General features: G+C 38.1%; 3 protein-coding genes across 3 annotated transcripts; 1 reads left to right on the forward strand and 2 right to left on the reverse strand.

Annotated features, from left to right (window-relative positions):
* Positions 1–14607: 14607 nt before the first annotated feature.
* On the reverse strand, positions 14608–31883 carry LOC121388061 (aspartate aminotransferase, mitochondrial-like). The gene is made up of 11 exons (XM_041519265.1): positions 31728–31883; positions 30476–30632; positions 28933–29061; positions 26537–26596; positions 24217–24290; positions 22086–22173; positions 20673–20741; positions 19563–19749; positions 18755–18920; positions 16799–16949; positions 14608–15235 (listed from the first exon to the last, which is right to left on the reverse strand). The coding sequence occupies exons 1-11, from the start codon at positions 31793–31795 to the stop codon at positions 15113–15115; spliced, it is 1272 nt and encodes a 423-aa protein (XP_041375199.1). The 5' UTR covers positions 31796–31883; the 3' UTR covers positions 14608–15112.
* Positions 31884–32056: 173 nt separating this feature from the next.
* On the forward strand, positions 32057–59601 carry LOC121388661 (probable arginine--tRNA ligase, mitochondrial). Its single transcript, XM_041520100.1, has 18 exons — positions 32057–32168; positions 35511–35620; positions 36581–36668; positions 39155–39235; positions 40015–40103; positions 41439–41578; positions 42058–42137; positions 44279–44384; positions 46150–46223; positions 47929–48035; positions 48896–48988; positions 50499–50559; positions 52037–52116; positions 54537–54670; positions 55514–55691; positions 56786–56881; positions 58957–59031; positions 59495–59601. Exons 1-18 carry the CDS (start codon positions 32133–32135, stop codon positions 59577–59579), a joined length of 1713 nt encoding a protein of 570 aa, XP_041376034.1. The 5' UTR covers positions 32057–32132; the 3' UTR covers positions 59580–59601.
* Positions 59602–62820: 3219 nt separating this feature from the next.
* On the reverse strand, positions 62821–65369 carry LOC121389133 (endothelial zinc finger protein induced by tumor necrosis factor alpha-like). The gene is made up of 2 exons (XM_041520745.1): positions 65298–65369; positions 62821–63138 (listed from the first exon to the last, which is right to left on the reverse strand). Exons 1-2 carry the CDS (start codon positions 65367–65369, stop codon positions 62821–62823), a joined length of 390 nt encoding a protein of 129 aa, XP_041376679.1.
* Positions 65370–144179: the final 78810 nt, after the last annotated feature.

The raw sequence follows: 144179 nt of genomic DNA on the forward strand, positions 1-144179 counted from the left end.
TGTCGGTTTGTTTAAAGTTCGGAAAAACTGCTGCTTTGATACATACAAACACTAAACAATGGTTCACCATATTTTACATTTGAAAACTATCTCCAAAAAGAATATTCCATCCATACAATTCAATTCAATATAATAAAATTTTCGCGTTTTAAAAATACACGTGTTCCACCTTCCCAGTAAAATGTTTGAAAGGCTGCGAATCACGCTTTCATGTTATGCCGGTTAGCGCGTCACGGGGTCACGTGACTTGGCTCTTCGAGTCGGCAGGCGTTTTGGCAAGCGATTGGAAAAACGCGACTTTTTATTGCGAATATATTAAAAACGGGTACATTTAAAAAAAATTATTTTATTGATACTTCATATATATTGTAAAAGGTATACGTAGATACCAAACAATAGTGAATTACGTTTTTTATAAATGTTGACCTTTAACAAAATTTCACCTCCGGTGTAACGGGAATTTGTTCCCTGCATATTTGGGTGACTACAGTTTATGAAAAAACTTACGTCACTACAAATATACTGAACAAAATATTTATTGCCTACCTAGAGATAATAAAACTTGTAAAATATGAACCATAGATGACATATGTACAGGTATAGACTGGAATTAAAAAAAGAAGAAAAAAAAAAGTTTGTACAGACTGGCCAATATTGGACAAAGAACCAAATTCAAGATCCATGGAATGACTAATGATAAAGCCCCTCAAACCTAAGCACATCTTCTGTATAGGATTCCTGCACCATGTGATACACATACCGTTCCCTAAAAACTTTATTTGTTTTTCAACGACCAACGATCATAGCAGTTTCGGATTAGAGTTACATTTTATTGCGGCTGTGGCGCCAGTAGGGCGGGAATATCTAGGTGTGAATCCTTGACCATAGCATCCTTCAGAATACTTGCTACACATGCACTCTGAATAGCACGTTGTGGTTTACGTAAGGTCACACTCCAAACGACGAGCTGAAGTGGCATGCATATAGGCCTTTAAAGCTCCTACACGATCTGAGCCAGGATCATCTGTACCCGGAAAAGTAACTTGGAATCCAGATCCGTCTGAATCATTCTTAATGCCAAAAAATCTAATTGTTACATTATTATTGTCACCAAACACAATCTGATACATTGAGAAAACAAAGAGTTCCATTTCCTGTGAAATTGGGTCGAAACAAAAACCTTTTGGTGCCAAATCGGATGAACGAGCCATAAAACATAACGCTAACAGTGTCACTACACGTAAACGCAGCTGCTGAACCAATGAAGTCTGTAACGCCCATTTACGAAACAAAGTTGTACAATTGTAAACACGGCATTATAGGAATTCTCAGCGATGGACTCGCAATTCCGGATTTTACCAAACCCGGTTTCAGTAACACAATAGCATGATCCATTGGAGTTTGCAGTCCTAAACCCGCATATAAACATGAAATTGCATCAGGCATGTTCCGAAGTATAGAAGCTGGTCTATTTGAAGCATCTCCATCTGCTACCTCAAAGAAAAACTGCTACATGACTTGGTGAAACTAACTCCATCGAAATCTGCTATGCATCACAAAACAATTTAAAACGAGCAATTAGACGGTTATATAAATATAATGTAGATTTTGCCCAGTGAAAATGCATCTGTGTAGCAGCACGATTAGTTAACTGTTGTTCAGTCAAATGATTTTCCACAAATTCTCCAAGCATAAATTGTTCGCCTTGGGTTTTTGGTCGGTTCGGGAACAGTAAGTACTGGAGTGCGCCATAAACTGTTTCGTGGTAGTCGAATTGGAGGAAGAATACACAACTTGCGAAGTTTTTGAGCCCATGTCTGACCTGGCCTCCATGGGGCAATTACTGTTGCTGTAGTTTTCCGAGACACAATTGTGTTCAGTACTTGAGGAAGGAGACTGAAAGGAGGATTCACATAATTGTTGTGAGCATTTCAATTGTTTTGTGCCAATGCATCGATCCCTGAAGAAAATGGGTCCATGAACCGGTTGTTGTATATTGATGTCTGAGTGTTCAACATTGTTTCAAATCTGTCTATTGTGTGAGGTCCCCATAAACTGGCTAAATAACACCACATACTTGGGTGTAGTTTCCATTCGTGTTGAGGATTTAAGCGGCTCAACTTGTCCGCTTGAATATTTTCTTTTCCAGCCAGACATCTTGCTTGAATTGAAATCCTGTTGTCCAGAGCTAAACTCCAAATTGCTTTGGTCACCTTGGAAATTTATATAAGCAACTGTGGTTATGTTGTCCGATAGGAACTGAACACATTTGTTTGTTAGAAATGCATGGTCAAAAGAACAGCCATAATTTCTATCGCACATTTGATGGTTGGTGAGCCATCCTGGTGTTCCAGAATTCTTGAGCAATTAACTGATTTGAAGCTATATGACCGGTTATTATCTGAATACCCACAGTTTTGTATCGAACAGTCAAACCATTCCATGAATTCAGTGCTTCAAGCCACCATTTGAGATCTAAAACAGTGCCACTGTCTAAGAGAAGTTTGTCGGTTCATCCTAACATAAGCTTTGCTGGCAAAATCGCATTAGCAAATGCACTTACCTGTAATACGAGTAAGACCACGAGCACAAATGAATTTCTTAGATCGAGCCCTAGTAATACCATGTTTAAGTTTTCGGATACGAGGTTTAGGTATACATATCCACATATTACAAGTTTTTTTTTGTTTTTTTGGTTTTTTGTAGTGCTGCAACGATAAACCGGTATACCACGATAATTGATCAGCTCGATACGAACCACGGTACAGTTTTGCGTATCGCGATTTTTACACGCTATTTTTTCCTTGTATCTTATTTGACTTGAAATTGGGAAACAAACAAACAAACAAAACCCCCATCATTTTATTAATTGGTGATGACAGGAAGTGTAACAATCACGTCAAGCGTAGTCGGCTTACTTGTTGTCATACGAAGTGATAGGTCGGTTATACTTGGTTCTAACTTCGAAACAAAACGTGTTAAAAGTCCAAAAAAATAACCAGTTGACGATAATTACAAATAAATGTTTTGTTACTTACACATTATCTGGGCCGTACCTTGATCAAAATCCTAGGGGTGGGTGGGGGGTGGGGTGGGTGGGAGGCACTACTTTTTATAAACAAATGTAACACTATACAAATTAAACCCTGAGATGTGTATGCTATTTTCGGGAGTAAAAAAACAAAACAAAAAGTTAGATTTTCGGGGGGGGGGGGGGGGGGGGGGGTCAACTGCCCACCCACCACCACCCCGAGGGTACGGCTGTGATTATTATTCATTGTTCATTTACGTTGGAATACGGCTACAGCTATTATGTTCAAAGAAATAAACCAATAAGTGAGCATCGCACTTCGCTGTTTTTTGCTTGAGAATACTTCGGCCGATCGTTCAAAACACCTTGGCCAATAACCTCTGGTTCGGTCGATCTGCCGAAACATTGCGACGCAATACGTACATTTCTGTGTCAAGCGAGCACATTTTCCCAGTCTGGAGCTCCACGCGGTAAGACGTGTTTGTTTCGCTTGTGCACACTGCACGTGCTTTCGTGTGCTCGACTTGGGGGTCCTTCATTTCGTTGTTTTTGTCAGCGAAATGAAGTTTTCTACTGGGATGTATGCAGCCATTGGAACTGATTGAACGCTTGAACGCTTCTCGTTTCGACAGCCTGCACCACCAGGTTGGATTCTTTTTTAGCGAGATTCCTTGCCTCCACGTCATTTCTCCGTCTGACTGTCGACTTGTTTTTTTCGTGACTCGTACGACGGCCATTCTGCAGAACGCCACGGTTGTTCACGTTTAGTCTCTACATGTCCGAGCCTGTCCTAGCAGCACTGGAAGATTGACCGCCCCACTCTAAGAAGAAATAGGAAGCGGGGTCGGCCCCTACTACTCTTTTTCTAGACTTTACCTTGCTTTATAGTGATACCATTTCGTATCCTCCGGAGTCGGGCCCGTCCGCACCACTATACCAACCCATGACGACTGGACTATACCCTAGTCTGATACTCTCGTTCAGACGGATCCGGCTTCTCAAGATCTGTATTTCAGCACAGCACTACACCTTCAACGTCTATCGACTGTCAATCTAGGGGTTTTCTTGACGGGATGCAACCCATCTCGTCCCTTTAAGCTGTGCACCCAAACGGCCTTAACGAGGCCACTCGCGTGGACATATCGATCGGACTTTAAACTTTTAGATCTGCGTTCAAAATTTTATGTCGAAATTACTACTTTTTAAAAAATATTATTAAATAGTCCGATCCTCTCTTCTTTCTCTTATTTAATTTTGGACTGTCCTTCTAAAATGCTCCAAATTATATAAATATTCGGCCGAGCAGTCAATTCTTTTTCACTTTTGGCTTGTAACCTTTTTCTTTTTTTTAATTAATCTATTAACTTTTTTACTAATTGCTATTTTCAAAATTCTGCCCATTTTCACCCCCCCCCCCCCCCCCCCCATCCCGAGTCAGGCCACCGATCTTATCGGAGGTCGGACTCGGGATGGGCGTGTTCGAAACCCTAGTGGTATATGGGCACGTTAAACTAGTTATCATCATCATCATCAAGCGAGCAGCAACGGAAAAGCCCGATAGTAAGGATTTCCGAATGTGACAATTTACAAATAGTTTGACACCGTCTACTATTGCGTTAAAAAATAAAAATGACCAAGAAGAACATTAATTTATGCTAATAAATGTCGTGATTTATATAATCATTTAGGTCTATAATGGAATCAATATTACAGATATTTCGATTTATATACTTAGTATTACTTATTTAACTCAAAAAAGTTATGTTAAGTTTTATTTAAATAATATCAACTATATTGCAATACATTACGATTTCTTATATCGCAATATATCGCAATGAGGTTTTGATCGTATCGTTGCACCCCTAGTTGTTTTTATGGAGATTATATAACCTATAGACGGGTTTTTCCGATTGTCGCCCAGCAGTTTATGACGTTGTCAATAGATGGCGTAACCGTACGGCCGCCATTAAGGGAGTGAAATTCACGCAACAATAACATGTGATGGCATTGCATCTTGGTGCAATTTCAGTATTTATGACTTTCTTGGAACGTTTTGTAAAAGCAAAACCAGTCTCTCGGATAATTCAACCTCATTTAAAGATTGTATATTCATATCAATGTCGGTGGAAATCTGTTAATGATTAAAAACATAAATAATAAAGCACCTATATACGCCAATACAAAAGCATAGTGAATAAATTAAACGCGCAAGTAAATGAGTTTGATTGTTATTAAGTGAAACCTTAATGAATATATCCTAAAATATAGAAAAAATATTTCAATTATGTATACGTTTGTAGAAAACGTGGTTTAGCATTTTAAAAAAGAAAGACTGACCTTAGATCTAGATGTCAACGTTTAGCTGTTACTATTATTAGCTCTGGGATATTCCAGATGTGATCACATGTGGTTGAAGTGGAACGCAGTTCACACTTCCAAATATTGCTCTCTTGTTTTTAATTTATAATTTTTTATATATAAATATGAGTTATTATAGTGTTAAATGTGTGTAAATAAATGATAAATAAATAATTTACTGACGTAATACGCATGCAGGCCACACCAAAAATCGCACCCCCACCCACTTTGTCAATTTTTTTTTTATTTTATTATTATTATTATTTATTTATTTATTTGTTATTTTATTATTATAAATATTTTAAAAAATTAGTATTTTTTTGTTTCTAGAAAAACAAATTAAATTAAATTAATCATCTACAATATTCAACACTAAATTACCCTGAAAACTCGCTTCTGGTTAGCCATTAGGCCTAAATGTTCGATATACTAGTTAATTACAAAACGAACCCCTTTGACACTTACTGGCAATGCCCAAGAAAAGTACAAACAAAACAGGAGCATAGGCTGGGGGAGGGGGATCATCTGATACCCCTGTCAGCAGAGGCTAAAATACTGTTTTAAAGTTCAATATATTAGGCTATACAGGTGTCCAGGGAAATTATATTTGCTTGCATAAGTTTAAATTATTCGTTATGCTTTTGTATTCACGTGTATAAACTTTATTATTTACGTTTTTAATTATTAACACACTTCCACCAACTTTGATATGAATCTACATTCTTTAAATGAGGTTGAATTATCCGACATACTGGTTTTGCTTTCAGAAAATTTACTAAAAAGGTCATAAATACTGAAAATGCAACCAGATGCCTTCTAATGTTATTATTGTGCAAGTTTCACTCCCTTAATGGCGGACCAATCACGTGATTCTAAACATGGCCGCGCACAGTACTTTGACATCACTGGCCAATAAACCCGTCTATATATTCCTTGGAGTACTAGGTCCTAGTACGTCCAAGGAATATATAGGTTATATAATCTCCATAAAAACAAAACAACCTAACCATTAACAAAAATTCTTTGTCAAGCTCTCCCCTGCGTGTGCTGTAACCTCACCGTGGTGCAGGGGTGTAACATTCTCTTTGAGAATGGCCAATACAGCACAAAATTAAGTTTTGAGTAAAATTCAGTATCCGTAAAATTCTGTGATATTTGTGTTTTTGTGTTGTCAAGCTCGATGGATTTGCTACTGAGAATAAAATCGTCAACATATGCAGAAACCCGTAATAACAACACATCTAATAAGTTTACAAAAATAATACGGGCTTATTGATAAACCAAACGGTAACGCAGTAAAATGGTAAGTGACATTATTCCAAGCTACAAAAACGACATGTCTATATATGGTAGACCAACGTTTGTATTGCAGAGACTTTTTCCAAGTTGTTGCACTGCTGTAAATTTCAGCGGACCGTTTTTCTCGGCCATTATAGCATCTTATTCGAAATATGTACATTAGTTAGTTGCCACAGTTTAACATCTCCTGCGAAGCTACTCAAGTCGGCCATAACAACCTGTCTGTCACGCCCCCCAATTTGTTATTAGCCGTAATAAAGACTATTTCGTCAAGGAACGTTACTCTTCGCACGCATGCGCAATAGGAATGAGAAAGTAGTCTATTGAAATATATTTAGTTAAATAGTTTATTATATTATCACGTCATTTATGCTTTAAAAGTCAGGTTGATAAAAGCGAAGCGCCTTGTCGTAAATTACTGCCTTTGTTTCCACTGTGCATACAGGAGTTGGTCGAAGCTGACGTCACTTTGCCCCAAGCTAGAATTCTGGGCCCATATTTTCGAAGCTATCTTAGCCTACGAAATCGTGAAATCATCGTAAGCTATGACGTCACTATGGCATGTACTGTAGTGACGTCACAACCTACGATGGTTTTACGATTTCGTAGCGCTAAGATGGCTTCGAAAATAGGGCCCCTGGCAGGACGCACCAAAAACAAAAGAAAATGGCTGCCCACAGTTATCAGGAATAATCAGTTTTTATTCAATCTAAAATTACGCGTTTTTCATTTCTTAAAGTGTCAGTATGTGTTGGTGGTCCGGGTAAGCATCTTTCCAACACATAAGGCCCATGTTTGAGTTTATTATCCCTTTAAGTTGGGCAGCACTGGTTGAGGTGAAGCTCTTCCTAAGAGGACCACCACGGTTGGGTACACAGTACTGAAGTTTTTCTTGAGCAGACGGATAATGTTGTTGTTGTCCATCGAGTGATAAGATGAGCGCCTGCATGGTTGTGTATTCCATTGATCCGATAGGAAGGAAATGTTTTATTTAAAGACGCACTCAACACATTTTATTTACGATTATATGGCATCGTTGATCCGATCGTAGTTAACACATGCTGCCTGGGACTTGTCGTCGAAATATACACCATAAATGGCGAACTCTCCTTCCCCGTCGACCAGTGGCTCGAACTTGAGTTTGGGCTTGTTGCCAGCGTGAGGTGTCCAGAGGTCCCCCCCCCCCCCCCCCCCCCCCCCCCCCCGTTCAGTGTCGGACAGCGGCAGCTCAGGTTTTCCCCTCTTGCCAACAGCTCCTTGGCGGGGTGATAGCCTTCCTCTTGTCAACAGCTCCTTGGCGGGCCGGCGACTCAACAGGGGCCACCTGTAAAATCGGTGGCCGCACCGGAGTCGCCGAAGCAGGAGTCCGCGGCGGCTCTTCACACATCACTGTGTCAGGAACCACCACTGGCGCAGTAGACAGGTCCGATGAAGTCGGGGCTGGAGCCTCTTCCTTCTTCTTCCTGGTCCCAGGATCGGCGTTGGGGCGGCGAAGCAGAAGGAGCCGCTGCCGGCGGTTTAACCACCGGTTTTGCCACATACCATTGCCTTTGTGGTGCACCGGTTGAAACGAAAAATAGCCCAATGGGCCCACTGATGGGGATCGATCCCAGACACTGTATCAAGCGAGCACTTTATCACTGGGCTACGTCCTGTTCCTAACAACACTGCAGGCATGGTAATTACCTTGCCTTCATTTGGGGAGATACTTGGCCCAGTGATAAAACGCTCACTTGATGCGCAGTCGGATTGGGATCGATCACCGTCAGTGGGCCCATTGGGCTATTCCTCGCTCCAGCCAGTGCACGATGACTGGTACATCAAAGGCTGTTGTATATGCTATCCTGTCTATGGGATGGTGTATATAAAAGTTCCCTTGCTGCTAATAATAACATATATAAAAAAAGAAGAGTAGTCCATGAAGTGGTGACAGTGCGTTTCCTATCTCAATATCTGTGTGGTCTCCTTAACCATATGTTTGATGCCGTATAACAGTAAATAAAATGTGTCGAGTTCATCGTTAAATAAAACCCTTCCTTCCTTCCTTGCCTTCATTTAACTTTACTATTCACTTGTCACTCTGCTTTACCCGTTTGGTCATGGCTGGAGCTGGGTTTGTGCAAAACGAGCCTCAAAGTAAGTAAATATGTCTGCTAACCCATGTACAGATTACCACAAAATAGTCTAGTACACATTATATATTATATATTTCCATTATCATAACAAAATCCTGTCAAACGTAACACTAGTACTTTGTCATATGCCGACGTTCGAAATTCATATTGTGGACTGGGAAGCAATAGTTGCTTATCAAATTTTAAACTGGAAGCAAATGTTAGAAACTGAGAATGGAATGGAATGTTTTATTTAACGACACACTCAACACATTTTATTTACGGTTATATGGCGTCAGACATATGGTTAAGGACCACACAGATATGAGAGGAAACTCGCTGTCGCCACTTCATGGGCAACTCTTTTCGATTAGCAGCAAGAGATCTTTTATATGTACCATCCCACATACAGGATAGTACATACCTAGGCCTTAGATATACCAGTCGTGGTGCACTGGCTGGAACGAGACATAGACCAATGGGCCCACTGACGGGGATCAATCCCTGACCGCCCATGCATCGAGCGAGCGCTTTACCACTGGACTACGTCCCGCCCCGTAGAAATTGACAAGCAAGGAAGACGGAAATGTTTTATTTAACTACGCACTCAACACTTTTTATTTACGGTTATATGGTGTCAGACATATCATGGTTAAGGACCACACAGATATAGAGAGAGGAAACCCGCTGTTGCCACTTCATGTGTTTAACTACGGAAGGCATGAGATAAACGCCTTATGCGGATAAAAGCTTACGACTCATTATCACTTTCGAAAATTAGGAATTCTGAATGTATCTGGTCAAAAATGAGATAGAAAGCAAATCCTGCTTGATAAACTGATTATCTGGAAGCATATTGTGCAGTTTGAGCGGCGTTTACTGCCTACTTTGTGGTAAGTCCGATCCTTGTATGCATTCTAATTCATATCGCTGTTCTCACTGTACTGATGCTGCGTGTGTATCTAAATAACACTCAAATGATCAAAATATAGGTAGTTTAGTTTTAATTTAATAAAAAATTTGGAAGAATGAAGTACCGTTCTCGACTTTCTTGATATGTTAATGTTAGGTTTGAAGGTTCCATATATACATATAGCTAAGTTAAAATAAAGTTTGTTTTGTTTAACGACACCATTAAAGCACATTGATTTATTAATCATCGGCTATTGGATGTTAAACATTTGGTAATTTTGACTTAGTCTTAAAGAGGAAACCAGCTACATTTTTCCATTAGTAGAAAGGGATATTTTATATGCACCATCCCACAGGCAGGACAGCACATACCACAGCCTTTGATACACCAGTCGTGGTGCACTGGCTGGAATGAGAAATAGCCCAATGGGCCCACTGACGGGGATCGATCCCAAACTGCCGTGCATTAAGCGAGCACTTTACCACTGGGCTAGGTCTCGCACCTCGTGGAAATAGATACCTCATTTATAATTATAGGCCAAATATTTCAAGAGTTCTGTCATTTTTAAATTTACATTATGGTGAACAACAACCATCTGGGATTGAAGGTCAAGATGTCCTCCAATTGCGAAAAACAGCCAATTCATGACTATCTTGCAATTTAGGTGAAATATAATTTTTTTTTTTTTTTTTAATTTTGGCTGTCAATCTTCAGAGTGAAGTTAGCTGGAACATATGTGAAGTACCCTGGAACATTTTTGAAGTACACTGGAACATTTGTGAAGTACATGGGGGCTAAATGTTTTCAAAAGGCCCCAAGCACATGAAATTCACTCTCAAACGTTCATCCTCGCAAAGTGGTCATGCTGAAGTTAAATAAGATCCCACTACAATGAAATTCAAATGAACAATCATTGCTCCATGTTGTCCTAAGTCTTAATTAGCAAAGCCAATTTAATTTCACAAGTAGAGAGTCACGAAATCAAACCTTAAATATCAGATTAAGCCAATTTATTTAAATTATGTAAGTACATACTGCACCAAAGAGACCACATTACAAAATAATTTACATGTATTAATCATTCAGCTGGATACAAAAGTATTACCAGAACAGAAAACAAGTGCAAAAACAAATATTTCATCCGACGTCTCTAACATAGACAACAGAACACACAGAGTTAAGAAAATGTAATCAAAGCAAAGTATCTATAAATGTAATTAAAGCAAAGTATCTATAAATGTAATTAAAGCAAAGTATCTATAAATGTAATTAAAGCAACGTATCTATAAATGTAATCAAAGCAAAGTATCTATAAATGTAATTAAAGCAAAGTATCTATAAATGTAATCAAAGCAAAGTATCTATAAATGTAATTAAAGCAAAGTATCTATAAATGTAATCAAAGCAAAGTATCTATAAATGTAATCAAAGCAAAGTATCTATAAATGTAATCAAAGCAAAGTATCTATAAATGTAATTAAAGCAGCAAACATATACATCATCTACTTCACTTTTCTTCCCATGAGGAACCATTGTTTAATATCCTAAATGGTTGCTATAAACCAAACTATTACAATACAGCACAATTACAGATAGCCAAAACAATAACCCAGTTGGGTAATATTAATTGTTGTATATAATAAAGATTTTATTACACACCCATTGGTGAGAACATCATGTGTTATTTAAGATTACACATACTTGTTTAGTTGTTGTTAACACATGTATGTTGTGTCAACAATTTCAAAACACACCTGTATGACTGGCTGCTCCTAGGTGATGACCAGGTCACCAATGCCATACGTCCAATAAAAAAAACAGCGCAATGGAAATCGATTACACTGTGATGTATAGTTAACCTGACAATCATGTGTCTGTGACGTATAAGTCAGCTACAAGTGCAATGGCTGTAAATAACTTTTAGTTGAAAAAGATGTCAAAATTTGCTTAAAACCTGGTTTTTGAGGATATGTAAGAAATAGAATAATACATTCATGTCCATTAAGATACCATTCATCTCACAACTCATTCTTTAAAAACATATCAAACTTGCTTTTGCTCATTGGATACATTTTAAAACAACTCGTTGTGAGATAAATGGTATCTAACGACCACTCTTGTATTATTCTCTATATACGACCTCAGCAGGACATAATATTTCATGGGAACCATAGTTTTGTTTGCAGGTGATTTACACAACCTTAAATTCATACAAACTACCAGTTGGTTAGTGGCAAATCAAAACATATTTTAAAAATTAAAAAGTTGCAAACTTCATATGGTAACTACATGTAGCAACACTGCATTGAAAGTTTGAGTTAATTGATTAGGTTACACAAATATAATTCATGTAACTTGGGTATCATAAAAAAATACTTATAGTCCGTCCCATTCTCCTACAAAAATGTTTGGTTTTTTTGTAAATAATTTCAGTTTGGTTTGACATAAGACATAAAATAAAAGTGTTTTGGAAATAACAAAAAACCAACCCTATTTGTTACGTGCAATTTATAAAACAATCTGCTCAGAATTAAATAGCTTGTAGTAAATTCCATAGTATGAAAAAAGGCGTTCCCTGTGGGACAGACTACAGGTAAAAATCATATGAACAGACTTCTCGTTGAACACAATTTAGAAATATTGTCCTCTGCCTCAGCATCACCCCTACATCCAGGCTTATTGTTTTGGACATTCTCATGTACACTGTTGGTTAATTTGAAGCACGGGACTTGGGACACTTTCTGACCTGCTCTCTTGTACAACAAGATGGCAATATTATCTGTATATAGTGACATTCTCAAGTTTGTTCAAACAATTACTGCAGATGGGATTGTGTATTACATTGGTAAACAATTTTATGGGATGGTGAAGATGAGGCTGCAGCTTCAAATAGACTAGAACATAAACAACTGACAGTATGATATGTTTCGCAAACAAACATGCAGTAAGCAGGGATTGAAATAATCTGTTGCCTGGTCTCCATTAGTTGCCATGCACTGGCGTAGGAAGCTGGGGGGGGGGGGGGGGGGGGAGAGAGGGCAAGGGGCATGTGCCTCCCCACTTTTCTTGATCCAGCAGAGATGGTTTATATATATTTATACTTAAATATATACATGTGTGTTCCCCCCACCTTTTGGCACCTCCCTAAGCCACTGCCATGTTTTTTTAGTAGGCTCCTAACTTGACACATTCTGAGGCCAACTGGCTTGTAAACCTCCACATACTACATGTATTTCAACCCCTGAGTAAGATACAGGTAGCACTAATAACAAAGATACATTATTTTTCAAAATAACAGTCATGTCTTGTAAATGTAAATGCACATGACTGACTAATCAACAACAATGAGTCTTAGTTCCATATGTACTACATACTCAGAAAATGTGGAATTAAAAAAATATATACCCTTTTGCATTGTACAGAATTTATCGACCTTGAAAGCCGTCGTACTGAACTTGTATTATGACACCATTTACAAGACAGATGGAAGGACATGGCAATATGCTTATCTCCCTTTGAAAGATATACTTTCACATCATCTTGGATTTCAATTATATTTGAAAGAAGTTTGTTTTGTTTAACAACATCACTAGAGCACATTGATTTATTAATCATCGGCTATTGGATGTCAAACATTTGGTAATTTTAACATATAGTCTTAAGAAACAAAACCCACAACATTTTTCCATTAGTAGCAAGGAATCTTTTATATGCGTTATCCCTTAGACAGGATAGCACATACATGTACCAGTTGTGGTACACTGGATGGAACGAGAAATAGCCCAATGGGTCCACCGACAGAGATCGATCCTAGACTGACCGTGCATCAAGTGTATGCTTTATCACTGACCTACGTCCCACCCACCATCAACAAGAAAGGTTTGAAGGACATGGCAGTATGCTTATCTCCCCTTGACAGATATACTTTCACATCATCTTGGATTTCAATCATATTTGTAAGAACACATTGTATTTGAACTGTATAGTAATATCAAACATGCCTTAGAGATTCAACAATCAGGCTTTCTGCCAGAAAATAACTTGAAGGTACAAAAGAAAACTAAACAGATCATAAGTGCCTAAAGTGGTTATGGGTTTGAAATGCTTTCAAACTGGACACTGTATCTCATGTGCTTTGATGAATTTTCAACAGCAGTTCTCTCAATAGCATCCATCTCAAAATTATAAAAATATATCCATGAATTTCCATCACTTTAGGGTACATAATTTTACCCTCCGCACACCCTAGGTCAGAAACCATGACAATAGTAAGTAGGCAAAGACTATCAATACCGTCTGTGGTTTATCTTTTTAAAAAAAATAACTGGACATCTCTAATTGCAAAATTCAGCATCATTTGAATAACTGAGCTACCAGGTGGATTGAGCAGTGGTTCTAAATATCAGAATCTAGGAAGCTGAGGATTAACAACAGGAATGTGGTAAAAGCTGTTTCCCGTATGTCACCAATATGTCAAGTTTGTGACTGATTTTTCTGGTGAATTTGTCAAGTTTGTGGCTGATTTTTCAGGTGAATTTGTCAAATTTGTGGCGGACTTTTCAGGTCAATTTATCAAGTTTGTGACCAAATTTCCAGGTCAACTTGGAAATTTTATGACCAACTTTTCAGGTCTCTAAAAGCCATGTCTGTGTCCGTGTATGCGAATTTGTTTCGTAACAACATTAAACATTTAGTGGTAATCTTTATATACCTACATGTGTGTATGTACCATGGCTACGATACTGATTGCTGTAATACTGATTTCTGCGACAGAAATGGTTGGGAGTAAGATACTATCAAAGTCCTCCATCATACACAATTCATAGGAAATAGATACACATATGACTGGATAAATATGATGAGAAAAATACAGCCAGCTCTATAACATTTCAATTCATAAGACAATTTTAATCACCTTTTAAATACATTTTATACTCCGCAAATATTAAAAAAGCTACTATACAAAAATTCATACGGCAATTTAATCACCTTTTATACCTAGGAAGACATTCAGAAATCTACCTGAATGACATTACTAGAAGCAAAACTCATACAAAGTTCTTCAACAACAAAAACCCCAAACTAACTACATGTATACAGCGGTTCTAAATGTATATTGTTACGTATAACTACTAGATAAGTTGTGGAGAAAAAAGTCCAGTTCTATATATATTTTATAAATCGTACTTTATACAGGCAAGTTACTAGCGCTATGCACTTGAGTGATTGAGACCGAGACTCATTGAAAAAAGGGGAGACGTTGCAGTGATACCAACAATAAACTTAACATCACGCCACTGAGTATGACGACGAGATAACCATGTAACCATGGTGATGACAAACACACACTAACATCACAGACCAGTTTCCTCCTGTTGTTGAATGTAAAACTGTTGTTTATTTGGTGACCTGGTGAATGGCATTGGCCAGGTATTTGACGTTTCCCGATGTCACCCCAGCAACTGATATTCTACCATCCTTAGTCAGGTAGATCGAGAATTCCTTTATCAATCGTTCAACCTGTAATGAAGCAAAGAAGACATAGCAAGGTGCTTTGTTGTTTCTTTTAAAATAAAGTTTGTTAATTTATGCCTGATACAATTTGGATGCATTTCTACCATTTCTAGATATTCTACCATCTTTAGTTAACAGGGGTGCAGAAATAAAAATATTTCACTAGCCAGTTGGACTAGTACCAACTAAAATTTACTAGCCCGTAGGAATTTGTACTAGTCCGCCAGAACTTGATTGACAAATCATTTCTTTCATATACACATGTAGATCAAAAAAATTCAAGTGACATTCCACAAGTATTTAACAGAACAATATATTCAAAACCAGCAACATAATTTGAATGTATACAAGCCAATAATAATAATAATAATAATAATAATAATAATAATAGCCAATAATAATAATAATAATAATAAATAATAATATACTTCTGAAAATAATCCACGACATGGTAAAATAGTTATGTCTGTATAACACTGTATTACATACTGTCTGTAATGTGGGACTCCATGTTAGTAAAGTGAGATCGAATGTCAGTAACAGTCAACTTCCTGATACTATGGGTTGGGAGGCAATGTTTTTTGTACACCCAACAAACCCAAAATAAAAGTATATTTAAACCATGTATGGATAGAAGGAAGGGAATGTTTTATTTAACGACGCACTCAACACATTTTATTTACGGTTATATGGCGTCAGACATATGGTTAAGGACCATACAGATATAGAGAGATGAAACCCACTGTCGCCACTTCATGTGCTACTCTTTTCGAACAGCAGCAAGGGATCTTTTGTATGCACCATCCCAGACAGGAGAGTACATACCACAGCCTTTGTTACACCAGTTGTGAAGCACTGGATGGAACGAGAAATAGCCCAATGGACCGTGAGTCAAGCGAGTGCTCTACCACTGGGCTACATCCCGCCCCTATGTATGGATAGAGAACAAATTCCTGTATGAATGAATGAATGTTTAATGACACCCCAGCACAAAATACAGATTGGCTATTGGGTGTCAAACAAAGGTAAGTATATCAATATGATTATTTACATTAAAAATACAAAATATATATAACTGTGTCAAACACAGTGTAAAGAACTGTGGGAACATTTGGACGAGAACTCTGGCAGCAGTCAATATTTACTGTTTACCAATACTTTTTATGTGTTCCCCTATTTCTTTCCATCAGCAGGCCCGTAGGAATGATATATGGAGTCTGTGGAGTGTGTGTGTCTGTGCGTTTATATTGGGGGGTGGCAAATCTCTAGTGAATGTGATAGAGCCCCTAGCGGGAGGGAGAGGGGACCACAAGCCATATTTTTAGGTATAGAGTTATGGAAAAAATTGACATTTTCATCCTTAATTGAGGGGTGTGTGGGGTGGGGGGACCTGTGCCCCTCACCTCCAGCTTCCTAAGGTCCTGGGCCCTGTTTTACAAAGTGATCTTAGTGCTAAGATCATCTTAAGGGCATAAGGTAGTTATGCACATATGATGACCTTAGGGCTACGATCGTTTCGTGGAAAGGGCCTCTGATGAGCATAAATTAATGTGGGTGACACGCACTAACCTGGTTTTGCTTCAGTCCGGTGAAGCAGAACATTCCGATCTGGTCGGTGATGTGTTGCCAGTTGTGAGACGAGCCCTCCTGCTTGAGGCCGTCAACGAGCTGGGTTCGCATGCCGATTATACGATCCGCCATCCCCTTAACGTCCTTCAGCCTGCAAACACACCAGGGAAACAATGGAATGTCTGTTTTATTGACACTCCGGTATATTTTATAGTACTGCTATTTGGCGACTATCATACAGTTATTGTAACAGTTGGTGTTAATGGTGAGAGCGGGGTGCTGCAAACACACACCAGGGAAAGAAAGGAATGTCTGTTTTAATTAATTCATTTCATTTCAACTTATTTTCATACTTATATCCAGTTAATATTCAAGCAGAGAAGAGGGTGTAGTGGCCTTACATCTGTCCACAAAGTCATTAAACTTGCTCTGGCTTGGAGCCACTTCAGGAATGTGAACCCTGTACCTACCAGCCTTTTGTCCAATGGCTTAACCACAACACCACCGAGGCCGGTTTTGTTTTAATGACACTACAGTATATTTTATAGTACTGCTATTTGGTGTCTATCATACAGTTATTGTAACAGTTGGTGTTAATGGTGAGAGTGGGGTGCAGCAAACACACACCAGTAAAAGAAAGGAATGTCTGTTTTAATGACACTGTGGTATATTTTATAGTACTGCTATTTGGTGTCTATCATACAGTTGACTTTGCAAAAAAAGTTTTTGTCCGATTTTAACTTTATTTTATCATAAAGTTAACCTTTAAAGTTTGTTCTGTTTAATGACACCACTACAGCACACTGTTTTAAATGATTAATCATCAATTACTGGGCCCACAGTTTTTGAACTATCTTAGTGCTACAAAACTGAAAAACCATCATAAGCTATGAAGTCACTATGGCGATGCTGTAGGAAGTGACCTAACAGCCTATGAAAGGGCGGGATGTAGCTCAGTCGGTTGAGTGCTCGCTTGAGGTGCTTGTGTCGGAGGATCGAACCACTTCGGTGGATCCATTCAGCTGATTGGTTTTTTTCTCGTTCCAACCAGTGCATCACAACTGGACAAAGGCCGTGGTATGTGTTTTCCTGTTTGTGGAAAAGTGCATATAAAAGATCAATTGCATTAGGAAAAATGTTGCAGGTTTTCTCTGATGACTACAAGTCAGAATTACCAAAATGTTTGACATCCAATAGCCGATGATTAATTAATCAATGTGCTCCAGTGGTGTCGTTAAACAAAACAAACTTTATTTTAATAGCATATGATGGTTTTATGATTTTGTAGTGCTACGGTAGCTTCGAAAATACCTAGCCTGGATGTCAAACATTAGATAATCTTAGTCGTAATCTTAGTGGAAACCTGCTACATTTGTTTTGTTAGCAGCAAGGGATCTTTTATATGCACTTTCACACAGCATATACCACAGTCTTTGATACAACAGTCATAGGGCACTGGTTGGGGCTGGAAAATACTATGCACCATCCCACAGCAGGATACATGTAGTATATACCACAGCCTTTGTTTCATCAGTTGTGGAGCACTGGCTGGAACGAGAAATAGCCCAATGGGGCCACCAACAGGGATCGACCTTAAGCTGACCACGCCATCAAGTGGAGCACTTTACCACGGGGCTATGTCCCGCCTCGTTATTACTGATAAATGCAAAGCAAAAGTTAATGTTTGTTTTGTTTAATGACACTGCCAGATCATATTGATACAGAGTAAGATTTATTAATCATCGACTGCCTTATAAGTTATAGTTTTACAGGAAACCTGCTACTAGGGTGTTTGATATACCAGTAGAGGAACACTGGTTGGAATGGCAAAAAAAAATTAATCATAGAATAGTTCCACACAGACGATTTGATCCAATGACCCAAGCACCTCAGGCATGCATTCTACTGACTGAGCTTTATGTACACCCCTCCACGTGTAAAGTGAGGTGGCCTCACCATTCTTGTTTCAACCCTGGAGTGTTGAGTATCTTGGAGACAATTCTCGCACCGTGGATGGGTGGGTTGGAGTACATCGGTCGGACGATGATCTTTATCTGTGACATCACACGCTCCGCCTCCTCGGCTGACGAACACACCAGAGTGAACGCACCCGCTCGTTCACCTAACAAAACACAAAATATAAACGATTTAACAAGACATGATAAACATACGCTGTGAACAAATCATAATAAACATAGCCTGAACAAAACACAACAATCACATACTGTGAACCAACCATATTAAACACATTTCCCTATAGAAAATCCCCATCGACTCTTACGGCTGAATTTACAAATAGTATTTACTTCTTACTGGTGAGTACCTTCCGTAAAAGCCACGTCTATTTAACAATTTATGATAAATGCCATATTTAGTCATGTGCTGATTAGTCATATTTAATTGAGATTTAAATGACTGCAATGTTTGGAGACAGAGAGAGACAGAGACAGAGACAGAGAGAGAGAGAGAGAGAGAGACAGAGACAGAGAGATAAAGAGAGGAAACCTAACACAACCACATATCTTACTCCTACTAAGAAAGCAGCCAGGAATGTGCATTTTTAACACAACATTAAATAATACACACTATCTTCCTGAGACACTGTTTGGGATGGAAAAACAACACGAGTCCAATAAATGCAACTTACTGATCCTCAGGCATGCGCTCTACATCCCACCCCTTGCCCACCTTTAAGACATACATCTAAAATAAACATGAGATGAACACCTTTTGAAAATCCATCTCTTGATGTGTATAAGCTTACCATACAGTCCCATGTTCTTGGCAAATGACTGACACAGAGCCAGCGGGTGGCCAGCCTCGTGGAAGTGTCGTATAGCGTACGCGTCTTTCGTACAGTCTCCGCTGGCGAAGCCCTGGTACGCCATGTCAAAGAATGGGAAGTGTTTCTTCGCCTTCATTATGCTGCTAATTTCCTTCCACTGTTCGGGCTGCAAACGTATACATAGAGAATAACTAGTCAATGGTGTCAGATATCTGCTTTATCCTGTGATGGTAAGAATGGGAATTTCTCATTCGGCCTGAACAGGATAAAGCCGATTATCCTACGTCATTAGCTAGTTATTATCTTTATCCTGCAGACCGTAAAAATTAAGGGGGAAAGCTATTATTTCTGTTATTTCAGCCACATTGTACGATGACCTAGAGGTCAAATGAGCGATTTTGTAATGTAGTTATGCGTGTGACATCACACGAGTGACGTCAAAAGTCAAAAGGTCAAAAAACCTAATTTAATCAGTTGTCCAAGGCAGTATCAAAATATAGCTGTTTAATCATATGACAAAATAGAATATTATTTAAAGTGGCTTCTTAATTTGAACTATATTTAATGACATGAGAGAATATTAAAATGCCTTCTTAATATATTTTATGATATTAGATGATGCGAGAGAATACAACAATATACCACACACTTTGATATATCAGCTGTGCAGTACTTAGAGCTGGGCGGTATATCGCATATATGGTTTAGTATCGGTATCATGTCAATACCGATTTACTGTACTGCAATTTTGCTATTGACAAATGTTTTACGACATTTAGTAAAGCACTAACAATATATCTGACGAACGCAAAATGGGTTGGGTATAAATCAGACGAGAGCCTTGTGTATGGAATTTCATTTTATTTAGATGAAATTAGCGTGTGAGACTTAACTCGGGCATGCATTTAAAGCAGAGTATACTGAAAATACCATTCAATATCTGTATCTGTATCAGTATTATTAATACCGAATACTGTACCGATACCGAGATAAATCACCCCAAAAATACCAATACCGATACAGAACCTGAAATTTCAATACCGCCCAGCTCTAGCAGTACTCGATAAAACCTAATCAAAATCAACATACCTGCGGATCCACTCCTGTTGGATTGTGTGCACAAGCATGAAGAACTACAACTGACTGATCTGGCATGTTCTGAAACGAAAATAAAAACAAGTTAGTTAAAATATGCAATTACATGTATAGTATTTAGATATAAAAAAATTTATAACTAAAACAAATTCTGCAGTCACAACAATCATTGTCAGTATAACAATCATTCACAATGTTGAAATAAATACTACCATCATAATATTACATGAACATATAATATTTACCCCAAAGAATCAATCCAACTGAGTTACTGTTTTCATAAATTATCTTTCCAACCGTATGTGGACTTATTTCGATAATATCAATAACATATCAAACACACAAGCTTCTGCCAAAACTAGAGATGCACAATATAACTGGTATACCTCAATATTATTAAATCTTCAAACTGTGCCAAATATCGGAATTGCACATCCATTTTTTACTACTTCATAATGTTCCGTCATTTTGTTAGCCAAATAAGTGAAACTATTGTTTCTTTTCTTAAACTGGTAGTTTTTGTTTGAAACTATAATATGTGTGACTAACACACATACAAAATATATACCGATAGCCTAAAAAATATTGTGATATACGTATTAAAAATTAATACATGTGCTTACCAACGACAATACCCTACTTTACTTTAAGTTAATACAATAATCAGGTATGTCACCTAAACAGGGCGATAGAGCTTAAAAACACTAACATCTGGGTGGAAGTGGAGGGCAGGATATTCATAATCACAAAACAGAATTAACTGCAATATTTGACAAACACATTTTACTAGCTATTGGGCATGGCAATAGTAGTTATTTACTAGCCCAACATTGAATATCACTAGCCATGGGAGTTGTGCCTTGATACAACAGGAATTAATGTACCTATGTCCAATGTATTTATCAGTAGCAATTTTCAGTGTCTACTGATGACACCACATCCTTGTACTTCCCATGCTTATGGGTGGGATGTAGCCCAGTAGTAAAGCACTTGCCAGACGCAAGGTCGGTCTACTGGGCTATTTTTCATTCCAGCCAGTGCACCACGACTGGTATATCAAAGGCCATGCATGGCATCTGTTATCTTGTCTTTGAGAAGTGAAATATGAAAGATCCCTTGCTACTAATGGAAAAGTATAGCGGGTTTCCTCTCTAAGACTACATGTCAAAATTACCAAATGTTTGACATACCCAAATTTCAATAGCCGATGATTAATAAATCAATGTGCTCTAGTGGTGTCATTTCACAAAACAAACTTTTAAACTTTTTTCCCCATGCTTATACATGTAGTTACACCTCACTGCCTACTTTTTGTAAAAAGCCTCCTACTTTTAAATAACAAAACAAAAGAAGGTAGCTCATGAGTAAGGCAAAAAGTTGAAATAATCACAGAAAGGCTGTACAAACCTTCAAATCCTCGCAAGCTCCATTGAAATCAAAACCATTGGTCTTAGGGTCGAAGTATCTGTATGTTTTGACATCAAGACCAGAATGCCTGAAATAGAAAAACAAAAAGCACAAGATTTTATTAGTATCATCTTTTGTGGTTAGGTGTGGCATAACCCAGTGGTAAAGCATTTGCATGATGTGTCACTGCATGATGTGTCACTGCATGATGTGTCACTGCATGATGTGAGATCAATCCCCAACAGTGGGCCCATTGAGTTACTTCTCATTCCATTAAAGGGACATTCCTGAGTTTGCTGCAATTTTTAAGATGTTATTGACTAACAGAGACTTTTTAACGACTGTAATTACACATATCAAATATATTTTTCTGCATACAATATTAGAGGCTGTATATTAAACATGTTTCTCATTGTTCTAATATTTGTACTAGGTTAAATTTCATTTTATTTTCTAAAATATTTTATTTCGTATGTACAAATTTATTTGAAGACCAAATCCAGTGTGGGCTTCTTACAAATATTAAGACAACCAGAAACACATTGAATATATACAGATACTGATATTCTAAACAAGAAAATATATTTAATATGTAAGTTTAATCGTAGAAATATTTTATTAGTCTGAAACATCTTACAATGCAGCACACTCAGGAATGTCCCTTTAATGCTCCACTAATGGTATTATAAATTATAAAGGTTATCCTTTCTGTAGCAGGCGATTAGAATTAAAAAAATAAAAGTTTATTTTGTTTAATATAATGACATCACTAGAGCACATTGAATTATTAATCATCAGCTATTGGATGTCAAATATTTGATCATTCTAACATATAATATTAGAGGAAACCTGCTACATTCTTTTATCAGCAGCAAGGGATCTTTTATAGGTAGGTAGGTAACTAGTTTAATGCACTCATATACCACTAGTTTCAAACTTTTATATGAACTTTTGCCACAGACAGGAAGGAACGAAGGAAATGTTTTATTTAACGACGCACTCAACACATTTTATTTACAGTTATATGGCGTCAGACATATGGTTAAGGACCACATAGATATTGAGAGAGGAAACCCGCTTTCACCACTTCATGACTACTCTTTTCGATTAGCAGCAAGGGATCTTTTATATGCACCATCCCACAGACAGGATAGCACATACCACCGCCTTTGATATACCAGTTGTGGTGCACTGGCTGGAGCGAGAAATGGCCCAATGTGCCCACCGACAGGGATCGATCCCAGACCGATCGCGCATCAAGCGACAGCTTTACCACTGGGCTACGTCCCGTCCCGCCCCGCCACAGACGGGAGAGCACATACCATGGCCATTGATATACTCAGTACCCTCTCCATAACATTTTGAAGAAAAGTACTCCTTTTTAGGCAATTTAACATACATGTATCTCCCAGTTTATCACAGGCCTGTATAAACTGAGTGTGTGTAACCAACAGGTAAGTCAATGGTAGTGTGCAACACACCCTACTGACCATCAAGAACCAACAAAACAAAAAAGGAAGAAGGAAGGCAGTGTTTTATTTAACGATGCACTCAACACATTTTATTTATGGTTATGAAGGAAATGTTTTATTTAGCAATGCACTCAACACATTTTATTTACAGTTATGAAGGAAATGTTTTATTTACCGACGCACTCAACACATTTTATTTACGGTTATGAAGGAAATGTTTTATTTAACGACGCACTCAACACATTTTATTTACAGTTATATGGCATCAGACATATGGTTAACGACCACACAGATATTGAGAGGAAACTAACTGTCCCCACTTCATGGGCCACTCTTTTCGATTAGCAGAAAGGGATCTTTTATATGCACCATCCCACAGACAGGATAGTACATACCACAGCCTTTGTTACACCAGTTGTGGAGAACTGACTAGAACAAGAAATAGCTAAATGGGTCCACCGATGGGGATCGATCCTAGACTGACCGTGCATCAAACGAACGCTTTACCACGGCTATGTCTCACCCCAAAAACCAAAAAGAAAGGAAGGAAGGAAGGGGTTTATTTAACAATGCCCTCAACACATTTAATTTACGGTTATATGGCGTTGGAGAAAAAACAAAGAAGAAAAAAAAAAATGGTATACTGTGAGGAGACTTACTTGAAAATGGGTGTATGATTTCCCCAGGTTGGTGTTGGGATGTAGAAAACTTTGTTTGGTCCGTAGAACTTGGCCTGAAATAGAAACAGTAAGCAGAGTGTTATCAAAAAGTGTTAACAACCATCAGGCCTTTGGATTTCACGGTAACGATCATTTCCGGTACCGTGTCGATAAAATCACAGAACCAAAATTTTGTTTCAAATGATTATTATATCGAGTACAACTATTCTACAAAAATAATATAAACAGTTCCTGATGGGTTCACATGATCACAAGACACGGAACTGCAAAAAAGTGTTTCCCATGAAGTTTGAAATCTTATGGCCTGAACTATGGAATACTGTAGGGTGCCTTTATTCAAAGCTATACCTCGCCCATCAAAAGTTGTACTTGCATGCAAGGTTTGAAGATTTATATGAAATAATGAATTGATAAAGAAGATAGGGTCCAAACAAGGATTTCCTTTGATGTGTAGTAAAGCATGAAAAGTAGGTCATGGTAACCTAGTTATGATATGTGACACACTGCCAACACAAGTTGTACTTGCATGCAAGGTTTGATGATCATATAATAATTGATATAAAAAAGATATGCCTCTGGCACTGAAGCACACACAAAGGTAACAGCAGTATCATACTCTCCTCCTGAGCTTTTTCTCAAATGAGGAAAATAACATTAATCTTGATCATACTTATGTACTATAGAATCAGATATCTCTGCACGGTGTGTATTTTCAAATATACTACTCAAAAGAATTTAAGGGTCAAAAATGTATAACCAAATAAGTTTCAGAGTGTATTAGATTGATGATGTAAACTACACCAAAAATTTAATTTATTGTTCCATATTTACAAAAAACCACAAATAAACGTCACTGTATACAAGAAAGTCACATGACATGCTGTCAAAGTTGAAGGTTGTCAAACATGGATTTTACACATTAGAACATTCGTTTAATAGTGTGTGAATCCACCCCTGGCGCGAATACACTCGACACATTGTTGCCTCATGCTGTTGATCAGATGTCTGAAGAACTCTTGGGGAATGGCCTGCCACTCTGCCATAAGAAGTTGACCCAGATCATGAAGGTTGGCCGGAGGGCATGGTTATCCCGAACTCTCCTGCCTAATTCGTCCCAGGCATTCTCTATTGGGGCCAAGTCAGGCGAATATGCTGGCCAATCCATCCTGGCGATACCTTGTTGTCTGAGAAAGTCCGTTACCACCCTGGCGCGGTGGGGTCTGGCATTGTCATCCTGCAGAACTGCCCCGCCGCCAATCTGCTGAAGGCCTGGGAGAACCAACGGCCGGATAATCTCATTCAGATAGCGGATTCCATTCAGATTGCCATCCACCACATAGAGGGGGGTCCTGTGGTGGATAGAGATGCCGCCCCACACCATGACGCTGCCACCACCGAACCGGTGACATTGTCTAACGTTAACGTCAGCGAAGCGCTCCCCAGGACGTCTGTAGACACGAACCCGACCGTCGTTGAACTGGAGACTAAACCTGGACTCATCAGTGAACATCACTCGACCCCACTGAACACGTTGCCACCGCAGATGAAGCGTGCACCAGTGACGTCTGGCCGTTCTGTAACGTGGTAGGAGTGGTGGTCGAACAGCCTGGCGACGGCAGCGTAGATTATTGGCTCTCAGACGATTGCGTATGGTTTGATCAGACACTCGAGTTCCAGTCGCAGTCCGCAGATTGTCACGTAATCGGCGTGCAGTGTTTGTGCGTTGACGTAGAGCCATATTGGTGATGCAGCGGTCCTCTCTATTTGTAGTGCTTCGGGGTCTTCCCGAACGTGGACGATTTCGAACAGAATTCGTTGCTTGGTACCGTTGCCACAGTCGGCCAACGCAACATTTCTTTACGTATTGCCATCCTGAAGCCAAGCAATAGCCCTTCCTCGATCTTCGATAGTCAGTTGAAGTCGTACCATTGTCGAATTTGGAGTGTGCACCGTACACGAAAGCAAGCTCCAATTATACGGAAATTCAGCATTGGGAACATGGAATACACGTGCAAGCGTGCAAATGAAGCGCTTTGTGAAAAAGCAAGTTATGGGCACTTGCCTAATTGCCTAATGGGCCTAATTTACGTGCAAATGTAAGCATGTTTTCGCCATTAGAACTAGTCGACAGTGTCAATGACAGTGGATTTTAATTCATTTATGGGTTGCTTAGACCCACTTTCGTCAAAATGGAACAATACCATGCGTGACATTATGGTCTAGCTAATATAATTGACATTCAGAAAATAATGTCTAAAATATCGTCTGACCCTTAAATTCTTTTGAGTAGTATACTTACAAAAAAAGCTGCTCCAATTCTCAGAGACCCAGTTCCTGAAATGCCTTGAACAGTTGCATTCTGAAACAAAAATATATGAACATTTTCAACTGAAATACATTTGAATGATTCTCAATATTTTAAATAGAAGAACAACAAAATGGACTATTCTCATTTCATCCTGATACCCCGTCCACCCCATCTCCCCTCTCCACTTTACCAGCTAAATTCTATAATAGTATAAATTAATCATTAAGAATGATTTCTGCTAAATTCTCAGATATTTCATCATTTGCATGACACATTTTAGTGAAATATGATTATTAATAATATTATTATTATATGAGGATATCGATAAAGTTGCACCAATGTTTAATAAATGTTTAGTACATAATGATTAAAAACACTGAATTAACAGCAAACACATTATTTACAATTCAGTTTTAAAAACAATCAGCACACATTTAAAAAAAATTATATGCATCTATTAGAGCTGGGTGGTATATGAAATTTAAGGTTCGGTATCGATATAGGTATTTTGGGGGTGATTTTACCTTGGTATTGGTACAGCAGTGTTCGAGATTAACAGTATCCCGATATCCCAGAATTTAATTTTGGATACCAGACTTCAAAAACCCAACATCCCACCGGGATGCCATATAATACTAAATTCTCAGGTGGGATACTAGATTTTGAAATATTAGTATCCAACTGGGATACTGGCCAAAAAATTTAATCTTGAACACTGTACAGTATTCGGTATTGACACAATAACAATACCTATATCAAGCTATATTTTCGGTATGCTCGGCTTTAAATACATGCCTGAGTTAAGGCTCACCCGCTAATTTCATCTGAATAAAATTAAATTCCATACACAAGGCTATCGTCTGATTTATACTCAACCCATTTTGTGTTTGTCAGATATATTGTTAATGCTTTACTAAATGGTGGGAAACATTTTTCAATACCAAAATTTCAGTATTTTGAAATTTGCTCGGTATGGTAAACAAGTATTGACATGATACTGATACTGATACCCAGTGGTATATACGGTACAACCAGGGGTGGGGAAAAGCCCTTTTCTCCCGGTCTGGGACCGATTCTCGATCTCTGAGACCGAAATTATTTTTTTTAAACGTGTTTGCCGGTCCCACTTTTGTCATTCTTGTCGGTCCGAAGCACCTGTCCATTTCTATTATTGGAACAAATTCTTATCCGTCAAGTGGACCGGCCTGCCCAGAAATCGGTATCTCATGCATGATTTAAAATAATAAATAAATAGTAGTCAATATGGCTAGTGGCAAGACGTCTGTGATTTTGAAGTCTGCCTAAGTATATATCGTCAGTCACTGAGTCGGACCTACAGTAGTGTCTCCACAGCCACTAGGCTAGACATTAATTTTGTCAAAGTTGCTGAGCCGGTCAAATCAAAAAACGTTAACAATAACACCATTCTTGGTGAGAGAGCCATCAGGTATTACACTCCAATTAAAACAAAGGACCCAGAGTTTGCAACTGGTTACAATCAACACCCTGTACGGAGCTTTTCGAGTCGAGTGTCCCCAGTCCGAAGCCTTGTGTGCAATACAAACTTGAAATGCATAAAATTGAAATAATCTATAAATGTATTTATTGTTGACTGTTCAATGTGTCTATCCAATAATTTAAGGGATTTTAAAATTAACAAAAGGTTTCCACTTTTTGTTTAACAAGTGGGAGTAAGCAGAACAGCTACATGTACTTTATCTCAAGAGCCAGTAGAGGTCACATTTCGTCCAATCAGTGATGACGTTATTAATCTCTTTGAACATGTGCTAGCTCAGGCTGTCAAACGCTTATGGTGCGATCTTTTATAATTTTACAGTACTGAATTCGTACTTTTTTTTATACATATATGGGATTTAATTCATAACTTTTATTCCTTTTTTAATATTATTTACCCAATTTGTGGTTTTTTTTTTTTTTCATTGAAGTGATAAGTTGTTTTTTTATTCCTGTCTTTTTTTCCCCCTCTCCCCCCCCCCATTAATTAATGATGACATCAAGCGGGACCGATTGACAATTTTATTTTCCCCCACCCCTGGGTACAACACCCAGCTTTAGCACTGATCTATAATTATAAATATATAATGAAAATAATGCAGGGATGTAAATCTTATTTTAAATTAAAAGCTGAACTGATCTCCGAAAAGCTAAAAACTTTATAACTGACTACATATTTTTCAGTACTGCAGATGAAATCAGGTCCAATTTGTAAAAAAATGTCTTATAAAAAAAAAACAAAGCTGAAAGCAGAAAGAAAGAAAAAATCCCCAAAATCACATCCCTACATTTACAGTCAAAAACAACCATTAAATACAATACATGTAAACTGTCATTCTAACATTTTAAATTTTCAATAAACATCAACCAACCAATTTGTTTTTTAGGACACTGCTATCATCTCCAAAGGCCAGTGCAGCTGATGCTTTGCAGAAATCGGCTATACCACTGATAGACGCATACTCCTTGTCGAGATTTTCCTCAACAAGCATTCGATCAGCCTGAAATAAACATTGTAATTAAAGTTACTTAGCACTTAGTAAATTTTAAAAAAAGATAAAAAAGATAAGATATTATGACATAATATGATATTTCACTACCCCATCAAGAATTTTTTAAGAGGGTAAAAATGAGTGCCAAAAGTAGGCTAAAAGTGCCTGACAGCTTTGCAAAGAGTCAATGACTGCATACTACAGGTATAGAGGTAGTATAATTTAATAATTATGAATAAATGGATAGATGGATCTAGATGCACAGACAAATAGACTGACTGGACAGACAAATATATGTAGATGAGTTATGAAGATAATAAAACATTTATGAGAATTCTAGATTGTACAGACCAGGGTTTCATTTATAAAATTTGACTTGACACCCATGATTTAACTTTGGGAATATTTGTGTCATTTTACAAAACAAAAGAGGGAATTTTCATCTTATTAAACCGAGTTAGATTTTAAAAGAGTAATACCATACAATGTCATTTATTTGTATTTATTCAAATTAATAATATATCTATTTCGCTTTATGAAATGTTATGGGTGAGGGAAGGGGTGTTTGTCAAGTGTTACGTATCGATATCAAAATATATCTCTATATAATAATAAACAAACGGAATATCTACATTCAGATTGGGAATGTTTTAGTCCAAAATTAGGAATAAAAAACGACATGACCTTTTGTGAATTGTGGGGAATGATGACGATTATCGGAGTCTAGAAACGTAGCTGATAAAACCCTGCAGACATCAAGTTATTCAACATACTTTTAAAACTGCGAGAACGATTGTTTCATTCGTGCATCATTCACGCAAATCAAATTTAGCGTAACCTATTTTCCGTTCGCGAATTTAATTTAGGACATTATTTACATGGAAATAACGGGTTACACAAAACAAAAATGGGTTACCTGAATTTATTTTTGCCTAACCCATAAACGGTTTATGCAATTCTCAGAGGTCTGTTTTTTATCTCAATAAGTTGTCTCAAAAGCCATGAACTAAAGGAAACTTTCCACCTACATCTGTGTCAAACTAAAATACAACCGTACCTTCCACATATGTGTACCCGCACTTACTACCCGTGTTTCAACACGTACCTTCCTTACATCTGTGTCAAACATACCCGCACTTACGTGTACCTGTGTTTCAACACGTACCTTCCTTACAACTGTGTCAAACACTTACGTGTACCGCAACCTTCCTTACATCTGTGTACTTACTGTGTTTCAACACGTACCTTCCTTACATCTGTGTCAAACATACCCGCACTTACGTGTACCTGTGTTTCAACATGTACCTTCCTTACATCTGTCAAACATACCCGCACTTACATGTACCTGTGTTTCAACACGTACCTTCCTTACATCTGTGTCAAACATACCTGCACTTACGTGTACCTGTGTTTCAACACGTACCTTCCTTACAGTTGGCAACACAAACGGTTTTCCATTGTCATCTCTGTAGGCACCCACACCCAGGTTAATCTTTTTCGGATTGGTGTCACGCTTGAATGCTTCTGTGATACCAAGGATGGCATCTGGTGGACCAAGTTCCACATTTGCCCAGCATGAACTGAAAAATAAATATATTCCAATATGTACATAATGTATAACAACCACCGATGTTCAAAAACATAAACAAGTTGTAAGCAATACAGACATATAGGCAAGAGGTAACATACTCTTGATTCTGTGAATTTGACGAGATGCTACTAGAAAAATAATTGCCTTGATAAACTTGAATATCAAAAGGAATGTGCAGATAACAGATCCATTAATACTTTTCTGGAGTACATGTAGCGTGAGAACAGCAGACTTGCTCTTAGTCTCCCTACACCCCACCCCCTCCAAAAAAAAAAAAAAAACGCTCGGTGTAGGATCGATCCCCATCGGTGGGCCCTTTGGGTTATTTCTCATTCCAGCCAATTTAAACAAATTCAGGTTTAACCCACATCTTTTTTTTGTTTGCATAACCCATCATGACCAAGTAATGGGTACTTGGCCTGGGTATAATGTATGACCAAAAAAGATGGGTTATGCCAAATTTTACATACATGTGCATGCACCGACTTGCGGCAACACTGTGTCTTATTGCTTGTCGCCACCGCTTACGCAGCCCAAAAGCTAAAATTTGAAATTATTTTAACTTTCAGCATTACCGCTCTGGGTTCATGGAGTGTGCTAGTGTTAACAGCCAATCAAATTTCATAACGTCTGATAGTATGTTGCAACTTGCATGTTGCGTTGGCGTTAACGTTGCTCACCAACGCTGATGGTTACGCTTTTAATCGCAAAGCTGCTGACGCTAATGTTACTCAGCTTAAATCAGGTACAATTAAAACTGAATATACCTAATTAAAGAAATGGTAAAATATCCGACCATTACACCCCTTCCCCCATTGTTAGGGTTAGTGTTCGGGCAGTTTATTTTTGGGTTTAGGTGGGGGTCACTCTTTATAGTATAATAAATTATACATGTATAAATATAATTGGGGGTAACAATACTAATATGCACACATCTTTTCTGTACCTTTAAATGTTTGGCCTTTTAAAATTTGTAAAATTAAAATGCCCTTCTCCCCCCCCCCCCCCCCCATCAACAGCCCATTTTGTAAAACACTTAAAGAAAGTTACAACAAAATCTAGACTAATGATATACATTATGTACCTTGATCTTATTACAGTATTGGACACAACTTTAAATAGTGACTTGTAAACATAATTTTGCATTGCCATAATTATTACTAAGTGTAGTACTCCGTCTTTTTCTGTTGCTGACTTGATATTTTCAACTGCACCGGTCTGGTAAAATACAAGTTCAAGGTTTCCGACAAGGATACTCTTCAAGGTCGCATGTCTATCAAAACAAAGTTGACTGTTCCTAAAGAATAAAATTTTAGACATGAAACGCCGTTAGGCGTATTACAAACCACAAAAACCAATCGTCAATATACTGGTGCCGTTGTTAAGATTACGCAATATTTTTAACACATTCAAAGATGGCGGCCTCCAGAGAGAAAACGTGAAAAAACATTTGTCTGCAAGAATTTTCATATATATTCCGTATATTAAAATGGCAACTTATTTTAAAAGAACATCTGTTCACAAGGTGCACTTGAAATGATTTTAAGTTAGGTTTTACTGTTGGATATTTAACAATTCTTATTTTAAATAAACCGTGTTTTGCCTTTTCAGGGATGCAGGCGATTCGTCCACTGGACAATTCGTCCACGGATGATTCGTCCACTGAAAATTCGTCCACTCAGGAACTCGAGACGATTCGTCCACTACACAAAATCAGTTCCGGACGATTATCCACTGGGTTTTTATTTCCCCAGTACATTTCGTCCACGGCCTAAATAATGTATACTACATGTACGAGGGGGCTAAATAAATTATTAGATATATTTTACCCCGTATTTTTTTTTGCTGTGTCATAAATTTACAAAGGTGAAAATAAATGATATTGCATTAGATTACGCTTGGTAGATGTTTTTGTAACAATGCTCTGCAGACATAATTATTTGGTGTTTCTATTTATTCGGTTATTATTTGTTTCTATAATGTACGCCTTTCACGCTACATGTCGTAGGATGTTTTTAGTACAATATGCCCAGTAAAGATAATCTTTAGCCCTTCCCTTTCAACTTGTTTGGTTTCTGTTTGCTTTACCAATTAAGTGTACAGGTGTACTCTATTGTGATATCGTGAAGTAATTAGCAATGCAGGCTCATTACTGCTTAAGCTTGTTTCACCAAGTTGGATCCAGTAGCGTCTAAAACAACACACCTTATTTCAAAGCGGCACCACTAACTACCTGTATGGACGGAATGAATGAATGAATGAATGAATGAATGAATGAATGTTTAACGACACCCCAGCACGAAAAATACATTGGCTATTGGGTGTCAAACTATGGCAATGCAAACAAATAAGGTGATGATCAACATCAATATAAAAATTCAACATTTAAATAAAAACACTGTAAAGAATTGTGCAAAAATACAAATATCACAGATAGATAATGACTTTTACTAAAAATTTCAATGTGTGCTGTATTGGCCATTCTCAAAGAGAATGTTACACCCCTGCACCACGGTGAGGTTACAGCACGCTCAGGGGTGTATGGACGGAGGGGTAATAAATTCTTCCGACGCGGAGGCTTGCATTACCTATTTACCACATCGTGTACGAGCGAGTGGACGAATCTCCGTATGATAATGAATACAAACAGTTAATAAAACTGGATAGTAATGTTGAATTCTAACTCTATTTTACTTTTTCTGGTTATAGTATACCACACAATAATGTTAAGAAACGATTACAATGTCAAAGAAATAACTATTAATATGTTTGAAAAAAATGCAGTCGAGTGGACGAATTGTCCGAGGTGAGTGGACGAATCATCCGTGGACGAATCGTCTGTGGACAAATTGTCCAGTGGACGAACCGTCTGGAAAGCCCTTTTCAGGCTTTTGTGTTTTCAATGGTCTCTTATTTTCGCCGATATGCATGGCCTACCTTCAGGACAGTGTTTCTGCAACAAAGAAATTTTTGGGTATGGTGCTATGGAATTGAATACAACCACAGTCAACAGAGGGTATAGGGAGCCTCTCCCCAAAAGAAAATGGGTTATGTTTAGGTTCAGGGTTAAGAAAATCAGGGTCAAACTGGGGCGAACTGCCTTGGGGGAAAAACGTCATGGATTCAAAAAATCATACAGTAATGATAAGAGTAATTCATTTTGTCAAAAGGTTAAAATAAAAAATAAAATCTGCAAAAATATTTGGGTATCATACCGGGTATTGCGCCATACTTGTTTTACCCTCTGGCAGAAACCATACCTGAAAACATTCTGAATGCCAATAATATATATTTTTTTATATTATATAACATTATGGTATGCAGTTTAAACCAATTTGTGGTCATTACTTCAAATTTAAATAATCTAACAAAAATAAATAAATTGATATGTTATAAAGTGATTATAACATTATAATTACCATACAAACTTTCCGCTTTCATATGATTTCCTCAATTCTGATTAGATGACGTCAAAGAAAAACTAAATGTTATCCTTCAATAAACCTCAGAAAATATCGCCACCTGGGATGTCATTATGTAAAACAGGTCATGGAAAGGATGCTACAAGCTGATTTATGTGTATTTTAACTAAATATGGTGTGTCCGGGTGCTTGTGCCTACATCAGGGCTTCTAGATTATGGTAGATCCACTCCCATGGCTAGTGATATTCAATGTTGGGCTAGTAAATAACTACTATTCCAATGCCCAATGGCAAGTGAAAAACAAGTTGTCAAATGCTGAATTTAAGTTTATTTTGTAAATATGAATAACATGCCTCCACCCCCAGATCTTAGTGTTTTTAATCTATCTCCCTCTTTGGGTAACATACAATGTATCCATTACTACTATTAGTGAAATCGTATCAAGTAAAGTAGGGCTAGTAAATTTTTAATCGTGCCTAGTAAATTTTTTAAATCACTGATCCCATGGCTAGTGGATTTTGTAAAAATTCTAGAAGCCCTGCATACATTTTAGAAGAGGGTGGGGGGCTAAACTCTGGCTAGCGAAATTTGTGAGGGGTTAAGATATGCTTCCCTGTAAAAGTATTGGAAAAAAAAAGAAAACATTTATTTGATCAAGGGAAGGGTTCAACTGCCGTAACGCACCCTTTGCACAAGCTCCTGTCTTTGTAATTATATAAAATCTGTTTGTCATTTTTAAAATGAATTTGCCGATGTACAACTGTCACAAACTGCATAAAATTGCATAACAGTGATCGAAGGATTTTAAACTAAATACCTCAGAAAATGACGTTATATGGGATGTCATTACGTAAAGCAGATCATGGGAAGAACGTTAGAAACTGATTTATGAATTATGTGTAGTTTTAACTAAATAAGTTGTGCTGTTTGTAATTATAAGAATTGTTTGTCATTTTTAGTGAATTTATCGATATATAACAGTCACAAATTTAGTATAAAATTGCTTCACTATGCTATGCGATTTTATACTTCCATAAATTCGAAACAAATTACGAACAATTCTTATATAACTTTTAGTGTTTTCCTTAGAAATGTGGCAAGGCATGGTTTACTTTTTTTCATTAAAGAAAAATTAACAATAAAAATAAATTGTAATTACTTATTTTAATAAGTGAATGTCAAACTATATAAAATGTATTTCATTAATTAATAATAAATTCTTTGAGTGTTTTATAACTTAAGCAATTTTATAATTATTTATTGAAAACAGACTGTTTAATCTCAGGGCAGCATGGCACTGATTAAGGCAAGATGCACCAGACTACTGAGGCATGGTGCCAAATCATGCTAAAAAAAGCTGGGGAAAACACCTACATGTAACTTTATTCAGTTTTGTTCACCAGTATCAAGAAACATAATTCATTACAGCGTTGTTTGTTTTCAGATCATACAATCATTAATTCGCCTTGGTCAGCTTGGATTTAAGGATGGAAGAAAACTTGAAGACAGTTTAGTCAGTCTTATCAGAGTCAGAGAAGCCTCCAAAATGTTCAAGTAATTATCTAGCCATTTATACTGACCACTATTTTAAGTGGCAGATCTAAAGGGGGCCTGGGGGGGGGGGGGGGGGGCCTGAGCCCCCCCCCCCCCCCCCCCCCTACATTTTGTGACAGTTGTATTTTTATTGTGGTTTGTTTTTTGGGTTTTTTTTTAACATTGGAGAATCTGAGGAATCCCTTCAGGAGCATTTGTAACCTTAAGCCACATGTCATTGGCCCCCTCCCAAATGGATTTTCTGGATCTACCCCTGATTTGTGTTCCAGTGAGGACAAATGAATGAATGAATGTTTAACGACACCCCAGCACGAAAAACACATCGGCTATTGGGTGTCAAACCATGGTAAATGTAAACACAATATGATGATCAACATCAATATAAAAATGCAACAGTTAAATTAAAACACAGGGTAAAGAACTGTGCAACAAATACAAATACCACAGATAGATACAGACTTTTACTCAATTTGTGCTGTATTGGCCATTCTCAAAGAGAATGTTACACCCCTGGGCCTGCACCACGGTGAGGTTACAGCACGTGCAAGGGCAGTGAGGACAAGGATATTTGAGGTTTAAAAGTAAATCTTACATGTATGTTCACTTGATAATTAAGGCTTGAGGTTATCAGGAATGTGATACATATTTACAAATAAAAGCTGAAATAATCTTTAAAAAGCTGAAAACTGACCTTGGTGGTGCCGTGGTTAAGCCATTGGAGATGTATACAGCTGGTAGGTACTGGGTTCACAGCCCAGAACTGGCTCCCACCCAGAGCAAGTTTTCATGACTCAATAATAATAATAATAATAATAATAAATTCTTTATTTAGTGAGGGTAACACATTTAGCGAGTTATATGTTAATTCATCGGTTCCCTTTTCATGCAAGTGGACTGTAGGCTGGTAAATATGACTTTTGAAGTGAGTGGATGATTTATTTCAATATAAATATATTACAGAGCGTCAGAGCGGCAGTTGGAGTTGCGAGCAGACAGCCTGTCAACCCTTGTGGGTGAAGGCTGGAAAGAGTCTGTTGTAAATGATAAGGTTAGTCATGAAGGGAAACGTTTGTCAACACATGGGGAAAATTCCATTTGTTTTTAAGTGTTCATCAATTTTAAAACTTACCTTGCCTTTGAATTGGATGTCAAGACACAATGTATTTCATTTGCATTAAAAAGACAAAAATATTGGAATATTATAAATATTAATTAAAAAAATTAAATCTATAGGGAACGCCTTTTTTCATACCATGGAATTTACTACAAGTTATTTATTTCTGAACCGATTGTTTCTAAATTGCACACAAAAAAATAGTTTTTTTTTATTTTTTATTTGCAAACACTTTTACATTTCTTCTTACATAAAATCAAGCTGAAATTATTTACTAAAATTGTTTTTTTAGGAGAATGGGACAGACTATAGATAATCTTTATAATAAAAGATAATTAAATTTTCATTATATTCATTACAATATAATGTAATACCATTGGTCCAGCCGTAGCAATGGGAGTTTGTTTATTTCTCAATGAATGTCAAAATTACGTCATCATGGAACGTCATACCTGATATTGGTAATTTGTCTTACTGAGTGCTATTGTCTTAACCAAAAATATAATTCAAAATAAAATATGAACTTTTAATGTTATAATTAATAAGTATGTTTCAAATTTAATTATTAGTATTGTCTGTTATTTCTTTTACGTTCATCTGGGTATGAACAAACAAATCATTCACAAACTTATTTGAGAACAGCTTCCCCGATTCACACAGTTTGTGGATAAAATTTTTTGTTCATATCCCGATGAATGTAATAGATATAACAAACAATCCTTAAATACATTTGTATACTAATCTGGTAGTGTGATAAACAGTAAAAATGTTGTTTTTTGTTTTTTAACACCACCAAGTGGTACATTTAAAAAAAAAAAAATTAATCATCGGCTGTTGGATGTGAAACAATCAGTAATTTTGTGATAAACAGTATGTCATTTCCCTTTATAAAAAACGTTTGCTTTGTTTCACGACACCACTAGAGCACATTGATTTATTAATAATCGTCTGTTGGATGTCAAACATTTGGTAATTTTGACATATAGTTTTAGAAATCTAGCTGCTACATTTTTTCATTATTAGCAAGGGATCTTTTACATGCACATCCGACAGACAGGATAGCACATACCACCATAGTCCTTGATATACTAGTCATGGTGCACTGGCTAGAACGAGAAATAGTCTGATTGGCCCACTGATGGGGATTGATCCTAGCCCGACCACATATCAAATGAGCACTCTACCACTGGGCTACACCCTACCCCCTATCCTTTTATATGGCCTACCAGTCTCAATTTTTATTCATAGCTGAAACAGTGCAGCATATATACAGATATCCAAGAACTGTGTCAGTTTGATATGAAAATAAAGTGGATGAGCTGGAAACAGAGTAATAATAAAATAAATTAATAATCATAAAATTGAACAAATATTTCCATAATTTTTGTTAGTATTACAGGCATTGAAATAAGTCGAGAACGCTCATTCAAGTTACCACACATCAAGAAAGTTGAAAACTGTACTTCGTTCACCACACAGCCAGTGCACCTTGACTGGCATATCTAAGGCAGTGGTTTGTGCTATCCTGTCTGTGGTATGGTGCATATAAAAGATCCCTTGCTACATGTACTAATGGGAAAATATAGTGGGTTTCATCCTTAAGACTATGTGAAATTACCAAATGTTTGATATTCAATAGGCGATGATTAATAAATCAATGTGCTCTAGTGGTGTCGTTGAACAAAACAAACTTTGTTCACCACAAAATCTTGTTAAACTAAAACTACATGTACACGACTTGAGTTTTGATCTGTTGATTATTATTTAGATACGCATACGGTACCAGTGCAGTGGGAACAGTCACATGAATAAATAGTAAAGTACAATGTATCTGTGTGTCTTAAGAAGTAATTATTATATAGTATTAATAATGGAAATATAAATGTATCGTAACCTATGAGTTACCAGGTCTGTATTTTGTGATAACCTGTACATGGGTTTCCAGACACATTGACCGGCCTCGGTGGCGTCGTGGTAGGCCATCGGTCTACAGGCTGGTAGGTACTGGGTTCGGATCCCAGTCGAGGCATGGGATTTTTAATCCAGATAAAGACTCCAAACCCTGAGTGAGTGCTCCGCAAGGCTCAATGGGTAGGTATAAACCACTTGTACTGACCAGTGATCCATAACTGGTTCAACAAAGGCCATGGTTTGTGCTATCCTGCCTGTGGGAAGCGCAAATAAAAGATCCCTTGCTGCTAATCGGAAGAGTAGCACATGTAGTGGCGACAGCGGGTTTCCTCTCAAAATCTGTGTGGTCCTTAACCATATGTCTGACACCATATAACCGTAAATAAAATGTTTTGAGTGCGTCGTTAAATAAAACATTTCTTTCTTTCTTTCCAGACATATTGCATGATTTGATGCCTGTTTTACTATGTTCCAACCTCATCTTGCATTAAATGGTGTTTTTTTTTTAGGTTAACCTCAGTGATACAGAAAATGTCTATCTTGATAAAGACTTTATTCGTGTCCAGTTGGATAATCGTGAATTTAGCCAGGTATATTTTTCAGTAATATTTAGTATATAATACATATAAAACAATATTAAGGGTCATGTAAAGAACATAAACATCTACCATCAAAATTTAACTTTGAATTGTTATATTCATTAGATTTATTTTTTGGCTTCGTGACTATTAATTTACTAGTGATATTCCGAACATTTTAGAGTTCTAGCTATAGATAAATATATAAAAATTATTATAATATTTTACTTCTTTCTGAATTAGAAGAGGGAAGTAAGATAATAAATTTAAAATTTGGTCTGTTTGTCATTTCCAAAAACCTTTAGCATGGATAATGTACACAAGAATTATATCCTCATAGATATAAGTGTACAATGTCATGTATTAGCATTTATGAAACAAGATAAGTTTAAAAAATTAAACTGAATGTTTAATTAAAGGCATATTGTCACAGACCACTGACCTATTTAATGGTCTAACAAAGTATTACCTGAACAAAATAATTTGATTTGTCCCTAAATGAACTTTATTCAACCACCTTCATAACCACCATACTCCATTTATTAATGATATTTTGTAAAAATAATTGAATTATGGCAATGGTCCATAGTTCAAAAACTAAAATTGCCGAGAGGGTTGACATGGATTTTACTCCATCATGGTTCAGTTAAGTTGATGTGATAGCTAGATTTGGTTTCCAACAATTAATGTAATTTTTATTTATTATCCAATTTTAAAGAAATAAGGTCCTTAAATCCGTGACAGTACCGGTATGCCTTTAATTGTTTTGCTCAATTATTACATTTTTGTAGCACATTTTGAAAAATATCCAGCAGGCAGGACCAAGTTATGGATATGAGAGACTTGAATCATCACCAGAAACGGTGCTCGTTGAATACAGGTATATAATATATGACCTCACCTTAATCATTGATTGACTGATCACCAGCCGGCCTTGGTGGCCCAGTGGTTACCATATTTCCCATGTATTATGCACACTTTTTTTTCAGAAAATACAGGTTAAAAATAGGAGTGCACACTATACATAACAATAGAAAAAACCTATCTTTTGAAAATGTCCAGCGATCACCCATAAAAAAATTGCCGATCGGTAGTTTATAGTAATTTACACGTTATTAACAGTGTTTATTACAGCGAAACGCCAAAACCCTCTTAAAAATCGCTTTTCACTTGTGTTGGTTGTAATAAATGCAAAATAAATCTACAAAAGTATCCATACCTCGCCAAAGAGTGCCATTTCCACCAAACCGGAAATATGCCACACTACTATAAATTTAGAAACCTCACGCATTCACGTTAGCTACAAGAACCCGTTTGTTTTCATTTATGCATGTGTGAGTCTGTGACATGTAAGTACGCAAGTACTAGCCTAAGTTTAATGTGACATGTAGGTCTATGTACTCAAGTACCTAACTTAAGTTTTGTTTCTTGAATATACCGCTGCTTTCACTTTTCATTAATTTTGGTGACGGGGAAATCTTGCAATCACCGTCGATTTTGTGGTTTAAAAAAAACGGTGTGCATTATATTGTGGTTCATATGTTTTTTTCTTGGAATAAACGTTCAAAGTGGGGGGTGCGCATTATACACCGGTGCGCATAATACATGGAAAAAAATGGTAAGCCATTGGACTACAGGCTGGTAGGTACAGGGTTCGCAGTCTGGTACCAGCTCCCACCAGACTGAGTTTTAATGACTCAGTGGGTAGGTGTAAGGCCACTACACCCTCTTCTCTCTCACTAACCACTAACAACTAACCTACATTGTACTGTCCTGAGCAGATAGCTGATCCAAACAAAAATTGCAAGCTTATTAAATAGCTGGTAACTACATGTACCTTGCAACACGGTTGTACAAGCATACAGTAATACAACTAACATACTGTCCTAGACAGACAGCCCAGATAGCTGAGGTGTGTGTACAGGACAGCGTACTTGAACCTTAATTGGATGTAAGCACGTAAATAAGTTGAAATGAAAATGAAATGAATGACTGATCACTTCACAAAACCAGTGTACACAATCATCTTGTACCATACCCAAAACCTTCAAATGCTTTCATCATGATGCTGTTCTACCTATTTTTTCTTTTAAAAAAACCCCCAAACCCCCCCCCCCCCCAAAAAAAACCCTCCAACAACAACAAATTCACGATAACAGATTAACACAATGATGATGCGTTTCACATTAAACCGACACGATTGTTATTTTTACAGTTCTCCAAACATTGCCAAACCCTTTCATGCAGGCCATCTACGGTCGACCATCATTGGTAATGTTATTGCCAATCTGTACGAAGCTCTGGGACATAACGTGATCCGCTTGAATTTTCTTGGTGATTGGGGAACACAGTTTGGTAAGTACTCACAGATGGAAAGACAGGTTTATTTGGCCTCTTGTAGGTGCAGGATCTAGCTCAGTTGGTAGAGCGCTCGCGTTAGGTGCTTGTATCATAGGATTGAGCCGCCTCGGGGGGACCCATTTTCTGATTGTTTTTTGTTTTCCTGTCCCAAGCAGTGTCCAATAACAGGTATGTCAAACACCATGGTATGTGCTGTTCTGTCTGTCAGAAAATGTATATAAAATGCTATTCATGGAAAACATTTACTGGGTTTCCTCTAAAATTATTTGTCAGAATTATTAAATGTTTGCTATCCAATAACTGATGATTAATAAATCAGCGTGTGCTAGTGGTGTAGTTAAACAAAAAAAAAAAACCTTTTGGTCACTTATTTTTGAAACTAGTATACATGTAGCTGTAAACTCTTTATTATTTCAGTTTGAAGTTTTATATTGCACATCTTCATGTTTTATTGCCGTCATTGTTTTCCCCAGGGCTTTTGGCAGCTGGATTTAAGAAGTACGGTCAGTTTAAAAAGCTGGAAGAAAGGGATCCAATGTTACACTTGTTTGAGGTGATTTTTTGGTCACAACTATATGAAAAAGTTAAAAGTGTGTTTTGTTTAATGATCAGTGATTTATTAATCATCAGCTGTATGGATGTCAAACATTTGGTAATTTTGACAGATAGTCTTAAGAGTGGAAACCCACTAGATTTTTTCACTAGTTGCAAGGGATCTTTTATAATGCACTATCCCATAAACAGGATATCACATACCACGGCCTATGATATACCAGTTGTGGTGCTCTAGTTGAAATAATAAATAGCCCAAAGGACCCCACTGATGGGGATCTATCCTAGAATGAACCGTGCATCAAGTGAGCACTTTATCACTGGGCTGCGTCCTGTCCCCACCTTTGTCCCACGACTAACATATCAAAGGCTATGGTATGTGCTGTCCTGTCTGTGGGAAAGTGCAAATAAATATCCCTTGCTACTCGTGATTTCCTCTGAAGAGGGGCGGGGCGTAGCCCAGTGGTATTTCTCGCTATTTCTCGCTCCAGCCAGTGCACCACGACTGGTATATCAAAGGCCATGGTATGTGTTATTCTGTCTGTGGATGGTGCATATAAAAGATCCCTTGCTGCTAATCGAAAAAGAGTAGCCCGTGAAGTGGTGGCAGCGGGTTTCCTCTCAATATCTGTGTAGTCCTTAACCATATACTGGCCTCGGTGGCGTCATGGCAGGCCATCGGTCTACAGGCTGGTAAGTACTGGGTTCGGATCCCAGTCGAGGCATGGGATTTTTAATCCAGATACCGACTCCAAACCCTGAGTGAGTGCTCCGCAAGGCTCAGTGGGTAGGTGTAAACCACTTGCACCGACCAGTGGTCCATAACTGGTTCAACAAAGGCCATGGTTTGTGCTATTCTGCCTGTGGGAAGCGCAAATAAAAGATCCCTTGCTGCTAATCGGAAGAGTAGCCCATGTAGTGGCAACAGCGGGTTTCCTCTCAAAATCTGTGTGGTCCTTAACCATATGTCTGACGCCATATAACCGTAAATAAAATGTGTTGAGTGCATCGTTAAATAAAACATTTCTTTCTTTTCCTTAACCATACGTCTGACGCCATATTACCGTAAATAAAATGTGTTGAGTGCATCGTTAAATAAAACATTTCCTTCCTTCCTTCCTCTGAAGACTATGAGTGACGATTACCAAATGTTTATATCCAATTTGGTGATTAATAAATCGGTGTACTCTAGTGGTTTCATTAAACAAAGCAAACGTTAACTTTTCTTCTATTAACATGCCACATATTCTCCTGACTTGTTTGCATTGATGTAGCTTATTGGTAAAGTGCTGACCATTGATGGACTCAGGGTTTTTTTCCTGTTCAATCAGTTCCCCATGACTGGTACATCAAAAGCTTTGGTATGTACTGTCCTGTGGAAAAAATATACAAAAGATCCCTTGCTGCTTTTTGGTAGGAATATGTTGTAGCTGGAACTTTCGTTCTCTCAACCTAACATAGAAGTAACCATATTGGTTCACATATAAAAGGCACCTTTTTGATGTTTATTATGCCTGTTGTTTGTATACAATGCAGGATATCACATACCACGGCCCTGTGGTAAAGTGCTTGCTTGGTGGCGTGGTCGGTCTGGGATCAGTCACCATTGGTGGGTCCATTGGGATATTTCTCATTCCAGCCAGTGCAACACGACTGGTATATCAAAGTCCATGGCCTGTCTGTGTGATGGTGTATATAAAAGATCCCTTGCTACTAATTGAAAAATGTAGCAGGTTTCCTTTGTAAAATGTGTTGAATGCGTCGTTAAATAAAAACATTTCCTTTGTAAAACTGTATTCCAGAATGACCAAATGTTTGACATCCAATAGCCGATGATTAATAAATCATTGTGCTCTAGTGGTGTCGTTAAACAAAACAGACTTTAACTTTTCATAATGCTAATTCAGTTTTTAGGTTTTCATTCCAGGAATTTTCATGAATTGTGTGTAATAATATTTAAAAAACAAAAAACAAGGTGAGAATAATTTTAATTAAGACTTCGGTAAAAGTATTATAGAATAGAGAGTTATAATTGCAGCAGCTGCTATAATGGTGTTAATTAACTTTTAATTAGTACTTAAGCAAAAGTATTATATAATAGATAGGTGAGATTGCAGCTTTAATGATGTTAATTAACTGCAGGTGTATGTGCGAATCAACCAGGATGTGTCTGCAGAGGATGAATCAGATATGAGAAAAAAAGCAACGTATGCCGAGGGTCTTGAGTTATTCAGGAAGCTTGAACAAGGTAAATTGAAACTATAGCAAAAATTGTGGTGGGACGTAGTCCAGTGGTAAAGCGTTCAATTGATATGCGGTCACTTTGGGATCTATCCCAGTTGGTGGGGCCCATTGGGATATTTCTCATTCCAGCCACCATGACTGGTTTATTAAAGGCCATAGTATATGCTATCCTGTCTGTGGGATGGTGCATACATGTATAAATGATGATAAATAATCATGTGCTCTTGTGGTGTTGTTAAACAAAACAAAACTATAGTAGAAATTCAAGATGATCCACAAAAAATGACAGCAACATATTAGTTAAAAAACATTTGTCCATTGGATTTAAATGTTGGCATAGTGATTTAAATGTTGCCCTCAGTTGATGATTTAAATGTTGCCTTGGTGATTTAAATGTTGCCCTCAGTTAATGATTTAAATATTGCCTTGGTGATAAGTGACTATCAAAACCACCTGAAACTACCAATAAAGTTGAAGTTATAAACTAAATTTATTATCTAACTCGACAAACAGTAGATATAATTTCATAAACTGCTCCCCCCCCCCCCCCCCAAATTCTTTTTTTAAATTATTATTTTGTTTAATTAAAAGAAACATTCACCTTTTGAACTACTAGGGGTGACTATTGCAGTTTACTGGCCTCGGTGGCATCGTGGTTAGGCCATCGGTCAACAGGCTGGTAGGTACTGGGTTTGGATCCCAGTCGAGGCATGGGATTTTTAATCCAGATACCGACTCCAAACCCTGAGTGAGTGCTCCGCAAGGCTCAATGGGTAGGTGTAAACCACTTGCACCAACCAGTGATCCATAACTGGTTCAACAAAGGCCATGGTTTGTGCTATCCTGCCTGTGGGAAGTGCAAATAAAATACCCTTGCTGCTAATTGGAAAGAATAGCCCATAAAGTGGTGACAGTGGGTTTCCTCTCAAAATCTGTGTGGTCCTTAAACCATATGTCTGACGCCATATAAACGTAAAATAAAATGTGTTGAGTGCGTTGTTAAATAAAACATTTCTTTCTTTCTTTCTATTGCAGTTAGTTTTACTATTGCAATAGTATTGCGATAGTTAAAATACTATTGTGATAGTATCGTAATAGTGATAGTACTGTTGCAATAGTATTGCTATAGTATTGTGAATACTTAAATCGCTTGATAACAGGAATATGAATAGGTATTTTGCAAAACTATTTACCTCAGTTTTCCAATATGTATTTATGTGTGTGTGTGTGTGTTTGTCTGTGTGAGTGTGCATGCATGCATACATGTGTATGTATGTTTGTGTTGGTATGTATGTCTGTGTTTGTACTTAGTTATTTGCAATAATGTCACTAGGTAGTGAAATCAAGTGTTGGTCGCACACTGTCGAAACTATCGATAGCTGAGCAAACAATTGCGATAGTTATCAATAGTTGAATTAACTATCAATGCATTGCTATCGAGTCACTGCCTATTGCAACATATCAATAGTTTGATGTATTGTTACACTACTAAGTTTGACAATCATTACACCAATTCCCCAGGTATTCTAACCAGTGCACCACAACTGGTATATCAAAGACCGTGGTATGTACTACCCTGTATGAGGGATGGTGCATATAAATGATCCCATGCTGCTAATTGGAAAGAGTAGCTCATGAAGTGGTGACAATGGGTATCCTCTCAATATCTGTGTGGTCCATAACCATATGTCTGATGCCATATAACCATAAATAAAATGTGTTGAGTGCGTCGTTAAATAAAACACTTCCTTCCTTTCTTTTTTCCCCAGGTGATCCTGAGATAGTGTCTTTGTGGAAAACATTCCGGAAAATCACCATGGAAGAAAACAACAAAATGTATGAGGTGGGTACAAGTACTTTAAGGCAGGGATGGTACACGAACTTGGAAAGATGATTGCTACATCATGATTTTATAATTTTCATCTTGTCTCCCCCACCGACAAGGGGTGGGATGTAGCCCAGTGGTAAAGCGCTTGCTTGATGTGCGGTCGGTTTTGGATCGATCCCGGATCGATCCCTGTCGGTGGGCCCATTTGGCTATTTTTCGTTCCAGCCAGTGCTCCACAACTGGTGTAACAAAGGCCGTGGTATGTTCTATCCTGTCTGTGGGATGGTGCATATAAAAGATCCCTTGCTGCTAATCGAAAAGAGTAGCTCACAAAGTGGCAATAGAGGGTTTCCTCTCTCAATATCTGTGTGGTCCTTAACCATATGTCTGACGCCATATAACAGTAAATAAAATGTGTTGAGTGCGTTGTTAAATAGAACATTTCCTTCCTTCCCCCACCAACAATAAACTGCCCCTTACATACTAGAAAAATGGAATTAATTTTCTGACAGTATTATAGTGTCTACCATTTAGAATTACGTCATGTGTGTTTTTCCTTAGGTCTGCTTCTCAGAAACTATGAGTGTTGCTTGGCCTAACATACAGTATGAAAAGAGGACCATCACTGGACATACATCTACCAAAGATTTATGTTTTATTTTGCATCATTGTAACAAAAAGATTCTTTGTTGTGGTGAGAGATTAGAAATTAACTAGTCTAGCAATTAATTTGACTCTAGTGGTTAGCACTTTACTGTGAATACACATTTAAAATTTCGAAAACAGTCCAGGGCCCATATTTTCAAAGCAATCTTAGAAATCGTAAAACCATCGTAAGCTATGATGTCACTATGGTGTGTGCTGTAGGTAAGACTATACCAAATAAAATCCCATAGGCGACCATGTTAATGTTTGTGTTTAAAAACACTATATACAATATATCAACCAATCTATGACCCATAAATATCAGTACTACAACCCCTACTTCAAAGTATTAACTGAAGAAAATGGTACCTTTCATGGCTTATTTTTGGTATAATCAGATGTTTTTATAGCACCCCTAGTTTCGCACAAAATGTGAGTACTTTTATTTTTACAAGTACCCCATACATGTTCCAAGCACAAGGCTACTTAACACAGTGGTACTAGATGAAATAAAATTGCATACATTTTTAGCCCAGATGAAACTAATTTTTGGTACAACCAACATACTCACATTTATAACCAATCAAAGGACTTGTGGTGTTAAATTCTCTATCAAAAGTTCGGTGCACCTCAAACTTTGACCCAGCTGGAAGTTATTTGGTTTAGTGCTACCTGTAGTGACATGATGGCCTTCAATGGTTTTATGATTTCATAGCACTAAGGTAGCTTCAAAAATCCCTAGCCAGCAATTTAATTGACTTTAGTGGTTAGCACTTTGCTGTGAATACAGATTTAAAATTAACAGTCCAGCAGTTAATTTAAATTTAGTAATTAGCACTTTGCAGTGAATACAGATTTAAAATTAACAGTCCAGCAATTAATTTGAATTTAGTAATTAGCACTTTGCTGTGAATACAGATTTAAAATTAACAGTCCAGCAATTAATTTGACTTTAGTAATTAGCACTTTGCTGTAAATACAGTTCTAAAATTGACAGTCCAGCAATTAATTTGATGTTGGTTATTAGCACTTTACATAGGTTTTGTTTTACAATATCAAATGTTTTTTTCTCCAGAGATTAGGAATCAAGTTTACAGAGACCCACACAGAGTCCATGTACAATGACAAGGTCAAGGACATAGTAAAACGACTGGAGAAGGAAGGACTTCTGAAATATAATGAGTGAGATTATTACAACTTCCACTTGCAGCAATCGTGCATGTTAAAGTCAGATCAAATTTGAAATTGTTCAAGTAAGAATAAGTAACTTGCAGATGATTATTTCATTCATTTCATTTCAACTTATTTTATATCCAATTAAGGTTCAAGCATGCTGTCCTGGGCACCCACCTCAGTATCTGGGCTGTCTGTCCAGGTCAGTGGGTTAGTTGTTAGTTGGTTAGTGATTAGTGACCCACTGAGCCCTTAAGAACTCGCTCTGGGTTGGAGCCGCTACCGGGCTGCGAATCCTGTACCTACCAGCCTGTAGTCCGATGGCTTAACCACTGCGCCACCGAGGCCAGTTGCAGATGATTAGTTTATTAGTAGAAACTTAAAGGGACGTAATTATGTGGTTGTCTAACCAGGGCCTAATTCACAAAGCTCTTTAAAGCGTGCGCTACATACAGCTTGCTCTGAATATGCATGTAAAACCTGACATTGTATAGCCCTTGCAAGTCTTTTTGCATTGCATTGCAAGATTACGAAGATGCAAAAATTGAGTGAATTAGACCCCTAGATATAACATTTGAAATGACATCAAATAAAGCTGCTATACATTTATTACATACTTTCAATGGTCTTTATACATTAATTTTTGTTGTATATACTTTTTTTCCTAGAAATATAATCCATATGCTATGTTATGCAAGTATTTAAAAAAAAATTATTTATCAAAGATTTATTTTATTTTTTAAAAAAGAAAAAAAAAATGTAATCAGTAGATAAACATAATAATTATATATGTTATGTTATCAATGTTCAGTGAATATCGACAAAGTGTAAATGTCTTACACTTTTTCTTGTCTCAATTCCATATTCAGATCTGGTGTAGGGTACATGGATGTTATGTTTGCTGGAAGACTAGGACCTGCCAAACTCGTCAAGAGTGATGGAACGTCGTTGTATCTATCCAGGTACAGTTTTAAGTTAAACTTCATTCGACCTCTATAAAGTTTTACGGAATGACTTGTGATAGTGAATGCTAACTGAAGACTCATTTGGTCCATAAACATGCAATGGTATCTTTTCACAAGCAACAGCACTAGCAATATAGGGTGTATACTACCAAATCAAATCCCATAGACGACAATAGTAACATATGTGGCTAAAACTCCTACCTGCAACGTATCAACCGACATAAACGCCACGGATATAAATACTACCACCCCTTACACTTAAAGTGAATCAGAAAAAAATGGGGGTCAAGCTGCTCGTTTCTGAGATAACGGGTAGCGTCTATGACTACCCTAGTTTCGCACAAAATTCGAATACTTTTTTTTACAGGTACCCCATACATGTTTCAAGCACAAGGCTACTTGACACATTGGTACTAGATGAAATAAAATTGCACATTTTTTTTACCCAGATGAAACTATTATTTTTTACAACCAACACACTCACATTTATAACCAATCACAGGACTTTTGGTGTTCACTTCTCTATCAAAAGTTGGGTGCACCTCGAACTTTGACCCAGCCGGAAGTTATTTGGTTTAGTACTACCTATCGACAATTAATTGTTTTCTAATCTGAGTCATATTGTTTTGTTTTATAAACATTTATGTGGCTGTAAAAAGATTGTCATTATGCAGTGGTGTCACTTGCAAATGTGTTTATGGTTAAATTATGTAATAGATGATGGAATTGCTTTAGAAAACACAGGAATGACAATGGGTAATAAAGAGATTAACCCACTGACTATGAGGAGTTCAAATTATCTGTCCCTTGTACATTACGGGCCATTCAAATATTACGTAATGCTCGAGGGGACGGGTGGGTGTAGGTCCGAACATTATGTAGTGTTACAGGGGTTGGGTGGGTGTACTGAATGACGTTATGTAATTCTTTTTTTTAATTACTTTTTTTTTTCTTCCATAAATACTCTGTCACGGCAACACTGTTTAACGTAGGTAGTTATTGTTATATGTATACACACAATAAGGATTATAAATCAAAATGAAATGCATATCTGCACTTTTTCAAATAATAACACAGTACGTTACCATTATATTGCATGATTTCTTTATGAATGGCGGGGGATGGAAGGGCTGTCTCCAAGCATTACATAATATTTTAGGGGGTGTATGGTCTAGCATTACAGAGTGTTACTGGGGTGGGGGGAGGGGTAGGGTGTGTAACTTTAACCAAAATAACTTAATATTTGAACAGCCCCTAAATGTTGTAAACTCTTACTGAAGGCTTATGCTTATAACATTAATTCACTTGGGATAGATAAATCATAATACCTTGTAGTTCATTAGCTTTTCTCTAAATAATCATTCAAATTAAAATACATAACATGCTTATAACATTAATTTGCTTGGGACAGATACGTCATAATTCGTTGTAGTTCATTAGTTTTCTCGGAATAATCTTTCATATTAAAGTGTATAAAATATCAATCTCTTTATATTTAATTTTCTAGAGATGTATCGGCAGCTGTTGATCGTTATGAAAGGTTCAAGTTTGATAGGATGCATTATGTGGTAGGTATATGTAAATATATATTTTAATTATGCCTGTTAATCCTTATATAGTTGCAGAACTATAAACATAATTTCTTCTTGGGGAAGGGGAGAATCAGTAAGATATTAATAGTGCCTCACCATTCTAGGGTGTGATCCACTTTCAGAGGAAACCCACTACATTGTTCCATTATTAGCAAAAGATATTTTATATGCACTTTTCCACACATACATGTAGGTCAGTGTTTGGTCTAGATGCATTTTCTGTATGCAACTTCTGAACTGTCAGTCAGGTAAAACTAAGTGTCACAATTACAATATGTTAGACACTTAATAACCACAACATGTTGTAAATACAGGCTCAGGATCTGGCTTGGTTGGTACAGCATTCATCTGAGGTGCTTCGGTTGAAGGATCAAATACCCTCTGTGGACCCATTTTGTGATTGGGTATTATACCATTCAGACCGGTGCCCCAAAACTGATATATCAAAAGCTATAGTATGTGCTGTCCTGTCTTTGGGAAAGTGCATATAAAATGTCCATTGCTGCTAATGGAAACATGTACATGTAGGTGCTTTTCTCTGAAGACTACATGTCGGAATTACCGGGGCCCCATTCCAGAATTGTAGCTAAGGTTAATTGCAGTGACTTAAGATGAGTTTTACAACTGGCACCGTAAACTTTACAGTCATTCCAGAAAACAACCTTACGGTAGTAGTAAGTGCTCATTTAATGATTAATATATTCTTTGCAAAGAAGTGCGAATTAGTTAAATAATAAATTGATTCCCGATTTTTTGGAACATCTTGATGTATTCATTTGTATCGGACATCCATGAAGTAACTTTGTCAGTTTGTGAATTAAGCGAAAATTGCCGAATGCATAAGACATGAGAGTTATCTCCCGTATTTTCGTGTGACGGTCGTATGTCCTAGAATGTTTTTCATGGAACGCCGAGTTTCATAAAAGGTATCTGGTATATATTAGATCTATTTTTACACAACAAGTTAGTATATTTCTTAGAAAATTATCAAATCATCATCTAACTGCCATTTGACATCTATGTCAGTGGCTTACAACTGCCTCGTACCTATTGTAAATTTTCACAGTAATATATGACGATAGTAAGCTATGCGGCGTCGTGGAATGGGCTGGCGATCGTAGACAAAAATTAAGGTCGCGATGGAAGGTATTTATGGCAATAGTAATGCTAAGAGAACTTCGTGGAACAGGGCCCAGATGTTTAACATCCGATTGATATTAATCAATGTGTTCTAGTTGCTGTTGTTAAACAAAACAAACTTTAACTTTTGGTGTGGACATTCCCTTTCCTTTGAACCTCGTTTTAGTTTTCAAGTTAAACAATGGCTGTCTGACATGGATGTTTTTCTGTACTTTACAGTGTTTAATCTGTTATCAGTATTGATGTATGCATAACATGTACATGTAATTTTAAGTCCTTTATCAGTCTTCATTTCACGTGTTTAAACTTCCAGGTCGAAATGGGTCAACGGTCACATTTTGAGCAGCTCATTGGAGTACTCAGACTAATGAAAGAACCGTGGATACTAGAAAGGTATGGAAATTATTTCTTTCAGGAAAATAAGCCAATCCCTTTGTTTAATCAGTGGCTATTGTGACGCTTGATTTAAAAAAAGAGAAGAAACCTGCTGGTGCCTCATAGCAACTCCTTTTGCACTTTTCCAGACAGGATAGCACATACCCTGACTGTTAATATTCCAGTTGTTAGCATTGGTTGGATTGGTAAAACCCAGTGGGTCTGTCAGCTGAGATGTTTTGCACTTGGATTGATCAACTTCTTTATGATTGACTAAATTCCACTCCCTACCTACCTCTTTGGAGGCTTTTGTCTGTTGCTTCCATATGACCAACTATGATACATTCCGTCTCCAGAATATTGGAAAATTCACCATGCTATCCTTACCAGATTTCTTTCAATAGCTCATCAAAAATGGTCATGGTTTTGTTAATTTGAGTTCATAATGTTTGTTTTTTTATTATAAAATTGAAATAGAAATGTTGATAAGATAATAATTATCTCATGTTATAGAAATAGAAGGTGCCGATTCAGCGTAATAGAAGATAATAGAACTGTTGGAACAGGTAAAAACTATGGGTCCCCTAAAAGTGATTTATTCTATAACCTGTTACACCTCAGAAAAGGTCTCTACCACTGGGCTACATTCCAACTCGACCAATATTCAAACATCAAATACTATGTTCTAAAATCTTATATTTCTTAGGAATCAATAAATTGTTTACACTTCTGCTTTTTAAGGAACTTGGTGATGTGCACATTCAGTGTAGTCGTATTGAAGGAATATCCAATATTAGGTCAGGTCAGGTCATAGGGTTTTACGTACACATTCAGAACAAGCTGTTGTAGCGCACGCCTGTCGTGGGCACATGTGCCGGCCTTGGCCGGCTCCTCCGTCCATAACAGGAAAGGTGTGGGGAGGGGAGAGGAGGGACCGCCTGCACTGGCAGGTGCAAGGGAGCACCAGCAGCCGGTAGCAGGCGGGTGGGGGTGGTGGTGGTACTATGGAATTTGAATGGAGCAGTTAAATGCCAAAGAGAAAAGGTGCGCAATTTTGATTGAGGGAATTTGGTGCAATTTTGAACGGTCGGTCGAAAGGTAAATGGCCGAGCTAATATAGGTTTTGATATTAGTGAATCGAGAGTAGCTCGTTAATTTTAGACCTCAACAATGCTGTGGTGTCTCCCTAGGTTGCCCACAGGGCTCTTATAAAGGGCCTGACTGCTTTTGGTCGTGGCATCACCAAGTACCAAGTTATTACCAGCAGCAAGTATTGGGGGTTTGGATGGGGGGAGGCCGATATTCTTTTGTTCAGCTTCCCCCGGGTGCATTGCAATTGTGTACTCTGAACCGGTATTCTTTTGTCCTGTTCCTTATTAGAGTATGTACTGGGCCATTAAATGGGGGCGGACGTATTGTTATCATTAGTCAATGCACCCTGTGTATTGATGCAGTGAGCGTGTAGTCTGTGTGTGAATCCTAGTTTTGTGTTAAGCTTGTACCTATTGTCTTAAGTCAACGGTCATTCATGACTACCCATCCCCCTCCGCCCTTGTATAGCATTGAATATAATGACGGAGGGGGAGTTAAACTAGCCTAGCTATCTAATTTGAAGGGTTAAACCCTTATAGTGTAGGTATTGGTTTAAAAAGCCTAGTGCTTGGCATACTTAACTTTATTACCAATGCAATGAAACGAAACTAACGGTGGCAAGTAGCAATTGTATACATATATGCACCAATCTAGGTACTTAGTTTGAAGAATTTTGATTCCCGCCCCCTAAATATAGGATTTTAGTAGGCTTACTTGGTTTGTCTTCAGGCTGTCTGGATAGTTGGGTATCGGTTTTCCTGCATGTCTTTTCTTCTGGAACCCTAGTTGACTTACCTTAGTTAGCTAGGATGGAATGCATCAGTAATAAAAAAACATGGTGTGGGTGCAAAGACAAATTCGTGCAGTTTATTTACAGTTAGGTGTAGTGGGGTTCTTGATCCGTGATTGGCTGGATTGGACCAATGAGAGTGCTGCAAAAAATAGGCGATAATTAGTGGTGTCTTATCTTGGTTGATTATCTAACGATGTTGATTGGCTGGTTAATTAGCCAATTGGGTTACTGCGACTTCAATCCTGTCTTAGTGAAAAAGATAGAAAAAAAAAAAAAAAAAAAGCCACTCTTTCGCTAATGGAAGTGATATATACCAATTGTCAATATTGAAACATCAAATACTATGTTCTAAAACCTAACATCTATTATGAATCAATAATATGTTTTCAAATTGTGTGCACTTGTGTTTTCAGGGAAGTCAGTGACTTGTGCACATACAGTTTGGTCGTATTGAAGAAATATTCAATATTTAAACATCAAATACTACATGACCTTGTATGTTCTGAAACTTGATATTTGTTATGAATCAAATTGTGTGCACTTGTGTTTTCAGGGAACTCGGCGACGTTCACATACAGTTTGGTCGCATTGAAGGGATGAGCACACGGAAGGGGGAGGTAATCTTCCTGCGAGATATTGTCGATGAAGCCAAATCCAGGATGATCAAAACTCTGAAAGAAAAACAAAGTGTGTGGGATCTTGTCATTTGGATAGCGTTACTAACATTTTCTTTTGAGCTTTTAACACTGTGTATCCATTTCTGACCAGACCCCTCATATTATAATCACAGGCAGATCAAGGTGGGGGGGAGGGGGGGGGGGGGGTAGGACCATGAAGTGGCGACAGAGGGTTTCCTCTCAAAATCTGTGTGGTCCTTAACCATATGTCTGACGCCATATAACCGTAAATAAAGTATGTTGAGTGCGTCGTTAAATAAAACATTTCTTTCTTTCTTTGTGTCCTTTTTATATGTTGCATTCCTGCCTTGAAGGGCGGGATTTAGCTCGGTTGGTTGAGTGCTCGCTTGAGATGCTTGCATCGCAGGATCAAACAGCCTCGGTGGATCTATTCAGCTGATTGGGTTTTTTCTTGTTTCAATCAGTGCACCACAACTGGTCAAAGGCTGTGGTATGTGCTTGCGATATGTGTCTGTAGGAAAGTTCATATAATGAATCCCTTGCTGAATTAGGAAAAATGTAGCAGGTTTCCTCTGATGACAAGTCAGAGTTACCAAATGTTTGACATCCAATAGCCGATGATTAATACATCAATGTGCTCTAGTAGTGTCTTTAAACAAAACAACCTTTAGCATCCCCTCCTTGAATGCTGTAGATTCCCCCTTTAAGTATAGCACACTCTCCCTAGAAAAATCCTGCATCCCCTCTTCTTAGTCACTTTTATTTTAGTAGTCACCTGCTTCAGTCACCTGGCATCTTATGCATGAACCAAGACTGCCAGAAGTCTCGAACAACACAGTGTCATTTAAATTATGCATTACTAAAAATGAAAGCTAACTCTTGTTTTGTTTAGCAACACGAGACGGCATTGAAGTGGAAGAAGTCAGTGACAGGCTAGGAATCAGCTCCATAATCGTACAGGACTTGAAAGATCGACGGATTCGCAACTACAAATTCAGCTGGGACCGAATGCTCAACTTCAAATCAGATTCTGGAGTCTTCCTACAGTATTGCCATGCGAGACTGTGCAGGTATTTACGTTATACAGAATAGAATTTAGTTTTTTTGTAAGAATACCACCCCATGTGATTATTATTATTAGACCCATAAGATTTTTTTCTCATCGCGACTAGTGCGTCATAACTGATTTAGCTCAGATCTGTGAACAGATAGGGCTGACGGGGACAGATAGGGCTGACGGGGACAGATAGGGCTGATGGGGACAGATAAGGCGGACTGGGACAGATATGGCGGACTGGGACAGATAGGGCTGAATGGGACAGATAGGGCTGACTGGGACAGATAGGGCTGACGGGGACAGATAGGCCTGACGGGGACAGATAGGGCTGACGGGGACAGATACGGCGACTGGGACAGATAGGCCTGATGGGGACAGATAGGCCTGATGGGGACAGATAGGGCTGACTGGGACAGACAGGCCTGACGGGGACAGACAGGCCTGACGGGGACAGACAGGCCTGACGGGGACAGACAGGGCTGACTGGGACAGATAGGCCTGACTGGGACAGATAGGCCTGACTGGGACAGATAGGGCTGACTGGGACAGATAGGCCTGACGGGGACAGATAGGGCTGACGGGGGCTGACTGGGACAGACAGGCCTGATGGGGACAGATAGGGCTGACTGGGACAGATAGGCCTGACTGGGACAGATAGGGCTGACGGGGACAGATAGGGCTGACGGGGACAGATAGGGCTGATGGGGACAGATAAGGCGGACTGGGACAGATAGGCCTGACAGGGACAGACAGGGCTGACTGGGACAGACAGGCCTGACTGGGACAGACAGGCCTGACGGGGACAGACAGGCCTGACGGGGACAGACAGGCCTGACTGGGACAGACAGGGCTGACGGGGACAGACAGGGCTGACGGGGACAGACAGGCCTGACGGGGACAAATAAGGCTGACTGGGGCAGACAGGGCTGACTGGGGCAGACAGGGCTGACGGGGACAGACAGGGCTGACGGGGACAGACAGGGCTGACTGGGACAGACAGGGCTGACTGGGACAGACAGGGCTGATGGGACAGACAGGGCTGATGGGACAGATAGAGCTGACTGGGGCAGACAGATCTCATACTTCAGTTTACTATTTCTGTTGTAGCATGCAGAGAACTTGTGGAGTGGATCTTCAGGACGGTGCAGCTGTTGATAGTCTGGTTGAAGAAGAGGCACAGCAGTTAGTTCTACACATGGCCAGGTAACATATTTCAATAAACCGAGTTGTTTTGCCGCTTAATGTTTTACATGTTTTAAATACCGGGCACATACCAGTGGTGTGCAAAGTAGTAAAGATTAATCCTTTAATAAAAAAAGGGGACATTATACATTGTTGTTTTAAAAAGTATTTTTCCAATGGGGATTGCATATGCATCCATTGTACACACACACACATGCACAACACACACACACACACACACATGCACAACACACACACACACATGCACAACACACACAACACATGCACACAACACGCACACACAAAACAAAACAAAATAAGAAAATATGACAAAACTATATATTTTCAATAGGCCATCCTTGCATATTGTTGGCTTTGTTGTCACTTGATGCCTACTATTTTTGTAATGGGCTGGTAGGTCAGTTGGTATTTTATTTTTCAAATATTGTGTTGAGAAGATTTTTTTACAAAGGTGGATAGATTAAATTAAAAATAAAGGGTGTGTGAAAGAAAGTGCTTGAGGACAATTACAGCAATATGTAGCGATATGTTTTTAAGTTGAGGACATATACAGCAATATGTAGTGATATGTTTTTAAGTTGAGGACAATTACAGCAATATGTAGTGATATGTTTTTAAGTTGAGGACATATACAGCAATATGTAGTGATATGTTTTTAAGTTGAGGACATTACAGCAATATGTAGCGATATGTTTTTAAGTTGGGGACAGTTACAGCAATATTTGGCGATATGTTTTTAAGTTGAGGACATATACAGCAATATGTAGCGATATGTTTTTAAGTTGAGGACAGTTACAGCAATATGTAGCGATATGTTTTTAAGTTGAGGACATATACAGCAATATGTAGCGATATGTTTTTAAGTTGAGGACAATTACAGCAATATGTAGCGATATGTTTTTAAGTTGAGGACAGTTACAGCAATATGTAGCGATATGTTTTTAAGTTGAGGACAATTACAGCAATATGTAGCGATAGTTTTTTAATTTGAGGACATATACAGCAATATATAGCGATAGTTTTTAATTTGAGGACAGTTACAGCAATATATAGCGATATGTTTTTAATTTGAGGACATATACAGCAATATATAGCGATAGTTTTTTAATTTGAGGACAGTTACAGCAATATATAGCGATAGTTTTTTAATTTGAGGACATATACAGCAATATATAGTGATATATTTTTAATTTGAGGACAGTTACAGCAATATATAGCAATATGTTTTTAATTTGAGGACATATACAGCAATATATAGTGATATGTTTTTAATTTGAGAACAGTTACAGCAATATGTAGCGATATGTTTTTAATTTGAGGACAGTTACAGCAATATATAGCGATATGTTTTTAATTTGAGGACAGTTACAGCAATATATAGCGATATGTTTTTAATTTGAGAACAGTTACAGCAATATGTAGCGATATGTTTTCAAGTTGAGGACAGTTACAGCAATATGTAGCGATATGTTTTTAATTTGAGGACAGTTACAGCAATATATAGCGATATGTTTTTAATTTGAGGACAGTTACAGCAATATATAGCGATATGTTTTTAATTTGAGAACAGTTACAGCAATATGTAGCGATATGTTTTCAAGTTGAGGACAGTTACAGCAATATATAGCGATATGTTTTTAATTTGAGAACAGTTACAGCAATATGTAGCGATATGTTTTCAAGTTGAGGACAGTTACAGCAATATGTAGCGATATATTTTCAAGTTGAGGACAGTTACAGCAATATGTAGCGATATGTTTTTAAGTTGAGGACATATACAGCAATATGTAGCGATATGTTTTCAAGTTGAGGACAGTTACAGCAATATGTAGCGATATGTTTTCAAGTTGAGGACAGTTACAGCAATATGTAGTGATATATTTTCAAGTTGAGGACAGTTACAGCAATATGTAGCGATATGTTTTCAAGTTGAGGACAGTTACAGCAATATGTAGCGATATATTTTCAAGTTGAGGACAATTACAGCAATATGTAGTGATGTATTTTTAAGTTGAGGACAATTACAACAATAAAAAGTGATATATTTTCAAAGTGGTTTAATAAATATTTTTTAGATATCCAGACGTGGTCCAGAAAGCCTGGGTAAACTTGGAGCCATGTTATATTGTTCAGTACTTGTTCCGATTAGCGTGAGTAAATGACAAAGAACATTTTCTTTAGATTATGTTTATATACATGTACATCTGCATTGTGATAATAAATGGAGTATAATATAAGTCTTCACTTTAGCCCAGTTCATGAATTATGTTGTGTTAACAGTTTCTAACGGTCATTCAGGTACTATTTTTTTAAAAATAAAAAATTAAACAATATTTATTGATGTTGGGATTGTCCAAAAGACGATGTTTATATTAAGGTCTCTCCCTACATTTGACAATTACAAATTTTACATGGCAGACAACAAGTAGGGCCTACATGTAGACAGATAAACAAGAAGTGAAGATTAAATTGAGGGGAGATGGAAGACAAATTAAATCAAATGATGCAATATCTCTTCTAAATGCTTTAAATAAATTAAGTGTTTAAAAAAAATAAAAGTTCTTTTAAGACTTAAAAAACACCAAAATTTGTCAGTGTTTCATTACTTTTCAGACATTTGACGAATGTGGCTTACAGCCATCTACCAGTAAAAGGACAGCACTCTGATGTAGCACAGGTAGGACAGTCAGATTTATAGCTTTCTTGGTGTATAATATATGGGGCTCAATGGGTAGGTGTACGGCCACTACACCCTCTTCTCTCTCACTAACCGCCAACCAACTAACAACTAACCCACTGTCCTGGACAGACAGCCCAGATAGCTGAGGTGTGTGCCCAGGACAGTGTGCTTGAACCTTAATTGGATATTGGCACGAAAATAAGTAGAAATGAAATGATGGAGTATAATTGGCTTTAGCTCTTTTGATTATTTAATGGATGGTTTTCAGTATGGTATGTTTGATTACCAGGCGAGTCTTTCCACCGTACATCTTCACTCCATTTAATCTGACCCCAGGCAAAGTCAAGGTCACATGGAATTTGGTTAAAGTTTTCCTAATTAACTTTTATTTTTGTCTTTAATATTTGTGCTGAGTGCCGTAATTCTAACCCTAGAGCAGGTCATGAATTTATCCTAGTGTGGGGTGGTTTTTAGGCGAGTGCGAGTGGTAAAACGCATGCCTGATGCACAGCTGGTCTAATATCGATCCCCGTCAGTGAACTTATTTGGGCTATTTCTCGTTCCACGACTAGTATATCAAAGGCCGTTGTATGTGCTATCCTGTGTCGGAAGGTGCATATAAAAGATCCCTTGCTACTAATGGAAAAATGTAGCAGGTTTCCTCTCTATACCTGTGTCAAAAATTGATCATATGTTTGATATCCAATAGCCAATGATTAATAAATCAATGTGCTCTAGTGGTGTCATTAAACAAAACAAACTTCTTATCCAAGTGTAGGCCATGAATCTGACATCAATGAAGAACCATGAATCTGACCCTAAAATAGCCCATGAATATGACTAATACAGAACCATGAATTTGACTATAGCAGAGCAGCCCATAAATCTGACACACACACACACACACACACACACACACACACACACACACACACACACACACACTGGCCCTTGATTCAGACCCTACAGCAGCCTATGAGTCTGACCCTAGAACAGGCCATCAATTGGATGCCAGAACATGCCATAAGTCTGACCTTTGTGGTGCCCATAAATTAAACCATAAAGCTATGAACCATACCCATAACTATGAATCTGACTCTAAAGCAGACTCATGAATCTGACTCAATGAATCTGACTCTAAAAGCTGACCCATGAATCTGACTCAAATCAATCAGACTCTAAAGCAGACCCATGAATCTGACTCAAATCAATTTGACTCTAAAGCAGACCCATGACTCTGACTCAATGAATCTGACTCTAAAGCAGACCCATGAATCTGACTCCAATCAATCAGACTCTAAAGCAGACCCATGAATCTGACTCAAATCAATCAGACTCTAAAGCAGACCCATGAATCTGACTCAAATCAATCAGACTCTAAAGCAGACCCATGAATCTGACTCAAATCAATTTGACTCTAAAGCAGACCCATGAATCTGACTTAATGAATCTGACTCTAAAGCAGACCCATGAATCTGACTCAAATCAATCTGACTCTAAAGCAGACCCATGACTCTGACTCAATGAATCTGACTCTAAAGCAGACCCATGAATCTGACTCCAATCAATCAGACTCTAAAGCAGACCCATGAATCTGACTCAAATCAATCAGACTCTAAAGCAGACCCATGAATCTGACTCAATGAATCTGACTCTAAAGCAGACCCATGAATCTGACTCAAATCAATCAGACTCTAAAGCAGACCCATGAATCTGACTCAAATCAATTTGACTCTAAAGCAGACCCATGAATCTGACTTAATGAATCTGACTCTAAAGCAGACCCATGAATCTGACTCAAATCAATCTGACTCTAAAGCAGACCCATGAATGTAGAGTAAAATCAAGGTTATTTGTCACTGGCATCGATGGCTTGGTAGTTAAGTTCCAGGCTGGTCAGTACTGGGTTCACATCTCTGTTATAGATCCACCCGTTTCCAGTAAGGTCGCCACGCCAACTAATACCTGTGGATAGCTGTTGTATTTAGTATTACCAAGTGATAATCTTTAAACTGCTCGCAAATATCACTTTAGACCATAGTAGAAATTTTTACAAATGGACAAGATCTTTATTATTATTTGAAAGAATTTGAAGCTATCAGGAAAAATAATGTCAGTAAATTAGAGGAAATGTAATTATGAGATGTGAAATTCGTTCAGAGGTAGATCCAAGGTTTTTCTGTAAGCAGATGACTTTTTATTTTATTTTTTTTTTTTTTTTTGGGGGGGGGGGGGGGGGGGGTGTAAATTCATGATAAAATAATAGTTATATGCTGAGTAATTAAGGTACATGAGGACAACAATGCTACATTATTTTTAGATTAAAATTATGTACTGTCTGTTTGCTATGTAATATATGTAAGGTAATGAAGTCGGGGCCCTAACCCTGACATTACCACAGTGTATTTCTGGGACAATAAACAATTTCAAATAATATAATAAATTTTTATATTGTTTTTGACAAAAATGTTAGTCATAAACAAAGCAAAACGTGCATTAGAAAACACAAAGGTTGAAATATGTAACAATATCATAAAGGTACTTTGTTACAAGTACTACAATGTATAATAATTGACATATTATTATTGAACATTTACAGTCTGCAGCTTTAATTAATAATGGAAAAATGTTGCTGGTTTCTTCTCGAAGACTATGTGTCAAAATTACCAAATGTTTTACATCCAATAGCTGATGATTAATAAATCAGTGTGTCTTAGTTAAACAGGAAGAAGAAGGAAATGTTTTATTTAACAACGCACTCAACACATTTTATTTACGGTTATATGGTGTCAGACATATGGTTAAGGACCACACAGATATAGACAGAGGAAACCCGCTGTCACCACTTCATGGTCTACTCTTGTCGATTAGCAGCAAGGGATCTTTTATATGCACCCATCCCACAGACAGGATGGTACATACCACGGCCTTTGTTACATCAGTTGTGGAGCACTGGCTGGAACGAGAAATAGCCCAATGGGGCCACCAATGGGGATCGATCCTAAACCGACCTTGCATCAAGTAAGTGCTTTACCACTGGGCTATGTCCCCCCCCCCCCCCCCCCCTTAGTTAAACAAAACAAACTTTAACTTTTAATCACACATGACATGAAAAGTTAGTGAAATTGTTACATATTCCCAACAAATTGGTTAGTGTTTGTATCCGATTTGTTTTCTTCTCAGAAGTAATCAATAAATCATCCTTGTAATTTCATTGTTTCTATTTTACAAGTTTGTTCTGTTTGGCAAGGACTGGTAGTCATTTGAGCATGTGACACTTCTTGTGCCTGGCCAGTCCACTGGTTGACGAGTATTTCTTGCCACACACGTCACACACGATCATGCCAGCGTGCGCCTTCAAGTGACACACGAGCTGACTCTTGTCCCAGAAGTGGCTGGAACACAGATGACACCACAGGAAGTCCTTGGTGTGACCCCTGCGATGGCGGGTCAGCCGGGACGGGTAGCACGTCACGTAACTACACTGATCACACTTGAGAGTCTTGCTGAGTTTCCGTGCAGCAAGTCCACGCCAAGTCCTGCTGCTGCTGCTTGGACCACATCTTCCTTTATCATCCTGGAATACAAAAAACATAAAGATAAATAAATCAATAAAAATCAATAAATAACATTAATAGTGCAGGGGTGGGAATTGGTGAACTGTAAAAAACAGGAAATCTAGAGGGGTCCGTTGAGTGCGTCGTTAAATAAAACATTTCTTTCTTTTTTTCTAGAGGGGTCCCGGAAATTCTTGAAATCCTAGGTTAAAATCTGTGCCATCTGACACATTTTGGAGGAAAGGACGATTAAAATGCAAGGAAACGCAATGTTTCATGAGAGGAAAACAGCTGATCCGAGGAGAATTCCCACCCCTGATAGTGGTCTTGTCTCTCACTAAGCACTAACCTGTAACATCTGTCCTACACAGACCGGCCAGGTAGACAAGGGTATATCTAGGATAGTATGCTCTACCTTAATATATACAAATGTACTATATTAGTAAGCACAAATAAACAGAAATGAAAAATAGATAAAGGTCAAACATACACATCTCAATATCAAGCTTATATCTAGTGTTACAGACTGTTAGAATGACTGGGGTTTTTTTTCTTGGGGATTTGTTCTTGTGTTTGTTTTGTTGTTTTATCTGTGGGCTCTCACTATCAGAATAATTGTTTTAATTTGTAATGGTGTACATGTGCGTGTGTATGCGTGTATGTGTGCGCATGCATGTGTTTGTGTACATGCATGTATGTATGTGTGGGCATGTGTTTGTGCGTGTATGAGGTGTGTGCACCTGTGTGTGTGTTTGTGTGTGTATGAGGTGTGTGTGTGTGTGTGTGTGTACACCTGTGTGTGTGTGTATGAGTGTGCACGTGCATGTGTGTGTGCGTGCATGTGTGTGCACCTGTGTGTGTGTGTGTGTGCATGTGTGCGCACCTGCATGTATATGTGTGTTTGCATGGGTGCATGCATGCATGCATGCGTGCATGTGTGTATGTGGAGTGATTTAGCTTTCAGTCGTCTCATCCCCTGCACTGGTTTCTCTTCTACTGTGTATGTCTATAAAACATGACCAGATCATGACAATGTGTAATAATGATTATTAAGTAGTAAACCGTACTTTGTTACAATATGGACGTTTTACATGATATTTGTGTATTATTTCAAACTGCTGTAGACGGTTTGGTAAGAAATTGAGGAGGCAAGTTGACAAAACATTTCCCATACATGTAGCTCTAGAACTGGCACTCATGCAGTAGTCTATACAGACATAAAGAATAATACATGAGTGGCCATTAGATATAATTTATCTCACAATGTATTGTTTTAAAATGTATCTAATGAGAAAAAGCGAGTTTGATATGTTTTTAAACGAGTTGTGAGATAAATTGTATCTAACAGACACAAATATATTATTCTATTTCTTACATATCCTCAAAAAAACACAGATTTTAAGCAAATTTTAACATTTTTTTCGACTAAAAGTTATTTACAGCCATTGTACTTGTAGTTAACTTACACATCACAGACAAATGATTGTCAGGTTAACTATACGTCACAGTGTAATCGATTTCAATCATGCTGTTTTTTATTGGAAATATAATACTTGATATTTATAGTTAACCAATTTATGAAGCTACTGTTTTTGTTATTGAAGCATATTGCAAAAAATTCGTAGGTATGTGATATTTTGCTATGAAATATGCGTATTTTAGGAAGTCTGACCTATAAATATGATGCCAGATTTAAGATATTTTTTATATAATTTTTTTTTTTATCTATACATATTTTACTGTTGTACCAAATATTAATACCCAAAATGTCATCTATATTACGTGGTTGTTGTTTTTGTTGTATCTGTAACCAGCTGTGTAATGTATCTCTCCAAAATTTGTTTAGTATTCTTTCAAGTTTAAAAGTAATAGTATAAATAGTCGCCATGTATAATTAAATCGAGTATAGATATACCTGTAATAGATTTAAAGAGATTAGTCCACTTTGGGTTATTAATAATCATTCGTCGAATCCATGCATTTTTAAGTGCTATAATGTAATTAGTTACGTTTATCATTTTAATTCCGCCATCTTTATAGTTTTGAGTTATTAAACCGCAGTGTGAATCTTGATTCATCGCTAAACACGACTCGATTCCATTCCCTCTAAGTCCATCGCAAGTGGCGTTGTGCCCACAGTTGACGTCGATGAAATTGGGTCAAGATGGGTCCAACATACGGGCACCGTGCGTGGAGGTGAGCGGTTCGCAGCCGATTTCGGATCGTTTGCTGACGTTCCCGCGTGCAACATGTTGACGGCACGTTCACTCTGCACTATATAATAAATATATTAAAATATTCGTATTTCTTTTATTGTTCAGTATAATATTAACTAGTTGATGAGTATTTATTAGTTTTATAAAACATTGTATGGTACCACTGATCGAAACTTGCAGGGTATTTTTGCTTAAAATATTCATTTTTGTACACTTGGGGCCCCATTTTATGAAGCAATCGTAGTGCTAAGACCATCTTAAATGCATATGGCAAAATGGTGATCTTAGTTGTGGTAATCTTTAAAGGAGTTCAACATTTTGAATCTTTATTTTTTTTATCCCACTGTCACTTTTCCTTTTACTCCTTTGAATTCCATCTCATTTCTTCCTGATCTGGCAACTCCTATCTTCTTTTGCTGTCCACCTCCACATCCTAGACCTTGTCTCGCCCAACACGACATGTGCTTGTCTCTTGTGGCTATCCATGCCAGTAGTACAGTAGTTACTTCTGGCATTGTTAAGAGGCACCCCTGCGCGTGCTGTAACCTCATCGTAGTGCAGGGGTATAACATTCTCTTTGAGAATGGCCAATACAGCATAAATCCATTTTGGGGCATCTTGTTTGCCGTGAGGTGCGACCTGTAAAACTGGATGATGGGATCATGGTGGTTGAGTTGGGGCATATTTGCGGGTCCGATAGCACACCACTTTGGCCCGGAATTCAAATAGACGGGTGGTCAGGGATGCCCGACCTGATCAATCGGCTGGTCACACCAACCTCGAGAGTAGACAACCTATGTTTTGTTTATATTGCCAAGAATAAACATTGTTAATAAATCCATTTGTATATGTTGCTCTTGGGCCAATTGGGTGATTTATTGTTTTAGTTTTTTTGGTATTGTCCAAGTATATTAACCATGTATCCCTGGCATGATTGTCTGGTGGTTATTCGCAGCTTCATGTTTCCTTATTGGATTTCGTGGTGGGTGGGGGCATGGTTGATAAATCACATGACCTTAACTATGGATCAATAAAAACCCCACTATAATTTCAGATGGGACCCTGAAAAGGGTCCACACTGAATTTCGGACTTCTTCATCTGATGAAGTGTCCACGACTATATCGACATTGAAGAAATCGAAAGTGGTTTCTTCTCTAGCTTGGTCAAGGTTCCTTGTCATTGAATCTTCAGGTGACGGAGCCTTGAAAAAAAGTGTCACCTTTAGCTGTACAAAAGGGACTCGAAGGCTTGGCCAGTAAACCTAAACGTGTTAAAAGGCTTCGAAATGTTTCACTGTTGGTGGAAGTTTTGAAGTCAAAAATATTGTGCAATATTAAAATCAAGGTAAATTCACATTCATCCCTAAATTCATCGAAGAGTGTCAATAGAACAAGATATTTGGAAGGTGTCAGCGAAGATGGAGATTTGTAAAAAAAAAATCTCTTTGCAAGGCGTTTCATCAGTCAAGCGAATAAATGGTTTGTCGAAACAATGAATTAGTTCCGATGAATACTTTAATTCTGACATTTGATAGGCCTAGCCTTCCAAACTCTATTAAGGCTGGGTACTAGAAGATACTGTTGCACCTTTTATTCCCAATCCTTTGCGGTGCTTTAAGTACCAAATATATGGACATGGACAAAATACATGCAGTGGTAGGCTGACGTGCGCCCGCTGTGGTCAATTTGATCATAACAGCAAGACATGCCAGGCTGACATGGTTTGTACCAACTGCAAGGGTAAGCATTTTGCATACTCTTGCGAATGTCCAAAATGGAAAGTACAAAAACAGGTGCAACAGATTAAAGTTGTAAAGCATCTGTCTTTTACTGAGGCCAGGAAGTTAGTTGAGACTGCAACACCTGTTGTAGGTGAAAAATTCTATGATGTAGCATTTGGAGTCTCGACAGCAAGTGCCTCGGTTTCAGACAGATTTGACCTGGCCAAATGATGCCAATCTCTTTAGAAAGATCTCGGATATCCAGAAGGCTCAAAAACAAGCAGCAATGGTTGTACAAAAACAAGTGACAAAGCATCTCAGGTGTCGTCGGATTCTATGAATCCGCCAAAAGGGGCAGCTGCTGGGTAGTCTGGCTCCAGTAGACCTGTGACAGGCAAAGACACCAAAGTGCATCAGAAGGGTGTAAGTGATAATATGGAAATTTCATCAATTAAGTCTTTTAATTCAAAAACATAATCATCTTGTAGTGTGTCTTCATGAAACATTCTTGAAGGACACTGATCATATTATTACCATGAGAGGATTTAACCTCTATCATAACTTTCAAGAAACTGCAAATAGAGCATCTGGGACTGTTAATTTTTGTTAATGAAAACATTCTTCAAAGTCCAGTTATATTACATACTATTTTACAGGCTGTGGCTGTAAAGATTACAGCTCATAAGACTATTACTCTATGCTCAGTTTATTCACCTCCTCGAAACCATTTTAATTTTAATCCTAGAGATCTTCAAGATCTTGTTATTATTATGGGAGATTTTAATTGTCACCACACTTTGTGGGAATGTAAGGATGTAAATATTGGAGGTAAACAATTAGAAGACTTAATTTTCAAAAATTATATACTTTTATTTAATGATAAAAGCCATTTATATTTTCATTCTGCAAGTGGTTCTTTCACTTCCATAGACTTAACTCTTTGTAGTCGATCACCGTTTGTTGATTTCTCTTGTAAAGCTGATCCAGACCCTTGTAGTAGTGACCACTTTCCCATTAGTTGGTAGAATGATGGACCTCCATCATTTGAAAGGGTTCAAAGATGGAAGTTGGCGAAGGCAGATTGGGGTCAGTTCCGGTATCTGTGCAGCACACGTCTGCAACAATTTGCCATTACTGATGTTGATGATCCCATGTCTTTGTTCATTTCCATCTTGATGGATATTGCAAATGAAACTATTCCGAAGACTTCGGCAGTGCCAAAGCGTTTCAATTTACAATAGTTTACTGATACATGCCAAGATACAACCACAGAGCAAAACAGGACCCTTGAGAGGTTCAAACGTGAACCTACTGGGGATAACCTGAATGCATATCGTATTGCTAGGGCTAAGGTTCGCAGAAAGATCAGACAGCGTAAGGAATCATCTTGGAGAAATTTTGTCTCCATGTTGAATTTACAAACATCGGTGAAATCTGTCTGGAATAGGATTCATGAAATCAAAGGTAAAGAATCCAGTAAAACAGTTCATCATTTGTCTGTCAATGATACAGATTTCATTGCCAATGCAATTGACAGACAACTTTACTCATAAGTCGTCCTCTGCTTTCAGTACAGATCATTTTACATCTGCTCGAAATAAAGCTGAAAAGCAGCCCATCAATTTTTCATCTGAAAATGCTGAAGTGTACAACAGGCCCTTTTCAATGGAAGAATTGAAGGATGCTTTTCGTAGAGTCCATGATACTTCAGCAGGAACAGATAAAATTCATCATCAGTTATTAAAATATTTACCAAAATCATCTTTGATGGTTCTTTTGAATATTTTTTAACGACATCTGGATTTCTGGTGACTTTCCTTCTGGCTGGAGGAAAGCAATTATTATTCCTATTTCCAAGCCTGGTAAGGATCCAACAAATCCTACTAGTTATCATCGTTCGCATTGACAAGTTGCATTTGTAAAACCATGGAACGAATGATCAATCATAGACTTGTCTGATATCTTGAATCCCATAAATTACCTACTAACATGCAATGTGGGTTCAGATCTAGACGTAGCACGGTTGATCATCTTGGTAGATTTGAAACGTTTTGTATGGAAGTTTTCATCCATATTCAGCACTTGATTTCAGTGTTTTTATATTTGGAGAAAGCTTATGATATCACGTGGAAGTATAGGATTTTAAATAATCTCCATGGCATGGGCCTGAGACGTCGACTTCCAGTTATTATTTCTCAATTTTCAAAAGATAGATCTTTTAAAATTCCGGGTGGGGTCTACTTTGCGCGATATTCATCCACAAGAGATGGGTGTGCCTCAAGGTAGTATTCTGTCTGTAACTTTATTTTCTGTGAAAATTAACAGCGTCACACAGTGTTTAAAACCTGGTGTGGATTGCTCGTTATATGTCGATGATTTTCATATTTGCTACAGAAAGTCCAATATGAGTATTGAAGTTTAGAACATCTCATGTAGAGAGCTTTTACACTGATGAAGATGGAAGTGAACAAAGATATGGTATCATCAGCATCAGTAATGGCAAATTGTTGTAAACGAGTGCTGCATCGGTGCCGAAACTGACCCCAATTTGCCTTCTTCAACTTCCACCTTTGAACCCTTTCAAGTGATGGAAGTCCATCATTCTCCAAAATACTTGGAAAGTGGTCACTACCACAATGGTCTGGACCAACTTTCTAGGAGAAATCAATAAAAAGTGAAGGACTACAAAGGGTTACATCTTTAGAAGTGAAAGAACCATTTGCAGAATGAAAATATGTATGACTTTTATCATTAAATAAAAGTAAGTAATTTTTGGTAATTAATTCTTCCATTTGTTTACTTCTAATATAAACATCCTCACATTCCCACAGTGTGGTGACCATTAAAATCTCCCATAACAAGAAAGGGAGTAGGGAGTTGGCCAATACGATCTTGAAGGTCTCTAGGAGTAAAATTAAAATGATTACGAAGTGGCAAGTAAACTGAACATAGAGTTATAGTTTTATGAGCTGTAACTTTTACAGCAACAGCTTGTAAATTAGTATTTAATGTCACTATACACTGAGGAATATTTTCAATAACAAGAATGGAAGCACCACCAGCATGCTCTATTTTTAATTTCTTGAAATTTATGATAGAGGTTAAATCCTCTCATGGTAATATGATCAGTGACTTTCAAGAAAGCTTCTTGAAGACACACTGCAAGAGGATTATGTTTTTGAATTAAAAGACTTAATTCATCAAAATTGGGCCTACGCCCACGGCAGTTCCACTGAATGACTGAATTAGTCATTAGGAGGAAGTATGTCTTGCCGATTTTCTAGATTGTGGGTGATCCTGCGATTAAATATCCATCTGATCATCCAGATCAGCCAAAGATTCAAAAGGATTGTATCAATTTTGTTTCTCATATTTCTTCAGTCGGCCTGAAGAACAATCCTTATTCTGAATTTTGGTGTCTTTTCCTGACTTAGGCTGACTAGGACCTGGCTCCCTAGTTAAACCTTTTGATGGATTTTTAGAATCCAAAGACACCTTCACATATTTAGCAGGTTGCTTTTGAACAGCTTTTGTAGTTTGCTTTTCGGATTTTTCTATGTCTGAAATCTTTTTGTATCTATTCTCACCATTAGACCAAGTTAACTCGGTCTGAATTGCAACATTGGTTGTAAAAACCTCAACTGCAGTGCATAAGATGCAGAAATCTCTACAATTTTTCTTGCCTCATAAAAGGACAGGTGTTTTTCTACTTTTACCTGTTGTACTTGCTTCTCCACTTTTCACTTTGGACACTCACGCGAGTAAGCAAAATGCTGGCCCTTGCAGTTGGTACATGCCACATCAATTTGACATGTCTTGCTGCCATAATCAAATTGACCACAACGAGCACATGTCAATCTCCTACGACAAGTATGTTGGTCATGACCAAACGTTTAACATTTGAAACATCTCAAGGGATTGAGTGTGTAAGGTGCAACATGTATATTCAAATACCCTGCCTTTACCGAATTTGAGAGAGTTGACAAGTTGAAGGTCAAGATCAAAGTACTCGTCGGAACAAGTTCCATTATCTACACGAATACTGATCCGTTTAATCAACACAACACCTTGTGAGGCGAGAGTTGCACAAATCTCATCCTCACTTACTCCCTCCAAGTCTCTAGACCTAATCACTCCCTTTGATGAGTTCAGGGAGGAATGGGGTGTGTCCTGAATTGGTATGTTATATACTAGTTTAGAATTCAGAAGATTTTTAGAATGACTCGGTAGCGGATTCATCAACAAAGAGCCATTCCACAATCGTTTTTAATGGTTTTAAGCTCACCAGCTAAATCTTGAAATCCTTTCTCAATTGCGAATGGAGATAATTTCTACAAGGCCTCGTCATCAGATCCTATAACAAGGAACCTTGGCCAGGTTTTAATGGAAATTACCTTTGACATTTTAATGTTCAAAGACGTAGACTTTTCATCCGAAGATGAAGAGTCAGAAACCTCGGTGGACCCGTTTAAGGGCCTCATCAAAAGGTAATGACATACTTTTAGCCATATTAAAATCTCAACTGATTCATCAATCATGCCCCCACACCTCAGAGTCCAACGAGGGGACATGATGCTGCGGATATCCAGCAGACACCCATGCCAGGGATACATGGCTGATATACTTTGGCAATAAACAAAGAATAAATTACCCAATTGACCACCGCCCCAAAAGCAACAAATACAAATGGTATATAAATAATGCTTGTTCTTGACTATATAAACAAAACAAAGGTGGTTTGCTCTTGAGCTTGGCGTGACCAGCCGATTGATCAGGTCGAGCCTCCCTGACCACCCGTCTGGCTGAACTACAGGCCAAAGTGTTGTGTTGCCAGAAAACATACCTGTGGATATACCCCCCAACCCCACCACCAGGATCCCATTATTCAGCATTACAGGATGCACCTCACGGAAAATGCGTTAGAGACGCTGAATAGCTGATACCATCTATTTATCATCATCATCGTCATCATCATTACCACCACCACCGATACCACCACTATCATTATTACCGATACCATCACTATCATCATCATCACCAATACCACCACTATCATCATCATCATCATCACCGATACCACCACTATCATTATAATCATCACCGATACCACCACTATCATCATCATCACCAATACCACCACTATCATCATCATCATCATCATCATTACGATACCACCTCTATCATCATCATCACCGATACGATCACTATCATCATCACCGATATCACCACTATCATCATCATCATCACCACGAATACCACCACTATCATCATCACCAATACCACCACTATCATCATCATCATCATCACAAAACTACAAACAAGTCGGGCTTCTTAATGTTTATCATTTTAATCCACACCGACACATTTTACAGTTTGTAGATTTGTGCTAATAAGATGTGCTCTCGGAACATCATTATTTAGTCCATTAAACTGAAATGGAGAATGGTAAATATTTATTAAAAACAAAAACCATCGAAATTACTTAATGGTCAAATAAAATCTTCAAATCATCTAATTTTGGGTGTTTATAATTATAGAAGTATGACAGTTCTATGTTCGTGAAATAAATGTGCTTACGAATCGGTATTCAGGACATGATAAACAATAGGTATGTGCATGTACTAATATTTAGGAACTTTTTAAATACTTTTGAAAAATGCAAAATAAGGTTAAAACTATACAGTGTATATATATGTACATATATTTCTTAGAAGACATGTACTTGTATATAGATGCATACACAAATAACACATTGCATTTATAGACGCGCAACTCGACAAATTTTGGGAATGCTCTGGGTCATCTCCTTTCTTTTACGATATTCATTTGTAAGAAAACACAACTGGTATATCAAAGGCCGTGGTATGTACTACCCTTTCTGTGGGATGGTGCATATAAAAGATCCCTTGCTGGGTTTCCTCTCTCATATCTGTGTGGTCCTTAACCATATGTCTGACGCCATATAATCGTAAATAAAATGTGTTGAGTGTGACGTTAAATAAAACTTTTTTTTCTTTTTTTGTAAGAAATTTTATTAAAAACCCAGACATATCTATGAATACATGATGTGTCAGATGCTTAACGAATGCCATCAAAATTTCCACATCCTATTCGTGTACATTAAAGGGACATACCCTAGTTTCAACCCATGAGAATTAACACTAAGTTTAGTTAATCTACAAACCTGTAACACATTGTGGATAAAGTTACAATTGAGTGAAACAAAGAGTCTGTGATTTTGAAATGGTGAAATACCCTCTAAAATAGACTAAACCTCGACTCCATAATTGTTACCTCTCAGACGCACGTGCGTTTTTAAAAATATGAGCAATGCTTTTTGTGATATTAAAAGCACCAGGATGGCCAAAAACACTTCGAATGTACGGAAATGGATAATCTAAACAATAAAATCTAAGTAAAGTATGATTTCAGTAATCAAAAACGGCTCTAATAGTACAAAATATGCCTTAGTGTTTAAAAACTAGGGTATGTCCCTTTAATCCATTTATTCCACACCACCATTAATTACTCGGTTCAGTACAATTTCTGTCAGACTATATTCTGTAAAAAACAAAAAACCCACACCACTATAGAGAGGATCATGTGACTACTAATTTTAGGCAGTGCTCACAATTGACAAGTACCGTGTAAATAAAATCAACACAGGTGGACTACGAATTGTTTTTTCAGTCGGCCACCCTCATGCCAGAACACCGCTTCGTGTTACTGTTATACAAATGGCACTATACCACTTGCAGTTGTTATCAGTTAGTACTATATATTTAACAAGTTACTTCAAACCAGTGGGTTATTTAAATACTACAGAGGTCAGCCTACTTAATCATAAAGAAATATTTCTAAAGGCATATCAGAATTGTGTAGTATGTTGTTGTTAATAAGGAACTATTTCCTAAACCGGACTATATTAAGCCAAGACAAGAAGTATCGACACGACAAATGGTGGTGGTGTGCCTTTATAACGTCAGTTCGTGTCCAGGACATGATATTTCATTGCAACATTTAATTCGAATGTGTTACAGTTTGCTTAGCGTATTCAAACTGATAGCACAGATGTTTTAAAGGGACATTCCCGAGTGTGCTGCAATTTGTAAGATGTTATCGACTAACAGAGACTTTTTAACGATTGTAATTACATATCTAATATATGTTTCTGCATCAAATATTATTGGCTGCATATTAAATGTGTGTCTGGTCGTTCTAATATTTATACTAGGTTAAATTTCATTTTATTTCTTAAAATATTGTGTTTTCGTACGTACGAAATTATTTGAAGACAAATTCCAGTTTGGGCTTCTCACAAATATTAAGACGACCAGAAACACATTGAATATACAGACACTGGTATTCTAAACAAGAAAATATATTTAATATGTAAGTTGAATCGTAGACATATTTTATTAGTCGGAAACATCTTACAATGCAGCAAACTTAGAAATGTCCCTTTAATAGCCAGAGTACTCATCGAACTAGACAGACATTCAAGGACGGTTAATGATCGTTTTCTGCCGTCAGAGATAACTGTAAAGCGAAAACACGGAATTGCTGTCTACCACCGGGTAGGCAGAAATTCCCGCTCTAATACGATAACTATATATTTGACACTAAATACCATTACATTGACCATTTGCGAGTTCAACGATAACAAATATTTAACATATTAACCAATAATACACACACCACAGAACGCTAAATACCATTACATTGATCGCTGATAACAAATTTGAATATATTAATCACTAATACACGCACTATCTAGAAGACGCCCGTCAGCATCTACGTTTTTAACGGGAACATTATTGAAAGGGGGGTCTGTCGTATGTAATCATAGGCGTACGGGCTCCCATTTTTGTAGGGGCAGGCTGGCTTTTGCCCGAATTAAACAAAAATTACCGAATCTGGATAGGTATATTTATTCCTATCAACATTACTACCAAACAGCTATATTGGGGTGTAAACGAATCGCTACGTATTTTTACTAATGAGGGTAGAATGATGGAAATCCACGGTAAAAAGGTCTCAGGTCTCACATTTTCCCCGGATATCTTAAATATTTTGGCCCGAATTTGTGGTTTTTTCTTTCTACCCCCCCCCCCCCCCCCCCCCCTCCCCCGCCGTCTCGTACGCTTTTGTGTATGGTTGGTGATTATGCGAAGTATTTGTTATCAGCGAACTCGAAAACGATCAATGTAATGTTATTTAGCGGCAAACATATAAGGTTATTATTGTATTAGAGCGGAAATCTAGGCATCAATTCCGTGATTTCGCTTTATAATTATCTCTGACGGCAGAGAGCGATCATAACCGTCCAAGTGTCCGTCTAGCTCTCGAAAGGCAGAATATTCGAATTAGTGTTTTAATTGGTCGAATGAAACACCATTTGGACACACGGTAACGTAGCTTTATAAATGCCGACAGCGACCTATAATCAGAAGAGAATGGGATCTAATTTCAATTAGTTTGACTGATCTCTGTATAGCGTAATGGTGGTGTTTAATATTTATTAACTATTTTTAACTTTTACTTACCAAATTATTTCGGTGCCCAAGTCTCCCAGTATGGGGGTGCGGTTGGTGTGGTGGCTGGTGTGGTTGGGTAGTACTGGTTGTAGTACGGATTCGATGGTGGCTTCATGTTCATCACTCGCATGGTGGACAGAACAGTATTTATCATCTGCCGGTAGAACATCGTCATCTCATTGGTTCGTTGGTAGCAAGTACACTGTGCATCCACGGAGACGGTCACGGCGCTTGCGACGAGCACGAAGAGAAACAACGTCGACAACATCATCAAATCTGACTGAAGTTGTAATCTAATGTCTTACGTTTACTTTACATTTCTCTTTATATACCCAGAAAGTGACTGCATCGGGGCAATATTTACACGTGTGTTATATTAAAGGTACACGCACCATTATTTAACAGCGCATGTATGAGGTAATTCTGGATAATAGGAAAGATCATAATGTTTTTTTTAATGAATAATTCAAACAACTATATATATATATTTTCATTCACGGTTTGACTAACATTGGTATATCCAGACTGTTTGGTATTGGGCAATAAATTGAAATTGAAATGGTATTTAGATCCCCCACCCCCCCCACCCCCTCCGCTCCCAATAACAACATACAAAATAACGCACGCTATTTTGTAGCTGTTACATTTTGTGTGAAAATATATTTGTCCTGAAAGTACTTTGTTCCACCAGCTAACTACCCAGTCATCATATTCCACTTATGTTGGTATATAATCGAATTATGTCTACGTAGCCATAAGGGGGCGGGACGTAGCCTAGTGGCAAAGCGCTCACCTGATGCGTGGTCGGTTTGGGATCAATCACCGTCGATTAGCCCATCGGGCCATTTCTCGTTCCAGCCAGTGCACCACGATTGGCATATCAAAGGCCGTGGTATGTACTGTCCTATCTATGGTGTGGTACATATAGACGATTCCTTGTTTCTAATGGAAATATGTAGAGGATTTTCTCTGTAAAGACGATATGTCCAAATTACCAAATGTTTAAAATCCAATAGCCGATGATTAATAAATCAGTGTGCTCTAGAGGTGTCGTTAAACGAAACAAACTTTTAATGTAGCCATAAATCAGAAAATGTTGGGGGGGGGGGGGGGGGGGGGGGTCATTTCAGCTCTATCGCAGCCAGCGCATATTACGAGTTAACAGAATGACGGTTTTCGCCCGGTTGTCCGAATGTCATTTTGAAATACGCTCGGAATATTTTGTGATATGTTTGCAAAATTTTATTTAGTTTAAGCATGGTTAATGTTCGTTAAAAGTGTGGTCAAAGGTTTTCTAATTGCCTTTAACTCTTGAATTATGTAATGAAAGACTTTTATATTTGCAATAGCTGTTTACCAACTTCTGATGTTTCAATTGCATACCTCCAGACGAATGAATGTCACCGCAGGTCAAGGTTAAGGTCATTTAGAATTTAGTTAAAGTTAGGATAAAACGTTTTCTGTTTGCTTTTAATTACTTATTTAATGGATTGTCTTTGTAGTTGGAATGAATGTGCATCGAGTCCCAGTACACTCTAATCCCATGGGCTACGTCTCGCCCCGTCTGTGGAAAAGTGCATATGAAAGATCCTTTCGCCGCTAATGGGCAAATGTAGCAGATATCCTTTGAAGACTACATGTACATGCCACAATTACCAAATGTTTAACCAATAATTAATAAATCAATGTGTTCTAGAGGTGTCGCAAAAAACAAAACAAAAAAACTCGGGCAAATCTGAACCCAATGAAAGGCAGATATCCTATGTGTAAGTTTTACTAATAAAGTTCGAATTCTTTAAGTGATTTATTTAATATTTCGTATACATTTTCACGAAGCGATAGTTTTTTACACTGCACATCTCTGTGTTTATAAGTGTTTGTTTGAAACAGTTTCAAGCTATTAAAGTAACTATTGTAATTATATAATATGCTTTATATGCAATGGGGTTATGAGATGTATTACACAATGTTAATTGAATCTGGTGTTGGATTAATGTCCCTACCTACTTTTAAAATTTTGTAATAGTTATGTAAATTAATAAAAATTTCACTATTCACTACTATATGCCAGCCATCAAGTCACGCAATCCGTGCAACTTTGCCTTTTAAGATATTTTGCATATGTTGAAAATAGATGAAATTCTGAATCAGGAGTATTATTTCTGAAGTTGGCAGAACCACGTATCTTTAAAATGCAGGCTACAACTTACGCAAATGGCTCATTTTTGTCTACTTGTAGAAACAATTGTCTTGTTTTGAGTTAAAAATACCTACACCCCCCCCCCCCCCCCCCCCCCCCCCCCCCCCCCCAAAGGAAAAAAAAAGAAGAAGAAAACTCCCCACAAAAAACCCAAGCAAGCATGTTCATAACACCTGCCTGACACCATGTCCATAAATCTCAATTTGCATGTCATAAACTACACAATAATATGCTTAAATAACAGATACTGTTGTAGTTATAACAAGTTGAGCACGCATGCAGAAAAAAAGTAAATGAACCACCAGGATGTTCTCGTAAATACATGCAAGATGGACGCACCTGCGTAAGACAAATATATGGTAAAGTTGTTTCGACAAATTTAGGTTACCTTTTGTTAAAACACAACAACCAATCCTTAATATTGCAAATGAAAGGAGAAATAACAAAATTGTGGTATATATGTTGCCCTACCTCACATTGATTAATCCCGTCGTTATTAGCAACACACACACACACACACACACACACACACACACACACACACACACACACATATATATATATATATATATATATATATATATATCTATATATATATATTGTGACGGAACATGCTCTTATCTTTTCGCCTGTGGCGATGTTAATTGTTTTAGAGGGCCGTGTGCAGCTTGGTTACGTAATACCCCCGCGCGACGGTGGTAGTCCTGCGTCCCAATACACACCCAGCCCTGGTGTGGAGGCCATGTGGAGAGTGGTTACGTAATACCTCCGCGCGACCATGGTATCTCTAGCGAACTAGGCGTCGATCAGTCTAGGCTTGTAAGAAAATATACCGTCTTGGTCGCTGTGGAAATATACACATCATAAGATTCGGTCCCGCGGACTGTCTCCGGACCAGTCTGGGTTTTATAATAAATAGATAGGATTTTAGATATATCAGGGAGAAACATTGGAAGTATCCAGGGGAAAGGACGTGGTCCAACTGAACGAACTATATTAGTTCAGACCGGACTTGGTAAATATATATTTTGCTCTGTTGTATAACTTTAATGTGATTGATGTGACTTTAAATATTCTAATACTGTATTATACCAATATTCCTTAGACAGTGTCTCCGGTAATCTGACGAAGTAAATTGTAGGCTTCACTGTTCTAATATTTTTATACGAGTATTTGGTAAGATAAAGCTTAGCCGGTCATCCTAGAGGACCTAGGTAAACTGTAGGTTATTGTCTTTATTGTGATATGTACCAGTATTAATTCTGTATTACAAGGTTACTGAATGAGTATTTAAGGGTTAATTAAAAATTAACCAGTTAGGAATAGAGTTGTAATTCCTTTATTAATTAAGTTCCCCTGGCAGCGTTACTCAATTATCACACGTGTGTGTGTTGTATCACGGTGAAGTGATTAGAATATTGTGTAAACTAGACACCTAGTGATTAACTAATTAAGTGATTAGCTCTGGGTTGCTATTATTTTGTTGTTGTTAATTAACTACTGCGGCAAGTACATTTGTCAGCGTTAGAGTTAATACAGATTCCAAAGTGTATTGTGTTTTGTTGTGTTTTCTAGTGAACTAAACGTGCTACATATATATATATTTATATCAGGTCTTATCTCTGATTACTCCTAGAGCCGGGTCACTCGGGTAGTAGCCTGCCCGATACAGAGAGATCTAATAGATATACAGTTAGGAGAGATATTTGGATAATCGTGTTTTATTCAGTTACGGGTATTATAGGATCCCCGTGATATATATATATATATATATATATATATATATATATATATATATATATATATATATATATATAATTATACATATATATATATAAACACACACATGTATATAAAACAAAAAATCATCGCCCACCATTCTTTATTATTTACATACTCATTATTCACAAAGTAATTAATTAATAGCATTTTTAGGCTACTTTTTATGTTCAATATTAATTAAATATTTGCAACAGTTTTCAATTATATTTATATTGTCCAGTTAAGACGCTTGTTGTTGTTTTCTGTAATGTATGATTGATCCTTTGTTTCGATATTTAAAAAAAATAAAAAAATAATTCAAACACTCGTGACTGTTGAAGACCGGGAAATCCTAACCCTCAAGATACATCTGTTTGTCTGAAACTCGCCAAGGCTCGTATCAGACAAACCGTTGTATGTCTCGGGTTGGGATTCCCCTGTCTTCGACAGATACTTATTAGTAGATTCTTTCTTTCTAGACGATTTCTAAATACGCCTGACATCATAGCTCATGTGTTATAGTCCGGGAGCCAAGGCCAGAAAAAAAATGGTTGAGAACAACACCCATATAATGGATATAATTATAAAATTATTTTCACACCCATATAATGGATATAATTTAAACATTATTCTCACATGGTTTTAACTATTATCCATATGTATCCCTTGAATCAATAATTAAGACGTCCTCAGTCAGTGAAGTATATATGGAATCGACATTGCAACGAAGCTACCAAAAGGAAACGACCAGAGGCCATAATCTGGCCATAGAAGATAATTAAGGCTGCAATTGGATGTACACTACAGGTTGTTATCTGAAAGAGAGAATGCTATTGGAATAGCTGAAAACCAGACAGCATACTTTCATCAACCATTTACATATTTACCTTAGTTTTACACCCAATAGCCGATGCGTTGTTTTGTGCTGGGGTGTTAAGAAACATTAATTCATACATATTGTCATCAAATTCACTGGGTGGTGGCTTTATACTCCTCTTAGTCGTTCTATAGATGACCGCCATCGGTGACGTCGTGGTTAGGCCATCAGTCTACAGGCTGGTAGGTACTGGGTTCGGATCCCAGTCGAGGCATGGAATTTTTAATCCAGATACCGACTCCAAACCCTGAGTGAATGCTCCGCAAGGCTCAATGGGTAGGTGTAAACCACTTGCACCTACCAGTGATCCATGACTGGTTCAACAAAGGCCATGGTTTGTGCTATCCTGCCTGTGGGAAGCGCAAATAAAAGATCCCTGGCTGCCTGTCGCAAAAGAGTAGCATATGTGGCGACAGCGGGTTTCCTCTAAAAAACAGTGTCAGAATGACCATATGTTTGACGTCAATGTGCTCTAGTGGCGTCATTAATTAAAACAAACTTTACTTTTTACTTTTTCTGTAGATGACATTTGAAGTCAAACGTAATGGCCCAAGGCATCATTATCTGTAATCTGTACCTGTTTTATTATTGTGTGTACAATACTGGAACCTGTGATCATTTGGCAGTAACCAAATCCATTGATGGAGGGTGACACAGGCCACTACGGCATTGAACCCAATCCAGTCAAAACTGTCTGTTGACTAACTTTCATATGGCAGATCTTAACCAAGAATAGCTTCTTTAGCAGCATATGCAACAGTGCCCAGGAACTGTATGATTGGTGGATTTTTTCCCATAGATTCTGCATTCTAGTATGACTTGGCATACTAATAGAGTATCTAATGCACTCTGCTTTTTTGAGTGATCCTCACATGCCTGTCCTGGGTGTGGACCAAACTATCCCCACTAATATAGTATAAGACTTGTCGCATGGGTAATCTCTTTACCATTTAATGTTTCTTCATTGATATCATTGTTGTATGCTGCTGTTTGTATTAACACATTTGGCCAGATGACAACACACACATTGGACATTATGGGTGATAACACACATATTAGATAGGGCTTGGCAACAACTTCCATTGCCAGACTGGTATTAACTGCTCGAATGTCTTCAGAGGATGGGCATGCCGATAAATTGTTCTGATCCAGTCGAGTGGTGCAATGACATGCTGATCACAATGTCATGGTGAGCACAATATGCTTGGCTGTTTTCACTCGTCCATGTTTAACACGATGTAAGTTTTTGTTTTACCAATCATGATGGCATGCCATCGATCTGTTGCGTTTTGTTTATTCTGAGTAGTTTGAATTGGATCTCTCTCTCTCTCTCTCTCTCTCTCTCTCTCTCTCTCTCTCTCTCTCTCTCTCTCTCTCTCTCTCTCTCTCTCTCAGTGGTCTCCTTCAATGGGTCAATAACCATGCCTTTAATTTTAACGTGAACTTAAAAATCGACTTGCTAGTGGATAACCTCTCATCAGAGTTTTATTTGGCCACGACACTTCTTCGTAACAGGGTGTATGCCACCAAATCAAATCCCATAGACGACAATAGTAACATATGAGGCTAAAACTCATATCTGCAGCGTAGAATTAAACTAATTTCTTTTACAAACAACACACACACACACACACACATTTATCACCAATCACAGGACTTGTGGCATTGACTGCTCTATCAAAAGTTCGGTGCACCTCGATCTGTGACCCAGCCGGAAGTTATTTGGTTTAGTACTACCAAATGTGACACCATATTCAGCAGTTCCTTATGTGATGTCCCTATAGTGATTTTTTTCTGGCATTTAATTAGCTTCTTGAATGAATTTGCTGTTTAAACAATTTGTGTTATACCGGCCTCGTTGGTGTCGTGGTTAATTCATTGGACATACGGCTGGTAGGTACTGGGTTGGCAGCCAGGTACCGGTTCCCACCCAGAGGAAGTTTTAACGACGCAATATGTAGCCCCATGATACTTCAGTAGGACCAGGTTAAATACACTAGCAACTATTAAAACACTTACTCCAATCATCATAGATGATTCTTTTAAACATCCTTAAAACAAATCTGGATTTCTAGTGACCTAGCTTCCTTGTTTGGAGGAAAGCAGTTATTCCTATTCCTAATCCTGGTAGGGATCCATAAAATCTTACCAGTTACCGCCCTAAACACTTTAACAAACTATATATATTTTTAAAAACCCCACCATGGAACGAATGATTAACTGTAGACATGTCTGGTATCTCAAGACCCACAAAATAAGTATAAATTACTGATTTGTTTTTAGAATCCCGGAACGGGTTATAGCTCAGTGGGAGAGCGCTCGCATAAATCGTGGTTTCCATATCTCGTAGCGTCAAAATACCTACATATAATATTGTATGCGTTAGACTCCAACTAGACGCAGTTCAGAAACTTGCTCGGTTGTTACCCAAACATCCCTTACATTTCGTCGTCGTCATAATCATCATCATGATCACCATTATCATCATCATCTCCACGTATACCACCATCACCGCCACCATCATCATTACCATTATCATCATAATCACCATTATCATCCTCATCTCCACCTGTACCACCACCACTATCATCATTATCATCATCATCATCATCATCATCATCGTCGTCATCAGGCCTCAGACCACAATTAATTTCGCTATATGTTTCTATATAGCCTTAGTGGCTATAACATTTTTATTAATATCAGCAGGCCCGTGAAGTTTTGTATGTACCTTTGCCTGCATGGGGGACACATACCCTGAAAAGGACAACCCCTGTTGTCCAGCTCTTTCTCCCAGCATATTGGTTTAAACAGACACACCCTCTAAACCAGGCCGGAGTACACCCATTTTACACAAAAAGCACTACTTTTGCATGGGCCGGAATTACCACAAACAAGTCTTCAATGTCAACAAGTTACACATGTTTACAAACTACATGCTATCCCCTGTCACTTCAGTCAAACAGTTGCCACTTCATAGCTGTCTGCCATGAAATAATCACAGTCAAACAGCAGACTACGCGGTCAAACTTCCGGATTTTGGACAACCAAATGGGAAGATAACTGTAATCTGAGGCCTATCAGTCCATTTTTTCCCCTAAAAACTGGCCCACACTAATGCATTCCAATGATATACATATTAAAGCAATGCTCGGTAAGTATCGGTATGTCACCTTTAAACTGAGAGTATACAGAGGCTGTGTGTTAAAACACCTACCACAGTGCCTTGCCATGGCCAATTTTAGCAATGGAAACTTGAGGGACACCAACTTCAAAATGTAATAACTTTATCAAATTTTGGAATTTCTTCATACAATGAGCAGCTATTTTTTTTCTTCTACATATGTTCTATCTGCACAGTGTTGTCTTGGAAAGATTTTGAAATATTTATAGGAAAAAAAATCAATCATTAGATTTTACTTCATTTTTAATTAAATATTAAACTTAAATTTAAATTTTTGAGAAACAAAAAAATCTAAAACTGTAAAATTTTGCATTTTAGATATGATAAGTGGAGGCTTAGTAAAGATATGGTGACTGAATTCATGATACATTATTAGAAATGTGTCAGAGGGATGGTGAAAGTCACAAAATTGGGGCCATTTGCAACAAATGTTTACACACTAATTTCAGGGAAAATTAGACATGATAGGCCTCATATTCAATTTTGACCTGCTGTATTTACTTAATCTACTTCATTTACTGTATTAGACATGTAGCCACTTTGTAAAAGGCAAAACAGTCCATATAAATGCATATTAATATGAATATGCCCTACAGATATTACTTAGGTATACACCATAATATTTTTTTTGTTGACGACAACTTTGAAAATGAAGATTTTGTCACAAAATGCTGATATAAATCCTACCAAGAGGTACTTGCACCATATTTTTCAGTTTCCAGTGATAACTGTTAACAAGTGTAGTCATGTGCCAGTGTCTGGGATACCTCAGTGTAGTATTTCTTGATTGGAAGGATGTTTGTAGTAATGACCACTGAATATGCATTATGGATTATTCTGCCATATGTATTACAAGCCAAATGTTAACCTTTTTGGCACATTTTCTGCAATAAACTTGACAAGTATACCAGCATCTGATTACTGAACACAATAAATACATTCAGACAGCATAGAATATTAGCCTATTAGATTTTCTAAGGATAAAAAGACCATTTTGAAAAATGACTGAAGTGTGTAATTTACATAAATGTAGGTGAAATGTATTATTAGAGTACTTAATCTTGTTAAAAACTGTATACTATTTATTTAAAGTGTTTAATTACATTTAGTAGTGATATATTCATTATATTTAGATCTTCTGTCCAATTGCAATAATTGAGAAACTCATTAAAATTCAATATGTAAAAAAAATTAAAATCTCAATATTGACTAACAAAATCCAACTTTTGCTCTTTTTTACCAAATTATTAGCTCAAAACTGTTAAAAAATATTGCAACAACCTGTAGTAACATCAGAGGTCATCTTATGCTATTTTGGAGGATACTGAAATTTAAAAGTTGAAAATTTTAATTTTAATTTTTAATAAATTCAAAAAAAATGTTTTTTAATTTAATAAAATATTTAGAAAATAAATAAATTAGTTTTCATATTCCTTGTGGTATGCACAATCAGTCTGTGTAATTTCACCTCTCTGGTTATAATACTTTCATCAGAATCAAGCATTTAACCGGTGTAATGTGTGAACTATATCAGGCCTCAGACCACAATTAATTTCGCTATATGTTTCTATATAGCCTTAGTGGCTATAACATTTTTATTAATATCAGCAGGCCCGTGAAGTTTTGTATGTACCTTTGCCTGCATGGGGGACACATACCCTGAAAAGGACAACCCCTGTTGTCCAGCTCTTTCTCCCAGCATATTGGTTTAAACAGACACACCCTCTAAACCAGGCCGGAGTACACCCATTTTACACAAAAAGCACTACTTTTGCATGGGCCGGAATTACCACAAACAAGTCTTCAATGTCAACAAGTTACACATGTTTACAAACTACATGCTATCCCCTGTCACTTCAGTCAAACAGTTGCCACTTCATAGCTGTCTGCCATGAAATAATCACAGTCAAACAGCAGACTACTTGCGCGGTCAAACTTCCGGATTTTGGACAACCAAATGGGAAGATAACTGTAATCTGAGGCCATCATCATCATCATTATAACAAAACAACATACTATTCGGACTTCATTATTTTTATTGTGTAAGTCCACACGGACACATTTTACAGTCTGTACATTTTTGTTAATATGTGCTCCCGAAACTGCATTATGAAGTCCATTAAACTGAAATAAAGAAGTGTAAATATCTGTTAAAACAAAAACTTAATGGTGCATGTATAATTAGTACGACACTTCTATGATCGTCAGTTAAAGATTGTAACAACAACTCGGTATTAACTATTCAATACATGACAAACTGAATCATAAACAGTTACGGCTTCCTTTTTACTTAGAAAAAAATAATAAAGTATGTACATATATTTCTTACCAGATATATACGTGTTTATGACATACCTATTCAATCTTACTATAATGATAAAGACATTTTCAAAACGTATGATAAATTTATCTTGTATCAGACACATGTGCGTTCTGGACCGGGACTTATAAATGGGGAATTCCCTTTTTATTTTGACTGGAGTTGGCGCCTTTTTTTTTACTGACATCATGTCTGATTTACAAATTACGTCACATCGTATTTGAAACATTATTATCCACATGGTTCAACATAACCGAGTTAATAATAATCATACGAAACACACGTGTAATAACAAGTGTGATGACGTAATTTTGGGAAGCGACGTCATAACATGACGTTGTTTTCTCCAGTCCTATTTCAGATTTTGCATGTGAAATATGACGTCATTTCGTCATCTCCTTCTAGTTGTAGTTAAAATATTTTGAGACGGTCCTTGTTATTCATGAAAAAACCCCCAACAATAATAATAATATGAATAATAAAGAAATTATTACATTCGCGTGTGTGTCATACTGATTTTACTAAACTCGTGTTAGGATTCGTGTATTACCCTCGCTCTCGCTCGGGCAATACAAGAATCTCGACACTCGTTTCGTAAAATCAGTACGACAGAGAATCTCGAAAAATAAACTCTATTTACACAAGAATGAATGGATTTAAGAAAGTGTAGTTATGACATTAAATTAACAAGCGTTCTTGTAAAAGAAAAGAAAAGAAGGTATATAATATATACAGAATTTCACCTACGTTGTTTTCGCTTCCTATTTATTGCAATCTTTTATTTTACGCAAGAAAATTGCACAAAATAAACTTGTGTAATAAATAGGAAGCGAAAACAAAATATGTGAAGTTTTGTATATGTATAGCATATTATATTATATACCCACAATCCAGCAAATTTTGAAAGTTCTCTGTGTCCTTTTCTTTCCGTTCCCCCCTTTTTTATTACGATTTTTAGGTATTATTTATTTTAAAAAAAAGACGAGTGAATAAAAAGATGTAACAGAAACATAAGTTTATAGTAGACCTATGCGTTTATCACACTGGTAGTATTCCGTCTAAAATCATAGTGATTTCACTGGTGTACCATCTTCCAATCAAATGGGAATCAAATCTTAACGCCGCCTCGCTTTGATCTCCATCAAATCTGAGGTGAGCCAACGTCAATTCCTTTTAATGGTGTTTTGATTGGTCGAATGAAATGTCGGTTAAACACGTGGTCATGTTAGATTTATATAAACAGTTACGTGACGTCAGAGTGGCGAGCTACTCTCGATTCACTAATGTCAAAACCTATATTAGCTCTGCCACTTTCTTTTCGACCGACCGTTCAAAATTCCTCAATCAAAATTGCGCACCTTTTCTCTTTGGCATAATTTTGCTCCATTCAAAATTCCATAGCACCACTACCCCCTCCCCCTCCCCCCTCCGCCTGTTACCGACCACGGTCGGGCTGCTGGTGCTCACTTCCACCCCCCCCCCCTCACCTTTCCTGTCCTGGACGGAGGAGCCGGCCGCCGCCTCTTGTGCCCAGGACAGGCGTGCGCTACAACCACTTGTTCTGAATGTGCACGTAAAACCCTATGACCTAACCTGACCTGTCAGAGTGGCCAGTAAGACCTGCCCCAATTTCAGCCAGCAAACTCTTTAGTTGCTTCCCAACATGACCATTTGGTTTATCGTGAAGCGCATAAACCAGTATAGCGGACGTTTTTCCGCTCGGTCTGGCTGAACGCAGCTCTAATTTCTCTATATAGTGTGATGTAATCTGAAATCAATACAATATTAGTAAATATTTTGAGATTTTACGTACCAATTAAGCTTTCCAAGGTGGCATAGTCCCAGGTGTGGTTGGTGTAGTTGGTGTACTGTGGTCGTACTGGTTATAGTACTGGTTGTAGTTCGGGTTAGATGGTGGCTTCATATTCATGACTCGCACGGTGAACTGTATCTATCATCTGATTGTAGAACATCGTCATCTCCTTGGTTCGTTGTTGATAGGTAGCCTACACTGTGCATCCACGGAGACGGTCACGGCGCTTGCGACCAGCACCAATAGAAACAACGTCGACAACATCATCAGAGCTGACTCATTTCGTAATCTAGAGCCTTAGGTTTACTAAAAATACATTTCTCTTTATATATCCAAAACGTGACTGCGTCAGGTCAACATTCACACGAATCGTATATTAAAGGTACACGCACCATTATTTAACAGCGCATGTGTGAGGTAATTCTAGATAATAGAAACAAATATATTAATGTTTGTTTCAGGAGAACGCAGACAACCATGTATATTTTGGTTCACGGTTATTACATGTCTGACATTGGTTATTGGTGAAGAGTCTACACGCACAGAGTATTGGCATTAGACATGGTCATTTCATAGGGTTTAACGTGCATATTCAGAGCAATATGTTGTATCGCAAGCCTGTCATGTGCGCAGGTGTAGACATCAGCCGGCTCCTCCGTCCAGGACAAATAAAAAGGGTTTGTGGGAGTGGGGGTGGGAGTGGGAGCGGGTGTTGTCCGCGCTAGTATGTGCAAGCGAGTACAAACAGCCTGACCAGGGTCGGTAGCGGGCGAGAGTTGGTTTTGGTGCTATTGAATTTGCAAATGTCCCGTAGGATTAAATCCAAAAGGAAAAAGGTTACGTAATTTTGTGAATTGTCTATTTGACGTAGTTGATAGAAAGGAAAGCTCCGTGACTAAAAAAAAAAGTACTGCTGCTACAACACGTTTATATGCACTTGCCCGCAGACTTCATATTCATATACGTAACTTTGTTTGACATCCAATAGCCGATGTGTATTGTTTTGTATGCCAGGGTGTCGTTAAATATTCATTCATTCATTCATTCATTCATTTCCCCACAGACAGGTTTTCACACACCACTCTTTTCATTCTCTTTTGAGTAACAGCACTGGTTGGGAAAATAAAAATCCAAATGTGATTGGTCTATTTTAGTTCCTATCATACCCAAGTTGCGTTCTCTATCAATAAGTTCTCTATAAATGAAAAACAAAAAACAAATTTTGTTCATTCTTCAGCTAATGCTGTTTTTGTTTTTTTTACTCTCATGCAACGTAGTAATAAAGCGTTCGCTCGAGGCGCGGTCGGTCTGGGATCGATCCCCGTCGGTGGGCCCACTGGGCTATTTCTCATTCCAGCCAGTGCACCACGACTGGAATATCAAAGACCGTGGTATGTGCTATACTGTCTGTTGGATGGTGCATATAATAGAATCCTTGCTGCTAATCGACAGCAGGTTTCCTCTCTCAATATCCTTAACCATATGTCCGACGCCATGTAAACATAAATAAAATGTGTTGAGTGCGTCGTTAAACAAAATATTTCCTTCCTTCCATCCGGTAAATGACTGCGTCAACAATTTGTTACAGTTGGCCTAATGTATGATTAAAGGTCATAATATATATGTTCATATTTCCACTTCTGCTTTGGCCACTGTACATAATTCTAGAATATGTTTGCAAAATTTTATTTAGTCTAAACATGGTTAATGTTTGGTTAAAACTTCTGTAATTGCCTTAAACTGAATCTTGAATTGTTTAATGGATGACTTTCATATTTGGCATGGCTAATCACCATGTAATAAATACTGCCAGTCCCAGGGATCTGACCCCAAGGCAAGGTCAAGGTCATTTACAATTTGGTTAAAGGTTTTCTAATTGCATTTTTAATTGTGAATTATTTAATGGATGGTCTTTATATTTAACGAGTCATTACAACATCTAATCCCGTGAATTTGATTCCATGTGAAGGTCAAGGCCATTTAAAAATAATGTAGTTTGTCCTAAACACTTAAACCCATGGCCATTAATGAATGGCTTTAATATTTGGTGTAGGTGTTCACCGGCGTGATAGTGCAATGTGACCACATCACAAGGTCAAGGTCATTTAGAAATAGTATCTGGTTCAAGCTTCTCTAATTGCCTTTATCTCTTGAATTCCTTAATATATGGCTTTCACATTTGGCATAAGTGTTCACCTTGTGAATCTTTCGGCTAGTGTAGTAAAGTTATGATATAATAGTGCAAAATGTGATGCTAACATGCCACTTTGCATGCAGTTAGGCCATCGTGTGTAGAGTAAAACGTGATATCGGACCAACCTGGCAGTGACCCCTGTTGGCCAGGTGACAATTCAAAATGGCCGACAATTAACTATTTCTCACTGTTTAAAAGTGTAAAGTATAAAATATTAGCTCCAATGACATATTTCAGACAATATTATTACTATTTATGTGTTGCTGTTATATATTAATCATTATTTTTGAACAACAAAAGAAACGCGTTTAATCACAAATGCAGTATATACAATAGCCAAATGGCTAAAGGCTAAATATAAATGGAATCGTTCACTTTTTAGAAAAGTGTGAAACTTGACACAAATCTTCTTTTGCTTAGTTGTTTCAATTAAAAAAACCCCAGATATTAATATCTCCCTCTGTGGCTATCATTTTGAATTTCAAAATGGCCGCCACCATTTACAATTTGTACTGAAAATCTCGGATTCTAAGGCACGTAGAACCATGATTCTAAAACCTGTTCTCATGCTTTAATGAGCTGCGAATCAACCAGTGCATATAAAAAGTAGGTAATATATTCGCCATATTGGATTTTATATTTTAAAGATGGCCGTCGTATGTAAACGTTTTCAATGAAAATCTTGAAGTCTAAAGCAGATAGGACTGTGGTTCCAAAGCATATATGCATATTTTACAAACTATAAAGCTGCTAATGTATGTAGATATCTGTATACATATTTACCAACATAAAATTACAATAAAGAAAAATTGGAGATGCATCATGTTGAAATTATATTCAACTAAGTCACCTTTTTTGCAGGTGTTGAAAGTGTGCTTATAACAAAACAAAGTATTATTTATAAAGGTCAAATTTTCGTGTAATCCGTGGTCTAGTGCAGTTAACAAATTTATGAACACAATGAAAATATATTACACCTATTTATATAATACGAACTTACCTTTTAGATCCACAAATTTAAGTACCCGATAAAGGATTTCACAGTAGTTTGAATTGGTAAAGGGAGAAATTTGTTTAACATGCATATATCCAATTAAATTTGACGCACACCGACCCTGCAAATGGCCTCTGATATTTCCAGAGACTAATTCTATTACAAAAGTGTATGTGCATTTGATTACGTTGCTGGATCAATATGACTGCATATTAGAGCTTCTACCTTTGGACTCAGTAAATCAGTGTGTCTCTTACTATTACACTTATCAACACAAAACGTTTGGCAAAAATGTCACATGACAATTTGGTGACAAGATATGAATTACTGAAACAGATAATCATCAGTTATACATTTAGTCTGTACACAATAATGAACATAATAATTCATATGCCTTGTACCCCAGTACTGCACTTGATATTGTTACATGGGGAATTAGGTATGCAGAATCTGCGATGCTTCTTTTGTGGCTTAATGACCTAGTCTGAAAATTATGAAAACTAGAAATTGTAGTTAATGGCGGTCATTTTAAAATTAAAAATGGCGGCCACCAGGTGGAGATATTAATCTTTTTATGTCCTAATTTTAAATTGTTCCACAATGATACAGATCACATGTGCCAAGTTTCATTGATATTTTGCCTTGGCCACTAAGCTAATGCAAGGGTATTTGTGATTAGACGCTTTTTTTTTTTTTGACAGTATATTCATATATTATTTCCAAAAATAATGATTAATATATAACATCAACACATAAATAGTAATTATATTGTCATTGGAGCTAATATTTTATATCTTGCACTTTTAAATGTGATGCAAAAAGAGTAAGAATACTTTGGATTGGTGAAATGTTTGTAGCACCTGAACTTGTTTTTAAAATTATAAAACAAAGAATAATTGTTAATGCATTTAAAAAAGGTTTAATTAGTGACGCTGTACCAGTAATTGGGCACGAAAAGTAAATCAATTAGGAATGATACATAATCACTATTAAAACATTATAAAATAATAAAGCATAGTATAAAGAGTAAAAAAGAACAGAAATCACAAAAATTGTATAATTATTAGTAAGTGAAAATATAGTGAGCTATAGAAATTCATAGATTCAACGAATTATTCAGAATATAAGAAGCTACATCACTTACTGGTTTATACATGAATTATTCAAACATTTACCTGAGTGCAAGTGAGTTCCGTCAGTATTTCTCCGGTCTGGCAGAAGTTGGTCAGGGCAAACACCACAGTAGCAACATGCTTACAGTGAGCAGCAGGTCTTTGTCCCGCCCCACACTCGCACCGAGACTCTTGGATAACTCCGTCTGGATTGAGGGATACATCCACCTTGTAGGAAGTTGACTTCCTCATCTCGGCCCAGACTGTCGAGGATACAAACAGCAGTTGTCTAAAAACTCCAATCTACAAACAAATTAAATATATATACATATGAGTCATTCAACAGAAAGGGGAAAAACATGCAATATTTCACTGACAAATAGTTGGCCACCAGTAATCTTTGACCCATCTATGACATCAATATACCCACTGATATAACTTTATTAAAGTTATAAAGTATAAACATAGGAAAAACAAAAGTTCATTGTTTAGATGCCTTTTTTTTCTTTCTTTTTTTTAACACTGGAATCCAAAGATTTGTTATTCTAATAAGTACAGTGCAAGCATAATATGCAAAACGGTAACCAGTCTTTTATTAGTAAGGTTGCATGTCACTATTTACAAATACTTTAAATGTGTAAATTATTAATTTAATTTATAAAATATGACATAAATTGCAAAAAAAATATTTAAAAGGTTTAGGAACACAGTATCGTGAAATAGACAAATTTAACAAAGTATTCAAATTGAAAAATTACCATTATGGTGTGTGTGTATGTGTTGGAGGGGGGGGTGGGTGTGTGTGTGTGTGTGTGTGTGTGTGTGTGTGTGTGTGTGTGTGTGTGTGTGTAAGCCGTAAACTTTAATACATGTACACTTTAAGCTAATACAGGTTCTTGTTTCTTTTCTCTTTTTGTTTTTTGAGGGGGAGGGTGGGTGGGCGAGTTCCCATTCATAAGTAAATAAATAATGCTGTTTATTATTGTAATATCTCGGTAAAATCTCGGTAACAATTATTTCAAAATTTTAAACTGATGAAAATTATTTGCATTTTTCTAAACAAACCATAAAGTATGCCCAATGAGCCTATCTGTTGTGTAAATTGACAAATTGATTAAACAAGATCTCAGTATGAACAATGTACATGAAAAAGTTAATTATTTTAATTTACTGGGTTTTTTTTGTTTTATCAACAGTTAAGATTTTAAAAATATTTTAGAACCCCTGATTGTTACGGAAATTTTAATTTGGTAATAACAAAGAAAGGTGTCTAGCCGCGATACGTTCTTTGTTTACAGTAACAATGAGTATACACACTGACTTACCTTGTGATCAACTCGTTTTCTGCCAGAAAGTCTAGCTGATAGCCGATATGTTCGCTGATGTAGTACTTTCAAAATGTATTTGCTGAATACGATTACCTAGCCTCCTTTGTGTTTCTCCAGAGCATCGTGCACTTCCGGAACTCGGTTGCATAACGGCGACCTCTATCGGAATAGTACTCGGTGTAAGCCATTGGCGGCCATTTTAAATTATGACGTCACGTGGCCAATATGAGTCAACGCCAGGTTGGTCATATATCAAGTTTTACTCTACACATGATGACCTGGCATGCTAGTATCACATTTTGCACTATTTTACCACTATATGTACCAACTCTACTACACTGTTACGATCATTTGGTTAGTTAGTTTGTTCATTTCTGAAATTACTTTTAAGTTTAACGTTTGGTACGTTTATTCACCAGATCAATCTAATTAAAATTAGCTCCACTATTACATGTGGATCTAACAGCAGCCCGTTGGAGCTCATGTCCAGTTGATCTTTCATTCGACCAATCAAAACCTTACTTGCAAAACCATGCCAGTGATTTGAAAATAATTTGAAAACATTCGGGATTATGCCGAGGGTATACGATATGATTCGGGTGAATTACGAAGTATGCCGGAAACTAATTTCAATATAAAATTAGTTTCAAGACGGAAAAAAAAAACCCGTTATGGTATAGACATAAAATCTGTTTATACGTGTATACAATCCAGAGTTTATTACTGCACTTTCCCCCCTGTTTTTTAATGTTGAAATAGACCAACAAGTTCGCCTATTACATAAATAGTCTCGCCCGATATTTTTAGAATTTGTATGCTCCCGAATAACGCTATAAACGGCGAAGTGTAATTGGTCGATATTTGAATTGTTATTTATAGATGAAATGTCACCTGGACATGGGAGTCCACGCAGTGCTGTTAGGTCTACCCTGGTAGATCTAACAGCACTGCGTGGAGCTAATTTTAATCAGATTGTTCACCAGATGAGTCTTGTAGCATCACATGTTCAGTAGAATCACTGTGATGTCAAGGTTAGGTAATTTGGAACTTTGTTAAGTTTCTCTTGAAGCTTTCAACTTTTCAAGGATTGCTTCATATTTGGTATCTGACCCCATCGTAAGATCAATGTAATTTTAAACAGTCAGGTTTATAAGTTCTCCCTTGTAATTTTCGAATCCTTTCGTGGATTGCTTTAATATTTGGAATATATACTACTCAAAAGAATTTAAGGGTCAAAAATTTATAACCAAATAAGTTTCAGAGTGTATTAGATTGATGATGTAAACTACACCAAAAATTTAATTTATTGTTCCATATTTACAAAAAATCACAAATAAACGTCACTGTATACAAGAAAGTCACATGACATGCTGTCAAAGTTGAAGGTTGTCAAACATGGATTTTACACATTAGAACATTCGTTTAATAGTGTGTGAATCCACCCCTGGCGCGAATACACTCGACACATCGTTGCCTCATGCTGTTGATCAGACGTCTGAAGAACTCTTGGGGAATGGCCTGCCACTCTGCCATAAGAAGTTGACCCAGATCATGAAGGTTGGCCGGAGGGGCATGGTTATCCCGAACTCTCCTGCCTAATTCGTCCCAGGCGTACTCTATTGGGGCCAAGTCAGACGAATATGCTGGCCAATCCATCCTGGCGATACCTTGTTGTCTGAGAAAGTCCGTTACCACCCTGGCGCGGTGGGGTCTGGCATTGTCATCCTGCAGAACTGCCCCGCCGCCAATCTGCTGAAGGCCTGGGAGAACCAACGGCCGGATAATCTCATTCAGATAGCGGATTCCATTCAGATTGCCATACACCACATAGAGGGGGGTCCTGTGGTGGATAGAGATGCCGCCCCACACCATAACGCTGCCACCACCAAACCGGTGACGTTGTCTAACGTTAACGTCAGCGAAGCGCTCCCCAGGACGTCTGTAGACACGAACCCGACCATCGTTGAACTGGAGACTAAACCTGGACTCATCAGTGAACATCACTCGACCCCTCTGAACACGTTGCCACCGCAGATGAAGTGTGCACCAGTGACGTCTGGCCGTTCTGTGACGTGGTAGGAGTGGTGGTCGAACAACCTGGCGACGGCAGCGTAGATTATTGGCTCTCAGACGATTGCGTATGGTTTGATCAAGACACTCGAGTTCCAGTCGCAGTCCGCAGATTGTCACGTAATCGGCGTGCAGTGGTTGTGCGTTGACGTAGAGCCATATTGGTGATGTAGCGGTCCTCTCTATTTGTAGTGCTTCGGGGTCTTCCCGAACGTGGACGATTTCGAACAGAATTCGTTGCTTGGTACCGTTGCCACAGTCGGCCAACGACACTCTGACTGACACCAAGTCTCAGAGCAACATTTCTTTGCGTATTGCCATCCTGAAGCCAAGCAATAACCCTTCCTCGATCTTCGATAGTCAGTTGACGTCGTACCATTGTCGAATTTGGAGTGTACACCGTACACAAACGCAAGCTCCAATTATACAGAAATTCAGCATTGGGAACATGGAATACACATGCTAAGCGTGCAAATGAAGCGCTTTGTGAAAAAGCAAGTTATGGGCACTTAGCAGACCTTTCGCTTTCGCCCTAATTTACGTGCAAATGTAACATGTTTTCGCCATTAAAACTAGTCGACAGTGTCAATGACAGTGGATTTTAATTCATTTATGGGTTGCTTAGACCCACTTTCGTCAAAATGGAACAATACCATGCGTGACATTATGGTCTAGCTAATATAATTGACATTCAGAAAATAATGTCGAAAATATCGTCTGACCCTTAAATTCTTTTGAGTAGTATATATGATTTTCATTAAATTGCTCATTCCTGTGTTTATATGTACCTGATACAAGAGCTAGGTGGAAAAAAAAATCTATAAAGAAACTTAATTGTTTGAAATAGTTATAACATAACCTTTTAACTGGTTATCTGCCACTTAATTCTGGGCAGGATCTAGCTTAGTCGGTAGAGCTCTCGCCAGAATCTCTAAGGATCGAACCACCTCAGTGGACCCAGTCTCTGGTATAGGTTTCCCCGGCCCAAGACTTGTATATCAAAGACCATGGTATGTGCTGTCTTATGGAAAAGTGCATATGACAGATCTCTTGCTGCTAACAATGTCAAAAATCAAATGTTTGACATCTAATTGCCGGTCGATGATGAATAAATCAATGTGTTCTAGTGGTGTCGTTAAACAAAACAAAGCACTCGCATGATGCGCGGTCGCTCTGGTGAACCCATTGAGCTATTTCCACCCATTGCACCACAACTGGTATATCAAAGGCTGTGGTATATGCCATCATATCTGTGGGATGGTGCAGCGGGTTTTTTCTCAAAGACTTTATATCAGAATTACAATAGGCGATGATTAATAAATCAATGTGCTCTAATGGTGTTTGTTAAACAAAATCAACTTTAACCTGCTGGGCGACTCAGCCTTTTAAGATCTTTGCAAAAAAGGCAGTATACTTTTAAAAGTTAGCTGAAAACGTACCTTTAAAACTAGGATACAATTTCGCAAACGGCTCCTCTGTGAATATGACTAGAAACACATGTCTCGGTTTCAGTTGAAACGACCCATCCCGTCTTTATTTCAAATACACTAATCAAAGTTTGTACTTAGACGAATAATTCTGCAGCTACGGCCTATATAAGTATGTACAAGGTATCAATAAAACCTTTAAAAGTACTTATGAGTATAGGTTTTAAACAACATCTAGGTCAACATCCAACAGTTTTTCAAAATGACATCAATATTCCAAGAAATAATGTGTAGAAAACGTTAAAAAAGAAACAAGAAACAAAAAACAAAACAAAAACACAAAAAACAAAACAAAACAACAACACACGTTTAGTTTGAGTTTTTTTTCAGAATATTGGCACTCATGAAAAAGTACCTTATGTTACATCGCTCAAATAGAAGCATCTTTCAAGTAATATGTGTGAATATATATATATATATATATATATATATATATATATATATATATATATATATATATATATATATATATATATATATCCACTTTCATTATATAATTATTATAATTATATGGAGATCCACATATTTCATTGAAGGACAATTCATTGTGAAAGCATACGAAGACTTAAAACGAATGAAAATCAGGATTACTATTGTTGACCGATTTGGAAAAGGGCTTTGATTCGATTTTAATGAGACCCCTAAAAACAACACAATAACAAAACAAGCAAACAAACAAACAACAGCAACAAAAAAACAACAACAACAACAAATGGTCACGTCATTTGTGAATGTTAGCCAAACATTTGCTGGCTGAACTTGGGGCTGCTAAAGCAAAACATGTCCTCCCAACAAAGTTTCTTATCTCCTAAATTTAAGAGCCATAACTCTGAGAAAAATGAGTAAATCACAATGGATATGCAACTTGATATGTACTAGTACATAATATCAGCTCAATATCTCAAGGCACTGTGGAAAAAACCCATCCAGCAAACATGTTGTGGGACAGACAGACGGACAGACATAAGGACGGAGATGAAACATATAGTCTCCCCCATCCCAGTTGGACTGAAAATATAAAACTTTAGAACATTTTAGATTTGGTGCATCAATTCCTATTATATGTTTTATGTTGTATATTTTAGAAAATGAACACGATTCAGATCCTTTTAACATCGAAAGAGGCTGCTGAAAAGGGGACACTCATTCATTATATTTATTTATATTAATGGTTGACATCCAGTATAGCCGCCCCTGCGCGTGCTGTAACCTCACCGTGGTGCAGGGGTGTAACATTCTCTTTGAGAATGGCCAATACAGCACAAAATTGAAATTTTGAGTAAAAGTCAGTATCTATCTGTGATATTTGTGCTTTTTGTACAGTTCTTTACACTGGGTTTTTATTTAAATCTTGAATTTTTATATTGATGTTGATCATCACTTTATTTGTTTGCATACCCAATAGCCGATGCATTTTTCGTGCTGGGGTGGCGTTAAACATTCATTCATTCCAATAGCCGATGGTTTATAAATCAATGTGCTCTAGTGACCAGTGTGTTAAACAAAACAAACAAACAAACAAACTTTAGTTATACAAAGCGTCAGTTTTGTAGAAGATACTCTTTGCACTTTTGTAACACGTAACACATGCATGGATGAATGTTTAACGACAGCCCAACACACACACACACACACAGAGAGAGAGGGAGAGCGAGAGAGAGGTAGAGGGAGAGAGAGAGAGAGAGAGAGAGAGAGAGAGAGAGAGAGAGAGAGAGAGAGAGAGAGAGAGAGAGAGAGAGAGAGAGAGAGAGAGAGAGAGGGAGGGGGAGGGAGAGGGAGGGAGAGAGAGGGATGGAGAGAGAGGGAGGGAGGGAGAGGAAGAGGGAGAGAGAGAGAGAGAGAGAGAGAGAGAGAGAGAGAGAGAGAGAGAGAGAGAGAGAGAGAGAGAGAGTCAGTCGGCAACCAACTATATCCTTTCTCGTTTGGTTCAGTAAAAAAAAAAAAAAAGGTTTCGTTTAATTTACGACACCACATGAGCACATTGATTTAATAACCAACGGCTATTGGATGTTAAACATCTGGTAATTCTGACATAAACATCTGGTAATTCTGACATAGTCTTAGAGATAACAGCCGCAAAATTTTTCCAGTAGTAGCAAAGGATCTTTTATATGCAACATCCAACCATCCAACAGATGCATATACCACAGGCTTTGATATACCAGTCGTGAAACGAGAAATAACATATAAAGACATTGTTTGATTGAAAAAACTGCAGCACAAGCCACATAGGTTCCATCTCGAGATCAGTCGATAATATATAAACAGGAATGTAATCACGGTACCCGTCTTGAATTTCCATAAAATGCTGTTCACTAGTATAATATGTAACATCATCTGTTCGATTCCAAGGTGGTAAAACAAAATATCGGCTACAGCGAGGCTGGAAACGCATCAAAACTTCTTACTGCGAAGACCAAATGTGACGACAATATTCCACCTCGCATAAAAGAAGTTCATATAGTTGTTATCAAACACCGTATTAGGGGGCGAGACGTAGCCCAGTGGTAAAGCGCTCGCTTGATGCGCGGTCGGTTTGGGGTCGATCCCCGTCAGTGGGCCCATTGGGCTATTTCTCGCTCCAGCCACTGCACCACGACTGGAACATCGAAGGCCGTGGCATGTGCTATCCTGTCTATGGGATGGTGCATGTAATAGATCCCTTGCTGCTAATCGAAAAGAGTAGCCCATGAAGTGTCGACAGCGGGTTTCCTCCCTCAATATCTGTGTGGTCCTTAACCATATGTCCGACGCCATATAACCGTAAATAAAATGTGATGAGTGCGTCGTTAAATAAACCATTTCCTTCCTTCCTTTAAACACCGTATTATGTGCAGGACGTTTTGATAATGCTTTGATCGCGGTAATATACTGACGATAAAGCTTTGCACGTCTAGCACCCAAATTAGGGTTCCTGTGCAGCATTATAGCCCTACAGGCTCTCCACGTGTTCTAAAAGCACCAAGACAAAGCCCAAGTCTCTGGTTGTGTATAGGATCTAAGATAGGTAAGACCCGTTTACTGCTGATCCATACACGATACACATCAAATTTTGATCTCACTAGAAATCTATAGAGAAGGAACATAACCTTTCGGTCAGCTCCCTATTCTGTATTGCCAATTTCCACCTTCCAAGGTAATTTTGTCTTCTACGGGGCGGGACGTAGCCCAGTGGTAAAGCATTCGCCTGATGCGCGGTCGGTCTAGGATCGATCCCCGTCGGTGGTCACATTGGGCTATTTCTCGTTCCAGCTAGTGCACCACGACTGGTATATCAAAGACCGTGGTATGTGCTATCCTGTCTGTGGGATGGTGCACATAAAAGATCCCTTGCTGCTAATCGAAAAAGAGTAGCCCATAAAGTGACGAACGCGAGTTTCCTCTCTCAGTATCTGTGTAGTCCTTAACCATATGTTCGACGCCATATAACCGTAAATAAAATGTGTTGAGTGCGTCGTTAAATAAAACATTCCCTCTTTATCCAGAAACAACCATGGATCTAAATGACGACTTCTTCTCTATTAGATATGCACAGAGAGAGAGGTGTTTTTTTGTTGTTGTGTTTTTTTGTTTTTACATACCCCTATACCATTAAGGTATCGGGCATTAGATATGGACAGATACTTTTTTTTAACATTGAGAAGCTAAAACCGTTGTGAGTTTAATTGAGACAAACCTGCCATTTACGTCCAATGATACCGCTAATGGACGACTTGTAACAAATCTGAAAATCGCTGTGGTAAACACTTGGTGATTCTGTTGATTTCACAGAAAATAGAGTAACCGCAGTAGTATGCTGCGTAAACTTTAAGGTACACCCATCTCTGGCGAGTGAGAATAAGATAAAGTGGATCACACACTTACTTTAAAAGACCTATCTTTTAAACATTTTGAAAGTCGACCGCTTAGTCCTATGACATGGAGGTCTTTTAAACTCCCATATGTCCATGTAGTTTAATAAGCTTTCTGCAAATAACAAATTAAAACTTTTTTTTTTTTCTTTTTTTTTTATATACCAGACTATGGTTGATCATTCGTTCCATTAGATTTACAGATGCCACTTGTCAAAGCAATAGGGCGATAACAGGTAGGATTCGTGAAATCCTTATCAGGGTTAGGAATAAGAATAATAATTGCTCTCCTACTGTCCTGATTTTATTAAAATTGTATTAAAGAACCATCAGTTGATTTATGTAAACGTAAGTGTTTAAAGGGACATTCCTGAGTTTGCTCCATTATAAGATGTTTCCAACTAATAAAATATGTCTACGATTACACTAACATATTAAATATATTTTCTTGTTTAGAATGTCAGTGTCTCTATATTCAGTGTGTTTCTGGTTGTCTTAATATTTGTAAGAAGCCCAAACTGGATTTTGTCTTCAAAAATATTTTAGGAAATAAAATGAAATCTAACCTAGGACAAATATTAGAACGATCAGAAACACGTTTAGTATACAGCCACTAATATTTTATGCAGAAAAATAGATTTGATATGTAATTACAATCGTTAAAAAGTCTTTGTTAGTCGATAACATCTTAAAAATTGCAGCAAACTCAAAAATGTCCCTTTAATAACTGGCAATGGATTTTATCTGGTCCTACTAAAGTATACTCTTCAAAAAAAGCAACGCAAAAGGGTACAAATGGGTTATAACTCCGATTTTATGTTTCCTACCGGTTCATGCTTTGTGAATATAAGGTCATTGCATGTCCCAAACACATTCCCACGGTTACATTCGATAAAACGCAGCTACTGTAGCCCGGTAAGTTCCAAAATGTGAATATTCGCAAAAAACGCAGCCACGTGCAAACCATGTCACCACTGCACGTGCGTTGTCTGCACGTGCAAACATGAACACCGACAGTATAAAAGTGCAGGGTGTTCGCTTGCCTGGCCTCTGTATCTGGCCGACAGTTGACAATCCAGGACATGCCACGTCTCAAATGAACCGCAGAGAAAACAATGCCATCGGCCGACTATACGCAGGCTTAAATCCAGAACGGCCGTTGCAAGGGCATTCCATGTGTCCCCAAGCACCATCTCCAGACTGTGGTAACCGTTACCAGCAACATGGATCAATACGTGACCTCCCTAGATCCGGTCGAAACGGGGTCACTACCCCCGGGCAGGACCGCTACATCCGGGTACGCCACCTTCGGGAAAACGATTGACTACTGCCACCTCCACAGCCGCAGCAATACCAGGTTTGCGCAGGATATCCGACCCAGACCGTAAAAAACCGCCTACGTGAGGTAGGAATTCGTGCCAGACGTCCAGTTCGAGGTGTCATCTTAAATAACAACACCGTCGACTCCGACTGCAGTGGTGCCAGATTCATCGACAATGGCCTCAACTGCGATGGAGACAGGTGTGGTTCAGTGACGAGTCCCGATTTCTGCTCCGACTCATGATGGAAGATGTCGCGTGTATAGGCGTCGTGGTGAACGTTATGCGGCAAACTGCGTGCAGGAAGTGGGACAGATTCGGCGGGGATAGTGTCATGGTGTGGGCAGCCATCTCACACACTGGCAGAAACTGACCTGGTCCACGTGCAGGGCAACCTGAATGCACAGGGCTACATTGACCAGATCCTCCGGCCACACATCTTTCCAGTTATGGCCAACGCCAAACGCAGTGTTCCAAATGACAACGCCATGTCACCCTCACACAGCACGTCTCACAACGGCTTTCCTACAGAACAACAACATTAATGTCCTTCCTTGGCCATCGATATCACCGGATTTGAACCCAATTGAGCATCTATGGGACGAGTTGGACCGACGCCTCCGACAGCGACAACCCCAGACCCTGCCCGAGCTGGCAGCAGCCTTGCAGGCCTAGTGGGCCATCCCCCGGGACGTCATCCGTACTCTGGTTGCTTCAATGGGCAGGCGGTGCCAGGCAGTTGTCAACACACGCGGAGGCCACACCCGGTATTGACTCCAGATGACCTTGACCTTGGTGGTGTGTCCTATCACTTACTCACAATGGACTAGAGTGAATTGTGAACAATCCTGCAACATTTGGTAATTATCGGACTCACCATTCAATAATTAAATCAATTCTCCAAATGTTACGACAATGTGGTTTTGCGTTTCTTCTTTTGAAGAGTATATAATGGGCTCTATGAAGAGCATCCTACAACTCCCTCACAAAGAAGGGAGTGTTCAGATGAAACATTAATGGGCTGCTTGGTGAAGATGAAATTATTCGAGTTCGTTATGTGATCAATATTGTATGACATTCTTAATTTTGAACTTTCCCAGATATAGTATTATTCAATTCCTTGTCGCCAACAACCTGATACTTATCAATGCAAGAAATATAATGAAATAGTCAATGGTTGCGTACTTGGATGCAATCTTGAAATGCTGAATTAACACAAAGTGGATATTAAGGGCATAGGCATACGGACTCCCATTTTTGATGAGGGGGAGTGGGGAGGCGGCTGGCTTTTGCCCAAATTAAACAAAAATTCCCGAATCTGGATAACAACATTTATTCATATTAGCATTACTGCCAAACAGCTATATGTGGTTGCAAACGAATCGCAACGTATTTTTACTTGGATTATAATTAATTTTAAGGATAGAATGAATGAATGAATGAATGAATGTTTAACGACACCCCAGCACAAAAAATACATCGGCTATTGGGTGTCAAACTATGGTAATGCAAATAAATAAAGTGATGATCAACATCAATATAAAAATTCAAGACAAACAAAAACAGTGTAAAGAACTGTGCAAAAACACAAATATCACAGAATTTTACGAATACTGAATCTTACTAAAAACTTCAATTTGTGCTGTATTGGCCGTTCTCAAAGAGAATGTTACACCCCTGCACCACGGTGAGGTTACAGCACACGCAGGGGCTTAAAGGATAGAATGATGAAAATACACGGCAAAAAGGTGTCGGGTTAGGACATTTTGCCCGAATATCTGTATCAATTTTGCCCGAATTTGAGGTTTTGCACCAGCAATAGCAAAAGCCAGCATGCACCCCGCTGTCCTGTACGCTTATGATTAAGGGATTTTATTGTTGTTTTTGTTGTACAAGTATAAACGTATTCCTCTTGGATTACTGACAAGTTTCTATCAATATATATCGTACTTCCTAGGAATGTTTGTATATTACCTGGTACATTTAAATTTTCAAAGCTAAACGTTTGTTTTATTTAACGACACCGCTAAAGCACATTGATTTATAGATCATCGGCTATTGGATGCCAAACATTTGGTAATTCTGACATATTATCTTTTTAAAATGTTGAATAATAACAAACTAAAATAGTAGCCTTTTCCCCATACATTTTATTTCATCGTTTAAGTGAGGTCTTCCTTCGTTCACTCATCTTCATTATGTACGGCTACAGACATCAATCCTGTAAACGATGCTGGGACGATGCTTGCCGAGTCACTTGGTCGAAATTTTCACCACCGAGGGTGTACTTTTTCTATCCCACATAACCGCATATGATGGAGTGTTTTCTCTCATGCATTCGGTAAATAAACCATTATTTTACACAAACAGACAAAGATGGCTGAACACGTAACTTTTTTATTTGACAATTTTATCATAAATGAACTACACTATCGTACTTGCCGTGTTTGTTTCGTGTTTAACTCTATAAATTAACAAGATAGCTTTTAAAATGAAGGTTTCAATAACAAAATATTAATTTAAAACTGTGTCTTATGAGCTGGTTACCACCTCACATTAATATGACGCCATATATTACCAACGACGTCATGTTAAACGCAAGCCCGTAATATCCCATGTAAGATATAGAGATTACTACACGAGCTTGTGTGTCGTACTGATTTTACGAAACGAGTGTCAGAATTATTGTATTATACATGATTCCTGACACGAGTTTCGTAAAATCAGTACGACTCACACGGAAGTGTAATAATTTCTTTATTTTCCGCATTATTATTGTTGTTTTCTTTATGAATAACAAGACACAACTCAAATGTTTCAGCCACAACTAGAAGGAGACCACGAAATGAGGTCATATTTCAAATGCATGATCTGAGCTAGGACTGGAGAAGCAACGTCATGTTATGATTACGTCATTACACTTGTTATTACACGTGTGCTTCGTATGATTATTATTAACTCGGTTATGTTGAACCAAATGGATAATAAAGAAATTTCTTACATGACTTTCTTTCATGGGATAGCTCTGTTCCATATACCTGAGGATGATAGAAAATACATTAAACAAGGTTGATGGAAAAAAAAAAACACCAAACACATTATTATGCCATGTTATATTATCTAGGGGTTTCTTTTTCCTTTTTAAAATAATAACTTTATTTGTTTTAGCCCAAGAAGTGTGGTGTAAATGCATTTTCTGTAGTATATGGGAAAAAAAAAACCCCCCACACACAAAACTCCCCCCAAAAACATGAAATGTATCACCATATACACAGTGAGAAGGAAACAAAACTCGCCGATGGATAAACACAATACAATACAAATGTTACTATTATATATACAAGAATGTAAACAATGATACTAGAGTTATTTTAAGAATAAATGAATGTATTATTATATACCGACTTCCAAATTAAACGATACCAAGATAAATTGATTTAATTTCCTTTATAATTCGGTTAATGGAAATAAAATGGTATCTTTCTGCTTTTATGGAATAAAGTTGTGTTCCCAACACACCAAAACACCACTCTTATGAATATATATGTTTGAAATATGAATAAATCTCAAAGCTAGATCTGGGAGGTATACCGAATATATCGTTCAGTATCGCTATCGTGTCAATACCAGTTTACTGTACCGTGTATATATCAAACACTAACGCAAAATGGCTGCCACAAAGAGCGTGTGGACATAATATTTTCAACGAGTTGAAAGAAAAACGAAAAGTATTATACTATAACAATACAAAATTATAGAGCTCATAGGGATATAGTATTAAATGTTTTTAAAACTATACCTCTAGAGCACATTTCTTTATTAATCATTGACAAACATGGTAATTCATAACACGTAGTCTTAGAGGAAATCCTGTAGGATGTATACTACCAAATCAAATCCCATAGACGACAATAGTAACATATGTGGCTACAACTCCTACCTGCAACGTATCAACCGACATAAACGCCACGGATATAAATACTACCACCCCTTACACTTAAAGTGAATCAGAAAAAAATGGGTGTCAAGCTGCTCGTTTCTGAGATAACGGGTAGCGTCTATGACTACCCTAGTTTCGCACAAAATTCGAGTACTTTTTTTTACAGGTACCCCATACATGTTTCAAGCACAACGCTACTTGACACATTGGTACTAGATGAAATAAAATTGCACATTTTCTTTACCCAGATGAAACTATTATTTTTTACAACCAACACACTCACATTTATAACCAATCACAGGACTTGTGGTGTTCACTTCTCTATCAAAAGTTGGGTGCACCTCGAACTTTGACCCAGCCGGACGTTATTTGGTTTAGTACTACCTGTACACCTGTAGCAGCAAGGAATCTTTTATATCCACCTTCGCACAGACAGGACAACACATACATACCATGGCTTGTGACATATCAGTCGTGGAGCACTGACTGGGACAAGAAGAAAAAAAGACAATGGTCCACTGAGGATGTTCAAGCCTACAACGCATTCACCCCAGACGACATAACTAGTACAGATACAGTACGATGGAATGCTCATAGAGACTCGAAAAGATATATTTGGAGAAACAAATGTGATGGAATCATTTCGATTCCATCCAGAATTTGTATTACAATGTTTACGCAATACTGATTTTTACTCTAAATTTTAATTATATCTATCTGTGATATTTGTATTTTTACAGTCCTTTACACTGTGTTTTTATTTAACTGTTGAATTTTTATATTGATGTTGATCATCACTTTTTTTCCCCCCATTACCATAGTTTGACACCAATAGCCGCTGTATTTTTCGTGCTGGGGTGTCGTTAAACATTCTTTCATTCATTGTATGACGGAATGTCCCGAACATCTTACGGAATAGCACGAACGCTGTTCTGTGTTAATTCCCTCCAAAACCACTCTTGTTGAGGTAATTTAACGTGTCAAATTTTCACAAGAGAAAAGAGATGAAATTTGTTCACTAAATATGAATATTATTATGGTATTTTTGAAGGAAACCGTATCCTAAACCTAAAGCAAGTTAGAGCAATATTTCGGGTATGCATTCTGAACCAGGAATACCGAAAATACTTCTCAATCTCGGTATTGTGTCAATACCGAACACCGCACCGATACCGATGTAAATCACCCCCAAAATACCGATATCGAACTTCAAATTTCAATATCGCCCAGATCTACACAAACCCCGGGGCGGGATTTAGCTCGGTCGGTTGAGTCTCGCTTCGCAGGATAGAAACACCTCGGTGGATCCATTCAACTGATTATTTATTTATTTTTATCTTATTCCAACCAGTGCACCATATCTGGCCAAACGTCGTTGTGCATGTATGTGCTTTCCTGTCTGTGGGAAAGTGCATATAAAAGATCCCTTGCTGCATTAGGGAAAATGTCAGAATTGCCAAATCTTTGACATAGCCGTTGATTAATTATATATTAACACATTTACTATAATTTCTTTACTTTTACTACAAAACGAAAGCCTCACTCACTGTCAGAATGTGTTTAAAAGTGAAATACATTTCAACTTTATTACGTGCTAATCAAAGGCTTTAAAAGTATAAATAAATAAATAATAAAATACATAAATAAATAAGTCGAAGGTATAGCCATTTTGGCATAGCCACATTCGATAGCTTTCTTTCAATTGAATTTTGCCTTATTATAGACGGGCATTTCTGATGAAACAATGTACTACACTTTGCATGCGTTTATTACAAAATGTTGGCAATAAAATTGAAGTCGTTGACACAATGACATTTAGAGTCATATCTATATTCTTAAATCGTGACATATCAAGAAAAGATGCCATTAAAGGGACATTCCTAAGTTTGCTGCATTGTAAGATATTTTCGACTAATAAAATATTTCTACTATTAAACTTGTATATTAAATATATTTTCTTGTTTAGAATATCAGTGGCTGTATATTCAATGTGTTTCTGGTCGTCTTCATATTTGTAAGAAGCCCAAACTGGATTTTGTCTTCAAATAATTTCGTACGTACGAAAAAAAACAATATTTTAGGAAATAGGATGAAATTTAACCTAGTACAAATATTAGGACGATCAGAAACACGTTTAATTAATATACAGCCACTAATATTTTATGCAGAAAGATATATTTGATATGTAATTACAATCGTTAAAATCGTCTCTGTTAGTCGATAACATCTTACAAAGCAAACTCAGGAATGTCCCTTTAACATGACAGTTTTTCCGTTGACTTACGATATTTATTTGCCGGGTATTCCAACGGGTGGTATGCCAGTAGAATTTGTGGACATCCCTTGTATGAGCTGGAACAATACGCCTTGATAAATCTCCTTGGTCTTCTGTAGGTTTTCTTCGCAAGTGCAGTAGGCGTTAGTTATGGCCAACATGGATGGCATCATTAAAACAAGAATAAGTAGATTGGAATACATTATTTCTGTTGGTAGAAATCGTCTCCTGGATTAGGTTTTCAAAATGGCAAAAAAAAAAGCGTGAATATTTTTGAATTATAAAGATATATGCGATAGTTCCACGACAGGTCGTTTGCAGGTGAACAAATGTTTAGGTTTGATAGAACGACACAGCTGGATAAATATTGTATTAGGCCACATAAAAAAATGACTTGTTTAGCGTCCCCGCCCGGTCTGGGAAATGCCCCCGACCTCCAAATATTTATTATTACAAAAACAACAAAACCAAACCGAACCTCCCGCCCCAAAAAACAAACAAACAAACAAACAAAACAACAACACTTCAAATAAGGTGTAAAAAGTCCCAACACTGTCACTTCGAAATGTATATGTGATAAACTTGTGCTGTTGAGCTTCTCAGAACTAAATTTCACTTCCTGTATATGTACTCCAGGGCCCATATTTTCGAAGCAATCTTAGCCTACGAAATCGTAAAATTATCGTAAGCTATGACGTCACTATGGCGTGTGCTGTAGTGACGTCACACCCTACGATGGTTTTACTATTTCGTATTACTAAGAGAGCTTCGAAAATATGGACCCAGGGGGTTACAACAAAAAACAAGTTCTGTTCTGTTTACACACCTTTAATAATACATTGACGCTTTAAATACATGCAGTTGAATTTTCATTTGAACAAAGATTTTACAACAATTTTAATGTTTTCTTGTGCAATTTCTAGCTTGAAAGTTTCTATGATCTTCTGTACCTTCCTATCGTGCCTTCTGACCACGAATACAATGGTTACATTCTTCTTCCTGCACTCCGCCATTCTACATACAAAATAAAAAATAAAAATAAAATCCTCCCTACCTGGAAAAATTGAAATAGGTGGACGCTTAACAATTTTTTTTTATATGTGGCCTTGTTGTATAAAACCATTTTTTTAAATTATATATATATTTATTTTAGCATTTTATGCATATTAGTAACCCACAGAATTCATTGGCGTAACCAGAGACCCAATCAAGCTATGAGTCAGTTAGATCCCGCATTGTCAAACAAAGGTAGGTATATAAATATGATTAAATTACTCTTCAAAAAAAGAAACGCAAAAGGGTACAAATGGGTTATAACTCCGATTTTATGTTTCCTACCGGTTCATGCTTTGTGAATATAAGGTCATTGCATGTCCCAAACACATTCCCACGGTTACATTCGATAAAACGCAGCTACTGTAAAATAAAGTTTCAAAATGTGAATATTCGCAAAAACGCAGCCACGTGCAAACCATGTCACCACTGCACGTGCGTTGTCTGCACGTGCAACATGAACACCGATAGTATAAAAGTGCAGGGTGTTCGCTTGCCTGGCCTCTGTATCTGGCCGACAGTTGACAATCCAGGACATGCCACGTCTCAGTGAACCGCAGAGAAACAATGCCATCGGCCGACTAGACGCAGGCGAATCCAGAACGGCCGTTGCCAGGGCATTCCATATGTCCCCAAGCACCATCTCCAGACTGTGGGACCGTTACCAGCAACATGGATCAACACGTGACCTCCCTAGATCCGGTCGACCACGGGTCACTACCCCCGGGCAGGACCGCTACATCCGGGTACGCCACCTTCGGGAACGATTGACTACTGCCACCTCCACAGCCGCAGCAATACCAGGTTTGCGCAGGATATCCGACCAGACCGTACGGAACCGCCTACGTGAGGTAGGAATTCGTGCCAGACGTCCAGTTCGAGGTGTCATCTTAACACCACAACACCGTCGACTCCGACTGCAGTGGTGCCAGATTCATCGACAATGGCCTCAACTGCGATGGAGACAGGTGTGGTTCAGTGACGAGTCCCGATTTCTGCTCCGACGTCATGATGGAAGATGTCGCGTGTATAGGCGTCGTGGTGAACGTTATGCGGCAAACTGCGTGCAGGAAGTGGACAGATTCGGCGGGGGTAGTGTCATGGTGTGGGCAGCCATCTCACACACTGGCAGAACTGACCTGGTCCACGTGCAGGGCAACCTGAATGCACAGGGCTACATTGACCAGATCCTCCGGCCACACATCGTTCCAGTTATGGCCAACGCCAACGCAGTGTTCCAACATGACAACGCCAGGCCTCACACAGCACGTCTCACAACGGCTTTCCTACAGAACAACAACATTAATGTGCTTCCTTGGCCATCGATATCACCGGATTTGAACCCAATTGAGCATCTATGGGACGAGTTGAACCGACGCCTCCGACAGCGACAACCACAGCCCCAGACCCTGCCCGAGCTGGCAGCAGCCTTGCAGGCCGAGTGGGCCACCATCCCCCGGGACGTCATCCGTACTCTGGTTGCTTCAATGGGCAGGCGGTGCCAGGCAGTTGTCAACACACGCGGAGGCCACACCCGGTATTGACTCCAGATGACCTTGACCTTGGTGGTGTGTCCTATCACTTACTCACAATGAACTAGAGTGAATTGTGAACAATCCTGCAACATTTGGTAATTATTGGACTCACCATTCAATAATTAAATCAATTCTCCAAATGTTACGACAATGTGGTTTTGCGTTTCTTCTTTTGAAGAGTATATATAATGAATACATTTAATAAAGAGCTGTGGGGAAATACAATACAAATATTATAATATAATAAGTCACCGTGAGGGAAAATACAATACACATATCAAGTTAAATATACTTTAACATTTTGTATCGAAGTAGAATTGTTTTTAAAAATTTTAAACTTAATTCTGGGTGGAATTTAAAAGATGCTACTACCTTTCTGTTGTCAAATGTATTTTGTCTCATGCGCTGCAGATGGGAACCCCAACCCTAACCCCGAGGGAACACAAAGCTGACCCCCTGCAAGATTACATCTTCGCAAGTGAAGGTACCATTCCGTACAGCATTCTGAAATGCAATATGCTGAGGAGTTTGTTTTCTTCTTTACAATGAATTAATGCCTTAAATGTATATGGCCGATAAGAGCACGACACAAGACTACTTCATCCTTTCAGAACCGCCTGTAGGATGATTACCATTCTCCCAGGACTGGTTTGGCAGAACGAAGCTTGTTCGCAACCGCACCGTTCCAATCATCTTGCCAAGTCGAAATGCTGTATTAGTGAAGCAAACGACACTTAGTTTGGCAAGATTGGAATTTCAGAGAAGACTTGGCAGCAGAATCCGCTAACATGACTGGGTACTCAACAAAAATGACATCTTATCTGCAAAGGATGCCCAGTCTTCATTACATGTATTGTAATGCTTTGAGACACGAAGTGAGTATAAAATAATATAAATCTGGACGCACATGAATCTTTAAACTGTCCCCCACATTCATCAGTAAATATGGCTGCCGAATCGGGTAATATCTTGGACATTATTAAATGAATGAATGAATATTTAACGACATCCCAGCACAAAAATACACACCGGCTACTGGGTGTCACAATAGGTAAGTATATGAAAATATTATTTATATCATTATGCAAAACCAGTGTAATATAATATAACTATCAACGGTAAGTATATTTTAAATCTTCGTATATAAATATATCATTTCTCGTCGGCTTCAGATGATCACACTCCACCAAACTGTGGCACACAGTCAGGGTACACTGACAATGTAATTTGCTAAGGATGCTCAATCATTAAATGTATTGTAATGCTTTGAGACACGAAAGTGAGTAAAAAATAATCCGGACGCACACGAATCCTTAAAGGGACAAACCCTAGTTTTTAAACACTAAGGCATATTTTTCACTATTAGAACCATTTATGATCACTGAAATGAAACATTACTTATATGTTATTGTTTAGATTATCCATTTCAGTACAACCGAAGTGTTTCTGGTCATCCTGGTATTTTTAATACCACAAAATGCATTTTTCATATTTTTAAAAATGCACGTGTGTCTGTGAAGTAATAATTATTGAGTCACGTTTTAGTCTATTTTAAGGATATTTCTACGTCAGACTCTTATTTCACTATATTGTAGCCAAATGTTTTACAGGTTTGTAAATTAACCAAACTTAGTGTCCATTTTTACGGGTTGCAACTAGAGTATAGGTGAAAAATATGCCTCAGTGTATAAAAACTAGGGTCTGTCCCTTTAAACTGTCTGAGGGTATTAATGATTACTAAAATTTCAGCAGTAAATATGGCTGCTGAATCGGGTAATCTTTTGGACATTATTGCGTTTGATAGAAAGAAAAAAAAACCTAGCAGAAGTCACAGAATTCCCACTCAATGATCCGTCTGTGTAAGCAGGAATGTAATCACGATACCTGTTTTAGATTTCCATGAAATGTTGTTTATCAGTGCGATATTTCTTCATATGTACAAGATCAAACAAAGTTGGCAAAACAAAACATTGAACGCGTTTCCGAAATGTCAGTAAAATCAATGTTGAAAACAGATAAAACCCACTTAATGCGAATACTGCAGTACATGCATGATGTTTTGATGATTTGATGTTGGTATCATACTGTAGAGTAAGTTTTACAGTCCAACATTCACACTAGGTTCGTGTGCACCAACGTACAAACTCCCCATAGGAGATGTTCTAAAAGCACCAAGGCAATGTCCAAGTCCCTAGTTGTGTATAGTATCTAGCATCTGTAGGTAAGACTTGCGTACTGACCCCTACACAATGCATTCGTAGTCAAGTTTTGATCGGACTAGATCATATCCGTTCAGTATTGTTAATAACCTTTAAAATATTGAGGGGCTTTAAAGTCTTCTTTTTGACATACATCTGAACGACAAAACCGTATTCCGATACCAAAATCATATCTCTTACATACAGCAGAGTCTAAAGGATCTTCGGCTTCTATCATCCACTAAATAAATGGGACACAAAAGATAGCCTATTGTCAAATATAACCCCAGAAATATGGTTAAAATGGAATGGGATTTTACCCAGAAAGCTGTGCTTCTAATTACCTCTTTTTTGGCAGATTAATACAGACGTTCTTTGACTGATAATCTAAAGCCATTGTCAGTTGACAGTTGTTGAAGTTTATTCAAACGAAGTTGATACTGACGTTCAGTGATACTCATATTAGACAATCTGTAGCAAATATGAAAATCATCGACATAAAGACGCAAGGATGTATCAAGCAGAATGTAATATTTTAGATAAAAGCATCGGCTATTGGGTGTCACAAATGGTAAGTGTATGAAAATAGTATTTATATATGTTTATGTAAAATCACAGTGTAAGGAGCTGTGGGTGAAAAGTATAATACAAGACAAAAAATCAAGTTAAGTACATTTTAAAACTTTGTATAAAAGACAAAGTGTTTTAAAAACTTTACAATTAATTCTGGATGGAATTTAAAAGATTCCAAGACATTTCTGTTGCCAAATATATCATTTCTCGTCGGCTTGAGATGATCACACTCCACCAAAATGTGGCGCACAGTCAGTGTACACTGAAAATGTTCACACTGAGGGGGAGGGTCCTTCTTTAAAATAAATGAATGCGTCAAAGATGTGGGCACGGTACAAGACTACTTCATCCTTCCTGCATCGCCTGTAGGATGACCGCCACTCCCCCAGAACTGCCTTGACAGAATGAAGCTTGTTCGCAACCGCACCGTCCCAATCGTCTTGCCAAGTCGAAAAAATATATTGGTTAATATGAAATTTAAAATCACTGTATGGAACACCAACATGGACACGGGGCAAGTTCAAAGCAGATTTTGTTATCAAGATTCCCCATAGTTTGCACGTAAATTGTGATATACAATGTCTCATTATAATCATATTAATTAACAGTAATATTCTAAAAGGGACATAGCCAAGTGACAAAACGCTCGCCCGATGCGCGTTCGGTTTAGGATCGATCCCCGTCAGATATTTCTTGCCCTAGCCAGTGCATCACGACTGGTATACCAAAGGCCGTGGTATGTGCTATCCTGTCTGAGATGGTTCATATAAAAGATCCCTTGCTACTAATAGAAAAATGTAGCGGGTTTCCTCTCTAAAACTATTTGTCAAAAAGTACCAAATGTTTGACATCCAATAGCCGATGATTAATAAACCAATGTGCTCTAGTGATGTCGTTAAAAACTAATTTTATATATTTTAAAAGCCCTTGCCTGAGATATAAAATAATGGACCCCCACATTAATATATATATATATATATATATATATATATATATATATATATATATATATATATATATATATCTATCGCCATAGTGGTTAAGTGTTTATCAAGCATTGTTGTTAGGAAAGCAGCGATGTCTTAAATATATTGAGTTCCGTTTCCGGTTTCCTGTTGTTGGGTGTTTGGCTTCTGTGATCTCGTGTTGTGGTCAATAAAGTAGCGGATGAAGTCGCTATTGTACTGTTACTTGTGGTGATTAAGTTCTGTGCTATGAACATTCCTTTATTACTGGCGTGGTGGCAGCGAGATCGATTCACGCTTCGTATTCGAGCACACACACATATTGTAAAGGACCGGCCCGGCGAATAACGTTGAGGTATTTGTCACGGTAACAATCCCAAACATGGCTAACACACACAGAGCCCCCAAACAATGGTGTTTATCGAAATCAGAGACAGTAAACTCGTTTGAGAACTGGAAACAAAATCTATCATTCACATTATCATTAGACCCCAATTTCGCCCCCTTTCTTCTCGACGGTGTCACATTGGGCAAGAAAACACGTACATCTCCTCTTCGGGGTTTCGCTAATGACGACGAGGATGTTCCAGAAGCCAGTCGACGCACAGCGGCGCAAAAAGTTACTATTTTAGAATTGATGTTGGGGCAAATTGCCAATTTCTGCCCCATTATTTCACGCAACACAATTATCAAAAACTCTACATCAATGGACAGTATTTGGCAAGTCATACGGCTTCATTATGGCTTTCAATCCACTGGTGGACACTTTCTAGATTTTTGTGACATCCATCTCCTCCCAGATAAACGCCCTGAAGACCTATTCCAACGTCTGTCTGCCTTCATGGAAGACAATCTTCTACGTCGTAACTCTGGCATTACCCACCATGGATTAGTGATCGAAGAGGACGAAGAGTTATCTCCTTCACTGGAAAACTTTATAGTTCTGACTTGGCTCCGATTGTTGCATAATGATTTACCGCGTCTAGTGAAACAACGTTATGGCACTGAATTACGATCAAGAACTCTCTCCTCCATCAAACCAGAAATCTCCCAGGCTCTCTCGTCTTTACTAGATGAACTTCACACATCTGAAGAGATTAAAGTTATGCGAACCGCTCCGCCACTATTTAAAGACAAACAAAAATCTTACCTGAATCGGCAGACTATAACATCTTCAAAAAAACATTCTCTTCCTTCTAAAGTGTGCCCACTATGCCAGACAGCAGGACGTGTCAACTATAATCACTTTTTTAGTCAGTGCTCACACCTCCCACCAGCTGATCGAAAATACATGGCACGAGCTAGACAAATTGCCCACATACTTGACGACTCTGAATCTGAACCCGAGGACAATGATGACAACCTTACTTCCCAGAATGGGTTACCTACTTGCACACATAGCACTACTGCCTGCTGTGTTCAAGTCAAACAGTCACCATATATGACAGCCTTTTATGGCCATCGTGTGGCACGACTTACAACCGACAGCGGAGCCACTGGCAATATGATACGTCTGTCTGCTGCAAAGATGCTCGGAGTCGACATACATAAAAGTTCCCAGTATGCTCACCAAGCAGATGGTTTGTCTCCTTTAAAAGTTGTAGGCGAAACCCGGTTCACTGTTGTCCGTGACAGTCGCGAATTCCTATTTGAGGGACTTGTTGTTGAAGACCTTGATGTAGACATACTAGCAGGCATTCCCTTCATGGAACAAAATGATGTGACCATCCGCCCAGCCAAACATGACATCATCCTTGGAGATGGCAGTACTTACCTATATGGGTCGCATAGTACCGCTCCTCATCACACAGTCCGTCGTACCCATGTGTTACATGCTCTAAGAACATTATCTACTATCTGGCCAGGTGAGTACATCGAAGTGGAGCTCCCACAGGCCTTATCTGCTGTTGATGATGATTTTGCCGTAGAACCACGCTTAGACAATTCGTCACTCCCTGACACCACCATGTGGCCTTCTCCAGATATGTTCACCAGTGTTGCAGGCAAGATCCGTATTCCCAATCTCACTGATCAACCACAGACTTTAAAACGGCATGAGCATTTCTGTCAGGTACATGCAGTGTCCATTCCTACAGAAGTTGATGTCAACTCTTCACAATCTCCTTCATGTGACAAATCTGTAGATCAATCTGCATCGCATTTTGATACTGTCCACTTAGATCCAGATAACATACTTCCAAAGGATATGTTAACTAAGTTCAAAACCCTGTTACTTCAGTATGAGATTTTCAGTCCTGTCAACACAGGATACAACGGCGCTTCGGGGCCTTTTCAGGCAGTTGTGAACATGGGCCCTGTACAACCTCCTCAACGTAAGGGCCGCATCCCTTAGTATTTCCCATGACAAACTAGTCGATCTTGTTGATTCAGTTCTTCGACGCCTTGCATCATGGAAGTACATAATTACAACTGATCTCACACATGCATTCTACCAGATTCCATTGGTACGTCACTCTATGAAGTACTGTGGTGTGGCGACACCATTCAAGGGAATTCGCGTGTATTCCAGATGTGCTATGGGTATGCCTGGTTCTGAAACTGCCCTCGAGGAGCTCATGTGTCGAGTTCTTGGTCATCTCTTACAGGAAGGTGTAGTCACAAAGTTGGCTGATGATTTGTATTGTGGAGCTGATACCCTCGATGACCTTTTGGCTACTTGGCACCGTGTGCTTGATGCTTTCCAAGTCAATAATATCAAGCTATCGCCCAATAAGACTGTCATCTGTCCTTTATATGTTATCATTCTTGGATGGAAGTGGAAGCAAGGTACTATCACCGCAACTCCGCATAGAATAGCTGCTCTTTCTCATGTCCTGCGCCCAAAAAGATTCACGGTCTTCGATCCTTCATTGGCTCTTACAAAGTATTGGCTCGTGTTCTCCCACACTGTGCCAGCCACATCGCACCACTTGACAATGAACAAGCAGGGAAACAGTCTCAAGACAGAGTCAACTGGTCTGACACCTTAGTGCATGCCTTTAAATCTGCTCAGATGGCTCTTCACTCCAATCGAATAATTACATTACCTCGCCCTGATGATCAGCTGTGGATAGTAACCGATGGCTCCGTGAAACAAAATGGCATTGGTGCTACATTGTATATTACTCGGGAAGGTAAACTGCATCTTGCCGGTTTCTTCAGTGCAAAGCTTCGAGAGAGACACATCCTGTGGTTACCATGTGAAGTAGAGGCTTTATCCATCGCTGTGGCCACAACACATTTCTCTCCATACATCATCCAATCCAAACACAAGGCATGTATTCTTATGGACAGCAAACCCTGTGTTTAAGCCTTTGAGAAGCTGTGCCGAGGTGAATTATCTGCAAGCCCACGTGTTTCCACCTTTCTCTCCACCGTTAGCCGGTACCAAGCCTCTGTTCGACACTTGTCTGGGTCTGCTAACATTCCATCTGATTTTGCCAGTCGCAATGCACCAGACTGTGCGGATACGTCTTGTCAAGTATGCTCCTTTGTACAACGTACAGAAGATTCGGTTGTTCGAGGCATTTCTATCCAGGATATTATGGGTGGCCGTGCTCATATACCTTATACCAGCAGAGCTGCATGGCTGTCTATCCAGTCCGAGTGTCCAGACTTACGACGTACACATGCCCATCTGAAACAAGGGACGCGTCCTTCCAGAAAACTCACAAACATCAAAGACAAAGATGGTCTTCTCGTTGTGAAACGCATTGAGCCATTAGTACCTATACGTGAATACATTATTGTACCACGAGAAAAACTTGATGGTCTTATCACAGCTTTACACATACAACTTGATCACCCATCATCTCATCAACTGAAGCTTGTGGTGCGTCGGCACTTCTATGCTCTTGATATGGACACCACAATCGAACGCATTACCAGCAGTTGTCATCAGTGTTCTTCATTGTCCAAGTTACCTCACACTCTTACTACACAGTCCACCTGTGATGCTCCTGACACCATTGGTCAATCATTCGCGGCTGATGTTATGAAAAATGACCGTCAGTTAATCTTTGTGGTTCGAGAATGTGTCACCTCTTATACAGCAGCCTGTATGATAGAGAACGAACGTAGTGAGACCTTGCGAAACGCATTGGTTCAGTTGTGTTTAGAACTTAAACCACTTGATGACCACCTGCTGTAGTTCGTGTTGATCCTGCACCTGGTTTCACTGCACTCAAGAATGACAAGTTGCTTGAACGCCACGGCTTACGACTAGAAATTGGCAGAGCTAATAATGTAAACAAGAACCCTGTGGCTGAACGAGCCATTCAGGAGCTGAGACATGAATTACTATGCCAGGATCCCATTGGAGGTGCAACAACCCCACTGACACTTTCAATTGCTGTCGCACGTCTCAATTCACGAATTCGCTCAAGAGGTCTCTCATCTCGTGAAATGTGGACCCAACGTGACCAATTTTCCAACACTCAGATACCACTTTCAGATATCAACCTTATCCAGAAGCAGCATGAGCTACATCACGTTAACCACCCCTACAGTGAGATGTCCAAAGCCCCATCCGGAAGAAAACCTACTACTCAGCATATTGAGGTTGGTGATGTTGTGTATCTTTACAATGACAAAAGCAAGTTGCGCGCCCGCAACCGATACCTTGTGGTTTCAGTTGAGGATTCCTGGTGCAATGTCAGGAAGTTTGTAGGGTCACAGCTACGAAGCACCTCTTATCGTGTGAAACTATCGGACTGCTACAGAGTTACCTCTCAAATAGAGAAATTGCCAGTATATCTCGACGATGGTTACAGTTGTGACTCTTCTGAGGAGGACACTTCACATGATATTCCCAGTACCTCGATTCCACCTTTACCGGACGTACCTTCTGAGATATCCATGTCTGCAGAAGCATCTCCGGAGTTCTCAGCATCCAGCAGTCGTTCATCCGATGACCAAATTCCTATCACTGACAATGACTTTCCCTTACTTGAGTCCACCATATCTAACACAGGCAGTCCAGGTGTTTTGAAGCGTTCTACCCGCTCAAAACGTCTCCCTATTAAGTTCAAAGACTACGACATGAACTGATAATTCCTGATTGGTGATACCTCCAATGAACACTTGTCTATCACCATTGATTATTAAGTACATTTCAGTGTTTTATTATTGCTATTAATTTTGTTCTTCTTTTCACTATATGAGAGACAAACTGAGGCCAGTATTTGTTTTCTCAAGGTCTGAAAGCACTTAATTCGTTTTTATTTATGTTACCAATTAGATTATAGAGAAGAGGGGGAAAAAAGAGGTCACGCAATAGTGGTTAAGTGTTTATCAAGCATTGTTGTTAGGAAAGCAGCGATGTCTTAAATATATTGAGTTCCGTTTCCGGTTTCCTGTTGTTGGGTGTTTGGCTTCTGTGATCTCGTGTTGTGGTCAATAAAATAGCGGATGAAGTCGCTATTGTACTGTTACCTGTGGTGATTAGGTTCTGTGCTATGAACATTGTGTACAGTTTACAAAAACACGTTGTATTAAGCTTGAGCTGATTATTACCCTCGCGTATTTCGGTATCGTCAATATATATTAGGAATAAAAATAATGTATTATGCTCGCATAATACAATTTTTATTCCTAATATATGATATTGACGATACCGAAAAACACTGGTAATAACCCTCTGTCTCTGTCTCTGTCTCTGTCTCTGTCTCTCTCTCTATATATATATATATATATATATACACACATACATATACATATACATACATATATCCGTCTGTTACCCACTCCCTTTCCTTCCCGTCTTCATTTTTGCATTTACTTTAGTTTGACACCCAATAGCCGATGTATTTTTCGAGCTGGGGTGTCGTTAAACATTTATTCATTCCAGATATCATCATCAACACTATCACTATTTCCACCATCATCACCATAATAATCACCATAGGCGTACGGGCTCCCATTTTTGTAGAGGGCCCAAATGAAATGAAAATACCAAACTCTGGATATCAACCTCTGTTCATATTTGCTTTACTGCCAAACAGTTTTATCAGCCTGCAAATGAATGACGCCGCATTTTTATATGGATTACAACTAAAATTGTGAGTAGAATGATGGAAATACATGGTGAAAAGGTTGCAGGCCAGGTCATTTTGCATGAATATCTCCATCTTTTTTGCCTGAACATGAGGATTTGCTCCAGTACTGGGGGAGTTGCCCCCCTCCCACTGCTTCGCTGTCTCGTACGCTTATGATAACCAACACCACCACCACCATCATAATAATCACAAAACAACACTAAAGTCGTATTTCTTTATTTTTAGTTTAAGTCCACACGGACACATTTTACAGCTTGTTGATTTTTGTTAATATGTGCTTCTGGAACTGCATTATTCATTCCATTACACTGAAATAAAGAATTGTACATATCTATTAAAATACGTAGAACTTTTAAAAAACCCAACAACACACAAAAAAACCAACAACCCCCTTCCCAAAATAACACAACCCCACCACACACACCCAAATCGTTTTTAATGGTTTAAGTAAACTGTTCAAATCCATCTAATATTGTGTACATGTATATATAATTAGTACAGTATGACAGTTCTATGATAGTCAGTTAAAGCTGCAATTTTAAAGATGTTATCGACAAACAGAGACTTTTTAACGATTGTAATTACATATCAAATATATTTTTCTGCATAAAATATTAGTGGCGGTATATTAAACGTGTTTCTGATCGTTCTAATATTTGTATTAGGTTAAATTTTATTTTATTTCCTAAAAATTATTTTTCCGTACGTACAAAATTATTTGAAGACAAAATCCAGTTTGGGCTTCTTACAAATATTAAGACGACCAGAAACACACTGAATATACAGACACTGATATTATAAACAAGAAAATGTATTTAATATGCAAGTTTAATCGTAGAAATATTGTATTAGTCGGAAACATCTTACAATGCAGCAAACTCAGGAATGTTCCTTTAAAAAGTGCTTACAGGATACGTACATGTATTTGCATTATATAGCTAAAGCTTCCTTTCTAAAAACAGTTTTGAAAAAAAAATATGATACTTGGAAAATACACCTGTTTTGTCGAAGTGGGAAGTTAAATCTAATTGCAATTAGACTGGCCGATCTTTATATAGCACAATTTATGAAGTATTTTAGCTTTTACTTACCAATTTAAATCAAGGGTCAAACGCCCAGTCAAGGAGCAGGAGGAGGAGGGGGAGTCTGCAGCCCTGGGGAATTGAATTGGTTGTACTGGTTGTAGTCCAGATTAGATGGTGAATTCATATTCATGTTTCGCATGGTGGACAGAACTGTATCTATCATCTGATTGTAGAACATCGTCATCTCATTGGTTCGTTGTTGACAGGTGCACTGTGCATCCACGGAGACGGTCATGACGCTTGCCACCAGCACGAATAGAAACAATGTGGACATCATCATCAGAGCTGACTGAATTCCTAATCTAATGCCTTAAGTTTACTTTACATTTCTCTTTATATACCCAGAACGTGACCGAATCGGGTCAGCAGTTACACGTGTCTTCTTAAAGGCACATATACCATTATTTGACAATGTGTTTGTGTGTCTATATATATACAAAAGAATAAATGTTTATTTAAGGACAGCCAAGTACAATTTTAATTACTGTTATTAAATGTCTAATAAACTGTCATTTTGTTCAGAATGGTGAAAACCCCACTGCCCACGTTACTGGTAACGAGTAACAGCAATGCGTGTTTCTGCAGACAGGACAGTATCAGCCATTTTATTTGCTAAACCAGAAGACTGGGAAAGAAAGAGTTCAACTCATCTACTGCTGGGATGGGGTAGTAGGAATTTATCCTACGGCTAATCGAACTCTGAAAAAGGCTTAAAATCCACCTCTCCATGGTTATAACGACTTTTGTGGACATTACAAACAGAGTCCAGGGCCCAATTTCACTAAACATCGTGAGTCTAGTGTTGCACGTAAACATACATACGACTAAAACGCAATTCTTATTACTATTATAGTACAACAAATATAGTCTTAAGTACACATATTTTCTTTTCTTTGGTCATTAAAATGCTCCATCTGCAGTAATGATGTAATTTTCTCTGTGAAATAGATGCCTAACACGTGTAAACATAGGTCCAGTGTAACTGCTAGTCGCAGACATAAACTTACGATGTTTAGTGAAATAGGCCCCAGGAGCATTAGGATTTGACCCGAAAACAAATAGTATTAAGCCGATTGTTTCCCCCAAATCGGGCCTACTTCCCTTGTATAGTAAGAAATAATATATTAAAAGTCCCCAAGTTTTCTGAGTGTGCTATGTTTTTACTGGTCGAAATTCAAAATGGCTACCAGCAGAATGCAACTACACACTATATTTCAGCTAAATCATAATTTTCTCATGTGTCTAATTGAGGGTACTGAAGGTTTTTGTCTCCGTCTGTCCGTTCGTTCGTTCGTCCCATATATAGTCTTTCGGACTTTTTCTTAATTTGTCTAAAGATCTTGAAATGCACTTTTATCATGTAGAATTATATATAGTTAGAATTTCATGGGGTTGTGCCTATTGTTGTAAATGTATTGGTCTCAGTAGGGGACACGTATTGCTTGAATAATACTCTAAGAATGCTAATTTTTCACATAATACAACAAATTAATACATATAATACAAGTACATAGCTAGAGATACAGGGGAGACATAAGATAACAATTTTAACTATAAATGTAAGCACATTGTTATGGGCACATTTGTCATCTTTTCCCCTAAACTAGTTGCTGTATTGTCATATGTATCTCCAATACAAGCGGGCTGGAAGAAGCTCAGTGGTAAAGAGCCCCGCTTGATGCGCGGTCGGTTTGGGATCCATTCCAGTCAGCTGGACCACTGGGCTATTTCTCGCTCCAGCCAGTGCACCACGACTGGTACGCCAAAGGTCGTGGTATGTACTATTCTGTCTATGGGATGGTGCATATAAAAGATCCCTGGCTGCTAATCGAAAAGAGTAGCCCATGAAGTGGCGACAACGAGTTTCCTACCTCAGTATTTGTGTAGTCCTTAACCATATGTCCGACGCCATATAACCGTAAATAACATGTGTTGAGTTCGTCGTTAAATAAAACATTTCCTTCCTTTCTTCCAATACAAGCATGTACCTAAGCAAGCTATGCCCCCTTTTTGTCTAAAACAACGATCATTTCCACATCCTGTTGGACAGCCACAGCTAACCTACGTCAACAATGTGAAGCCGCAGGCTGATCAGTGGCAATTAAAATCGGGAATTGTTCGTCTATTTCCACTCCTATCGGTGGGAGAACACCAATTCCATTTTCATTTCAACTTATTTTCGTGCTTATATCCAATTAAGGTTCAAGCACGCTGTCCTGGGCACACACCTCAGCTATCTGGGCTGTCTGTCCAGGACATTGGGTTAGCTGTTAGTGAGAGAGAAGAGGGTGCAGTGGTCTTACACCTACCCATTGAGTCGTTAAAACTCTCTCTGGGTGGGAGCCGGTACCGGGCTATGAATCCTGTACCTACCAGCCTTATATTCGATGACTAACCACGACGCCACCGAGGCCGGTACCAAACAACTGTTGAACTTGCAGATACATTCTGTATGAGAGTTATTTAGCTGCTGCACTGCACGTTAGGCAACATCATCCGTCCGTCCCAAACGAAAGACGCCATCTGGAGTTCCATTGACACAGTTGGTATATCAGCATCTAACCGTTTCGCATTGATGTCAATGGAATTACGTTCTGGGGAACTCGGGGTACATTTCTCGATAATTATGAATGAACTGAAATATCTTATGAAGTTGCATTATGTGCCAAATAAATAATAATATTCTGTACCAAAATGGTAGACATTTCAAAATTTGTCCAAACTAAAATAGCACACACAGGAAGATACTGTGAAAAAAAACCCCGCTCCTAGACTAATGTAGCCGCATTTGCTTGTAATAATCATTTCTGAAACCAATATGTTGTTTGTTTGTTTGAAGAGACCGAGACCAACGCTGTTAAATGTTTTATGTTATTTATTTTGTTTTTCTTTGGATACACGTATTATGTATAATATCGTATTAATATACGATAACCCCCCCCCCCCCCCCCAACGTCTTTTTTTACTTCGACCCAGTATGTCATCAAGGTGTATTGCATACATATCTCCAAAATAGATGCTAGATGCAATGTTGAGACGTCAGCAAAAATACTCAAGTTTGCGGAATATGCATCTTTAACAAGGCTACGAATAATGCGAACAGTCCATCTGTAAATATATCTTAAAACATCTGTCTTCACACCTGTCTGACACTTATTCATGTCGATAAACCTACGTTGGCATTGACTTAAAACACACAGGGTGTTTAAATAAAAGAACGTGTAGTTATATCAAGTTTAGCACGAACGTTACACTAAAACAAATACTAGTACACTCCAAGGAGTTCTTAAAGGCTTCTTATCACGGTTTTACAGAACCTCGTTGATCTAAAAATTGATTATAATTGGAAATTACATTTATATGGGATACCAGACCTCACTATTGTATCATCCAAAGCGATTAAACTTAACCACAATGGAGGGAAATGTCACCCCTTTCGGAAATGTTCTTTTTTCAATCTTTGAAATTTACCGCGCTGAATATAGCAGACAATTCCAGCAGACACGAGTGGTGACTGCCTAAACATCAGACTAGTACACTTATAAATAACACACACAGACACACACACACACATGGATAATTCTATAATTGCGGTATCTTTTTGGTCTTTAGCATCTAAATTATGAACGTATGAATAGCTTTTTAATTTAATAGTATATTTATAGAATTATTGAAATTATGCTAATAGTGTTTCAATTTCAAATTTACTGAACTACCCCCCCCCCCCCCCCAAAAAAAAAAAGAAGAAAAAAAAAAGTTGAAAATATTACTGATCCAATTGGGATATGTTTATAAGAATAAAAACACTAAAATTATCAGTCTACAAGCAGCTATCGTTATTTTATTTTTATGAATTGTGTTTGTTTCTAATATATTCTTCCAATATTTAGGATGTTATATTTTTTAAAAGTGTTGTCTTCTGATATTGTCATTGGTGTTACTGTATGAAGGTGTTAAAAAAAGTAAAAAAAGAGATGATCTATGGGAGATAGCTCTAATAGTAGTATCCAGGCCTGTATAGCCCCATGACCTACTTTCCGTGACCTTGATGACGTCACGGCCTTGTGCCGTGACCTCGTCCTACTGGCCCTGACCTACTTAGACTGGCCTTGACCTTGATGACGTCACGGACTACTGTGCCGTGTGCAACGTCCTACTGACCCGACCCTGACCTACTTACACCGGCCCCTGACCTACTTAGAGTGGCACGAAAGAGTATAAAAAGGCTAGATACGGTTTAATTGTCATTCGCTCGCCGAAAACGATCAGATCTACGTTCAATCCAGAGATGGCCTGTTCCACAAGTGATGAAGTGAGATGTCGTCTAGAACTTGGAACTAACGTCTACGTGGTGGCCAAGTTATGGAAAGGGGACACTGCTATTCACATAAGGAAATTTGACAGTGACAAGGGGAAAACTTTCCCCACCAAGCGAGGTATTGTCCTTAGTCTTAAACAGTGGATCGAACTGTGTGGATGTAAAAGCCAAATTGACGAAACGATTTCAACTTTAAACCAGGGGAAAGACGAAACATTGTTCAGACACCTTGGTGTCAACGTCCATGTCAGCGTCGACAAGAACTTTGCTGGGGTGGACCTGCGTCAGTGGTGGTGGTGTGAAGAAACTAAATCCGTGAAACCTTCGAAGAAGGGAATATTCCTTTCTCTACAACAATGGGAGAAACTGAAAGGCTGTTTCACAGTCATGTGTGACTTTGTACCAGAGCTGAACTCGATTGTGCCCTTCAGTGTAACTTCTGCAACCCTAACGAGTGTCACCAGTGGTGAACGAGTTTTGTTTTGGATGAACTCGAAGGTATAAAAGAATGGATTTATGGTTTACACTTCATTTGCTTTGCGACTGTGCTAGAGAACAGACGTGTTTTATGATTCTGACATTCTTGTGGCTTGTTGCACTCTATCTGGAACGAAGAAGATGGCATCGGGATATTCGAGCAGTCTTAGTAGTAGCAGCAGCAGTAGCGACGAGGACGACGTCTTGGTCTGCAAATGTTCAGAAAGACATACGATCAAAAGAGTGGCTACCAAACAAGAAGAACATTTCATGGATCAAACGGATGCTACACGTGACATTGGGGTTGGAACTGAAGATGGCGAACTCGTGGATGAACCCACAGATCAGACGGATGCTGCCTTTGAAACAGATGCTGCCTGTGAAACAGATGCTGCCTGTGAGGAAGATTGCTATTCGAGACGTTACGTGTTCTGTCATCGTCCCGAAATGAGACATTTCTATGCCCGGATGCTGACATATGCTCGGTGGCCCATACAATTACGTCAAAAAACCAAAAGAACTTGCCAAGGCCGGTTTCTACTACACGGGAGACCACGATGCCATCACCTGTTACTGTTGCGGACTTCGCGTCTACCGATGGAAGAAGACAGACGACCCAGTGATGGAACATTACAGACTCTCTCCAAGATGTCCTTATGTGAACAAACCTGTTCAGACATTAAATGTTTTAGACACTTGTGTGCTATGTTTTCATGTTGTATGTTGTGAATAAAACCGTGAATAACAGGTTTTGCTTTCTTATTTATGTCCTGGGTCCATGAGTGTGTCTCTGGACGTGTCCCTATGGTAGTAACACTGGTAAAGGGTAATATTTTGGTAACGATTATTTTTGGGAGCTCGCACGATGAGATTTGTGCTTGGGAGGAGGGACACTGCTCATACGTATCACACACATTCAAACATTCCTGTACCATATCTTTATGCGTCATAAGGTATATAAGTAAAATAGTTTTGGAAAACTCGTCATTTGAGGTAGAACTTTCAGAGGAGCAACATGTCAGACCAGTACAAGTTATATGTACCCGACGTGGATAAGTGGACCCGTTTCTATAAACTGCAGGCAGAAGGTAAACTTCAACCTCATTTTCCAGTGCAACGTGGTGGGAAAAGTCAGATCATGCACAGTGTGGATCGATGTCTAGAACTCTACGATCCCACGTGGAAAAAAGAAAAAGAGGAACAGAACAAGTCCCCGACACCCAAAGTCGTCATGGTCTCCCCAACACAACAAGTGGTAGAGCAAGCCAAGGCCGAGCAGAAATGGAAACGTCAAGAGAGTGGCGTGGAACAGAAACGACGAGAGCAGACTGGGCAAAAACGGCACAAGCATTTCTGAGAAGGCTATAAAAGGGGGCATGGCAGTTTCAACATCGTCAGTTCACGTCGAACACTTCAACAATCAACATCATGAATCAGAATTGGTTTATTCCGGAACATGTCATGAACAAAAGATCGTGTCCCGTATGTCCAAAGACTTTTTCAAAACCATCAAATATGCTACGTCATTGGAAGACCTTCCATTCAGCTCAACTCCAGGCTCCTATGGCTCCTATAGCTCCGGCTCCTCTGGCTCCGGCTCCTAGGGCTCATATAGCTCCTCTGGCTCCTATAGCTCCTGCTCTGGCTCCTATAGCTCCTCTGGCTCCTATAGCTCCTCTAGCTCCTGCTCCTCTGGCTCCTATAGCTCCTGCTCCTCTGGCTCCTATAGCTCATGCTCTGGCTCCTATAGCTCCTCTGGCTCCTATAGCTCCTGCTCCTCTGGCTCCTATAGCTCCTGCTCTAGCTCCTATAGCTCCTGCTCCTCTGGCTCCTATAGCTCCTGCTCTGGCTCCTATAGCTCCCGCTCCTCTGGCTCCTATAGCTCCTGCTCATAGGGCTCCTATAGCTCCTGCTCCGCTGCAGCAGCAGCCCCTAAGATTGTTACATCCGTTCACCATGATCGTGTCGGGACCCACGTCGTGTGGAAAGACAGTTTTGTTGTACAAACTGCTAAGGGATGGTAAAATCCAGCCGCCTCCCCAGCGCATCATCTGGCTCTACAAACGATGGCAACCCCTCTATGATACGATCAAAATGGTTGCTCGAGTGAAATTTGTTCAAGGCATACCCGAGAATTTGGAAAAGGATCGTTATTTGGATTCGAGAGTCAGAAATCTCATCGTGTTGGACGACCTGATGTCTACAGCTGGAAAAGACCCTCGCATCACCGACCTGTTCACGGAAGGAAGTCACCACAGAAACCTCTCTGTGATTGCCATCAACCAGAACTTGTATCACAGCAAGGACCCGACACAGAGAAGAAACTGTCATTACCTGGCACTGTTTAACAACCCCATCGACAAGCAGCAAGTCCTAACCTTGGCACAGCAGATGTATCCTGGAAATACTCATCATTTCATGCAGCGGTTTGAGGAAGCTACCCACAGGCCCTACGGATATCTCTTGGTGGACTTGAAACCGACCACGCCCGAACATTGGCGTCTTCGGCCTAATGGTTTACAGACGGGGCCGTCCGAATGGTATAAAAGCACGAACGTAACGGCGAATGTCTCAGAAGAGTTGCAGCCACCGACGAAGAAAGAGCTCTACATGCAAATCATGCAAAGAAACGCATTCAAGAGAAAATTACCAGGCATACCCGCCTACGAAAGTGACGACGAAGAAGAAGATGAGGTGGAACCCTATCTGAAAAAAGTCAAGAGAATGCAGTCTTGCGATACGTGTGGTCTGGTCTTTAAAGACGAAAGCGACTTGCAGCGACACGTGAAAACCTGCGAAGTGGGAAATGAAAAAGAAGAAGAGCCGTCGCCCGACCTGGAAAACGAAGGCATTCGTCTCATGGTGGAACGTGAATTCGACATCAATCGTGACTATCTCCAAAGCAAGAGGAAACGCTACGAAGAAAAAAACATGTGCCAAGATGCCATTGAAAGAAACATGAAGACATTGCAATGGAAGTTATTTAAAGACACGTACTCTCGCTTTCTGACCTATATGCATTACTTTGACAAAGGTCCCAACACCAGAAACATTGTACAGTTTGTGAATCCAGACAAACATGTGAGACCACAGATTCGTTCTAAATTAAATCAGTATCGTTCATGGATCGGCGAATATTTGGATGAACAAGACGACGACGATACCGACGATGAGGAGGACGACGATGATGAAGAGAAATGAACACTCATATTATTCACATGTCGCCCTTAAGGCCTCTCGATGTAACCCAGTGTGTGTCCATTTTATATATGTGTCAGTGATTTGTAATTTAGAAATAAATGAAAAACCAAAACATTGCGTTTGTTTTTTGAGTTTTTTACTCTATGACTAGATTTGTGATTGGATATTTCTACCGCTACTTTATAGTAGCAAGAGCTGTGTGTACAAGACAGAACATACCACGATCTTTGATATACCAGACATAATACACTAGTTGGCTATAGCTTAATGGGCCACCGACGGGGATCGATCCTAGATCGACCACTGTATTTACCTATTTGGTAATTAAAAAAGCCCTGTAAAAAGGCTTGTACTCTAGGGAAATACTTGTGTTTAAAATGCAGCTAAAAGATCATAGTTTAGGTCGGAGCGTTCAGTTGCAGTCACGCGTTCTTTCTTCAAAGCAATGGGCTGGGGATGTTTCACTCTCTTTCACACACACACACACACACACACACACACACACACACACACACACACACACACACATCCCTTTCTTCTCCTTAACAATTATTTCTTTCTTCTCCTTAACACATATGCCTTTCTTCTTAACAAACATTCCTTTCTTCGAGACAAATGTGTCTTTCTTTTCCTATGACTAAAACAAAACAAAATATTTGTATTCAATTAATCTTTATTTTACGAGGAAGGAAATGTTTTATTTACTCAATATATTTTATTTATGGTTATACAAGAAAGAAAGAAATGTTTTATTTAACGACGCACTCAACACATTTTATTTACGGTTATATGGCGTCAGACATATGGTTAAGGACCACACAGATATTGATTGAGAAAACCCGCTGTCGCCACTGCATGGGCTACTTTTTTTTTTATTAGCAGCAAGGGATCCTACACCATCCCACAGACAGGATAGTACATACCGTTGTCCAGTTGTGGAGCATTGGCTGGATATATACCAGACCGACCCACATCAAGGGAACACTGAGCTACGTCCCGTCCCCACAGGGTTATTAGAGGATGCTTGAAAAAAAAATCGTAACATAATAAATAAATAAACAAATAAATAAGTAAGTAAATAAGTAAAATAAAAACAAACTATAAATTATTATTTTGTTTTAAAAATAATAGAAATATATAATTTCCCCACATGAGATACGAACGACGTACCTTTCACGCTGAAGTCGAGTACGCTAACGACTGAACTACCGAGACATCAACAAAATCTGTCATTTAAACCATTATATGTGCGAGCGGCGAAGCGCGGAATGAAGTGACGAAATAGGTCAGTTAATAATAATCTTGTGAATGCGCTAGCGCGGGAGACATAGTGGGACAACAATTCTATTTTACACCTATTTAAATCATTTCTTATTTCACGTCTTTAAGAATGTAACTTCTAGCTCCGAAGAGTATTTTATTTAGAGACTGCCAACACAAGATACCACCGCTTCCCAGATGTAAACAGTGATAACCATTCATCATTCAGGGCGCTAAAAATAAATACACTACCTCGCGTCGGGCAGAGTCCTTAGAAGTGGTAGGTTAACGACACCACTAGAGCACTCGATTTATGAATCATTGGCTATTGGATGTGAAACATACTTCTGACAGTTTTAGAGAGGAAAACCCCCCTGCACTTTCCCATTAGTAGCAAGGGATCCTACAGACAGGATAGCACGGGCGTTGCTAAGTACGACGGATCGGGGTCGGGCTAAATAGGTCAGGATTAGACTAAGTAGGACAGGGTCAGTCTAAGTAGGTCGGGGCCGGGTCAGTAGGACGTTGCACACGGTACAGTAGTCCGTGACGTCATCAAGGTCAAGGCCAGTCTAAGTAGGTCAGGGCCAGTAGGACGATTGATTGATTGATTGATTGAATGTTTGTTTAACGACACCCCAGCACAAAAATACATATCGGCTATTGGGTGTCACAAATGGTAAGTATATGAACATATTTATATAGACTCATGTAAAACCACAGTGTAAGGAGGACGAGGTCACGGCACAAGGCCGTGACGTCATCAAGGCCGTGACGTCATCAAGGTCAAGGTCACGGAAAGTAGGTCATGGGGCTATACAGGCCTGGATACTACTTCTAATCATTTCAACTCTTCATTGAATATTTTCGAAGCAGACGATAGATACACTTCAAACAGTAAGTTTTTATAGTAGTTTATATACAAATTATACCTAAATTAATAAAACAAAATTAAAATAGGTTTTATTAGAGTTATTGGTGTTACCGCTGACATGGCAAAACAATACACATATTTAATTAAATAATAACATATTAAAGGGACATTCCTGAGTTTGCTGCATTGTAAGATGTATTCGACTGATAAAATATTTCTACGATTAAACTTACATGTTAAATATATTTTCTTGTTTAGAATATCAGTGTCTGTATATTCAGCGTGTTTCTGGTCGTCTTAATATTTGCAAGAAGCCCAAACTGGATTTTGTCTTCAAATAATTTCGTACGTATGAAAAAATCTTTTTTAGGAAATAAAATGAAATTTAACCTAGTACTAACATTAGAACGATCAGAAACACTTTTAATATACAACCACTAATATTTTATACAGAAAAATATAGTTGATGTGCAATACAATCGTTAAAAAGTTTCTGTTAGTCGATAACATCTTAAAAATGGCAGCAAACTCAGGAATGTCCCTTTAATGTGACTGTGTTGTCTGTAAACAGTGCAACATTTTTACTATGAACTATTTATTTTTAGAAAGAGTTGATTAAATGTAATTTTATCATTGGTGTTAGCTTGCAAGTAACACCAGTGACATCGGGAATAATTTTAAGGTATAATTTCTGACACGTGAACGTTTTAAAAAATATATTGTAAAAATATACATTTCAACGATATTATACTATTTTATTAAATATAAAAAAAATAATACATGAGTGGCCATTAGATACCATTTATCGTACTACATGTTGTTTAAAAATATATATAACGAGCGAAAGCAAGTCGGACAAGTTTTTAAACGAGTTGTAAGATAAATGGTATCTAACGGACATGAATGTATTATTCTATTTCTTACATATCCTCAAAAATCAGGTTTTAAGCAAAATGTAACATCTTTTTTGACTAAAAGTTATTTACAGCTATTGCCTTGCAGCTAACTTACGCGTCACAAACAAATGATTGCCAGGTTAAATATATGTCACAGTATAATCGATTTCGACCGTGCTATTTTTTCACTGGATGTATGGCATTGGTGATCTGGTCATCACCTAAGAGCAGCCAGTAGTCGTGTATCTTGAAATTGTTAACAAAACGTACAATGGTACATGTATTAACAAGTATGTGTTATCAAAATACCGAATGATGTTCTCACCAACGGGTGTGTAAGAAACATCGATACCACAAACGGTTTGGGATCGATCCCCGTCAGTGGGTCCATTGGGTTATTTCTCGCTCCAGCCAGTGCACCACGACTGTCGCCGGGTTTCTTCCCTCAATATCTGTGTGGTCCTTAACCATTTGTTCGACGCCATATAACCTTAAAATAAAACGTGTTGAATGCGTCGTTAAAGGGACATTCCCGAGTTTGCTGCAATTTTTTTAGATGTTGTCGACTATAAAATACTTTTTAACGATTGTAATTACATATCAAATACGTTTTTCTGCATGAAATATTAGTGGCTGTATATTAAACGTGTTTCTGATTGTTCTAATATATGAACTAGGTTAAATTTCATTTTATTTCCTAAAATATATTTTTTTCGTACGTACGAAATTATTTGAAAACAAAATCCAGTTTGGGCTTCTTACAAATATTAAGACGACCAGAAACACATTGAATATACAGACACTGATATTCTAAACCAGAAAATATATTTAATATGTAAGTTTAATCGTAGAAGTATTTTATTAGTCAGAAACATCTTACAATGCAGCAAACTCAGGAATGTCCCTTTAAATAAACCATTTCCTTCCCTCCTTCCTTCGATACCACTGAATGACGCCCAATAGTCGGTTTGTGTTCGTATTATGCTGGAGTGTCGTTAAACAATCGTCATTCATTGGTTACGAATAATACAGACATTTAATTATGACTGACAGTTTATGTAGGCTAGAACAATAATGTCTTACTAATGTCATTCATGTTAAATATTACATCTCTTGCAGGAAACAGTCTGTATGCCTACTAAATTAAGCAATGTCGAAAAACAAAAGGATTACAGAAACTGACCAGAATTTGATCCAAATAAAAGAAAACGAAACTTAGAAAACAAAGCAAAAGAATATATAATGGATCTAAAGCTTGGCAAAAGAAGTAACATCAGCTCGATGTCGGATAAAGCGGAGAAAAGAGTGGAAAACCAGAGAAAATGTCGGGAGAAAAAACTAAAGTCCACCAAAACCTCCACAATTTTCAGCTGATATTAGTATTTTGTACTTGTATTATTTGTACACGTATGTGTATTTTGTTTATTATTATAATATGTCAAATTTATTATAATAAATAACGAAGTTATATCAAAATTCACATCGACAAAAATGCTCATATACTAAAAGGGGGCTGGAAAACGTTTTACCGAGTGCTGTGGATTGTAAAAATTTAGATCAATACCCCTGAATACACCCATTAATCTATTTCCAATTTTCCAACGTAAGATCCACAACTGATATGCCAAAGGCTGTGAATGAATGAATGAATGAATGAATGTTTAATGACACCCCAGCACGAAAAATACATCGGCTATTGGGTGTCAAACTATGGTAAATGGAACAAACTAAAGTGATGATCAACATCAACAGAAAAATTCAAGATATAAATAAAAACAGTGTAAAGAACTGTGCAAAAATACAAATACAAATATCACAGATAAGATACTGACTTTTACTCTAAACTTCAATTTGTGCTGTATTGGCCATTCTCAAAGAGAATGTTACACCCCTGCACCACGGTGAGGTTACAGCACACGCAGGGGCCAAAGGCTGTGATATGTGCTGTCCTGTTTGAAAAAAATGCATATAAAATACTTGTAACTTCTAAAAAAACAAAAAACAAGAGTAGTCAAATAGAAAAATAACAAAATGCATAACATAGTAGGGGCAGCATTTAGCTAAGTAGAACGCTCTCCCAAGCTGTTTGGGTTGTAGGATCAAATCTGGCTACCATAGGGATTTTTACCATCACAACCAGTGTCCATCGACTGATATATCAAAGGTTGTGGTATGTACTGTGCTGTATAAGGCAAAATGCATATAAAAAAATCCCTTGCTGCTTTTTCAGTAGGGGTAGCTCATGGGGTGGTGGCAGCAGGTTTCCTTTCATTATCTTAATATGTCTGGCATAAATAAAATGTGCCGAGTGCGTCGTTAAATAAAATATTTCTTTTTTTGCATAACATAATAAACAAAGAATTAAAATTATTTTCAGAACACATTGTCGTGGAAGAAAGATGGTTGCACGTGATTGTGAGCAATGTTACCTTAGGAACAAAACACTAAAGAAAAACAAATTAAGAGTTCTATCATTTGGCAACAGAAATGTTTTGGAATCTTTTAAATTCCACCCATAATTAATTTTAAAGTTTTTAAAACACTTTGATTTCTATACAAAGTTTTGACATATACTTACCTTGATTTATATAGTATTTTCTTATACCCAATAGCCGATGTGTATTTTTGTGCTGGAGTGTCGTTAAACATTCATTCATTCATTCATACCCTTGCTGTCTATCTGGGTATGATACAGGCACACCTCTACATGATTATTCTGAAATTAAGTTCAAGGCAATGTCTTCTGACAGTGATTTTCTTTGCCACTCACTCCTATTACTATAAATTGTGATACATTTGAACAATGCCTACTTTTTTTTTTAAACAGTATAGTCGGCCTGTGCCAGACATTTACATCTCGTTACAGCATTAAATGTTATAGTGTTTTATCACTCTGTTTATATAGTCAATATGAATATGTTCTAAATGCATTGTATTACTGTTTGCAAATAAATACATTTATGAACATAAGATTTTGTTGTGGTAATTGTTTGATTAATGGTGCAGATCTGATGTATTGACAATTTATTTTTCAAATAATAAAGAAAGAAATAAGTGTAAATTATAAGGCACCCCAAAAATGTCAGACCTGCAACTTTAATATCAAACATACATTCAAGTGCTGTGCTCAATGTTAGAGTGTTATCCAGAGAAGCAGGTCGCACAATATTTAATAAGTGGTTTTAAACAAGGATTCAAATTACAATACCAAGGCGATCATGTTAGGATAGAATCACGGAATTTAAAATCTGTTGATGAATGGCCATCTGTAGTTCAGCAGAAGATAGACAAAGAAGTGGTTTAAGACAGAGTTGCAGGGCCATTCATTCAATTTGAGAATCAGTTCCATTGGTCTGGTCCCCAAAAAGGCTCCTGGTGAATATAGGTTAATTCATCACCTGTCACACCCCATTGGTGGCTCAGTTAATGACTACATTGACGATGCTGTTGCATCTGTGAAGTATACTAACTTTGATAAGGCGGTAGACATGGTGCAACAGTTATGTAAGGGTTCAATGCTAGCAAAGGCAGACATTCGGAGTGCATTTAGGCTTTGTCCTGTATCACCTAGCGATTTCGATCTGCTGGGATTTAAATTCAGAAATCTGCATTATTTTGACAAATGTTTACCAATGGGTTGTAAAATAAGCTGTTCCATATTTGAGAAATTTTCCACATTCATACAGTGGGTTGTTGAACAGAAATCACAAGAGGCTCAGTTGTTGCACTACATGGATGACTTTCTCTGTGGTGGGGTAAATGAAGCTGAATGTGGCAAAACCTTGGACATTTTTATGCAGGTTTGTGCCGAGCTTAAGGTTCCAATTGCTGGAGAGAAAACAGTTTTTCCTTGCACCTGCTTGGTGTTTTTGGGTCTAGAAATTGATACTTTGGAGATGCAAGTAAGGGTTCCATTGGACAAAATTATTAATGTCATTACCACTATAAATAAATTTCAGCTTTCCAAAAAAGTCACCCTAAGAGAAATGGAATCTTTGGTTGGTCAGCTTAATTTCATCAACAGGGCAATACCGATGGCAAGGGCTTTTACACGAAGGTTAATCGATTCAACTTGTAAAGTGCGAAAGCCACACCACTTAATCAGGCTAAATACAAATATAAAAGAGGATCTTGCAGTGTGGTACAATTTTTTAAAGAATCATAATGGTGTAGCTGTAATGTTGAACAGGTTCTGGTTGGATAATAACCATTTAAAACTGTATACTGATAGCGCAGCGAGTAGTGGAGTTGGCATTTATTTTGATGCAAAGTGGGCATATGGCCCATGGCCACCGGTGTTTGAAATTGAAGGCTTAACACAGAATATAACCTTTTTAGAGTTTTTCCCAATACTTATTGCACTCAGGCTATGGGGTAAGGAATTGGCCAACAAAAACGTTTTATTCAAGTCGGATAATCAATCGGTGGTAAGTATTCTGAACAGCAACACCTCTCGTTGTCCTAATGTTATGCAGATGATCCGTCAATTAGTGAGTATATTTGTTTAAAGAACAATATATTTGTGCGGGGGCAGTTTGTTGAGGGTGTTAGAAATGTTATTGCTGATTCCTTGTCCCGATTTCAATTACAGAGGTTCAGGAAGTTAGCACCAGAAGCCGAGAGATTACCAACTCCAATTCCAGTGGAAGTAATGAACTCTGGGCTGAGGCATCTCGGTTGTTAGACTGCTCAATTGCAGCGAATACAAAAAATGCATACGACTCAGCCCTGAGAGATTTTAATAAATTCAGATACCAAATGGGCCTGCCTAATGACTGGCCAGTGGCACTTGGTCACATTGCTCAATATATTGCTAGATTGTCCTTACTAGGGAGATGCCCGTCAACTGTAGCTGTGCATATGTCAGCAATAAGTAGAGAACACAAAATACTTGGTATGACGGATCCCACAAATCATTTTCTTATTCAAAAGTTAATGCACGGGTTACGAAGATCGGTTAAGCGCTGTGATACTAGGGCCCCAATTACCATAGAAATACTACAAAAACTGCCCAAAGCGCTGGATGCAATTTGCTTTTCCAACTATGAAGCCGAATTATTTAAAGCTGCTTTCTCGGATTTCTGAGGGTAGGAATGAATGAATGAATGAATGTTTAACGACACCCCAGCACGAACAATACATCGGCTATTGGGTGTCAAACTATGGTAATGCAAATAAATAAAGTGATGATCAACATCAATATAAAAATTCAAGACTTAAAAAAAAACAGTGTAAAGAACTGTACAAAAACACAAATATCACAGAATTTTACGGACACTGAATTTTACTCAAAACTTCAATTTTGTGCTGTATTGGCCATTCTCAAAGAGAATGTTACACCCCTGCACCACGGTGAGGTTACAGCACACGCAGGGGCTGAGGGTAGGAGAAATGGTGTTTACAAGTGGCAGATAGTGATAGGCCGCTTAAAGTGGCTGATGTATCTGTTCACTCAGAGTTTATGGAAATTACGGTTAGGTTGTCAAAAACTGATCAAAATGGTCACGGGATAACTCTTAGGCTGCCCCAGATTCAACAGGTTAGTATATGCCCAGTGCAAGCTATGCGTAGATATTTGCGAGTCAGAAGTCAGAAGAGTGATTATCTGTTTCAACATTTTGTTGGTAAATGTGTTACTCGTTCCCAGTTTACTAAAGTATTAACAAAAGCTCTAAGATTCTTACATTTAAATACATCACAGTTTAAGGCACATTCTTTTCGGATAGGGGCTGCCACCGCAGCTGCTATCCAAGGGGTTTCAAAAGACAACATTCAAGGGTGGGGTCGTTGGTCGTCTAATGGCTATCAACGGTATATACGAATTGCTTGGATTATGTGAATCATGTTTAAAGCATAATCAAGTTTTTGCAGATGTGTGCATTTGTGGCTCCTCCATCATATACTGGGCCCACAGACGAGCAGTTGAACGCCCCATTGGTCGTAATTTGAGTCTGCAGAATGCGTCGGTCACCTGGTTTGGCGTTAGGGGCATGAAGTGGGAGCAGCTCTTGCCTTATATCAGGCAGAAATTATTTAGGTATTCAGCACCTGATGTTATCATAGTTCATCTGGGTTCTAGTGATATGGTTAGATCCAGTGGAAAAGAGCTGGGAGACGTGATAATTAAAGACTTGGGTGAGCTACACAAACTCCTCCCTAACACTAAAATTGTTTGGTCGGAAATTCTACCCCGGTTGAGATGGCAGGGGGCAAATTCATGGTTAGGAATTGAAAACAAAAGACGCAGGGTTAACAGGTATGGTTTTACTTGGGTAGGTAGAAATGGGGGTTTCGGAATTAAGCATGAAATAACTCACACGGACAAGGGATTATTTAGAGCAGATCGTGTTCACCTTTCAGATATTGGCAATGACATTTTCCTTAATTCAATTCAGGATTACTTGGAAGCACATCTGAAATAAGTACACCAACATGCTAAGTTATTGACAGACGTTTATTCTTTGTTTATGTCAGTTTAGTCGTCCTGTGCCCAAGCCATAACGTGGAGCCCTGTGGGTGGAATGGGATATCATTCTGTTGATGGGTTTTTTGTGGCGGTGTCCTCGTATAGACGAGTCCTGTCGCGGATTTGTGGTGGCTTGGCACGGTAGTCTCATCTGTAGGGGACCCTCGTTTGAGATTGGTAAGCCTCTGATCGAGGTTTGTTGTACTCCACCTTTTTTTGTAGGGGACCCTCAAACAAGGTAATGTGTATAAATGCAGTTTGTGTAGGGGACCCTCATGAACTTGTATTTTGTACGCATGAGGGGGCACCGGGTAGTACCCTTCCTGTGGGGACCCAGGGAGGGGTACGGCTGTGTAGCCAGAGCAAAAAACCCGGCTGGGGTAGGCGCACAGTATGTGCTAGGCAGCTATGAATCTGCCACACGGATTTGTTCAAGCTGTCCAAAATATTGCTTTTAATAAATGCCACGCCAGTATTATTCCAATTTCAAGCCTTTGTTTTTTATTATACTTAAATCTAAATGCCATTATGGCTGTTCTGGTTTCTGATTTTGTTGTGACAAATACATTTATGAACATAAGATTTTGTTGTGGTAATTGTTTGATTAATGGTGCAGATCTGATGTATTGACAATTTATTTTTCAAATAATAAAGAAAGAAATAAGTGTAAATTATAAGGCACCCCAAAAATGTCAGACCTGCAACTTTAATATCAAACATACATACAATTTTAACGTTAACACATTTCAAACTGTCTGTAATATAATTTGTTTTAATTGAAATCTTTTCATAATTATTCGTGAAAAAACTATTAAGTTTTTGTCATTGGTGTTACTTATTGTCATTGGTATTACTTTGGTGTCATTGGTGTTACGGGTGGTTTTAAGTAGATCAGCGTAGAACTTAATATTTTACATAATTAAACAAAATTTATTTTGTACAAACAAAATATAAAATATTTTAGTCTGCATAATTTCTGTTGATGTTAACCATGAAGCACACCCATCGCTTGGAGTAAGCATCACATAAAGTGGATCCAAAGTTTCTTCATCACACATTCCAAATCACGGGATCGATCGACTCCCTTGGGTATATTTAATAGGACATTCCTGAGTTTGCTGCAATGTTTTAAGATGTTATTGACTAATAAAATATTTCTACGATTAAACTTACATATTAAATATATTTTCTTGTTTAGAATATTAGTGGCTGTATATTAAACGTGTTTCTGATCGTTCTAATATTTGTACTAGGTTAATTTTCATTTTATTTCCGAAACAATATTTTTTCGTACGTACGAAATTATTTGAAGACAAAATCCAGTTTGGGCTTCTTACAAATATTAAGACAACCAGAAACACATTGAATATACAGACACTGATATTCTAAAAAAGAAAATATATTTAATATGTAAATTTAATCGTAGAAATATTTTAATAGTCGGAAACATCTTACAATGCAGCAAACTCAGGAATGTCCCTTTAAGAAGGAGTGTGGTGATACTTTAATTTGAACTTTGGAAGGAATGGGTTACTTTAGAAAGCACTTGGAGTGACTCTCAGTCGGTCGTACATTTGACTAACAGCGATCCATTCTGTATGGCAAAAGGCGATTTTTTTTCATTGCACCGCCAATAGATAATCCAATGACAAAAACTCTTAGCAAGGATAGGTTTGAAGTCACTGATGACAAAGAATCCAAGACTTCGGTGTGAAGCCTTTTCCAAAAAAGAAGAAAAGGTATTAATACTAATGATTTTTCTGAACAAAATCCATAAAACAATTCGAGCTTGATGAATGAATGAATGTTTAACGACACCCCAGCACGAAAAATACATCGGCTATTGGGTGTCATACTATGGTAAATGCAAAAACAATGTGATGAGAGATTTGTATGACGTCAAATCGCCCAAACGAAGCATTATGTAAATTCATGTATATATCTTGAGCTTGATGTCACCAGCCGATTGATCAGGTCCATCCTCCTTGACCAGGTCAAAGTAGTGTGTTGCCAGAAGCTATACCCGCAGATATGTCCCCCAACTTAACCACAATGATGCCAACAGCGTGCCGTGTTCGCATTGAGAATGTTGCCACCCATTCACCCCGACGAAGAACAGCACAGTTGAAGTGGCGTCATTTGTAAGATTATTGGAGCGGGATTTAATTTAGTGCTAAAGGTAGTACTAAACCAAATAACTTCCGGCTGTGTCAAAGTTGGAGGTGCACCCAACTTTTAATAGAGAAGTGAACACCACAAGTCCTGTGATTGGTTATAAATGTGAGTGTGTTGGTTGTAAAAGAAATTAGTTTCATCTGGGCTAAAAAAGTATGCAATTTTATTTCATCTAGTACCACTGTGTCAAGAAGCCTTGTGCTTGGAACATGTATGGGGTACCTGTAAAAAAAAGTACTCAAATTTTGTGCGGAACTAGGGTAGTCATAGACGCTACCCGTTATCTCAGAAATGAGCAGCTTGACACCCACTTTTTTGTGATTCACTTTAAGGGTGAGGGGTGGTAGTATTTATATCCGTGGCGTCTATGTCGATTGATACGTTGCAGGTAGGAGTTTTAGCCACATATGTTACTATTGTCGTCTATGGGATTTGATTTGGTACTATACACCCTATAGCACATATTCAGTGCATAATAAAAAATATTATGATTTTGTGATTTTATTTAATTAAACTATACTGGTTGATTAATTAGCCGTCACTGGACCACACAAGTTCACAATGACCTTGACCTTGATACTAATCACTGTACATGGCTCTGAATGGAGTTTGAATCAAAGTTAGCACTAAGGAAAAGTTGGTTTTGGCCTATAATTCATACTGTAAATATTTCAATAATTTCTTTTTACATGGTATTTGACTTGCCATACACAACTGCTCTTAAATATGGTGTTATATATAGGCAACCTGAATTAAGAGTTTAATACCAATTTATTTTTATATTAAAAATAACATGTGTCAATAGTGGGTTAATGTCTTTAGTTTCCATTAACATAGTTAATTTTTCATGTATGAAATTCTGAAAACTCAAATTTGTAAAGAACTTGATTTTTATTGTTATGTTGACATATTTATAGGGTGCTAAGTTATATTTTAGACAAATTTGTAGTTTTATGCACAATTTAAAATAAATTTAAAGAAAAACTTCACCAAAGACATAATTAAATTTGTTGTCACTATTGTGCCTTCTGTTCTTAGTTATACATAACAATAAGCTTGTTAAACATACCTTTAGATCTCCAGATCAAATATTTTTTTAAATAATCACTTAGTTTGCTCTCATGAAGACCATTTTAGGTTTATACTGGATTCAGAACCAATTTTTTTTAGATTTGATTATCTGCCTTGGAGTAAGTTGATAATTTATTTTATTGTTAAAGCTGTATTACCCAATGTTACTAGCTAAATAAAATGCTGGATTACTGATTGTAGGAATACATCCAATATACATATTGTATTGATCTGGATTGGAAAATAATGCAATAAAATAGATGTTAGGGTAATTATGTCATTTAAAAATAGTTTTTTTCAGTGATTAATCAAAAATAAATGTGTGAAAGCTGGATGATAATTCCAGATATCACAAATATTAAAAGCTCCAACTACAGTAAGCTACAAATAAAATATAGTCAGGAATATAGGTGGCTCCCAATGGTTTTGATGGTTCATTATGAAAATCAGCATGGCCGATGGATTTGAAATTCCCACACCTGGTAACTTGAAGATGGCCACACCCTGCATACAGGATTTCCTCCCAACACTAATGTCCAGGACATTAAGTTATTACTTAATACAGGTACAGTCATGTTTGTGTTTCTTTCCTCAGACAGTGTATTTTTTTAATACTGATATTTCTTTGATGTACCTGTTCAGGTCTCCTAATCTAGGGGTCAGTCAAGTGCATGTGTTTTAATGGAATACTTTAAAGGAGTAGAGGTACTCTGACTATCTTTGTTGTCTCTACATATATACCTGAGTACACACACCCAACTGACAGTAAATATCTTCAGGAGGTTTATTTTAAAACATTTTGTTGTTTAATATGACATATTGCATTTGTACAAAACTGTATACAATATATATGCCTTATGAGGTGTACATTATATTAGGTTGCACTGTAGAAACAACAGTTTCAGTGAGGCCGTCACTTTATGTCAGAATACACCAGATCCTGGTTATCATAAAAACACATAGCTGGACACTTTTTGAAAAATGTATGTTATCAGTATAGGTAGTACTAAACCAAATAACTTCCGGCTGTGTCAAAGTTGGAGGTGCACCCAACTTTTGATAGAGAAGTGAACACCACAAGTCCTGTGATTGGTTATAAATGTGAGTGTGTTGGTTGTAAAAAAAATTAGTTTCATCTGGGCTAAAAAAGTATGCAATTTTATTTCATCTAGTACCACTGTGTCAAGAAGCCTTGTGCTTGGAACATGTATGGGGTACCTGTAAAAAAAAGTACTCAAATTTTGTGCGGAACTAGGGTAGTCATAGACGCTACCCGTTATCTCAGAAATGAGCAGCTTGACACCCACTTTTTTGTGATTCACTTTAAGGGTGAGGGGTGGTAGTATTTATATCCGTGGCGTCTATGTCGATTGATACGTTGCAGGTGGGAGTTTTAGCCACATATGTTACTATTGTCGTCTATGGGATTTGATTTGGTACTATACACCCTAAAGTGATCGTCAGAGGTGCGATGCGTCGCAGGATGGATAGCCCTCCGTGGATTTGGGTTTTTCAGAAAGATACCGCCTCATCCGCCATTGAACTGATATAAAGAGGGAACATCACCCTAACCCGAAAGTTTAATTTACAGAGTGGAATGGGGTGGGGTAAGGGGGTATTTTACCCAGAGCCCGTCGACAGATACATCAAAAGGCGTGG

Source organism: Gigantopelta aegis, chromosome 14, assembly GCF_016097555.1.
Source record: "Gigantopelta aegis isolate Gae_Host chromosome 14, Gae_host_genome, whole genome shotgun sequence".
Lineage (NCBI taxonomy): Eukaryota > Metazoa > Mollusca > Gastropoda > Neomphalida > Peltospiridae > Gigantopelta > Gigantopelta aegis.

Bases quoted from the DNA above. Each gene is read 5' to 3' on its own strand.
- LOC121388661 (XM_041520100.1), top strand. From the start codon at position 32,133: ATGGCAACTTATTTTAAAAGAACATCTGTTCACAAG. The intron at 42,138-44,278 runs GTGATTTTTTGG...AATTAACTGCAG, and splicing joins CAATGTTACACTTGTTTGAG to GTGTATGTGCGAATCAACCA. The intron at 48,989-50,498 runs GTACAGTTTTAA...TTAATTTTCTAG, and splicing joins ACGTCGTTGTATCTATCCAG to AGATGTATCGGCAGCTGTTG.
- LOC121388061 (XM_041519265.1), bottom strand. From the start codon at position 31,795: ATGGCAATGCAAAATTATGTTTACAAGTCACTATTTAAAGTTGTGTCC. The intron at 22,174-24,216 runs GTAAGTCTCCTC...TTTCTATTTCAG, and splicing joins AATCATACACCCATTTTCAA to GCATTCTGGTCTTGATGTCA. The intron at 15,236-16,798 runs GTTAGTGCGTGT...GCTTCATTACAG, and splicing joins CCGGACTGAAGCAAAACCAG to GTTGAACGATTGATAAAGGA.
- LOC121389133 (XM_041520745.1), bottom strand. From the start codon at position 65,369: ATGTTGCACGCGGGAACGTCAGCAAACGATCCGAAATCGGCTGCGAAC. The intron at 63,139-65,297 runs GTATGTTGGACC...TTTGTATTCCAG, and splicing joins CACCTCCACGCACGGTGCCC to GATGATAAAGGAAGATGTGG.